We start from the raw sequence: 144,179 nt of genomic DNA on the forward strand, positions 1-144,179 counted from the left end.
TTAGTATTATCAGCTTAAGGTTACTTTGCATCAATTTCAATCTACAAACGACATGACTGGCATATTTGATGTTTTATGTAAGTACCACTAACAGATTTAAATCGCTTCTCTTACTTGACTGTTCTTTAGTGACGAAAGGTTTACGGATTTCCAACTCGAAAACATGACCAGGTGGTTAGGGTGCTCAATTTGTATTCTGAGGTCTACAGGTTCGAATCCCCGTCACACGAAACATGCTCATATATTTGGGCTCGGCATAGCCTTGTGTGTTAAGACATTTGACTAGTAATTCGAGGGTCGCGGGTTCGAATCCCAGTCGCACCAAACGTGCTCGCCATTTCAGCCGTGGGGGCGTTATAATGTTAGGTCATTCCCACTATTCGTTGGTAAAAGAGTAGCCCAAGAGTTGGTGGTGAGTGGTAATGACTAGCTGCCTTTCCTCTTGTCTTACACTGCTAAATTAGGGACGGCTAGCGCAGATAGCCCTCCAGTAGCTTTGCGCGAAATTCTAAACAAACAATCTATTAGCAACTAGAAGTATAACGTAATGTTTGCGACAAAGATTTATACTTACAAAATATTAAACTTGGTTACGCAATGTATTTAGAGTGTGTAACAATTTTTAGTAAGCTAGACCTGTGGTTTATAATAGAGCGATTGAAACAGGAAAAAGGTATCCTGTTAGTTACTCATAAAACACTGCGTTTTGACAAGTCTCGTGTTTGACTACGACAATGCTTTGCTTTATTTAAAAAAATAACAATAGAAACTGAAACGTACCTTTTCACCTAAATTTACATCGGCAATGTGGAATTAAGTATTGTTTGTTTTTTTAATTTCGCGCAAAGCTACACGATGGCTATCTGCGCTAGCCGTCCAAGTTTTAGCAGTGTAAGACTAGAGGGAAGGAAGCTAGTCATCACCACCACTGCCCACTTTTGGGCTTCTCTTTTACCAACGAATAGTGGCATTGACCATCTTTATATAACCCTCACGGCTGAAAGGACGAGCATGTTTGGTGCGACCTGGACTCGAACCCGCGACCCTCAGATTACGAGTCCAACACCTTAACCCACCTGGCCATGCCGGGCCAAGGAATGAAGTAACTTCGAACTGAAAGAACTTTCCGATAGTGCTTGGTTTAAACAGTAGTGTTATAAAAAAGTGAAGGCTTGAGCAGCCCTTTCCATTATTTTGACCCGAATTAAATACCACTTCCAATTGGTATTAGCTCCACGCATTTTCTGTCGAATTACTTGTTCAAACGGTAAAATTATAATGCCCACTAACCTCATATAACTATTATCCGTTGAAACCTGATTTCGTGTGTATGTGTGTGTGTGGAGTGGAGTACCTGAGTTCTTCTGTCAAATATTGTTGGTTTAGCGACTTTTTCATGACAAATTGTTACGTAAAAACCAAAAAAAACGTTGCTTTATAAATATATGAATATTTGTGTATAAATCAGTTTCGTTTTTATTTTTGTTAAATCAATAATTTATAACGTTACGATAAAACTGTCACATAAAAGACTTCTTTCAAAGGAAAACTGCTCTTTCAACTGACTAAACCTTAATATATATATTTTTATAACATATAAATATATGTTAAGTGTAATAATTTATGTGACAATTGTTTCTTCTTCGAGCTGGTGATGTAATTCTTCACCTGAAGATGACCTACGAAGGTCGAAACATTGTTCTCTGCTTATCAATAAAAGTGCTAATTCTCATACCAGCCATTCTGAGGTACATCTTGTGCTGAAACGTCACCTAGTTAATGATACGTTTAGCTAGAACCGAAAAAATCTGCAAAATCTGTACTCAATTAGAAAGGAAGTAGCAACAGAAAATATTAATTCATCAAAATATACAAACTTATAGTTAAAGAAGAGAATATATTTACTTCTACGATGTGTGGAAACTTTGCTTACGTTTCTGTAATATCAGCAAATAATTTACACAAATTAACGACACAGTAAGGAATATGTAAGGCCGCAGAGCATGCGAACTTAAATCAAAGGAGCTCAATCAATGGCGATTTTCAGAAACTCATTAATCAAAGCCAAGAATGTGAGGAAAAGTAGCTCTGTCTAAGACTAATAAATCTGGAACAAGACGATTGATGAGATCTCAAGATTTTAAGAACTACGTTTCAGTAGACTGCAGGAGTTAAATATGTGTAATTAAATGGCAGAATAGAAATCGAAACGTCGTCCACTCCTTCATTGTAAGTATGAAATCACCCAACTCATTGCAGCGTATTAATCTTTAAATTTTCCTAAAAGAACACTAATGAATTATTTAGCAATAATTAGGAGAAAAATACACTCTGTTTAGGATTATTTCTTTTCCTCTGTTTGCTATTGCTTCAAATATAGACATGAAACTGGAAATTCAAAATATTTTACGATATATTTGTTAGCATTGAAGTCAATACAACAATTCTCGTTTTAGACTCTGATTTTTGACAAGACCACTAACTGAGTTGAAATTGTTTTTATAGTTCAAGTTCAATAGTTGGGTATATGTTAAGTGTAATAATTTATGCAATAATTATTAGAATTGGTGATTTAATTTGGTAATAAAAACAAACGCCAGGAACTACATACTTCAGTAATTACCATGGCTGTCCTTTGATGCAAAGCAAGCTTTCTCCGTAACAACTGTTACCTGTTTAATATGTTACGACCACTAGAGTAGCAGATGGAACAAGTAACCAAGCACTCTCGCTAGCTCGGGATAATCGTCTCTTGTTGAAACTAATTGCAAACAACTGAATTACATTAGTATTAGTAATAGTCAGTAGCACTAGGGTTCACCATAAAAAAAAAACAATAGGCGTAAATGTATTACTTAATAAATTATTAATAACTAGTAGAATAACAGGGTTGCTACAATTCCAAAACATAAATTCTAAAGTGTAAGAGAAATAAAATTACAATATGTTTTGTTCGAACACTCCTCTTGAACAACGTTTCATTAAGCATGTTAGTAAGTATAGCGAAACATAAACAATGCACCAACTACAGATTCAGAGCAACGTTTTACTCTTTCACTTGCCAAGCTGACCTGATAAAAGTTAAATCTTCAGACACCAGATTGGTGGCGAAAGTCTTGCCTGTTGTAAACTCATGCATTAGTTGTTTGTATTAAAACAAACAAACAAACAGTGACACAGCGGAAAGTTTGCGAACTTACGACGTTAGAAACCGGCTTTCAAAACCACTGGTGGGCAAGACACAATCCATTGTGTAGTTGTGTGCTTAATTACAAACAAAAGTTAAAACAATATAAATAATTGTTTTCCAGACTGATGTCATCTAGAAAGAAGAATAATATTACTTGAAAAATAATGTAATTAAAAATGTTATTCCCTCATGTGACACATGGACTAAACATCCATGTCAGAGACCTGAAGATTTTGGCGCAGCCGCTCCTAATTTTGAACAGCTAATCAAAAAAAAAAAGAAAAGAAAGAAAGGACAATCAGTCAGTAGTACATGCTGCTTAAGTAGCTATTCTTGACCGGACAGTAGTATGGATTATTAATTATATAATGCGCCCATAGCTTAAAATATGGAATATGCTGATTTCGCGCATTCAAACTTTGGACCTTCAGATTTGCAACCGGATAAGCTAACAACTATCGTATCTTACTAGTATAATAGTACATTAAATGAACAAGATTTAGTAATAATACGCTTCTGCCTTACACATCACTGAATGTAATTCCTGATGACGAGAAACCCAACTTAAAAATGTAAAAATGTGTTATAAAGACGGCTAGAATGGATATCTTTGTTCTTTACTCTATTTTAATTACAGTTTTAATGCCTATACCAGTCGTCTTTAAAACATATATAAATTACTGGACGATACCAAGTAAACATTAACTTGAAATATTTTGAGAAAATGATAAACTTTTGTTTCACACACACTGATTTTAGATTAAATTTTAAGCATACTATCAGAAAATCTATGCAGAATAAAGTAAATAATGTACTTCAAATGATCCATGGAAAAATAAGTTTGTTAAGTTACATGTGGCATGTGTTAAGACATTTAGTTACATCAGCGAAGTGTAACCATATCATTAACAGACAGCAGCACTATAGTTCAACATTAAAACTAGTTTGTATAAACGGACTAAATATTAAATTACGTTTAACAGTGTTAAAAAGTGCAAAACCAGAGATGTCACTGTTTCAAAACATAAACTGAACGACTTAGAAAATCTTTGAACAACTCTTTGGACATCTTCAGAGTCAAAAAATGTATGTGCTTTTTTTCTCACTGCCCCTGGTTTTTGACCGGGTTCCTGTCTAAAAATCTATTTCGGAGGAATTCACAGAGAAGTAACTATATAGAGAAAACGTGCATATATATTTATTTGAAGCTATAACGGAAACCATGAAGCTCAAAAAACACCCTTCTATTCCGTTTTAATACTGTGTCCTGTAAAATATTGCTTGCTGAAAAATAGGATCGAATCACATCAGTGTATGGCTGCATCTCCCATTAAAAATCACCACCTATAAATTCTTTGTGTTTCATGTTTAGCTTCCAGAATTCTTTCTTTATTTTTTTTGCCTATAAAATCGATGGGTTTCACATTTAGCTCCTGAAGTTCATTTCCTATGTAGTTATTAAAAATAAGAGCTTCTAGTTGCAAGTTAAGAAAAATATATGGCAATATGTCAACCACACTATATCCGCCATATGAAGTGCCGAAGAGATCCTTCTCCAATTACCAAGGCTCTTCATATTGGCTAGGATACAACAAATAGTAGCTGTAGATACGCTCTTTATATATTAACAGTCACTTGACAGAAAATGTTACGGAATGGATTACATTAAGATGAGGAGACGTGATGTTTCATAATTTTTTATTTGTGTCTTAACACTGAACGAGGCTAAGGATGTCTTAACACTAAATAATCTGCCCATTATTGACTCGGCGTAAGTCAAGGCTTATAACGCTAAAATCTGTCTCGAGACTCGTGAGAAGAACAACACAGATAGCCCATCGTGTAGCTTCGTGCTTAACAACAAATAAACTAAATTATTTATTTGTTAGTTTATTATTAATATTTATTTTCTTGTGTTACTCTCAAGCTGTCGAACCAGAAACTAGACTTTTCAAGTCTAGATTTAGGATTTGCTGTATACTATCTGTATGATTGACATATTCTATCTGAATTACACTTTATCAGATACATGAATTAAAAAGTTAGATCAGAAATACCAAGAACCAGACGAGATGTTTCCTAATTCAGAACTTCTTATTAGAAAGAAACTAACTCATAACCAGCTATGTTGTCTAGATTAACAGAATAGTGAGATGGACTGTCACGGTTATTCAGTTTTCACAACTTAAAGTGTGGAGTATCGTCATCAGCATATTGTGGTCTCGAACCATAGACCTTGCTATTCTCAGCCTGACGTTTATCCATCACCTTACGCATGGTCCCACGTGTTAAACGACGACTATTGTGAATTAAGGGAAAGCACACAAGAAGGCAACTTTATAACAGTTGTTATGAGGTAACCATGAGAAGAAAGAGTTATATAGTATAGTAATTCTCATGCTTCACAAAGCATTTGAATACGTATGTATTTCTCGTTGTGACATATAGCTGTGCCATTTTGGAATATCATAAAACACGACATAAAATCATTATTGTGTGTTTCCCAAGTAAACTGAAAGATAAACTTCCTAAGGCAACCTTTGATAAGATTACAAGCTATATACATAGTCTAAAGTCTAACAAATTCAGTTGATATTAGTTATAAACTCCGGAATATTTTTGCTAAAACATTTGATATTAAATTTCTAATCCACGATCATTTTTTGGTATTTGAAACACCGAACATCTGCAGCTACTTAATATGCGTGCTTATAAGTTTCGTGTATGCAAACTGAGTCTTAAAATGCTTAGCTGAACAAGGTGTCATATAATCTGTATTTTTCAAACAGCTCTCTAATATTCGAATAACAAAAACAAAAACTAGAATTCCACTTGTTGTTTGTGTAAGTATACAAGGCTGATAGGTAGCATCTTCCACTTCTGAAAAGTTTTTTTGCATGCACATATATATATATTGGTATATGTGTATATCTGTCAATAGGCCACTTCAGCTTTTCTTTTTGTTGATAGAACTAAACTGCGTAGACTTTATTTTTTGACACTACGATTGTGAACCAAAACTCATAAGTGAATACGAATATTGTTACTTGGGTTTTATTACTCCTAAGCTTGTTTCTATTAACTTTATACCAAATAATTCTGACATAAATTAGTTTCTGTTCGCCACTGTGAAACTTCACATATTTCTTAAACTTATTTGTTTTTACAAAAGACTCTTCAATGTTGGAAAAAAGATAAAAATGAAGCGAGAACGAAGTAGCTTATTTATACTCCCGGGAGGGGGGAGAATGTTCTCCCACAGCAACGGGATTAAATAAATAAAGTGAACTTATTACCTTCGTTCGAAACACTCGATGTTTTTGTAACAAATTGGAATGTAACCGCAGGCGTCTAAAAGCTGGTCTTATTCACTTATTTTGATGATGTCTGGGGATCAGAACACCACATTTAGTAGAAGTTGATGTGTATTTGACATATGCATCTTTACTGTTAAGCCTATTCAAAGCTGTTACGCTGGATAAGATGGTTTTGTTATGACTCTAATTAGATAGTATTTTGATAGCCTCATAAATAATTAATTCAGTCACATATTTTGAAGCTAGTCTGTGATTTTTTTTAAATTTTAATCATCGACTAATTATTTTGATCTTTTAAACGCTGTAGGTTTATACGTTATTTCTAGTTATCACTTGCCCGAGACCTTCGTAAAAAAGTATTTAACCCTCTTCCTCTTTTAGGTTATTTTTCCAAGGTTGATGTTTCACAAAGCTTCTGGACGTTTGATTTGTTTTGAATTTTGTTCAAGTGTGTTTTCTTATAGCAAAGCCACATAAGCTATCTGCTGAGCCCACCGAGGGGAATCGAACCCCTGATTTTAGCGGTGTAAACTCCGGAGCCATACCGCTGTACTAGCGAGGGTCGAATTTTGTTCAAAGGGTCATGAGGATTAACTGCGCTAGTCGTCCCTAATTTACCAGCGTAAGACTAGAGGAAAGGGAGCTAGTCTTCGCCACACACCGCTAACTCTTGGGCTACTCTTTTACCAACGAATAGTGGGATTGAAGGCCACATTATAACGCCCCTATTGTTGAAAGGGCGAGCATGTTTTGGTGTGACGGGGATTCGAACCCGTGACCTTCGGATTACGAGCCGAGCGCTTTATCCACCTGACCATGCTGGGCCATTATTTTAAAAGAGATAGTGTTGGAGGAAGGCAGTTAAGTAACAACACTCACCCAACTTGTGGAATGGTGGAACTGACTGTTACATTATGTCGTTCTCATGGCTGCAAGTCGAGCACCATAACCGTTAGGCTATGTTAGATCATGAATTGGCCCTTTGTTCTGCTCAAACAAGAACTCACCAACAACAGAGAACTGACTTACTACGACCCATTCTTAAGCACAGAATACACGAAGACACGAGTCGTATTAAACTAGAAGATGTTTTAATTCACCAGAGAGAAAAGTCAAAGTCATCGCATGTGCCAGTCAAATACTGACAGAAGTAAAGAAAAGATGCCCATAAAATTCCAAAGAAACCTTCGCCCTAATATGGGCACATGTGAATTTCTACCTCTGCCATATCTATCAGTCTGTTGACAGACCAGAAATCTCTACATGTCTCTCTTAAACAAGGTGGTATCTAGAATGGATTCACAAACGACCTTATTATTTATACAGGGTGTTCGGAAAGTCACTCTGCACTTATTAACACACATGTTTCAATATATAATATAGGATGTAAATATGAATGACAATTATAAACAATGTTGAAAATGACCCCGTTGTTATCAATACAGGCTTGGATTCTTCTTATTTTGTTTCTAAACACAGCTATCAGTTGCTGGCTTGAAATAGACTGAATGGACGTTGTTATCGCTGCTTTCAAAACTGCACAGTGACTTTCCAAACACTCTGTATCTTACAGACTATGAGCTTGTTAACACAAACGACAAAACGTGTGTGTCTTCTGTATTCATAATAATTGGTGAAATATTATTTGATGTTCAGTGTTCAAACATATATATATAGTAGTTGCTGTTGTCTTCCTAACGCAAAACTATACAACGTCCGTCGCCGAGAACGAAACCTCAGATTTCAGTGTTATAACTTTGTAAACCAACTGTTCACCCATTGGGCACACAGCAACTCGTTTGTTAAAGTTTCAGAGTTATAATAAATTAATGTAATATTTATCTGTAGTGTTTCTGACTATAGACTCAACGCGTATGTACCATGCAGTACGAAACTTAAATCTGAATAAACGTATAGAAAGAAATACACCCTGTGTCCAGTAGAGCCTTAGAAAATAAAACATTATAATATATGACTGAAGTAATCATTCCCGAGAGTCCTATCCCAAATAATAGAGTCCAAAATGTTTAACTGTTGTCTTCTAAAACATTTCTAGTCTCCAAACCCAACAACACAGATTTAATACCTTTTTGTCTAGTAATAAGAAATACACAGTTTCTCTTAACACTGGCGTTGATTTTTGAACACGAGGTCAAGAATCTTATTTTTGTTACGCGTGGTTGTTTAATGCGTGATGTAGTTCATCTTTTGTATAACAAATGCATTTTGGTTCACGTTGATGTAAAACTTTAACAACGAATATCCGAGTTAACCCGACAAAGTGCGATGTTCCACATCCGGTATTTCCTTAGCTTTTTTGTAAATTTTGTGAATATGTACTGTTGTATGAGGAATCAACGACGTTCGTCATCAGAATCTAAAGGAAATATTTACTGTTCTGCTGAACTTTGCCTTAGACCATTATGTTGTTGTAATACAATATCCATAAAGATTCTTGCGAAACAAGTAATCACCGGTTTCCCGTCTTCGGATTTACAATGCTCAAATGGAAAGTTCGATTCCCTTCGGTTAACACAATAAATAGCCCAATGTGGCTTTGCTATAAGAAAACACACACACAGTAATCATCAAGACCATACGAACAAACAGGAAGTTTTTGGCAAGATGGTTCATATGTTGGGGGACAAAAACATCAATTTCAAAGCGTATTTGCGGGTGTAAAGTTGTATAATACTCAGCATGCATGATGGTATACTAACTGCACAGAAAGCAGCCCTAAAATAAATAAAACAAGAGATTCTGTAAAGCCGATGAAAATAACAAATAGACAAAGAGAAGCGCGTACGAATACGTATAGTTAGTGTATGTTGGATAACATGGAAGACAATTTGGTTAAATTTGAAGATAAAGAAGACAGACCAATACAACCACTATATTCATAGACAAAGCCAGCGCATGACTCCTCGGTTCGCACCTTATTCTAGCTTTTCCAGGTTGGTGAATCTCGTGTAAAACTTCCTTCGTTACCAAAATCTAAGGAATTTGTTCGGTTGACTCAAATGTTTTTTTTTTGGTAAACTCATCACTCGTTGCGTGTTATTTAGCTTCGTTCGCTATGGTACAGACTGTTAATTCGCTGTGAATAAAGTACTTTAGAAAGCTTAACAGCGATTGGTAGATTTCAATAAATATTCAGGTTGTTTCAGCAGTGATAAATAGCTAGTTAAATCCTCGTCGTGTCTTTACAAGGAACAGATGGCCAATGTTTTCGAACTTCGGTTTTATGTGGCACAAGCAGATGAGCATAATAGAATGTTGACACGTTTCTCCATTGCAGGTTGAGCCCCAGTATCCATCATATAGCTGAATATACTGGAACAAGGGTGATAAAATTTCGCTCAAGAACACATCAACTTGACTCGTAACCATTTGACTAGGAGTTCAAAGCGCGAAATCACTTAGCCACGCTGATCATATCAAAAGTAAGGTCCCCGAAAGTATTCTGTTTCACAGGTTAGTAAAACCAGAATTAAGAGTAACAAATATATTTATTTCGTACCTTTGAAGTTCATGAGTCATGCTATGTTTTAGCCTACAGCATGCATAATTCTTCTCATGATTCAACGCATACACACATTTTACTGACCTCACGATAGTATAAATTGCAACGTTAAGCATTCCTTAAGTGACGTAATTTTTGTGTCTATTGAATACGGCATAATGGTGCGAGAGGTTAAAACAGGTGACCCTTTCATTTGAATTTTATTTTTCTGAAAGAATATATAAAAAAGTAGCCAATCCTGTGTGATATTTACTTTTCTAATTAATATATCTTTAATAAAGCTTAATATCCTAGGAACAAATCAAAGTTCACTTTATAGAAGACAAAAACTTATAAGCCAATGAACACTAATACAAAATATTTCGATTACTCTTGGTAGAAGCCATGACTGATGATATGATTCGTTTAAAAATCCATAAGTTTTGAGCCTAAACATCAGATAAACGCTCAGAACTGGCCTGATTGTTACGAAGCTGAACTGGCAATCTGCGATCGTGGGTTCGAATCCCCTTCGCACTGAACATGCTCATTCTTTCAACCGTGAGTGTGTTATGATGTAACTGTCAATCCCACTTTTGTTGATAAAAGAGTAGCAGAAAAGTTGGCAGTGGGTGGTGATGACTAGCTGCCTTCCCTCTAGTCTTACACTGCTAAATTAGGGACGGCAAGCACAGTTGGTCCTCGTATAGCTTTGAACAAAATTCAAACCAAATCAAACGTCCAGAACAAACGCCATTAGAGGTTAGTCAAAATCGTTCATAATTAGGAAGTATAGAAACAGAGGGAAAGTAGCCAGCAAGCAGTATCTGCCGCCAAAAAGAATACGTTCGTTCGATTAATTGAATCGCATAACAGGATTCAATACAATACGTGTAGCAGATTTAGTGTTATACATTTATTTTAACACCTACGTTTGTTTCAAGTTGATGCATGTGACATATATTGTTGTATGTGTATTGCACAAGTCCCACCTGTTCTCTAAATTTTTAGAAGATTCTCGAGAGCAAGAATCAACAATATGTGTTTTGAGAACACGCTAGCGTATCATTGAAGATTGTTGAAATTTTGTCTTTTAGCGCGTCAATATATAAACAATATTGTTGGTTAACTACAGTCAGCACACTGCTATCTTTGGAAGTTATAACTGTGATTAACGCTTATTAATCGCAAACTAGAGAATTTAACCAGAAACGTTTATAGATTTCAAACATAACAAACCGTTTAACTTTAGTAAATTAACTTCAGTCATTATTATTTCTACGAGGACATTAAATATCTTCGTCGGTAAAAAAGTCAGCTTATAAGTGGCTTCAGGCCAGCCAAACTACCTTGCTTAAGCGAGATGTAACAGTATTAACTTAGAATTAATTTGCTCATCGTGGCCGTGGACCGTCGATGCAATGCTCAATTATAGACCAGATAGAAGATTTAGTATATTTTACAAGCGTGTAAAACTTCTGCATATAAACCAATATTTTTAATTATTTGTAATAACCGTTATTTTAATATATAAACAACAGCCCCAGTTTATTTGCACGTATCATAAATCTCCTAGATATATACATTCAATTAACTTGTAAATTAAAATTAAATTTTTCGACTTCTTGAAATGTTTACACATAATATACGTAACATGATAAATAGGAGACTTCTCCGAGATTAATTATAATATGTAACATAATACATTTGGGGCTCGTGTCCGAGACCTAAACTAAAATTTAAGTTGGTTTGAATTGCGCCTAAAGCTATATGAAGGCTATCTACGCCAGTCTGCCGTAATTTTGCAGTGTAAGACTAGAGGAAAGGCAACTAGTCATCACCACCTACCGCCTACTCTTGGGCTACCCTTTCACCAACGAATAGTGGGATTGACCGTCACATTATAACGCTTTCACGGCTGAAAGGGCAAGCATGTTTGGTACGACGGGGATTCGAACCCACGACCCTCAGATTACGACTGAAGTTCCTTAACCACCTAGCCACGCCGGGCCTAGTAAGTTAGATAGTTAGTGTTAAGAGTTAATTCGGAGTATTAGTGTGTATATTACATAAAAATTTAACCTTATAATAAGAATTAGTCCATACAAAATGTGGTCGAATCTACGAAATGCATTAGAAAGAACGGTATAAAAAGACATAAACCAGGTGATATTTTTTTAAATTATGAGTTAATTACAAAAAAAAGACAATTACAGTAATACTAGAGCAAGGCCTAGCTTCAAGTCGTGCGTAGCATGACCTTAGGGAAATTAACTTCGAACTTTTCTTTATAGCTACTAGTGTAAAATACGTTTCAACGAAAACTAGGCCAAGTTGCGAAACGATGCACGAAGATGATATTCTTGACTCTTATCTGCAGCAATTATTATTATATAACACGCCTACACCGCTCGAAAAATGTATGGGAAGAAAGCTGTTTTATTTGTTTTGCGTCTCGATATTTTCAAGCCACCATGTTAAAAGGAATACAAGATATAAATATGCTAAACATATTCATATCGTGTATTTTTTTTACGTGGAGAAAGACGTTTTTTTCAGGGGAAATTTGCACAAAACTATACAGAATTAATCTGAACTCCATTTATCGTCGGTGCGTTACAAAGGTAACAGTTAAATCCCACTATTTGATCAGACAAAACTAGCTCAAGATTTGATTGTAGGTGCCTTTAAATTTTGCTCGAATGCCCGAGCCCCTCCAGTGGCTTAGCGGTATGTCTGCGGACTTACAACGCTAAAAACCGGGTTTCGATACCCGTTGTGGGCAGAGCACAGGTAGCCCATTGTGCAGCTTTGTGCTTAATTCAAAACAACAACAACGTCGAATGCCCGTAAACAAAATAAAACAAATGAAAACGATTTGACGGCGATGGATTGCAAACTGCGAACTATCAAATCAGTTTTCGACCATGCTAACTGTTAGTTAATATTCTATTGTTTTCGAGGTTGCTGTGGCAAAAACTTCGACCCAAGGCTGCCAATACTGATAGTGTTCAAACTGCAGCATTATTATGATATTATATACAAAACCAAGGGATGATACGATAACTTCTGATGGCGTCAACGTAATGATTATATACGGAATGAGACAATAGCCTTTATTTTTATGACATAATCAATGAAAATGTTAAACGACAAAAGCTTTGATTTAGGCTTAAAGAAAGTTAGATCATTAAGCAAACGTACGAGATTTTAATGTGAAAAATGCATCCCACCTTCACAGAGGAGTGTGACGGTAAACACCCCCATACACAAAGGTTTTAACTTTAATCGGTTTAACAGAGGACTATCGTGGCAGACGAGCTGCCCAAGTATCTACACCAAACCTATTGGCACAGCTTCCTGGATCAACCAACTGCACATCAGAAACGGGGTGTATTGACCTATTTATCTCTGAAATGCAGCTTCATACGTATACACGTATTTAAATGTGTGTGTGCACATATCTTTCAAATCTAAAAACGACTGCTGGAGAGACAATATAATTTATGGGGTCGTGGCGTTACTATGTGGCGAACTACTCTTCAAATGCTTTCGTCCAACTATCTTTATTCATTTTTTTTTTACATTCCTTGGCATTTAGTCATCAGTTATATCAGTTTGGAGGCTTCTTTTTCTCGGGAAGTTAAACATATTTGGACAGAAATCTCTGTTAACAACAGAGTTTCGAGTTCTCTCCAAAGTGAGAATCTTATGAATCAAGAAGTCAGATTTAATAACTGTAGTTGTTACCGTGTGATAACCCGGATGTAGAAACAGGATGAACTACATTAATAGCTGTATTCACGTACATTTTCCAAACTGCAGGTATTGTTTGGTTACTCTCACGTACCACCCCTCCCCTCCCCAAAAAAAAAAAAAAAAAAAAAGAGGGCAACAGAAAAAGATTGGAGTTAAGGTTTCATCGCTTGAGTCACTTCAAGAATAGATCAAGCGATTTTGAATAGAAACTGTTATTGGTAGAATGATTCACTGAAACACTATTTCTGTCGTGACAAAAGACTAAGGCGTGAAAACTTTCTAAAATGTGTTAACCATAAAGATGTGACACACTCTCTCCTTCAGGAAGAAGTAGGGCAGAAAAAGATCGTGACTATACGAGTTTCTGATACATATAACAGTCACTGTTTTCTTCAGAACAATCCTAATTTACAGTAATTTATATTTCTCAACTTCCATCTGTACGATACAACACATTCTATGTTTTAACTTGAACTGGTCATAAGGTTTATTTTGTTTATAACTAAATGAATTGTTCGTCATAAGATTTATTGTGTTTACAACTAAATGAATTGTTCGTCATAAGAGTTATTGTGTTTACAGCTAAATGAATTGTTCGTCATAAGATTTATTGTGTTTACAGCTAAATGAATTGTTCGTCATAAGATTTATTTTGTCTACAACTAAATGAATTGTTTGTCTTAAGATTTATTGTGTTTACAACTAAATGAATTGTTCGTCATAAGATTTATTTTGTCTACAACTAAATGAATTGTTTGTCTTAAGATTTATTGTGTTTACAACTAAATGAATTGTTCGTCATAAGATTTATTGTGTTTACAGCTAAATGAATTGTTCGTCATAAGATTTATTTTGTTTACAACTAAATAAATTGTTCGTCATAAGATTTATTTTGTCTACAACTAAATGAATTGTTTGTCTTAAGATTTATTGTGTTTACAACTAAAATAATTGTTCATCGTTTTCTTCTTATTCTGCATGTTACCATTATCTGGATAACCAATCAGAAACATCTAAGCTAAATTAACCACACGAGCTTCTAGTGGAGTCATTAATGTACCTTGAAATATCCTAAACTTCGTTAGAATGTTAAGACCCAAATGTCTTGGGTCAAGGGCTTCATAAACTTCTGATGCTGGTTAGGTTTATCAGGTCACAAACTACTATTCATTGTGTTTCATAACCACTAAATCTCGTTAAGTTTCAAAATTAGATCATAAATGAATAAGTTGTAAGCCTGGTTAAATTTTAAGACGACAAAATAAGTTTGAAAACTGAATAATCTGGTTAAATTTTAAGCTCACAGTTTTAGATTATGAGTGTGATTAACTTTTAACCTTTAACTGGATTTTAGAGCCTAAACACGCGAGTTTTTAATTTTATAGTTTTTAAACTTTAAGTAGATTTTAACTGTAATAAATAAGATAAGAAAACTTGATAAGACATGAAGCTGTAAGATTTCCGAAATGCAGGATAGCTCATGAAGAAACTCGAGACAAATTTATTTTAACAAATGTAACAATTGAAAAATACTATACGTCACTTGTTTATAAATATAAAATATTCAAATTTATTAAGTTTATTAAAGCTGCCTTGTTTCTCTTTTGCTCAGCGAACATACCATAGTGACCTTTCAATAGAGTGCATGCTCCTTTCTTTGGTCATGCGTTCATGTCATCTGTTTCCTGGGATGTAGGTCATATTCAAGTGGACTTGTGAAATAACTGTTTACAAAGCTGTTATGTGATGGAAGTTACATTTTTCAAGAATATGAAAAGTGGTAATTATCACTAAGGTAAGTAATCTTAGATTGTAAAATCGTGTTTAAGGATTGTGGACTGTCTTAAATACGTAAAGTTTCAACGATCACTAAAGTATCTTTATCTACTGTCCGATAATGTCTAAGGACTTTGAATTGTCTTGAATGTGTTAAAGTAGAAAAAAATCATTAAGCTATTGAAGATTGTGTCTATGGACCTTGAACTGTCTTACGAGTGGGTACAGAGAAAATCTTTTAAGTGTCAGTGATGTGAAAATATCTTATATTTAGTTTCTGCTGCTGTATCTTATGCTAGTCTCTGTTTCTCATCTTATAATTAGTCTCTGTTTCTCATCTTATAATTAGTCTCTGTTTCTCATCTTATAATTAGTCTCTGTTTCTCGTCTTATAATTAGTCTCTGTTTCTCATCTTATAATTAGTCTCTGTTTCTCATCTTATAATTAGTCTCTGTTTCTCATCTTATAATTAGTCTCTGTTTCTCGTCTTTATAATTAGTCTCTGTTTCTCATCTTATAATTAGTCTCTGTTTCTCATCTTATAATTAGTCTCTGTTTCTCATCTTATAATTAGCCTCTGTTTCTCGTCTTATAACCTGTCTCTGCTCCTGCAACCAGACTGTTTTAGAGCTGAGTTTTATAATCTAATCATGTTCCAGTATAAACTATATTCAGACGTATGTTTCCTTCTTCTTTCAAAATTTAATTGTCGATGTATTCTAACTTTATTACTGACAGTGCACATAGTGTAAATACATAACATATGAAAAGGAATGCTGGTACAAAATCCGGTTTCCTATGACACTGAAAGGTGCATTAGATTCAGCTCGTTAAAATTATTCCGGTCTTGCTGTTAACTAAATATAAGCTTCTTTGTATTGTTTAGTGAAACATTTCAATAGATTATTTTTTTCAATTTCTGGCCATGTATGGTCTAGTGGTTAGCGTGATCGCACTATGAAGCTGATGGTCCAGGGTTTACATTTCATAGCTGTACAAACGACTCGTACAATCAACTCTTACTATTATTTCAAACAAGAATTGGCGACGTGTGCCGTAGACTAGCTGCCTTCACTTCAGCCTATCAGTTGAAAATTAGGTTCAGCTAATGCAGATAGCCGCTGATTAGTGTGAAAACAATTAACAAGACCTAAAGGTAATACGTAATAACCACTATTTAATAGCATCAACGGGATTTTGAGGAGGATTGTCACACCATGGATCACAACTACAAATTGAGGGTTAATGGTTGATTAATTTTTTTAAGATTTGCTATTCAAAGCCTAAACTTATTCTTTACCACACCTTTTAACCACGGCAGTTGATTAATTACACTTTGCTGGTGCAAATTGATTTCCACTGTACCGAGCAATTTGATCTTGTTGCGTGTGACTAGTTCCACCCAAATGAAACAGACCTACCCTGTAGAAAACGTTCCAATTTCTCGCGTTCCTTTGTTTTCTTACAGAATGTCAGTCAATGAGAGATGTAATAATGTCGTTTGCGCCTGAGTAAAAGACATTGGAAACGAAGTTGTTTTTTGGATGATGATTACTATTAGCGGGCTCAAATAACAGTTTAAAATTTTAATAGTTTATATCTTCATCTCTTGAACGGTAGTGTTTTCATCACAGATAAAGTTAAAGCTTGTATCGTTCACAAAGTGATAACAGTAACACGAGCGAGTAGTGATCAAGTGGTTAGAGTACCTAAACTTAAATCTGAGGGTCCATGGTTCATATCCTGCTACCGCAAAATCGTGATCTTTAGTCTGATGCTGTGGGTGCGTTATAAGAGTAACAATGGAATCTCAGTATTTGATAAGAGTGGTTTAAGAGCTCACGGTCGGTGCTACTGAGTAGCCATCTTCATTCTAATCTATCATTTCAAACTTAGCAACGACAGCCCTTGTATAGCTTTACTGAAAATTTCGAATATAACAGCAACTCATTGCAACGTAAGCCTGTTGTAGTCATCAACGAATAGGTAACTTTTCAAGAAAAAGACAAAACTTGGTGGAGAAATAATAAACCAAATAGACAATTCCTGTCGACCGTAAAATTGCCGCTGACCCACGTGTTGACGACACACAATACACGTATTTAATTTCACTATACGTAAAGGATAGTTCGTTGACAAATACACATATTTTATATTATTTTTACAATTGCATATTTTGATGTTTAATTTATTTTGAAATATTGTTTTCTTGTTTTTCGAGTTTCGCGCAAAGATACACGAGGGCTATCTGTGCTAGCTGTCCCTAATTTTGGCAGTGTAAGACTAGAGGAAAGGCAACTAGTCATCACCACCCACCGCTAACTCTTGGGCTACTCTTTTACCAACGAATAGTGGGATTGACCAACACATTATAACGCCCTGGCGGTTGAAAAGACGAGCAGGTTTGGTGTGACGGGAATTCGAACCCGCGACCCTCGGATTACGAGTCGAACGCCTTAACTCACTTGGTCATGCCGGGCATTTTGAGAAAAGTCAGAAATTTTATAAATGTCAAAAGAATATTGAGATATTCAACCTGATAAAAGATAGATTTCCAGAGGAATTCAACCTGGGAAGAGAATGGTTCCAAGAGAGATTCAACCCGATAAACAATGGTTTTATGAAAGATGCAAAGCCATTAGAGTTTTGAGGAACTGAATATTCAGAGTTTTGGATGTGCTGTCATAATCTGTTATTATGAGACGCCATAGACAAAATGTTCAGAGAAAAGTTGTAGTGGAACTACTGCGAATGTACTAAACTTGCGAAGAGATTTTGTAATACTGAAATCGAAAATTGTGGAAGTTAGAGTATTTTGAATGACTTACAGGAATATCAAGTTTGTTAGGGTATTGGAATAAATAGAAATTCAAAAGTGTATTGTACAACTATGAGCAAAAAACTAAACCATTAAAAAGCTGTCATACATATTAGAAATTATTTCAAGACGGTCTCAACCGTCAAGTTGTTGTCAAGCTTGAAAGAGAAGGCTTAACACGTACCATAATACAACTCTGATGACGAGCTTTCCTGGGCTTTGTTATGAGTGACATTTAGTCGGCAGCTTAGTTTGGGTGTATACCAAGCTCTAAAACCACTCACTCACAAAGAACCAATTTTCAAAGCAATTAAATGACCACAGCCACTCACCTGTTCGGTTACACCTCTATTATAAGTTCGTTTTCTTAATTAATTGTAAGTTGAACTTTATCTTGGTCCTGCTGACAGCTTTGGTCATGCAAACAGAAACAGACCATTAAGTGTCGGAGATTGCTTTAACCGATAACTGTCAGGAGGCGGGACATTCATCTTTCAATATACATAAACTGATTGGAAAACGCTAGCCAAGTAATTGGTAATTAGCTAGACCAAACCTTACAGGAAGTTAAAAAAGAAACAAAAAAAAACAACTCGCATTATACTGTATATGAATAAAATTTACAGGCCAATGTAATATATTTTGCAGCTGCGGGATGATCACTGTGTTCTTAAATGTAAAACGTTTAAGATAAATTAGAAATGGATCAGTATTCCACACGTGTTTACAACACCGACGTAAATTCCAAGCATGCTGTCTCCTGATATGAGGCGGGAGGTTGTGTCGCACAAAAAGTGTTGGCTAATGGATAAACTAATAAAATCGGTGTTTTGAAAGTAGCTTATCACAAATAGGTTTTTATTGGGATCATATAAAATGGTCTCATGTTCCAAAATGTTGTTTGCATAGCTAGAAGTCACCAGAGAAACGTGTGGAACAGGTTAACTAACTCGTTCGAGTTCGAACATGTTTTTCTGCTGCTTTAGTATGTTACTGCAGCCTTTCCTTCACGTAGACAACGATATCTATATCACATAAACCATAATTTTTAACCAGATTTCACATATCTTTAAAAAGCCCCGAAATTTCATCTGCATAATCAAACTGTCCAGGTTCATAGTAGCAATCAGAACAAAGTATGCATGTTGTTTAGCTGATCCAAAATTTATGACTTTTCTAAATCTGCATAAGAAAAAAAAAGAAGTGAACGGATGACAAATAAAAATACAGATAACAGTTAATAACTTTTATATCTTCAAGCACTTTTAAATACACTTACATATGCATTTTTATTTAACGTTGAGAAGCAGAATCAAGGTCACAGATCCACGAATTTGTCTCAGCGTTTCTTATTAATATCTCTAACCAAACAGCTCGTGATTTTTACCTTCAATGTAATAACACTAGCCTTATTTACTAGACAAACGAGGTCAGGACGAATGTTATTGTCTTTTTCTCAACAAACTGAGCAAAGACGAGTTTTTTCTTTGTGTCAAGTATCAGTTCGTACAATCTTCTTTCTGGTTAATTGTCTATATGATTTACAAAGTGAGCAAACAATGGTAAATAAACCAACTTAAACAAAGTCAAATGAATCTTGCGTTACAATTGGGAAACTTCATTAATTCACACAATATAGTTAACAGGTTTGAGCTTAATGCTGTACAGGTTTGGTTTGTGTGTGTATGCAAGAAACGCAGTCGTACCCAGTAAATGAATAAAACATCAGATACCACGAAAACTGTTGTTTTTTTTTTTTTTTTTTTCTGGGGTACATCTCGCTTATTTCATTTTCCTCGCAAGTATAAAACCCTCATTATATATATACATATAGTTTTCAAACTATCGTTTACATTCATTGTTAACAGGAAGGCCCGGCATAGCCAGGCGGTTAAGGCACTCGACTCTTAATCTGAGGGTTGTGAGTTCGAATCCCTGTCACGCCAAATATGCTCGTCCTTTCAGCTGTGGGGGCGTTTTAAAGTAACGGTAAATCCCACTTTTCGTTTGTAAAAGAGTAGGCCAAAAGTTAGCGGTGGGTGGTGATGACTAGCTGCTTTCCCTCTATCCTTACACTGCTAAGTTAGGGACGGCTAGCGCAGATAACCCTCTTGTAGCTTTTTGCGCTGCGAAATACAAAACAAACCAAAAACCATTGTTAAAGGCAAGTGACTCATCACTATAAAACAATAATAAATTAAATATCACATTTCAGTTATCGGTCAAGTTTGTCAACTTATTGTCATAGCTGATAATGACTATGGTAGTAACACCCAAATGTGTTAGGATAACCCATCTACCAGACAAAATTCTAGCACTGGTGTTAAACTAGTCAGCCGTGAGGGAAAATCAAAAGGTGCACGATTTTTTGCTTTTCGAATTTCGAGCAAAGCTACACGAGGGCTCTGCGCTAGCCGTCCTTAGTTTAGCAGTGTAAGACTAGAGGGAAAGCAGCTAGTCACCACCACCCACCGCCAACTTTTGGGCTACTCTATTACCAACGAATAGTGGGATTGACCATCACATTATAACGCCATCAGGGCTGAAAGGGCCAGCGTGTTTGGTGTGACGGGGATTCGAACCCGCGACCCTCATATTACGATTCGAGAGCGTTAACCACCTGGCCATGCTGAGTTCCTACACCTACAACGACCCTGCTTCCAGTGCGTTACATCGTTTCTTGCCACTCGTGGGAAGGCAATTACCATTAACTTTCTTGAAGTAGAAATGAAACCACTCTAATATTTCTACTAATTAACTCTCAACATCCACCTTTACTTTATAAAAACAGATATTAAATATAACTATAAACCCTAACTTAAAAGTTTTTATCTAAAAACGTTATATGTGACATTTCATTAATAACTTTATTTACCTTTGTAAAAAATATGAAATACATCAAGGTGTAAAGAGAAAACATAAGGTTCAGCTGGATATAATGTGAGGTCACATGTACATTTAAAGAGATTTATTACATAAATTGAATAATCATGAATCCAAATGTAAAAGAGTAATTAATATGGGACGAAATGAAAAAAATAAAATAAAACAAAAAATGTAGGAGTATCAGTTTGACCCTGTAACCTTTTATCATGACCCTTCTCTACTCCTACATGTATACAGATGCTTGTGTTACCTTTTTTGGATATTTTTTTGCTTTTTAAATAAGATCTATATTCTTTACATATTTATTTTAAGAAAGTACCCGATTAACTTATTGACCTAGGAACTTTCAACTATGTTACATCACTGAAAACTGATTACAGGTTTCAAAGAACTGGTGAAGACGTAATAACATGCTCGCTAGTTAAGGATAACGGACTGGATCTGCTTCAAAGGTATAAAGATCCGTTCGAAGGCCGACTTTCATTCGGTCTTCTTTACGAAACAAACCGGCTTGATACCATGTCTCACTCCTTAAGTCAGTTTGTTTATTGTTAAACAGAACTCTATACAATTGATTAGTTGTGCCGTACGTACCACGGGTATCAAAACTCAATTTTTAGTCTCAAGTAGAGTGTCATAAGCATAGAAACTCGTCAAGAAATCACTTCATCAAACTAAACTGTTTTCACAACCGATGTATGTAGCATAGAATTATAACTTTTGTACAGAAAAAACACAAGTTCACAAATTTATCATTGACAAAGGGGAGTCAATGAAATAACCTTGAAATACTATCAGTGAACTGACTGATTATTAGTTTAGGTGTAAGCAAATAGAGATAAAATATCTAGAGACTTAAGAGGCTTGTACATAAGAACGTTAACTGATTTGATAGATTTAATTTAAACATGTTCAGTAACAGCTTTCATTCACCCATATTTGTTTGTATTCGTGGCTAAGCTGCTTGATCTATCCACCCCTGTCCTTAGCTTTGAAATACTGATCAGAGAAAGACGACCATTAACTGTAAAGGTTTCATTCTCACTTAGCAATACGCCCACATCTTAAGGTGGTATTGCAAGGATTCGAACCTGGCCCATCAGCTTAAAAAATCCAGAACTTTACCACGGAACCAACCCCCGCCACAGTTACGCGTAAAAATAAATAAATGTGTGCGTTTTCAATCAACGTCTGAGCGGAAGGCATTATCGAATACTAATGAGTTAAAACATTAATTTTGTTTCATATTCAAATAGAGGTCTATGGATTAACTAATCGATAAGTGAAAATATAAAATATCAGACGGAAAATTCACCACTTTCGTGATTCACGAGTGACTTATGTTGCATCAGTTCATAAGTTAATATAAAAATATACATTTATGCTACATGAAAAAAAAACGAAAACTGTGTCCATAAGGCCAATGACTGAAAAGTTTGATAAGTGTGAACCAATGAAACCGCATTATTTTCATAAAGCAAATTTGTTTTAACTCTGCAATTTATACTACAATTCAGAATTCTCAAACTCTATTTGTCAATTCGTTCAAGTAGGAATTGATTTGTTTGTATTTCTACGCTTCCAATAGAGCACTGAAGGAAGCAAATTATTTCCATGTTTCCATGATGTGAAAGAGCTGACTCAATATGACACACTGGATAAAAAATATAATGTATAAAACTGAAATATATATTATCCGTATCAGTTAAATGATGTGTGGGGGTGTATATACACTGCTAGCCAAAATCTTCAGGCCAATGAACATAAAGAAAAAAATATGTATTTTGCGTTGTTAGACTCAACCACTTACTTGAGTAGAGCTTCGAAAGATTAAAATAAGAAAAGGGGGAAAAAAACTTTTTTAGCATTTAATAGGAAAAATGTGAACACTATGAAATTAGCCTAAATACTAGCTGGTCAAACGTTTAAGACCATACCAAAAAGAAGTCCTAAACAGGGTAGGAAATGCCCAATAAGAGGTCTCAGTAGTAAATTGCACAGCTGTCATTGCGACTAATTTCAAATATTCGTTATGGCATGGTCGATATAAGCGTTTGCAGAAGGCTGGCTGTAATGTTTTTCCAAATGGTGAAGATGGTTTTACGAAGATCATGCACTGTTTGGAATTGACATCCATTTCTATAGACTTCCCTTGCCATCCATCCCCAAACATTTTCAATGGGGTTCAGTTCGGGCGAACACGCTGGATGGTCTAAACGAATCACGTTATTTGCCATGAAAAAAGTCTTTTGTCCTGCAGGCATTGTGGATTGCAGCGTTGTCCTGTTGAAATATCAAGTCATTTCCACACAATCGAGGGCCTTCAGTCAATAAGGATGCTCTCTCCAACATGTTATTGTAGCCATCTGCTGTTTGACACCTCTGTATAACCTGAAGCTCCATTGTTCCATGGAAGGAGAAAGCACCCCACATCATGATGGAACCTCCTCCACTGTGTCGTGTAGAAAATGTCTCCGGTGGGACATCCTTATCGTGCCAGTAATGTTGGAAGCCATCTGGACCATCCAGGTTAATTTTTTTCTCATCAGAGAACAAAACCTTCGTCAACTTTACTACGTCTCAAGTTTGGTGCTTCTCAGCAAAGTTTAACAGAGCTATTTCGTGGTGTGGAAGGAGGCGTGGCCTTTGAAGACGTTTAGGGTTTTTTAAAGCCTTTCTCTCGTAGAAGCCGTCTTATTGTTCTTGAGCTGCATTCTGCGTTCGTAAGGGCCTTAATATGGTTTGACGATCGGCTAGTGTCTTGCCGGACAACCCATTAAATCCTCCTGCTCAACGCCGACGAAATTTTTTTGAGCTGACCACTTGAAATTCTCGTTCCGTATCCCTCAGGGTCTTTTAAGAAATTTGCAACAGCAGTTTTACTACGCCCAATGTTACCAGCGATGGCACGTTGAGAAAGATCTTGTTTTCGCAGCTCGACAATTCTGCCACGTTCAAACTCTGTCAGTTTTTTAGCCTTTGCCATGTTTTTACCCAGTGTAACACAGGAGATGTCAGTGGGAGATGTTGACAATGCTAATGTTTCAACACAAATGACTAAATTTCATTACGTGTTTACTGATTAATGCTTTGTTTCTTAGTGTTCACATTTTAACTATTAAATGCTAAAAAAGTTTTTTATTTTTATTTTTCCTTTTCTTATTTTTATCTTTCGAAGCTCTACTCAAATAAGTGGTTGAGTCTAACAACGCAAAATGCATATTTTTTTCTTTATGCTCATTGGTCTTAAGATTTTGGCCAGCAGTGTATATATATATGTACATAGCCAGAAGATGCCAGAGTTGGCAGATGTTGTCAGGTATATAGGAAGACTAACAGCTAAAAAATGTAAAAATATGGCTATAAGACCCAAAACCTCATAGATGTTGGCAAATAGTCAGAAGGTTCAAGAGTTGACAGATATTTCAAGGTATATAGAAGGACTAACAGCTGAAAAGTAGGCATGGCCAGGTGGATAAGGCATTCGACTCGTAATCTGAGGGTCGCGGGTTCGAATCCCCGTTACACCAAACATGTCGTCCTTTCAGTCATGGGGGCATTATAATGTGTCGATCATTCCCAATGTTCGTTGGTAAAAGAGTATTGGCGGTGGGTGGTGATGACTAGCTGCCTTCTCTCTAGTCTTACACTGCAAAATTAGGAACGCCAAGCGCAGATAGCCCTCGTGTAGCTTTGAGCAAAATTAAAAACAGACAAACCAAACCAAGCTAAAAGGTATGGAGATATAATCCTACAATTCTAACCTAACCTAGGAATATACAACATAGTTAAGGTGTTCTATAAATACAATCATGCCACTACAAAATTTGTCACATAAATATATAAAAAAGGTTGTACTGTTGCATAAATGTAACCATACAACTATGGACTTCTACACCTGTATGTACGTTTCATCATTTCCACACTTAGGTGTTTCATTAGTTCCACATCTAATTGTTTAATCACTTCTATAACTGGATACTTAATTATTTATCTATCTAAATATTTCATCAGTTATATACCTAGACCCCTCCTCAGCTTACGTAGATCTGAAGCATAATAATTTGCAACTCAAGAAACCATTTGGTCTGTATGAAGCTGGTTGAGACAAGATTAATGCGTGTTACAAATGAAACGAAAACCAAAAGCTTTGCAAAGGCTGAAAATATACCCATCCTTACCTGACTTGCCACGACAGCTTACATAATATTTTAAACTGATGACAGTACAGATAGTGTATTCATAATAAAACAAAGATGAATATCTGCGCCAATTGACTTACGTTACACATATACTTATCATTCATTTTCACCTCTGTTTTAGTTCACGTAATATTCCACCCAATGACAAGATCAATCAGCTAAATGTGCTAGGTAGGTTGACACCCCTACCTTTATTACGTTTTGATATTTCTGTTTTAGATGAGGTTAGGACAGCTTGATCTTTTCTATTTTCTTAGCCAGATCCCATAAATACTTTCATTCTATTGTTACTCTACGTAGGAAAACTGGAGTTCAACCAACAGCCTGACACACTCTTTATTCTAGTCACATTAAAGGAGTTGTTTTAAATCGCAGGCCACAGACTGTCTAATCTCCGACCACTATTATTCTGACTACGTTCATTCTACTAATAACGAACACAAATACAATGTGGCTAAATAATTCACGGCAACAGTACTTACAATGTCTGTACCGAACCTCAGAAGAATCAAGCGTTGGAATCTTTAAAATACAAAACAAATTAAATTAATCCTACATAACATTTAATTACAACAAACCTATTAATAGACTGGTTCGTAATTTCATGTAATAACTTTGATTATGTTGTTTCTTTCTCTTTGTTCAGCGATAAACGTAATTAAAGTGGATAATGTGGGATCACACCAGCTATTTAATTGCATTTAAAAAAATAAAATAAAATATTTGAGAGCCGAATTGTTTGCGAGTTCCAAAATTTTGTTGGTTACGGGTTTCTAACATAAAAAGTACCGTCAATATTACGGCTACTTTCACAAATTATTACAGGAGTTATTATGTATTTTACATTGATGTTTATTTGTTTGTTTGTTTCTTTTTAAATTTCGCGCAAAACTTCACGAGAGCTATTTGCGCTAGCCATTCCTAATTTACCAACTCTTGGGCTACTCTTTTACCAAAGAATAGTGGAATTAACCGTCCGTCACTTTATAACGCCCCCACGGCTGAAAGGGCGAGCATGTTTGGTGCGACGGGTCTCGAACCCGTGACCCTCAGATTACGAGTCGAACGCCTTAACCCACCTGACCATGCCGGGCCATTTTACATAGAATATGCGTAATTTCATTCAGTACATTTGTACAGTTTTTCCCACTGAATGCTGTAACACGTAGACTTCACCGATGCAAAACAAATCTGTAATTTAAGAATTGAGAAATGTTTTGATATATCCGAGTTATAGAAGGTTTAGTGGCTTCTGTAAGATTTTAGGACTATTTGATAGGTTTAAATATCAACATTATATGGATATTTGTCTCTTATTTAGTCTTCACAATGTGCTTCTGGTTCTCTATTTCAATACATTCACTGTTTTCTCAACCATGACACATTCACTGTATCCTCGTCGTTAGCTAATTCACTACATTCTTAACCCTAACATATTCACTGTCTCATCGACCTCAACATATTTACTCTATCATCAATCTCAAAATATTTATTATTAACCTTATCGATCTCAACACATTCAATGCATCCTCGACCTCAAACTGTTCATTGTATTCTCAGTCTCAACACATTCTTTGTATTCTAGATTCCAACCTACTTTCGATATTCTCGACATTAACTCATTAGTTGAATCCTAAATTTCAACTTACTGTATCTTCGTTGAATCCTAGATTTCAACATATTCACTATATTGTTAGCCTTTATGTGTTTACCGTATCCTAGAACTTAATAAACTCACTGTATCCATGATCCAAACATATTTACTATGTTCCCAACCTTAACACATTAATTGTATCCTACATCTCAATAGATCCACTGAGTTCTTGACCTTAACACGTTCATTTTATTCTCAACCTTAACACATTCACTGTACATTTAATCTCAACAGATCCACTGTGTACTTGACCTTAACACATTCACTACATCCTCAACACAATCAATGTATTTTCAATCTTATTTTTAACACGTTCACTGTGTCCTAGGCATTAACATATTCGCTGTATGCTCGACCTCAGCGTAATCTCTACCGCCGCTAGCTCTGAATTTGTTTAAACTGTTTCTTCTACAAAACAAATAATTTTATGTTATAATTTATAGACATTCCTACCTGGCTAACGGTTTCCAGTTTTATAGTAAATTGTAGTTCAGTCATACATGAACATAAACACATACACACAAAACTGCAGGAGGTTTCATACATATAAATAAAATGGTAGTATTTTTTTTCTAGTATGTAATATCGACATCAAACATTAAACAGACTCTAATAATAGTGCACAAAGTCGTGCAAATAAATTCCCGAAAAGTGTTGTTTATGTTAGTGGATTAATTTGTTCCAATCTTAAAGTTTCCATTGAATCCTGCTCAAGGTTATTTTGGAGCAATATCTGGTTACTTCAAGATTATTCATATGAGGAAGAGTTTTAGTCCGAAATTTTCTGAGGCTCGACTCGTATCCGTGGTTCAAAGCCCCGACCAAACATGCTCGCCCTTTCAGCCGTGGGGGTGTTACAACGAGGTGGTTAATTCCACTATTCGTTGATAAAAGAGTAGCCTAAGAGTTGGCGGTGGGTAGTGATAACTAGGTGCCTTCTCTCTAGTATTACACTACTAAATTAGGGACGGCTAGCGCAGATAGACCTCGTGTAGCTTTTCGCAAAATTCAAAATCAAACAAACAAACAAATTTACTGAAGTGAGGTGGATTGTGACGTCGCACATGCGAAGAAGTGATGCTACGTTTGTTTCACTGCAGTTTTGACTCACAGCTGATAAGAACGCCACCGTTTTGGACGATGTGGTGATACGTATGATTGTTATATAAAGAAATAAGAATGACAATTTTCTAATCATATGAATTCAATATTTAACAACACTGTCAAGCTTTAAAGTTTCATTTGTAAAAAAATCCAGAATAGTGTTAATCGTGCATTGCTATACGTTAACACACCAACTTGTTCATGTTGTTTTTTTTTCCCCACAGAAAAAGTATGTCATGAACTGGTCAATAAATGCATCTGTACTTTACGCTTAAAAGACTACTGTGGCTCCACTTATCGATGTCAGTCAAAGAATTAATTCATACACTGTAAAAGAGTTCATTCATTAAAACCATGTAAAAAACATAGGAAGATTCAGTTGTTTAATGTAAAACAGAAAGCTTCGCAATAACGTTATAAGCCTTTAAATTCATCACTGAGCCATTAGTTTTACTTTAGGCATAGATTACAAATGGGTCAATCCTTGTAATTCTGAATATGCTAGAGTTGCACATATTAAGATATTAAGTTTAACAATAAAATTTTAAATATGATATTTCAATTTCAATCACCGAATGGCGCTGCGAGTCGAAAAAGCTCAAATTTTTATTCGTGTGAAGAACGTTCGGATTAGTAACAGAAAGAAAAAAAATTAAAACTACCCATTTTAGATAGTTTTATTATGTGTAAGCGCTAGGCTACACAAAGCGAAGTATCCAAAGCAGGTATGGAACTTTAATTTTTAGAGATATAATCCCCGAAGCTATGCTTGCCTCTGAGCCGTTCAGTTTGTTCTTCAGACGCAAACGCTGGGATATTTTCTGCGTCCAACGCAAGGACCTGAACTCCTGATTTCAGCGTTGTAACTCTGTAAACTAATCGCCGCCTAACCGGGAGCGGGCCTGGCATGACCAGGTGGTTAAGGCATTCGACTCGTAATCTGATGAGGATCGCGGGTTCGAATCCCCGTCACACCAAATATGCTCGTACTTTCAGCCATGATTGTGTTATAATGTAACGGTCAATCCCACTATTCAGCGGTGGATGGTGATGACTAATTGTCTTCCGTCTACTCTTTCACCGCTAAATTAGGGACGGTTAGAGCAAATAAACCTCGTATAACTTTGCGCTAAATTCAGAACAGGGACCGGCATGGCCAGGTGGGTTAGGTGCTCGAATTGTAATTTGAGGTTTGCGGGTTCGAATCCCGTCTTACCAAACATGCTCGCCCTTTCAGCTGTGGGAGCGTTATAATGTTATGGTCAATCCCACTATTCATTGGTAAAAGAGTAGCCCAAGAGTTGGCGGTGGGTGGTAATGTGCAGCTGCTTTTTCTCGAGTCTTACACTGCTAAATTAGGGACGGCTAGCACAGATAGCCCTCGTGTAGCTTTGCGCGAAATTCAAAGTAAACAATCAATTAAACAAACCGAGAGATGAAATGTTTATATCCTTCTAATATTGTTTTATTGGCATATTCAAAGACTTCAATTACTGTCCTTCCTTGCAGGCTGTTACTCTAGCTAAACAGTGTTTGATTACGTGTACTATAATATTTGTGAAGCCGCGCATACACAGCACAAATTGGATTTGGTGACGTGAAGGTTTTAGTTACACTATGGCTTGTTATGTCAAAGGACTGGACTAGTTTTAAATACAAACTTAAACACAGATTCTTAGAAATGATGATAAATATATTTACATTCTACAAAAAAATATTTTGAAAAATTTGCAGTTATTTTGTTTGTTTGTTTTTTACGTTTATCGTAAAGCTACACGAGAGGCTTCTGCACAAGCCATCCTTAATTTAGCTGTGTAAGACTAGAGGGCAGGCAGCTAGTCATCACCACCCACCGCCAACTCTTGGGCTACTTTATTACCATCGAATAGTGGGATTGACCGTAACATTATAACATTCACACAGCTGAAAGAACGAGCATGTATGGTGTGACGGGGATTCGAACCCGCGACCGTTGGATTACGAATCAAGCGCCTTAACCACCTGGCCATGCCGGGCCCAGTTACTTTGTACTTCTGTTAGTATGATATTTGAAATTGGTTTTATCGTAAGCAAATGTTCAAAGATGTATTACAAGTGTACTGCGAAAATTTAATTTTCAAATTGTAGGGAGCTGAGTGTATTGTTTTTATATTTAGAAAATGCGCGATACTGTTGAACTAAATTATTTTTGCTCTTTGTATTTATAAACAACATAAAAATATACACAAAAGTATATTTTTATTCTCGTTGCACAACCTCCACCCCTCATACACACAAGCACCCTTTAAAAAATGTATTATTTCCGAAAGGGAGGGCGTTAACACTTTTACGTATATAACCTTTCAGATCTCGGTCAAAAATGACTGACATACACGAAAATTAATATCATTATAGCAATATTTTAAAATAGATAAACAATATATCATTACAGAGGTGCAGAAGTGAATTTCTTCTATAAACAAACTTTTATATTTATATAAAAACTGTGAACGTTATGAAGTGTTGAAGCTAATCTACACATATTAAAATCGTGGAATGTCACTCTAGGTAGACGTAGGATATGGCAGTACGGTGAATCTACTCAGGAAACAAAACAGTGTAGTCACAGCTGGTGTAATTACGTCATCACACATGTCGCCGTAACAGGTAGACGCAGCTTTGTAATCATCGCGAATATTGCTCTTTTCGCGCAACTTTTACGGACGTCATTTGGTTGAAACACCTGAAATGCGCTACTTTTCCAACTGGCACAAGCTATTTATTTCGATATATGTAGGTGTGTTCTTTATAACATTAGCTTTACTATAATGTACACTGAACGTCTCTACTCTATAGAACACCTGAAGTTAGTCTTAAAGTTAGATCGGAATAACCAAAGTTAGAATATACGTTTTTGTTTGTTTTTAACGTCATTTTGATTTATTTGTAAGGCTTGCGTTTTTAAACATGAAATCTCAACTTCTATCCCTAAATGTTCAACATTCGTCGGAAAGTTTGAAATGTGCCGGATCATGGATTTGTTCGCATCTCTTTATCACAAAAATTAAAAATAACAAATAATAGAGCTCCGCAATTTTTGGTCGAGGGTGCGTTACAGGAGTGACGATCAATCCCAGTATTCGGTTAAACAGGACTGACACAATAGATGACGGTGTTTGCTGTTGACTAAATGATTTCACTCTAGTTCCAGTCTGTTCTTCGGTGTGACGGCGGTAAATTTACGGACTTAGAACTAAAATTACGAGTCGAACGCCTTAACCCACCTGGCCATGCCGGGCCTATATTATATAAAAGGACAGTGTCATCCATTTTATTAGTTATGATACGCTTACGTTATTATATATATATAAAAGGGCAGTGTCGTCCATTTTATTAGTTATGATACGCTTACGTTATTATATATATATAAAAGGGCAGTGTCGTCCATTTTATTAGCTATAATACACCTACATTATTATATATATAAAAGGGCAGTGTCGTCCATTTTACTAGTTATGATACGCTTACGTTATTATATATATATAAAAGGGCAGTGTCATCCATTTTATTAGTTATGATACGCTTACGTTATTATATATATATAAAAGGGCAGTGTCGTCCATTTTATTAGCTATAATACACCTACATTATTATATATATAAAAGGGCAGTGTCGCCCATTTTAATAGCTATAATACACTTACTTTATTATATATATATATCAAAGGACAGTGTCATTCATTTTATTAGCTATAATACACTTACGTTATTATATATATATAAAAAGGCAGTGTCATCCATTTTATTAGCTATAATACACTTACTTTATTATGTATAAAAGGGCAGTGTCATCCATTTTATTAGCTATAATACAGCTACAGTATTATATATATGTATAATATGTACGCTCTTCAAATGCAAAAACTAAATAACAATGAATTCAAATAAACTACGAAATAGTCAGGGCATCACAATAAAAATTACATAATAGTCAGTGCACTACTACAAAACCACGTAATGGTCAGTTCACTGCTACATAATCACGTAATTGTCAGTGCATCACTAACTACAAAACAGTCAACACTACACTAAACATCACGTAATAATTAATGCGCCGTTAAAAATAAACATAATAGTCAAAGCATTACTAAACAAACAGCCTAATAGTCAATACTCCACTAATTAACAGTCAGAGCATTACTAAGAAAACACCTAACAGTCAATACACCATCCATCTAACAGTCAGTGCATTACTAAAAGCTAACTAAAATCAATACATCACTGAGTAACCATATAACAGTTAGGGTATTACTAAGGAAATACCTAATAGTCAATGTACCACTACAAAATAAAGAGAAAAGTTGTGGTAAGCGTACCAGTATGAAACCATGCAATGGTCAGTGCACAACTCAACTAACTAAAGAATTACCACAGAAAACACAATAACAGGAGCTAATGGATTTGATTACTGAGTTTCAAAGACGTCTTGGTGATAAGCATAATCTGTAGTGAAAAAAGTATGGATCCGAGAAACGATTTCCTCACCAGATCGTTCATCTTCTGTTACAGGTAGTCACGTAAGTAGGTCAGCTCAGTGTAAGATAACAAGGCTCTTGACAAGTTACACTCTATTCTTAGAGATCGACATTAGCACTAGAGGTAATGATAACCCTAATTTCGAAATGTTATTTACGTTTTCTGAGTTAATTCTACTTGGATACAAGTTCAGTGAGTTTCCAAGGGCAGAACCTATACAAATACTTGATTTTCTGCTTGAATTATGTTTGAAAATTTTGAAATGTTTGTTCTCAGATTGAAATACTCAGATTTGATTCTTGGTTGCACTATCAGTCTATTCAGCTTGGTAATTGGTGATAACAGTACTGGTTTAGCAATTTCCACACACACAAACAGCAATTAAAGAAAAGACATATGAAGCTACGCATACGCTTATATCGTATAAATAAATAGATACACTGTCCTAATATCTTACGTCACAAAAAAAAATATTTAAAAGTAGGAAAGAATGTTTTTTTTAACGTCAAAACTGGTTTGGCATTAAGTCTATATCATAAAACACTAAAAACAGGCGCTAACTTTACAGCGTAAGCCTAGTTTTGGTACAAAACATACTGTACAATTGTGAAACTATATCAACATCATATGAAAATATTAAGAACTGGCACTACAACTTATATTGTAGATTTAGTTATGATACTAGCTATATCATGTATAAATATTATGACCTGGCATTGTAGTTTACAGTAAGTCTTGTTTGGGCACCTGCTATCCATACGATATACCTCTTGTATTCTGTACCTTCGAAGACTTTCACCCAATAATAGAATTAATCACGCCAACTGGGTTACAACAGACAGGGGATTGGGCAAGAAATTGTATTACCAACCGCTTGATCGACAAACGTTTCGATGTGAACGAGATTAAGTAGGTAATTATTATTTTTATCATTTTTAATTAACTCATTATACATTAAAATTAGGTTTGGATTTTTTACAAACACCATATTATTTATTTACTTTAAACAAACATTTACATTAACTTAAGTGAAAAGTAAATGATGTTAATCAGAGATGGAGAACAAGTAAACTGTATCTTAAAGATCTTACATTCACCAGAACATCAGCAGGAAAACACACATTGATTTGTTTGTTTGTGGGATTTCGCTCAAAGTTACTCGATGGTTATCTGCTCTAGCTCTCCCTAATTTAGCTGTGATAGACCAGAGGGAATGTTAGTCAACTAATACCACTCACTGTCAGTTTCTAGGCTACTCTTTTGTTAGCGATTAGTAAGAATGACCTTCACATTATAAGGCCCCAACAGCTGCAACCCAAACCAATACGTTATAAATGATAAGAACTTATTAGTGAAAGTAAAGACGATTAACACGTTCACCAAACTATATCTGGTATATTCAGTACCGACGAGGCCTTTCGCACACTACCACAGTTCATCTTCTCGGCTGAAATACGACATACGTAACAATGATATGAAAACAACCGTTTCCGTATGAACTAAATTAAGTTGTTGAATCGTAATCTTTATCCATACTTCGATTTCTCACGATTTTTCACAGAGTATCATGATAGTGTGAGACTTTAAAAATCAAGTCATAAACTATTTATTTTTATGGAAGACATTTCCCACAGTTAGATAATATCACACAACATTAACAAATAAGACGAAGTCTACTTTCCTTACGTTTACGACGCTTCCACAAATGTTAATAATCACGCTTTCATTCATTTTCTTTATGTTCACAACATTTTCTCACAGTTTTTTAATATTACAGAATACTAACCAGCAAATGAGGGTCAATTTTTTTTTTCACGTTTGCGATATATTTCTGCTATAAGAGTGCAAAACATTAAAATCTACCTTTAACATAAAACCTGATGCTAATCACAGCTGTAACACAGTAGGAACAATAAACCAAACCACTCTTAACTTACGTTCACGACATTTTCACACATACTAAATAAGCCTTTATCTATGACCGTCTAGAACACAGCTCTTTCACACAATCTTAGGTGACGGATGAATCAACAAAGACATGATCACTTTCTATATATATTTTCACACGGTGTAGCAGGAGTGAAAACGAATCATGTAAAGCTTCGATTAACACCGTACGTTCTTCACTAGAAGAGAACCTATCAGACCAGAGTTCTCGTACTTGCTTAGCTGATACAAATTACGTACATACAGTGCATTTATATGAAATTCCTGGCGATGTAATTGTTCATTTTAGACATATTTTATGCTCATGCACATGAATGACATAATGGGTTACCGAATCATAAGTATTTAGTTCGTTATATACAGAAGGTTATTGTAACCTAATTGCTTTATTATCTGCTACTAGGCTGTGAAATAGTAAACTGTGACTTAAACTAACTTTCCCCATTTAAGGAAAGTTTTATATCTGTAAGCCTGATTGAATCTCTGCGCACATTCGAGACACATTCGACTGTGCACCTAGAGCACAGCCTAAGTGGTTGGCAGACTGTTCTGATGGCGTCTGAGCACGCTATTGGCTGCACGTAGTTCTTGTAACCTTCTGCAACTTGCTAGGCGCCAGGCGTGGCTGGTCGATGAAGCATAGTACGCTCTGCGAAGTCAGTGCAACAAGCAGTCATTAGGCAGTAAAGCTACCTGTTGAATGAGTGGTGCCTAGCAGTCTGCGTGTAGAGCTGTTGCACAGAGTGTACAGGCATTGATACCAGCTCATAGTTGTGTATCTGGTAGTGACTTGTTTTATTGATATATTACAGAGAAGATAGACGACACGATTTCTGTGTTTCTTTGCTTGAATGCACCAGTGTCGGTTATGTCTGAATTCAGTAGCTTGTAAAGGCTGTTATTCAGTATAATTTGTGTTTAAATTAACGCTTGTCCCACTATGGCCAGCTACGAGACAGTGCTCGATCCAAATCTTAGTGACTACGTTGTGGAGGAAACATTAATAGAAGGCCATTCGCCGGCGATGAACGGTCCCCCAACGTGCATAGGTCCGTTCACATACACCTCCCCCGGCTCATCGTCTGGTGAATCTCGACTTACGAACAGATGCTATTCTAGTCCTCTCTGGGCTCCTACGTATGGATCGACGCCTCCGGTTTCGTTCTGCGGAATGAAGGAGGAAGACCTCGGACTAGCGCAGGAAGTTCCGTGTAGCATCCCGTCCACAGAACACTGTTTGAGGATTGAGTCTTGCACGCCAAAAGCAATTGGTAGACAAGACAGTGGAGGGAGTTTAGAGGTAGACCCCCTGAAAACTTCCCAGACCAGCAGTACAATAAATGTTGGAACCATACTGCCTTCCTCAAAACAATCGCAACAAGTCAAGTCTGGAAGAAGTCAGGAACAACGGATTCGCCGGCCAATGAATGCCTTTATGGTGTGGGCCAAATCCGAACGAAAACGCTTAGCTGATGAAAATCCCGACTTGCATAATGCAGACTTGAGTAAAATGCTAGGTGAGTGTTGTTGTTTTTTGCCATATTTTAAACAAAATCAGCGTTTCTCATTGATTTAAAATATTTCATATTTCATGAAAACAAAAACTGCTTCTCGCTTTAATTACAGAACTTTTAATGAAATACTTGCACTGACGATATAAACGTATTTAGAAATAAAAATTATATATTTATTTCTAAATTTAATATTGGGATAAATTACGAATATCAGATACATAAGTTTCTAATGAAAGTTGATTTCACTCCCAGTTATCACAGGACAACATAAGGAATGTGTTGGATCACCCCTCAACACACACACAACCCAACTTTCACTCCGTACTGTAATGTCGCTTTATTAATGCTGATGGTAACAGACTCAAAGTGACTTGCGTTTCAAATACTACACGAGGTTACGCGATCAACAGGACTTAATTTGTCCCTTGTCACATTTGCATAATATTACAATTGACTGGAACAATTGACCAGTTTGGTTTGACTACTAACACTACGTTCAATGTGTGTAGCGTATTTATTACAATGCATAAAGCGTGCTGTTTGTCTAACATTTAGTCAAGTACGACCAGCGTATTCATTATGATGTTGAAAGCTTGTTTTCTTTCTAACGTTAAGTCTTGTATGAAGTGTATTTATTACATTTCTGAAAGCATGTTGTCTACCTATCATTACGTTCAATATGACCAGCATATTATTACAGTGCCGAAAGCGCATCGTCTGTATAATATTACATTCGATGTGACAAGCGTACTTATTACAATGCTGAAAGTGTGCTGTCTGTTTAACATTACGTCTAGTATGACCGGTGTATTTACTACAATTTTGAAAGTATGTTGTCTACCTAACATAACATCTGGTATGTCCACCATATTTATTACAATGCCGAAAACATATTGGCTGTTCACCATTATGCTCAATGTGACCAGCATATTTACTACAATGCCGAAAGCGTACTGTCTGTATAAAACTACGATCAATGTTGAAAGCATGTTGTCTACCTAACACTACGTCTAATGTGACAAGTTGGTTCATTTGTCCGGCTCTGGAAATATCTTCCATATTATTATAAAAATGGAAGTTTCTGAACAATAAAGCACAATAAAAGACCAGTGACTTTTTTACGTGTTTTAACATATCTTGTCCTAAAATACATTATGGAGCACATATGGTTGTTTAAAGCACAACGAAGCAGGTATATAGTGTATATAGAGATGTATTAGTGTATTATGTACGTATTGTGTTGACAACTTTAACAAAAATCTGATTTTATTTTAAACTTGTTCATGGATATGATTTTGTTTTAGTATGAGCGTTTTTGGTTATTTATTCTGTGTAAATATATGCGATGAACAATTTACGTACAACATAAATACTATTATGGAAACATGAATAATTTTGCTCCTCTAGAGATGGTTTTAATATAAATAAAATAACCAGTGAATTTATATGCTTGGATAGTTAGAAGCTATAAAGACTTGTACGGTGTTTGTTCCAATTTCTTATTAAGTTATTAACTGCCTCACTTTGCTTCGCAATTACAGGAGGTGACGTTTGTACCGTGAAAAGTGCCCAAAAATCTGTTTAGAAAAACAAACTTTTTTTCCCTTGAAAGTAAATTCAAGTTCATCTTTTGTACTCTACCTAAAAATGGTCTAATTACCGTTCTTACACTTTTGAAGCAATCAAAGTTGATAAAACCAGCAACTACCTGGTCTGGATTAATATTTGAAAACAAATTCGTAAATCACTTGTCTATAACTGACTTTATTTGCTCGTCATATTAACTAAGCAAAAACCATTTATAAAATAACAACTAGAGATAGTTTGTTTTTGCTATGAAACATCACAACAGGGTGTTATCTGTAATAATTTGCTATTGTTTTTTTTATTATAATTACTTTTGATTTCTAGGTATGTATGATAAAATAACTTTTTATACCATCGCTTCTGGGGGGAGAAACAACAAAATTATTAATTTACGTGACAATTTCTTTAGTATATCAAATTTCTAGAATCACGATGATTGGGCTATGTAGACTGCTCCCTCAGAGAAATTGTGGGCTATGTGGGTTATACCATTCATGAAATACTGGGTTTTGTAGACAGTGTACTTTGTCAAACATTGTGCTATGTAAAACGTTGGGCTGTATAGGCTGGAATGATTCATGGTCGGAAATTAACCGGTAATGTTAATATTTTCAAATAGCAATAAACATAACAATATAGGTGGCGTCTGAAGTCACCTTGAGCTTAGCAACTAAAGCTAGAAAAATACGTATACATGGCTCCTTATAGTACCGACTAAAGTTCACTCGTATTAACTAACTATTGTACTTTTTCAGCACAACGTCCGTACTATATCACCAACATGAAACAGGGTATTTTTAGAGTGGAAGAAAATGCGTTAATTGGTAGTGTGGTAGTAGGATGGAACGGGCAGAATTCGTAGACTAGCATGTCATCTAAGGCTTAACGACAGTAATTTACGTTATTTAAATAAAGTTAAGGCACTAAGTTATCAGGGTATTTGATGTGTGCTCCTTCATTTTATGTAGATTCAACATATGATGCAACATTAGTAAAAACAAATAAATAATCCTAATGGATTTTTGAATAAAATATTGACCCCTGGTGAACTAGAATTGTTTTTTGTGCAAAGCTACACGGTAGCTACCTGCGCTAGCCGTCCCTAATTTAGCAGTGTAAGAGTAGAGGGAAGGGATCTAGTCATTACCTTTTGTTGAATTTTCTTTTACTCACGAATAGTGGGATTGACCGTCACATAATAACACCTACACGCCTGAAAGGGGAACATGTTTGGTATGACGGGGATTCGAACCCGCGACCTTTGGATTACGAGTCAATTGTCTTAACCACCTAGCCATGATAATCATGGGGTCCACTGTGCTGCTTTACGCTTGAGAACGAACAGTGAGAGACAAATTATTTAACTGTTGAATATGTGTATAATAATTTAAACCAAACCAATATTCTAAAAAGTGTAATATTTTAATACTATATGTGAAGCTGTATCAAGAATTCTTACAGCTCTGAACACAGAATGTGTTCCCTTCATTTTATATGTATATATTCATACTTACAACTATTATATTAAATATCCACACATTTAAGACGTTATAGCGCCACCTGTTGTTGAAATTTCTCAAAGAAAATGTTGGTTACATTGAGTAAACTTCTTATAGAAAAGACATGTAAACTGTTAAAAATTATACCTTTATTGTATATTTTATTATTTTTTATTCTTTTATCCTTATTCTAATAGAATTTTGTTGACCTGGCTAGCCCGTGCTTCGTTCAATCTATTGATAGGTGAAGGATAAAGCAGCGGAAAAAGATATTTATACATAATTCAATAGATAAATAGTTTCTTAGGATTATCTAATAATACATGATGCGATTACATAATTTTCATACTGGTTCTATTAAACTACAGGTTAAAATCCTCACTTTGTTGGTAATAATTTGTTTGAAATAATTATTTTGCTCATTTTACCGGACATTTATAAACAACATATTTAAGGTAACTAAAAAAGACCGAAATGTCACTATTCTTCTACCTGCATGTTTGATGAATCTCAAGATCTTATTTCAAATTTAGAAACAGTATAATAGATATTAGGATTAACGTCTCAACGAAATTCAGAGTTTCAATCAAATCCTATGTCGTTGACTTTAAGCGTTGATGAGTCGGTGAAAAATTATGCATCTTGTTATTTTAAACTATTGATTTATGAGAACGCGTTGAAGTCGTAAACTTAATACGGCGTTTGTTAACTAGAAGCTCTTAAAAAGAATGTAAATCGGATCATTCTAAGTAGATAGTATATGGTTATCCTGCCGTGACAATGTCGCACAAGATTATCCTAGGACAAACGTTTTTTGTTCAGTCCTGCATTTAAGGTTTGGTTTTAAATCTTCCTCGTTTAGCATGCCATTCGTGTTTGGTTATATGACATAAATTTCCTTTACCCTGATACTCGTGTTTGGCTCTACCACATAAGTTTTCGACACGTAATATCGCACCTGTCTTTGGCTTTATTGTTGGAATTTTCTCCAGTTAACTTCCCTCTTGTTTTTTGTTTTATCACCGGTTAAATTCCCTCCTGTCTTTTATTTTATCATCAGTTAAATTCCATCCTGTCTTTTATTTTATCACCAGTTAACTTCCCTCCTGTCTTTTGTTTTATCACCAGTTAACTTTCATCCTGTTTTTTTTTTTTATCACCAGTTAACTTCCCTCCTGTCTTTTGTTTTATCACCAGTTAACTTCCATCTTGTTTTTTTTGTTTTATCATTAAAATATTATTTAACCCTGAATTCGTGTTTGGCTACATGAAAGAACCCTTCCCGCAAAATTTTCACTCTTTGTGTATCTTGCGAAATCAACCTTTTCTCGAAGTGAATTTCTTTTGATCTGAATCTGGTGAAATTAATAGCCCATATTTAACGTACACTATTCTCATTTCTTCATGCATGTTAAAGATAAACCTGAAAATGCTGTGTATCGTTACTTGATATATACATTTTCGCGTTGATATGAATTCACAAATAATTAGTCACTGAACATAATATTAACTTTGTAGTGTACACTTGTGAAATTTGTAGTTTAACCCGTGTTGTTTCTAAAAATTCGAAATTTCCCTTGTATTGTAAAACATAAAACTCCACGTGGTTTGGATTTGGTGTTCGAGTTGATCTGCAACGGAAATTGACCATTTGAAAGTATCTACATTGTTTCCATTAAGGTATGCAGTTAGAGATAAAGAAATAAGAAAGTAATTGGTAGATTGTTTTATTATGTTTGATTTAGCACAAAACTTTTGAGGAATATCTGTACTATCCATTCAGAATTTGAAGTGATAGACTAGAAGGAACCACCTAGTGTACAAAACCTAATGTAAACTCTTGAACTACACCTTTACAAACGAATAGTAGGATTGACTGTCACTTTAACAGTTCGAAAGTGCGAACAACTAAAATGATGCGATTCGAGTCTGAGACCCGCAGATTCTGAGTCAAGTGCCCTAACCACTAAGCAAAACCAGGCGGATACTTGAAGAAAAAAAACAAACAGTTATCCAATTACAAAATATAAAGAGAAAAGGGTAAAAGTATTAATGAGCAATCAGACTGATGTATGAACAAAAGAGTATTTGTCCTTTCTACACTTTGAAACGCATAGGCCTGAAATTATGTAAAACGTATGTTTCAACAAAAAATGAATGACGAAAAATTAAAAGCAATGCAACAATGGTCATCATAACCTTCTTAAGCACAAAATAAAGAAAATTGTAAGTTTCAGAAATTACACAACAATTGAAAATGTGAGCTTAAAACTGCACTATTATTAAAAGCGTAAATTTCAAAACTCCGCAATGATGGAAAACGTAAACTTTAAAAAGAGTCGAAGAACACGCAACAGCTGAAAAAACAACAACACAATCAAACAAAAACTCAAGCTTCTGAGTCGCAGGTGAAAAATTATTGTATTGCAAACTCGGTAGCTGAACGGAACCAAACGGTCAACTTTCTTGAGCCCTAGGATGCTAATTACCAACAAGTCGTGACTTCCACAAGGTGGGGCAACCGTGCGGTTAACCTGGAATAACGTCTCCGACGAGAGGTAAATGTGTCACGGTCTTCGTCCTAGCACTTATTAAAACTGGACAGGATAATTGTTATTCTGGAATTTCGGTCATTTATATTAACCTGGCACATGCGCTGGTTAATAACAATGTCGTCCAAGTGCGAACCCAGCATGATCGTGTATCAATACTTACAATCAACGCAGGAATTCTCGCTCTATTGTTTGCACGTGATCCTGTAACTGAACCCTAATCTAGTGGAGTTAGCGAAGGGGTTTGTTTGTTTGTTTTTGAATTTTACAAAAAGCTACAGGATGGCTATCTACGCTAGCCATCTCAAATTTAGCAGTGTAAAACTAGATGGAAAGCAGCTAATCATCAACACCCACCGCCACATCTTGGGCCATTTTTTTACCAACGAATAGTAAGATTCACCATAACATTATAACGCCCCCACGGCTGAAAGGACGAACATGTTTGGTGTGACTACGAGTCACGCGCCATGACCGCCTGGCCATATCGGGCCAGCAAAGAGGTATTAACCGTCTGTGAATTTTGACTGGAAATGTTTTTATATTTTTGAAGCAAAACAAATAAATAAATAGCTTTCCTCACTCGGTATTTTCCTTTACGCCTGTTTTTCGTCTTCTTGAAACGGTAACGGAATCTGTGTTTTTATGTAAAGATTCTATGCTTGGAGACCTTACATCGGTTGCATACCAAATTATCTGCCCAAAGAAAACATTTACAAAATTAGGAGACTGAATACAAGTGTTATGATTGGATTTGGAAACCTCAGAGGCGACTGTAAGCTAAGAATATTTATTGGTTCTTGAAGACCGGTCGTAGAGTATTTCATGGCGTGAGCTGCTTTGGTGGTCCTTTTTTCTAATTCTTCTCTAGTGTCGAATGGAAGGCTTCTGGTGCAGTATCTATCACATGTTGACATAGTATGCAAGGTTTTATTCTTTGGACTTGATGTTTATGTGTTTGTGCTCGTAATCAAACTTAAAAACTATCTGCGTTGATTTCTTGATATGAGGGTCGATGGTAATTGCACTTTCTGATTCTGTTTGGCTAAGCTGTTCCTTAAAGGAACTTGTGGTGATGACGGCCTGACATCCGCGTTGTGGTTACTGAGTCAATGACTTGTTGTGGTATAGAGAAAGATGTTGAGTTAAAGAGGGTATTTTTTTGTTGTGAGGATGTTTGGCTTCGAAATATATATACAAGAAACAACGGTTATTGAAAATGAATTTGGTCGTTTTGGGAGATGTTATCATGGGTCTCATTAACTCAGTCATTTTCATTTGTTTTTCTAAATCTGATACTGTGGGAAGTATAGAATATATCATTGATACTAGTTTTCAGGGGCTGCTTTATTTCCTGAGTAGCGATAAACAAGTCTACGTACCTTAGAAAGACAGAGAAATAGCACAGATAGCCCTCGTGTAGTTTTGCGGGAAATTCAAAACAAACCAAACTGGGAAGACAATAAAGAGGTTGGTTCTGCTCCATGGAAGTTGATATTTCACAAGCAGATGATAATTCAACGGTGAACATAAATATTCTATTAGAGCTTGGTTTTCTTGACGTTGACAAGGGCTTTGGGTTTACATTTTGTGATAATGTCGTACGTTTGATGCTAGATATCCTAAATGTGATAATAGCTGGTTGATGTTTATTTGACGAAGATAAACCTGAATGATTACAGGTTGATCTTTTTTTAATAATTGAAAGATGGAGAAGAGATGATTTTTTATTTAAAAATGCTTATTATTTTACTCAGAATAACTACAGAGGGAGTACAATAATTAATACGTCCTTCTTTTAAATTTGTTGTTTGCTGTAACGTCTTAGCAAGTCTGTGTAAAAACTGGAATGTATAACATGTAGCAACATTTTACTTTTTCTTGTTCCTGAGCAGAAAGTGTTATTTCCCAATTGCTTATGCCTAAAGTAAATGGAAAAAACCTGTTTTTCTCTTCAAACTTTGCTTTTGTGACCTGGATAATGAAATTGCCAAATTTACCCAGTTTTCAGAACATTGTAGATGGATTTAGAGGGGAAAAGAAAGCCATAACGTTCGCTATTCCAAGAGTTTGGCGCGAACCCACTGACCACTCAAGCAATTGCTACTTCTGCATGGTGGACAGTTCCAAACGTTGGGCTAGCAAGAATGCATCTACTATCATATATCCGGACCTTTCATCATCTATCGCCTCATTGGCACACTGCCCTGAGCTCCCTGTACCAACTCCGCTAGAGACAAAGCAGCCATTCTCAGAAGAGAGCACCAAATCAGAAGAAGAGGTAGACGTTGAAGATCCATATTACCATTTCAGAGGTGCAGCTGGTGAGAGAGACCCACACTACCCAAACAAAAGAGACCTCAATGACTTGATCAGAGATCTTGGTCTAACAAAGTCGAATGTCGAGCTTTAGACATCTCGGCTTAAGAAGTGGGATTTGTTAGATGGAAGTGTTGATACTTCCATAAGTCGCAAGTCAGAGGAAGAGTCACCGACATTTTTCAAACTTCTTTACTCGTCAAGATGGGCTCTGCCTCTGTCACAATGATTACGGTCTGTGCGGGGCAATTGGAATTGCCTGTAACCCAAACTAGTGGTGCCTCTTCATTGATAGCTCATCCAGAAGCTTTAAAGCTGTGCTGCTCCATAACGGGAATAAGTATCCGTCTCTTCCCCTGGAACACAAAATTCCCGACGAGGTTCAGTAGGAAGGAAAAAAAGCTTGGAGCAGCTTTGTCGCAGTGATTTGGGGCTTCTTGGGCAATTACAAGGCCGAATTTTATGTGGAACTGGTTGAGGCTCTGGTGAAGAACTACAGCAAAATGGACTGCAGGATGTCCCTGAAAATCCATGTCCTTGACGCTCATCTTGATCAATTCAAGAAGAACATGGGTATATACTCAGAAGAGCAAGGGGAGCGCTTCCACCAAGATATAGTGGATTTTAAACGCCGTTATTAAGGAGCGTATAACAAAAACATGATGGGAGACTATATTTAGATGCAGATACGTAAAAGTGATTTACATTACAGTCGCAAATCTCAAAAAACTACTCACTTCTAAACATTTTTGTTCATTTTTGTATAACTTTAGTATAAAAACATGTAAAGTCTTGATTCATATGCTGTTTTATTCAGACTTTATGTGAATGAAAATGTTCAAATTTGCCCGTTTTTGCAAATAAAATAGGTTAATTACTAAATTACATTATCCAGGTCACAAAAGCAAAGTTTGAATGGAATAATGGCCATTTTCTGTACTTTTACAACATCAGAAATTAAGAAACAACACATACTATCCAGGAACAAAATATGTGTTACACAGTGTATATTAAAACTTGCCACACGAGCTAGCACAGTATCGTTTGGTACTGAGACTAGGATGGTCAACAGTGGATGTCATTCCGAAAACCAATGATTTAGGGTTTTTCAGTATATCTCGAGAAGTAAAGCTCGACAGAACTTTTAACAGGAAAACAAAACTAAATACAAAGAAAATATGACATGATGAAATCTATATGGTTTATACTATGGTAGCAAAATGGGAATTTTACCATCCTTCTAATATTTACTCTTCAGTGCAGAAATGACACTTTTTTTATTTGAAAATTGGTAGCGAAATCATCTTGTAATGCACCGTGTGTCCGCTTCAGCCTCAATACTTCATCTTTGGGATTTACTGTGCGCTATTAGTTTCACAAAATATAGAATTTAGTGATTTCTTAAATATGATTTCATCCACATTTTAGAAACTAACGATATTATTCTGCCAATTTTTATTATGTTTCGCTGTCAATGATGAATGTAATCTACTGATGAAAATCCGATTCAGCTGATATGTCAAATCGATTGGAATGTTTTCAATTAAGTTCTTCCATTGTCCAAACTGGACCCACATTTTATCTTAAACTATACGTAAACCATCACATTCACAACAACATCTAGAACATTTCAAACATGTTTCTTTGCTACATTATTTTTCATTTACAAGTTAACTTCTCCATATTGGCTCTCATGGTCAGCGGTCTGGTCCAGCGACTTAGACCTCGAAAATAGTGCCAAACATTTTCTTTTTATATGATAAAAACAACTCAAACATTTCCGGAATGACTCATGTTTTGAGGGACGCATGTCATTATTTGTGGCTGACTCGAGTGGCAGGTTTTAATATTCAAAAACTGGCACAAAATCCTTGTTAACGTATTTGTATTTAGTGTGTACCGATACGTACCGTCTAAAATCACCTCTATGTTCAGACACAAGCTGTTTGTTTCTTCCTAATTTTGAGCTTATTAGTAAGAGAGAAGGCAGCTGCTTAAAGACACTCATGGTGACGGCTTTTTTTGTCTGACTTTCCCGTCACTGTTCTAAAATGAAATGTGTCTTTCTGAGTGAACCATTAATCATCAGATTCATTAACCAATATGCTACGCTCATCCCTGGTTCTCAGTAGTTTATCTTTTACCAACTTATTCCTTCATTGCCCTAGTGCAGAGAAGTTTTTTCTAGACGTTTTAACTGTAGAATTGCGATTTGGTTCTGAATAACGTTTATCTGAACTATTTATGCACCATATTTTGTGCAGATTTGTGACTTTGTTAGTAACAAATTCTTGGTAATCACGCACACAAAAATACCAATATATTATAATTACTCCAACTAATTAGTGCTCATGTACTAACACAGGTGTTTGGTCATTTCTGCAAAGTAAGTGTTGAAATAGACAAAACCATGAAAGTTCTTAATAATCAATATGTGGGCCCTAGCTGTAGTGAATGGTATAAAAACGAGAACATAATTTTTAGGGCTACCTAACTCGATAGTCAATTTCTAAAGTGGCCCAGCACGGCCAGGTGCGTTGAGGCGTTTGACTCGTAATCTGAGGGTCACGGGTTCGAATCCTGGTCGCACCAAACACGCTCGCCCTTTCAGCAGTGGAGGCGTTATAATGTTACGGTCAATCCCACAATTCGTTGGTAAAAGAGTAGCCTAAAAGTTGTCAGTGGGTGGTGATGACCAGCTGCCTTTCCTCTACTCTTACACTGCTAAATTAGGGAACGGCTAGCGCAGATAGCCCTTGAGTAGCTTTGCGCGAAATTCAGAATAATATCTTAAAAGATTCTAAATATGGTGTCTGAAGACTGAACCCGCTGTATTTTTTTAGCAAGACGTATCATTCTTAGATTTAACTCTAAAAATACTTCTTACTAGTAAGTTACTGTGTGCTAATTCAACGCCCTTTATTTGGTTGCTACGTAAACCCTGTCACTAAGATAAGAAGATAAATACTCTAATACAATAGTATTATAGAATTTTTACATATCAAATTATTCCTTGTGAGAGCTGAGCATGCCCCAGTAGATGGCGTAACAGATTGTGGAGTTGAGGTTTCTTGATTTACTGCACAAAACCTCGAGATATAACATAAAGCATATCCAGGTAGTCAGGGCGATCGACTTACTATCTACGGATAGCGTGCTTGTCCTTTCAGCTGTGGGGACATTATAAGTTACAGTCAATCCCACTGTTTATTATTAAAAAAGTAACCCAAGAGCTGGTGATGAGTGGTGATGACTGGCTTCCATCTCTCTTGCCTCTCAGTACTATTTACAGACGGCTAACGCAGATAACCATCGTTTAGCTTTGTATGAAATTCATAACTAACAAACGATATTAAGGCATAGGTGTGTTTTAAGAGTGGAGAGTGACGTAAAATCCACTATTTGGCCTGATAAGAGTAGCCTACGAGTTTGCGGTGGATGGTATTGACTAGTTTCCATCCTTTAAGCCTATAAGCTCAAACTTACAATTCAAATCAAGTATTATACTTAACAGTTTTTCAGCAACGCACGTTTCATATATTATGTTTCTATAAATCTTTTTTTCCTCATGGTTAGGAGCCTGGCATGGCCAGGTGGTTAAAGCACTCGACTCGTAATTCGAGGGTCGCGGGTTTAAATCCCTGTCACACCAAACATGCTTGCCCTTTCAGCTATGGGGGCGTTGTAAAGTTACGATCAATCTTACTATTCGTTGGTAAAAGAGTAGCTCATGTGTCGGCGGTTGGTGGTGATGACTAATTGCCTTCCCTCTAGTTTTATATTACTAAATTAGGGACGACTATCGCAGATAGTTCTCGTGTAGCTTTGCGCGAAATTAAACAAACAAGAAAAGCCAATGCGCAACCTTTGCTAACGGTCACAGTCATGATGAACGAGAGGTTTACGCCTATATAAAAAAAGTACAACGCATTTAATGGTGAGCATATAAGACGGAAGAATAGAGTGGCTAGTGTTTTTCAAATAACATCCCTCCTCTTTTATTCGAAGTTGTTTTAAAATAACAAACAGAAACAGTCGTTTTAGTACGGTGTAACGACTTCTTACAAATGAAACGACTTCACATTGCAGGAAAACTTGCACTAAACAAATGCTAGACATAACCGAGATTCTGTTTTGGGATGGCCAAAGAAAACACATCACATAAACTGTCGGAATGGCGTAAGAGATTTATGGTGTATGCGTGAGATGACATGTCGATTTAATGTTAAGTCTGTGCGCAAAAGCAATCACATAGATAGCTACTCAAGACCCACAGAAGAATAGAGTATTTTTAAACAAAGATTCCAAAGGACTTTGTTTTCAGAAATAACTCTCTGTGCAGAGGATTTGAAGAAACGTATTCACTTTCACAGCGGTATAGACAAGCATGGTCTGAGATTATGAATCAAAGGGTTTATGGTTTGAATTCCCTTGATTTTTAAGTTTGATGATCAAGTCTCAATATTTGGTGAGACAAAAATGGTCCACGAAATGACAATGGGTGCTATTAATTAGATGCTTTCCCTCGTGAACTTAGTTTAAAATCTGGTTCGACCATACATTGATAGCTCTTGTGTCGGTTTTCGTGAACATTCCAAACACAAGCTATTCACAACAGTAGATTGATTATGTATAGTTCTAAAGCGATTATGTAAAACAGTTGCTTCTCACCTAGCGGAAGAAAAACGTACTAAAAAGTATAGTGAATAATTCTCCTCGTTTTACTTGTTTGTTTTTGAATTTTGCGCAAAGCTACTTGAGAGCTATTTGCACTAACCGTCCCTAATTTAGCAGTGTAAGACTAAAAAGAAGGCAGCTAGTCATTACCACCCACCGCCAACTATTGGGCTACCCTTTTACCAACGAATAGTGGGATTGACCGGAACATTATAACGCCACCACGGCTTGGAGGGTGAGCATGTTTGGTGCGACTGGGATTCGAACCCGCGAACTTCGGATTACGAGTCGAACGCCTTAACACGCTTGGCCATGCCGGGCCCCCCGTGTTTTACGATGAAAGACATGGTTACGGAAATAGCTTCAGGATTGATACTTAAGTGATAATAACTTTAAGAGATAGTTTTCAGATCTTTACAGAGAAAGATAAAAAAAAATCGCATGAATCTTTGATCTAAATTCAAAGTAATATTGAATGTTTGTTCAAATATTGTATTTCGTTTTTTTTTTACATAATAATAAAATTACTTAGCAAATTATGATTTAAGTTAACAGATTTAAGTTAACCTGGCGTGGCCAGGTGGGTTAAGGCGTTCGACTCGTAATCTGAGGGTCGTGGATTCGAATTCCCGTCACACCAGACATGCTCGCCCCTTCACCCGTGAGGGCTTTATAATGTGAAGGTCAATCCCACTATTCGTTGGTAAAAGAGTAGCCCAAGAGTTGGTAGTGGATGGTGATGACTAGCTGCCTTCCCTCTAGCCTTACACTACTATATTAGGGACGGCTAGCGCAAATAGCCCCCGAGTAGTTTTGCGCGATATTCAAAACGAACAATACTTAATTTCTGAAAAAGGTCACCTGGCAAATTGAGAATCAAATTAGAAAATAGTCTGGCATGTTTTAAAATGTCTAATATATATTTAGCATTAGCTTTTCACCGCAACTTCCTTTTTGTGAATAAAAATCCTCTGTAAAACTCAGTTAGAACTTGAAGATTAGAGACTAAAATTTCCTATATAACTAGTTCTTTGTGAAAGTCTAAAAGAACATTCTGTATAGGTAATAAACGAGCTTCAAATCAAAGTCTTTATAAATTTAGAAACATATTAAGATTATCAAAAGCGGTTTTTTATCATAAGTTTTATTCATGCAAAGAGACAGGGTTAATGATTAGAGAAGTGTTTCTCAAATAATGGGTCGTCAGAATGTGTGAAAGGGTTGAGATGGGACTTTTCAATGTAGTCTATAGTTTATTTATTTAATAATTCATATCTTTGTACACTAAATTTACATACTATTAATGTTTGCAAAATGATTCTAAACCAACAAAAATTGAGAACAAATAGATTATAGGTTTTGTCGATAATCGTGCTTCAGAGAAAAAAACAAAATAAAAAAAAAATTATAATTTATGACAAAGCTCCTGAGATAGGGCTACTTGCCGCCATCTCTACCTTCCATATTGAGGGAGTGCCTGTCATTCTTTAAACGAACATACAGATTAAAATGCAGTAAATCATTTGTGATATCACACAGAATCAGACTTCTTTGTCTGCTCCTAAATCCAGAGCTCAAACATAAGACCAGCCCGCGCTCGTTGTTTTTAAAGACAAAATTCTGGAGTGGGAAGATATGAGACCTGTGAGTGACCGTAAGGAAGTTGATTTTTGTGAAAATAAGATATGCATCTTATAATGTAAAAATGTTAAGAAAAGGCCATTAACACTCTTATAGCAGTCTTTACTTTTCACTATTGCATTTCCGTAGGAATCTTGTTTAATATATTTTTTGTGTGCAGAGATTTTGATGCACGTGTTCTGCAGACTGAAATAAATTAGACTAGGAGTAAAAAAGTCATATACCATAGAATAAAAAATAGTTATCATTATATTGTTTTGAATTTGGCCCAAAGCTACACGAGGGCTATCATCGCTAACCGTCCCTAATTTAGTAGTGTAAGGCTAGAGGTAAGGCAGCTAGTCATCACCACCCACTGCCAACTCTTGGGCTACTCTTTTACAAATGAATAGTTGGGATTGACCGTCACATTGTAACGACCCCACGGCTGAAAGGGCGAGCATGTTTGGTGTAACGGGGATTTGAACTCGTCCTTCTCAGATTACGACTCGAGTGCTTTACCATCTGACCATGCCGGACCGTTTTTATTAGGAACTTTAAGCACTAATACATTGGTCAGAATTTGCAGCAAACTTTTTCGAAACCTAGTTAGTGTATGAGACTCAATATATAATCGTAAAAACGATATAATTTATATATTTGAAATCGTTTCTTAATACTGCACATTTTTGTGTTGAAGTAATGACAAACTCATCGTATATTTTCTATGTTCTTAATAAAATGTTGTGTTCTACCTTTAAAACCTTTACTTACGTAAAAGTTTCTTTGTTTGTTGTAACTCAAATAGCCACACAATGAGTTACCTGTGTACCAAAAACCGATTTCTAGCGTTACAAAGCCTCAGATTTATGTAATACAATATTAGTTGAAAAAGAAATAATGTATTATTATTTTTATTGCATAACAGATGGCGCTGTGCCTAGCAAAGTTGTATTGCAGTCTACATTCTATTTATGCGGATAATCGAACCCCGTATTTTAGCGTTATAAGTCCAATAACTTATCGTCGTCTCACAAGAGGACTTTTAAATTCTAAAAAAATCACTTGCTGATTTCATAGAAAAATTAAAGAAGTAACAACATTTGAAAATTCTGAATATTAATGTATTTCCTGTGATTTCGTGGCCTTGATAATAGTTAAAAACTGCTTATGGATTATTTGTAAATTAATTTGATTCGTTTTATGCAATTATGAGAACCTATGAGGGAAACAATAACATTTGAACCACACTAAATCCACCACACCCACAACCTCTTTCGTTAATATCAGGATACGACAGAAATAGTAGTGCTCGGCGCTATTTATATCGTCAGATTAAAGTAGGGGTTTCAAAAAAGAAAAAATTTTATATTAAGACAGATTTCGCTTTTAGAGACCAAAATGATTTTAAAAAATATTTTCAGTAAGTAAGTATCATTTTAATAGTTAAAACTTAATAAACAAAATATTTGATGTTTTATTTAAATTAAAGCGATCATATTTCGAAATAATTATGCGCCAGACTTAATATGAAGTTATTACGTACGTTAAAAGGTTTTTCTTATCGGTACAAAAAAACTGCTAGTTCGCTTAAGTGAGAAATTTTTAATTTAAAACAAAGACTGATGAAGAAAAACACATTACAAGAAGAAGCATTAACATCCTCTGTGGACTTTTTTGTTTGTTTGTTTTGTAATTTCGCGAAAAGCTATACGAGGGCTATCTGCGCTAGCCGTTCCTGATTTAGGAGTGTAAGACTAGAGGGAAGGCACCAAGTCATTACCACTTATCGCTAACTCGTGGGCTAATCTTTAACTAACGAATAGTGGGATTGACTGTCACATTATAACTTCCCACGACTGAAAAGGCAAGCATGTTTGGTGTGACGGGAATTCGAACCCGCGACTCTCAGATTACGAGTCGAGCGCCTTAACCATCTGGCCATAGCTAGAAATAGGGTTCGATACCCGAAGTGCGCCCTTTTTATAGCTTTGTGATTAATTACAAACAAACTTAAACATTCATAATTTCAAAGATTTAACGTATTTCCGGGATATTTCCATCAACTAAAGTTTTTAAAGGGATGGAAAGTGTAATATTTAGAATAAACGAACTAAAACAATAGATACTGAGAAAACAATATAGAAGTAATTGTTAAAATTATGGATTTTAGTTTTTTTTTAAACTAACGAATGGAACAATGAACAACAGTTTGTTATTTCTCGTCATACACAGATTTCTGTTAAAGACTAGTTTGTGTGAAAGTTCCAACAAGAAAATAGTTGTCAGGACATATTTTTAGCACGCATCATGCAGCATTATTTTAAAACTAACGCAATTGTTTTCAGTGAAAACTGCTAACCCTTAAATTAGTAAGTTTTTGTTACACTGTTAGAGCCAATATATCACATCACATTTTGTTACTTTTGTAACACGGAAATAGCTGACGAAAACCAATAAATAAAATCATTTATTTTTTATGTAATCAGAGGGATTATGAACAATACTGAAGATGTTTTTATTCGCATTTCATTGTATAATTCATACGCTATGAGAAACCATTTAACAAAAACAGTTAGGTGCGTCAATAACTAAAAAAGAACGTGTTTAAAAATTTGATGGTATTAAACAATAATTCTAGGGTTAGGTATTCAATAACGCATTAAAGTGCTGAACGATCGGTATATTTTAGTTTGTTTGCTTTTGTGCATAAGGAATGCCGATAATCAAACGATAATTGAGCGAAATTGCAAATTGTTTGTTTTTGAATTTCGTGCAAAGCTACACAGGGCTATCTGCGCTAGCCGTTCCAAATTTAGCAGGGTAAAACTATAGGGAAAGTAGCTAGTCATCACCACCCACCGCCAACTCTTGGGCTACTCTTTTACAAACGAATAGTGGGATTGACCGTCACATTATGACGCCCCCACGGCTGAAAGGGCGAGCATATTTGATGCGACCGGGATTCGAACCTGCGACCCTCGAATTACGAGTCGAACGCCGTAACCCACCTTGCCATGCCGGGCTGCTCAGAAAAGGCTCTTGAAAACTACATTCATATGTAAATAGCACAAGAAGGCAGGAGAAAATTAAATATGTAAGTAACCTTGGTTATGCCAAAGGACACCAGTTGTGTGTCTATATATATGTGTGTGTGAATGTGAACACAAGGTTTTATATCTCGAAAAGAATGAAATATTGGTGATATGTAACTGATCTTATTAGTTAAAGCGAAGTACAATGTATTACAAAATGTCAACCCTGCTACATCTGCTAATTCAATGCTTACGAAGCCTTTCTTTCAGTACTAGTGTTTATTAGATCGACTAAGATACGAAAGACAGAGCAGTCTAGACTCCGTTCATCAGTTTTGTAGACAACAACTTTTGTAGTATGAATTATATTAAGTCAGTGAATTGTAATATTTAATTAATTTTATGTATCTCATTTTTATATCATACTTTTAGGGTAATAATTAATTATACGATGTAACTTTTTAATACTGACTGTTATTTTTTCAAATAATTTTATTGTTATTTAGAAGAATTCACTAACCAGCGTGCTTGTCTTCTTGTTCTCGGAGTGAGTCAATTAACCACAAAAAACAACATTATAAACGGTAAAACTTTATGAGTATCTGTTTCTTTAAGTTAGAAAAATGTTACCCAAATGGTCTATCTGTGCTCTGCCCACCAGGGGTATAGAAACACCGTTTTTAGCATTGCAAGTCTGAAGACATTCTGCTGTGTTAGTGAGGGTCACTTGTGAGTGACATGTTGAGTAGGGTTCCGTGTTATACATAGTGTAATATTGTATCATTGAATTTGTGTTAAACGTCATATTTTCTGAAACTAATAAAAATCTAACCCAAATACACAACGTTAATCTCGTTGTTGTCAAAATGTATCCTTGTTTATCTTTATAATTCAGTGTGTTTCTTTATCAAGAGTTATTCCTGTTTTTCTTTCTTTACTTTTTAACTCAGATTGCTTCTTTATCAAGAAATATTCCTGTTTTTTTTTTTTTACTCTCTAACTCAGTCCGCTTCCTTATCGAGGGTCATTCCCATTTTCATTATAATTCAGATTGTTTCCTTATCAAGAGTTATCTCTGTTTCTTTTCTATACCTCAATCTGGTTCTCGCTAAGAGTTATCTTTGTTTTTCTCCATAACTTCAACTACTTTTTTTTTAACCAAGAGTTATCTTTGTTTCTCATTATAACCTCGACTGTTTCTTTATCAAAAGTATTCCTGTTTTTGTCACAACTCAGACTGTTTCTTTGTCAAGCAGTAACTTCTCCTTTTGGAATAACTTTGCACTTTTTTATTATAACAAATAGGCACATTAAAATATACATTTTAAAAACCAACAGTGGCAGAGAGTATTACTTTAAAAGATAATTAACACTCACTTTCATTTGTTTTTATGGCCAGGTGGGTTAAGGCGTGCGACTCGTAATCTGAGGGGCGCGGATTCGCAACCCCGTCGCGCCAAACGTGCTCGCCCTTTCAGCCGTGGGGGCGTTATAATATGACGGTCAATTCCACTATGCGTTGGTAAAATAATAGCTCAAGAGTTGGCGGTGGGTGGTGCCTTCTCTCTAGTCTTACACTGCTAAATTATGGACGGCTAGCGCAGATAGCCCTGGAGTAGCTTTGCGCGAAATTCAAAAATCAATCATTTGTTTTTCTACCCAACAAACGCCCAAAGAAAGCAAGAAACTGTCACGAAGTTACCACACTGTTCATCTTTCTTCTTCTTGTTTCAGCAGAGATAACTTTACAACTACTTTAACACTAACGTCAGGTTAAACCTAAATCCACTCTATGTGTTTTTAGGCGGTGTACGATGTCATCGATTAGTAATTACAATTAATCCTAATAACTAGTAGTAATTCTTAAAAGATCACAATTAGTAAACTATGTTATCAATACCCCTTGAAGCAGCTTTTCTTACATAAACATGTTGTTTCTTTAAAAAGCTTAAATCCAAGATGAAACAGCAATTACCAGTCAATAACAGATGAACATTAGACAACTGTAACATGAAGGATACTAAGATATTTGTACATTATGCAATTGGTTTCTTTATGAAGCTGACCATTATATTATGTATGAAATGAAGGAGTAAAGAAAATCATTACCTACATACATTAATTAATTAAACTGACTTTAAGTCAAGGGAAAAAAAACGTCATAAAACAAATAAAAAACACACTTTGTAAATTTAAAATGATCTAGGGATGGTAGTACAAAAGAAATGTAAACAAGAAGGAATATAAAAATAATAAAAATGTACGCATTCTTGATGACGAGAAACCCACTTTGTCAACCCAAAGATCACCTAGGAAGGTTGAAACGTTGTTCTCTACTTATCACTAAAAGTGTTAATATCCATGCCAGTCGTTCTGAGATACAAAACTATACACAGTTCATCCTTACAAGACTTTTAATACTGAAATTTAATGTTACATTATAAAGTTACATTTATATTGTAAACTATAAGTTGTCGACAGTATTTACCCTAATATTCTGTTATTCGACTGCTGACACTACCTTATTTGGTCTCTAAATCGACTATTTGTAGCATCGTATTTATCTAAGTATTCTACTCATTGACCACTGAAACCACTGTGTATACTCCATAATCTTTGCTAACAATTACTAATACCATATTTGAGTTTTCAGCCACACCCATCATATATATGAGTAAACAGTACGCTAATTAATCATTTGCACTAGGGTGAACAATTCCTTAAGTGGTCGCTTGCACTCCCACACTTGGGTAAACTATCCCTTAATTGATCACTTGCACTGCCACACTTGGGTAAACGATCCCTTAATTGGTCACTTGCACTGCCACACTTGGGTAAACGATCCCTTAAATGATTACTTGCACTGCCACACTTGGGTAAATGATCCCTTAATTGGTAGTTTGCACTACCACACTTGGGTAAGCGATCCCTTAATTGGTAGTTTGCACTACCACACTTGGGTAAACGATCCCTCAGTTGATCGCTTGCACTGCCACATTTGGGTAAATAATCCCTTAATTGGCAGCTTGCGCTACCACACTTGGGTAAACGATCCCTAAATTTGTCGCTTGCACTGCCACACTCGGGTAAAGAACTCCTTAACTGGTAAACTTAGGTAAACAATCTTTTAATTGGTCACTTGCACTGCCTCACTTGGGTAAACGATCCCTTAAGTGGTTATTGTGTGACAACTGGTTATAGCTTCTGTATTTGGGTAAACACTGTTTCTACAGTGAATAAAAGTACTTGCTTAATCCTTTCGGCAAACATTTTTACCTTCCGGCTATCACATTCTACTAAAAGTAATAGCTCCAAATTTTGGACATAGAGGGCGCTGAGGAGAAACGTACTTTTTATATACCGGTACTGTCCTTATCGTCAGATTTTGACCTTATGTAAAAGTCTTAAACTTTAACCCGTTAAAGCGAAAACTTTACTTCATTTTATTTACTTTATTTTAATTAAATACTCATAACCTGCTTTTGAGGTTGAACTAGGCGTGACCTAGGAGTGACCGCACCAAGGTTTGAACGAGGGTATGAAGTTTGAGCCTGCATTACACTTCGCACTTTCAGCTGAAGACATGTTCCAAAAGTGAGCTGTTAACTGATGGTCATAACTGCTGACCAGGAGGATGAAAACACCAGAGTTGTAACTATTAGCTCTTCTTTAAAATTATTCCACCGTGTAGAACATGAATTAAGCTCATTTTATACAAAATAAACTCTACTTTCTTCTTGAGGCTATACAGATACTTACTGAATTTATGAGAAGCAAACTTCTTGTATGTAGTGTAGAGTTTCTAAAATAATGTTCAGCCGTTTATAGTGTTTTACTTTACCGTACATATTACTGTGTACAGTTTCTAAAATGCTATTCAACCATTTAGGAAGTTTATGAGAATCGAGCTTTGCAGTAGAAATAGCTATATACGTTTCATGATAATTTTCAATAAAGACAACTTCACCCAGTGGTCTCGATAGCCTTAGCAGTTAGCCAGCCCGATGTGGCTTTGCGCGAAATTCAAAAAAACCAAACAAGACAACATGTAACAGAATGGTGCATCGAAGCATGTTTAAAGTATTGCTGAACGGGTTAGAGTCAGTGATTTTAAAAATAAATGTTAAAAATAAATAAATAATAATCTTACATAAAATAGCTCCCAGTGGAACAATGGTACATCTGGGGACTTACAACGCTAAAAAACTGGTTTTGATGCCTGTAGTGAGCAGAACACAGATAGTCAATTGCGTAGCTTTGGGGCCTGGCATGGCCAAGCGCGTAAGGCGTGCTACTCGTAATCCGAGGGTCGCGGGTTCGCGCCCGCGTCGCGCCAAACATGCTCGCCCTCCCAGCCGTGGGGGCGTTATAATGTGACGGTCAATCCCACTATTCTTTGGTAAAAGAGTAGCCCAAGAGTTGGCGGTGGGTGGTGATGACTAACTGCCTTCCCTCTAGTCTTACACTGCTAAATTAGGGACGGCTAGCACAGATAGTCCTCGAGTAGCTTTGTGCGAAATTACAAAAAACAAACAAACAAACAAGCGTAGCTTTGTTCTAACTTCAAACTAACGTACATTACGTTTGCTGTGAAGAAAGTTGTTTAGTTTGCACCTTATAGTGTACATCCTTCAATACTGTCTCCCGTAATTAAAATGTATTTGTCTGATGTGATCCTCCATTCACAATTCTTCTGGCGGAAATCCGATTTTTTTATCATCAGAATTTTAAAATCTTATATCTGTATATATCCAGTGAGAAATTCGGCGAGATAAATTGATTCCATATTTGGTAGATTTGTCTTGGCAGTGTTAATAAACTAATGAATAAATTACAGTTGATTTTTAGGTGAAAATTTCAAGTTCAGAATATTTGTCGAGTTGTAGCATTGACCATTGGACACAATGACAAATACCAGTTGTTCTTTGTTGAGGAAGATACGCCTATTACGACATAATGTAAGAAAGAGCGCCTTGAGATTTATTTTGTATGCTTGGTAAACGCATACCACACCTAAAGAAGCTATTTTCGTAAACTTTACTTTAACCAATATAGTGCAAATATATATATATGTTTTCGTTAAATTAATCATGCCATTTTAATTGGGTTTCCAGTGGTTCCATATTACAAGAGACGTCCCATATTTAAACAAAAAAATTCTGTACCGTATTGAATCAGCTTGGGACACTTTTTATCCCGTATTTCAACATATTAAAAACATCGTAATACAAAGCCAGTTGTTAGACAATGCGTTAATACAGAATCGTTCCCATAACTTACGGGCCAGTGCACGTAGCGGAATTTGCGGAACTAATATTTGAGAATCATGTTATTAACAGCTAGTATTGCCTGCAGCACACTTTTATATTCAATTAGGAGTAAAACAGTGGGAACACTAAACAGAAAAACAAAATACATTGTAAATATAGAAGTCATTAAGAAGAGAAAATCTGGGTTTAAACGTGAAAGTTGCGATTTTGGTAATTCCTTTCGTGCGTTGTGCCCGCGTAAATTCAATATCAGACATGAAGGCGAAATTGACCTGAAGTACCAATGCAGCAACTGATGAACATAAAAAAATCCTAAAACTGGTCATGCTGTTTATCTATTCATGTACAGAAAAATAGCAAAATTGTAGCTTGCAACACTGCTATTTATTAATACAGAGATAAACGCACTATAACTTAAGTTACAAAAGCACAGAATGTGGTGGCAAGTTCACCAATTTACAACGGCATGGAATCTGGTAACAAACTTACCATGTGTAAGAGAATGGAGCGCTAACTTACCAATGACAATTTTCATGATTCAAAAATTGTAAACACACTTTATTATGATGAACCTGAGTCATTAGTTCACAGGGATGAAGAGTTGTTCCATGGATTTATCATCATATATGTCAGAACGACGCGTGTTTCTCTGTAACGACTAATGTCACAAATAAAAGGAAGAAAAAGATGAGGCGAATTATTTGGACTTACTAAGGCTATTGGGATAGACCAAACGTAATAATGGTCTAGGGATTATTTACACCATTAGTTTTCGAGAACAGTAACTGTTATGGTGTGAATTATATTAAGTTAGTGAAACGTGATTGCTATCAATTTTATTTGTGTCATTTACAAATATGATCTTTAGGGTAAGGATTAGAAACACCAGATTATCTATTTTATTTTTATACTTTTCTATTTATTCTATCTATTTATTTATTTTTTATTAACTTATTTGAATTTACTATCATTCACAACAATTGGTGAACTAGCAAGATAGTGTTCGAGACATTAACCAATATGCAAAAGGTATACATTGTGTTATAAAATAAACTCCAAATAAAGGCTTGATTAACGTTACTTGTATTTACTGCATACTCTGCTGATAAGGCAAATGTTAACTATGACAAACACTTTTCGGTTCATCAGCTGTTATGTGCTGAAAATAACCGTATTTTGGAGGCGAATTGCTCTGCACACATTAGCTTATAAAGACAGCGCTGACGACCTTATGTTAGGAAGTGCCATTTTCAATTCAAACATTGTTATCTGAACTGGGAACTATTTTTATTGTCGAAGCATTTATGGGGGGTAAGGTAATACGTGTTAGTTGTGTGCAATATTATATTTTTTGTATTTCTATTTTTACACCATTAGTGTTCACCGCTGCCACCGATAATTCTCGTGTTTCTTTAAATTCTTGTTTATTTAGAGTTAGGCCCCCTAATGGCACAGCGGCATGTCTGCGGACTCACACCGCTAAAAACAAGGTTTCGATACCTTGATGAACATAAACAGGTTCATTGTTTGGGCAGAGCAGAAACAATCCATTGCGTAGCTTTGTGCCTAATTACAAACAACAACTTTTGAGCCAATAAATAAAAAAAAAATAAGTTTTAAAACCTGCTTTTACACCATTATACTCAACTTAAATTTATACAGTGTGGCAACAGTGCAACAAACTACTCATTTGTCTTACTCGTTGGATCAAGTCCACGTGCTCCACGTGGGTGAGATGAGGACGGCTCGAAGCACTTCACAACAATGGTTAAAATATTCCTCGTAATTTTGCTTCACGCGCTATTGTGTGGAAAACTACCGTGCCAAGCAATCATTTGAAGATTTCTTTGTGTTATATTAGGAATTACTTACAAAAATTAAGCTTTGACGGGATTTACATATCTATCAAGCAGGCCTAGGAGAAGTTACCAAACTATCGAATGTAGTAATATATTATCTACTAAATGACCTCTTGCGTTTAGCTATTAAATTTAACATAATTTATGTGTGTGTGTGTATATATAACTTTTGTTTTTGTACGACTTTCTCTGGCTTCTTTTCAAGTTTTAGCTGACACCACAGGGTGGCCCTAAGTTCCTACCCATACGTATATCTTATGTATCCAGTGTATCTGTGTGTTTCCCTCATTCTCGCTGCATAATATTATGCGACGTCATGTTCTGTGAGACATTTTCCTCAACATAGCGGGGATTATTGTACCAAATGCCGTGGTAACAGCTGCCTTCAACTCACCATTAGTATTACTGAATATAACATAATAACATATGGATGGATAGGGACTTACGGGCCACCCTGTAGAATTAGTGAACTTTAATTTTATTATCATGTTCAGTTTAAATACTGGATTTGTTTTATTTTTAGATAGCAAAGCACGTTCGCATTCATTACGTTATTGTGTGAGATGGAGAATGTACAGATCATGATCAGATTACACATTATTTTTTTATAAACGCAATTGATTGGTTGTCACTTACGTTTTATGCAAGACTAACAAACTTGAACTGCTGATTGGCTTACACTCGCTCATTATTATACCAAACTGACAATCATGTCAAACGTATTTCGTATTTTTGTTTTGGTGTAAGATTAGTAGAGGTACAAATCGGACTGACTGAGTCTCAGCAGTATTACAGAGCAGATATGCTGACTTAACAATGGTACCGATGACTTAGTGAGTCATTCTTATACTACATATATTGATAGTTAATATATTGTTATATGGCAAAGTTTAGTTGTATTGTTGTATTTTAGGGGATTTCAATTTGTGGATAATAGTTGTAGCGTTGTGTCTGAAAATAATCATTGTCTACAGACGAAAGTCTGCTGTGGTTGTAATGTTGAAAGCATCTGCAGAATTTGTGACTATTTGGCACGATGCCAGTAATAACAAGTTGATATCCAAGTTCATGATTAGAAGCCGTACATTAAACCATTCGTGTTAAAATCTCTCATCCAGGTCTCTACTCGAGGTTTCCAAGATTTCAACCTTTTAACGTCATTTTTCTTTCTTTCTGTGTGCACAAGGATCCCACAAGGATCGATCCCCGAACTTTAATGTTATAAGCCCCTAAGCTTTCGGCTGAGCTATGCGACTAATGTAAACCCCAACTGTAAAAAAAAAATTGTTCGTTTTTCTGCTTATGAGAAATGAAGCCAAACATTACAAAATAGCTTGTTTTAATATTTATTTTTGTTTGAAGTTCAGCCCATAGCTACACATTGAACTATCTGCACACCACGGGTATCTTTAATATTTGTGTTGAGTATGTCTTTTCTGTTTATATTTGCTTGTTTGTTTTCATTTTTCTATTTCAAACAAACTATTTATTGATTGGCCGTGGCTTAAATTTCATACAAACTAATACTTACTTTGGAATGGATAAATGTTAGACATTAAATCTAATTATTTTTGTGTTATTAAACACGTAACTACATAATGAGCTATCTGTGTTCTACCAACCGTGGTTATCGACATCCGAATTTTAACATTGTAAGCTGCAACACTTACGGCTGAGCCACCAGGGAGCGTCATAATGATTTAATAGGCTTATTTAAGTGTTTAATTAAAAAAAAAATTCGGAGAGAAAAATTAATTTTAATGAACTGTTATTTCATTGGAATCATATGAACAGTAGTGACTGTCAAACTGAACCTAACCCGCATAAAAGCAATTTTTGAAAATAGGAGGAGTCATGAAACCTCGAAATGCAGATAGAACACTTATATTACTCTCTGTCCATTACGATATTAGTGAACACTTATATTACTCTCTGTCCATTTCGAGTTTAGTGACAGGGATGAAAGTGGACTATGAAAACCTGTGAGTGCAATAAGTGCTGATATAATAAGACTAAAGTACAGACGTAAAATATCGATTCCATTTTAAATTGCAATCATTTCTGAATCGAGGTGTTTTCTGTTACATCATCAATGTTTTCAATAAGAAACAATGTTCTTTAATGAACGAAGGCTATAAATTAAGAAGTCAACAAATATTTTATCAGTTTTACCGTCCATACATTTTATTTTATAGTTTCAGTACCTTGCCTAAAAACAATATTAGACTATACATTTGTTGGTAAGCAACATGACATAAAAGCCATTGTTGAAATAATGTAACCAAAATGTACTGACTTTTATATACATAAAGAGTTGTAAATCTAAATGATTTTTACCAGTATTTCTATACATGCACCACGAATTCATTTAATGAATTATTTTAATTTTGATGGGCTCACCGATGTTTGACTGCTCTTATTGGACTTTTCTTTCTCTTAGTTGGTCAAACTTGATTTCACAAAATTTATTTATTTAAGTTAGCCATAAAACGTGAGGTTAGGGTATACTAATAGGGTTAGGGTGGTATTAGTTGTCCCGTAATTTTGATGGGGTGTATTTTAGTTAGTTTAAAAATAAAAGTGGCTATTCAATCAAAACATATGATTTTTTTTTTAACTGTCACATCTAAAAGTATTATAAACTCAAAAAAAAGATGAAGAAATCTGATTATTATAAGCATGTTGGACCTTCCTTCTAGGCCCGGCATGGCCAAGCGTGTTAAGGCGTTCGACTCTTAATCCGAGGGTCGCAGGTTCGAATCCCTGTCGCACCAAACATGCTCGCTCTTTCAGCCGTGGGGGCGTTATAATGTGACGGTCAATCGTTGGTAAAAGAGTAGCCCAAGAGTTGGCGGTGGATGGTGATGACTAGCTGCCTTCCCTCTAGTCTTACACTGCTAAATTATAGACGGCTAGCCCAGATAGCCCTCGAGTAGCTTTGCGCGAAATTCAACACAATCAAACAAACAAACCTTCCTTCTAAAATTCGACAGCTAATGATTAATAGAGCAAATTTACACATTGCCTGAAACAACATTTCTTTATGTGCTTATAGTTATGGGTTTAAGAAATAAACATTTTTCTAACCACCTCAGCAGCGTTTCAAACGGCAGGTTTCTTATGTAGCAGTTCTGCTTCATCCGTTAAGAGGCGAGAGCAAGTCATTTATAGGAAGAAAAGCTAACGAACTGAGTGAGGTCGATCCCAGTTTTTGTGTGTTCGTGTAAGTAAGTGTTTATTAACGATAGTAAGTACCGACTGCAGTACGTTACTTACACTTACATTTTAAGTGTTACATCCCTCCAATTTTTAAGTACATTTTACCCTCTCAGCAGTCTTCCATGTTGAGGAAAATTAGTCATCAAGAAATATCATTCAATTCAAGTTTAACACCATAAGATATACACTATGAATAGATATTCTGCAACGATCACAGCAATAGGTAGTCCTTGTTGTTGTTTATTTGAACACTGGAGTGGCGTCACTGGTATTTTATGTAGAAAATCGTGTAAAAAAATGTGTTATCCCAAGCCACTCCCTACATGAAGCTCAGGTTTTGCAGTAATTCTTGATGACGAGAAACTCACTTGAAATAAAAATATATCTCAGAACGGTTGGTATTGGTGTTAACACTTTTATCGATAGGCAGAGAACAACGTTTCGACCTTTCTAGGCCGTCATCTTGAGGTTAACCTTAAAAGTGTTAATACCTATACCAGCAGTTCTGAAAGACAGGTTTTGCAGTAGTCTTTCTTCTCGTTGTCTGCTCAAACAGTGGTCTACCATCACCAATGTTTTACGCAGAAACACGTGTATAACATTTGTTATTTCTGGGCAAGTTCAACATGAATACCAGGTTTTACATTATTCCTTCTTCTTGTTGCCACCTCAGACAGTAGATTAACACCACTGGTGATTCGTGCAGAAAAAAATTGTATAACATATATTATCGTAGCCACTCTCTTCATGAAGACTGGGGTTTACTTCACTTAAGATTATCCAATTTTTCTAATTCTGAGAGTTTTTTTTACAAGAACAACATCAATAACATTTTAATTTCAATAAAGTATGCTATACTCAGTAGTTATCAGCACTGTATCGTATTAAATGCCTTATTGTGTAGTTACTGCTATGTAATTTCTCATAAAATCACATACAAATAAAATCACGACTATATCACACAGGTGATTCCATCCCTTGACACAGTATCATATCAAAAAAGAAAAAGAAAAACATACCTAGCTGTAAACCATAAACTAGAAGACATGCCAGAAAATGTGTGGTTATATAAATAACATAATCAATTCTATCAAAAGAGCCGCCAGATGGCACAGTGCAGATTTTATTATTCTTTCACAAACAGGGAGTGGCCTGTTTTAGTGATATAGCATTTTTCAGGTGGCTTCACATTTTAATTTTAACAGATCAGCCTAGGTGGCCTACGTATCAGTTCAGGAAAGAAATTAATCTTAAAATTACCCGTAGGATTCATGGGCCTCAATCGGCTTTTTAAACACGTTTATCTAAATTATTTATGCATCAAACAACTTGTGTGGGTCCTTGAGTTTGTTACAAGGCCCTTTATAACATAAGAAGCATATAAAAAACTTAAACATGAATATCACTAATATCACAGTAAATCCCATTATTATCTACTAAGGTCATCTATGGAAATTACATAGAAAGTGAACTATTTGATCAAATTGATTTTGTCATTTCCTTACATCTAGTGCTGTAACAGGTAGAAACATCAAATCGTTAATTATGATGCAATATGTAGATCCTACCGGAACTTTGTGTTTTAAAATTAAGTTGGTAATTTGAAGATTACAGGATTTTTGTTCTTGCTCAGAAAAAAAGTGTAACAACCCTTGCTTTTAAATCAATATGACCAAGATAATATCTATTAAATCTAAGCAATAAAGCAGTTTTTTTTTCAAATAACTACTTCAGTATCTCATTTGATTTTGTGACGTTATTTGCTTGTTTGTTTGTTTTCGAATTTCGCGCAAAGCTATACGAGGGCTACCTGCGCTATCCATTTCTAATGTAGCAGTGTAAGACTAGAGGGACGGCAGCTAGTTAATCACCACCCACCACCAACTCTTGGGCTACTCTTTTACCAACTAATAGTGGGATTGATCGTAACATTATAACACCCCCACGACTAAAAGGGCGAGCATGTTTCGTGTGACGGAGATTCAAACATATGACCCACAGATTGCGAATCAAGCGCCTTAACCACCTGGCCATGCCGGACCGCTCGTTACTTTCATTTTGCTGTGTAATAATTTGCTAAATATTTTTAAGCATTTAAAAACTTTGTTTCTCTGAGGAAAGTTACTTTTGGTAAGTTAAAATGTGGCCCGACGTGGCCAGGTGGTTAAGACACACGACTCGTAAACCGAGGGTTGCGGATTCGAATCCCCGTCACACCAAACATGCTCGCCTTTTCAGCCGTGGAGGTGTTATACTATAAAGGTCAATCCCACTATTGGTTGATAAAAGAGTAGCCCAAGAGCTGGCTGTGGGTGCCGATGACTAGCTGCCTTACCTCTAGTCTTACACTACTAAATTAAGGACGGCTAGTGCAGATAGCCCTCGTGTAGCTTTACGCGAAATTCGAAAACAAACAATTATATATTGGTTTACCTATGTGTTACGTCAGAATGTTTGGGTTCACTGATGTGTTCTTCATGAATGCACGTGTAGGTTGGTTTAACTGTCACTCTTATACATCATACACGACCTCAAAGTACGATGAGCATTTTTGTTTAACAGGTAATCATAGAATCTCATTTATTCACAGTCCTGCACATTCATCATTAGGCCACACCTGATATTATTGTTTTGAATGAATAATATTATTAAATCTCTCAATCCGATCCCAGTTAATAAACATGACGGATACCACGTTAATTGAAATTTGTGTACAACGAAGGTATCCAAGTTAATTTAAATTTGTGTACTATGAAGATACCCAAGTTAACTGAAATTTGTATACTACGAAGGTACCCAAGTTAACTGAAATTTGTGTACAACGAAGGTATCCAAGTTAATTGAAATTTGTGTACTACGAAGATACCCAAGTTAACTGAAATTTGTGTACTACGAAGGTACCCAAGTTAACTGAAATTTGTGTACAACGAAGGTATCCAAGTTAATTGAAATTTGTGTACTACGAAGATACCCAAGTTAACTGAAATTTGTGTACAACGAAGGTATCCAAGTTAATTGAAATTTGTGTACTACGAAGATACCCAAGTTAACTGAAATTTGTGTACTACGAAGGTACCCAAGTTAACTGAAATTTGTGTACAACGAAGGTATCCAAGTTAATTGAAATTTGTGTACTACGAAGATACCCAAGTTAACTGAAATTTGTGTTCTACGAAGGTACCCAAGTCAATTAAAATTTGTGTAATAGGAAGGTACTCAAATTTATTGAAATTTGTGTACTAAAAAGGTACCCAAGCTATTTGTCCTGATACGTATTACAACTTTCTTTTTTCGAATACACGTTTATGAAGGAAAGGAAAGATTTTTTTGATTAATTATTTGCAAGATGAAATTTATATGCAAAATATATCTTGGTTATAATTTATTTTAATTCCTTCTTTTATCCTTCTCCAACTTTGTTTTCAACAAAAACTGCTGTTAGTCTCTATTTGTTAGTAGTCTATAATTTCTTATTTGTTGTTCCTTGCATTATTAATATAACTTACAACTCAAGAAACGTCAGTGAAATGAACTGATTGATCAACGAAAGTAATTATCCGCTTGTTATGTTTCTAAAGATTTTTATTAGCATAGTTATTAAGAATTGATGTCCACTTTTAGGCTTTTAATTAATGTTTTTGATGATTAAAATCCTGTCACACGAGTGATAAAGCAATACTGCAGAGGGCGTGCTGAGCGTTTTGTACGTGGTTAATGACTTCTGATAGCACACTTAAATCAGACGGACAAGCAATAAATCAGCAAGTTGACGACTCCTTGATAATTGTTAGTGCTCATCTATCATAAGAGCGCACGTGACCGGAAAGTAGAACTTTCTTGGTAGTAACATCTTCAAAATGCTACTACATAGATAGAACGATAATACTGAAAAAGCCCCATTATTTACAAAAGGTGTTCTATTTTTTTCCAGTATTTTCTCTATGGTTAATTTAGTGCAGCATTTACTCAAGTTATGTATCGTAACATCAACAGAATATAACGTGTTTGATTGTTTTAGCACAGAGTTACACAATGGACTATTAATGCTTTGTCTGCCGCAAAGATCGAACTCTGCATTTTAGTGTTCTAAGGAATCAAAGGATATTTTGGAAATAAATATAAATATATAGGTAGCATTTCTATTTGTGTCGAAACAGAAGTCCTTGGAAAGACGGCTCAAGCTTCAAATACTTTTAACAAACAAGTCGTTATCATTAATTCAGAGGAAATAGGACAAATTTAAGCAACGAACAGAAATGATTGAAAACGTGATACAACAACAACAACAAAAAGAAATTTTGTTATATGTATTTTTGGGAATATTATATTGGATTGGCCAATTTAAATTTCATCATTTTAAAGCCAATAAATGTTTCAAAAGTGTTTTCACGAGTATTCTTAGGCGGGGCAGAAGTCAATTTAAGGATTTACAATCCTAAAATTCAGGGTTCGATTTCCTGCGGTAAAAGAGAGTGGATATAACATTGCGTAACTTTGTATTAAACAATATCTTTCAAGAGCAGAACTGAAAAGTAAACGAAAGAGTGTCTGCGTTATTTTGTTGCAAACATATTTTCCTCAGAAACCACAAACGACTCACAAAGTACGGCTTTCATAATTAGTGGCTTTGTCATAATAGTGAGGTAGTTGGTACAAACAGATTGAATCAAGTCGATGCAATAACATCTACTGCACCTGCCAAGGCAGGTGGGTTCCACCACCTGTTGGCAAAACAAAAAAATAACGATTTTAGTAGAGGATTCTTAAACACAAAGATAGAGATAAAAAAAAAACATGAAAAACTTGAGCTCTTCAGGGTTAACAAAAAAGCAATCAGTACAGGTATATAAACGTGCACGTGACAATGCTTTCACGCATATGATATAAATTCTATAATAATTCTCATTGTCTTTATGCGAAACCGTTTAGTGAAATTGATGATTCGTGTCATTCAGTTTCTGAACTCGTCTGTCTGTCTATAGTCTCTTTCCTACTCAGAATTAACCAACAAGATTATCGCTGAATTAGGTATATATATATATAAAAGGTTTCTGTCTTCTAAGAGTAAATTGCGAACTCCAAACCATGTTGTTAATAAAAGGAAAACAATACAGGATTTTGATCGCTGAAGCAAAACGAAAACGATAAACTTGTAACTCATGTTTAAGGTTTAACATCACATGTTCTACTTTCACGTGATAACAGTGTCTTTTATATCTCTGCCTTTTTTCTTTATATATATTATTCGCTTTAAAACATGAAATTTCGAAACATCCAGAAGCAATTGTAACTCACGAAGTCGCTCTTGTGGCGCCTTTTAGCGAAGAAAACACACACGCAAAGTCGTTCGGGTCTCTGTTTAGCCTAGCTAACGGCTTTGAAATACCTGTCTTGCAACTATCGCCCGCGTAAAGATGGTTCATCAAAAGATACGAATTGTTCAATGGGTGGTCTTTAGCCTCCGAACAGCGCGAGGTCTTGGGCTGCTCTCGATGATGGAAAAAAGAAATTGTTGTTCTAAAAACGTCTGTGGAACTACAGCAGGAATACATAATTATGTACAGATTTGTACTTTTTAATGTGCATTTCACACAAGGTAATTAAACTTACTTATTCTTTTATGGTTCACTCTCGGTAGGGTCCACACATTGCGTCATATTAAGTAATTTTATGTTTTTATCTGTTTCAACCGTCAGCTACATAAATGATTACAGTATTAATCGTTTCCCATAACCACTTCTACTCTATGTATAGTACATGTGGTACTTCAGTATCAGTTCGTTATATAAACTGAAATTAAGAGAATTTTTGTTTACATTTTCACGTGTGACACCAATCAAAGACAGTGAGACTAACTTCAACGTTTCTATTTTTTTTTTTTGTAATTCATGTGCTATTAAAGACCCATTAACCAGCAAACTTTACCCAATTTAGTACATAAAAGTAATTTAGAAAAGAGTATTTAAAAATCCTACAGGATCAATGTTAAAACGCAGAAAGTCGTTTTTCAGTATAACCATAGTAAGATCATCTCTCAGTTTTTCTTAGCACTGAAATCATCCAGTGAGTAAATAAGTTAATGCAAACCAAGCAAAACTAATTTTTATCACCATGGAAGATAAAATCTACAAACAAGCGTTATACATTATAGGTCAAGTTAAGGCATTTGACTCGTAATTCGAAGGTCGCGGGTTCGAATCACCGTTATACCAAACATGCTCGCCCTTTTAGCCGTGGAGGCATTATAATGTGACGTTCAATCCCATTATTTGTTGGTAAAAGAGTAGCCCAAAAGGTAGCGGTGGGTGGTGATGACTAGCTGCCTTCCCTCTAGTCTTACACTGCACAATTAGGGAGGGCTAACGCATATAGCCCTCATGTAGCTTTGCGCGAAATTCAAAAACAAACAAACAATTTTCGTTATGGTCCTGCAACGCTACAGTAATTAGTTCCTGATTTTAATAGCCTTCTTAAGCTAATGAGTTGTTGGTTGTGCTGTATGACCCATGTTACAGCTACCACATGTTTGGAGGAAAAGCCAACTTTAGAAAATAAACTTTCCTCCTACCATGGTCTGCTTATTAGAAATATGTTTTGTTTTATGCATAGCAGCGTTTTGTGTGATACATTGTTGACTTTAATGTTTGCTGTTTATTTTACAGTTTACAATCTAACATAAATTTTTTTATTAATTTTGAGATATACAAATGGAGATTTAATTCCGTAGTCGTTAAACTTTCATAGCTGTCTAGGTCGTAATTTTACACGAGTTTCCTATTGGAATACATTCTATACATTTCCCACGTAGTTGATAGTACTCTAGTAATTTGCTTTACTCATGTATGTTTTTGCACTATCTGTTCCAAGTAACAAACACATAACACACACACACAGATATATATGTATATAAGATTATCATAAGATCAGTTGTCCCACTCTACCGTCCATATTTTAAATATTATTACCAGGAAAGTATGACATTTGGTAGTTGAGGTAATAAGGTGATAGGAAAGGCGACTCTGGTGGCAAAGACAAGTGTCACCAGAGGGTGCATTACGAAATTCGCCTTGTCGGTTTAAGAGCAATGTTCAAAGTAGCCATTATTCATGTCCGTTTTGTTCTGAATCGTAAGGCAACGTTCTGCATAACTCAGTAACGCTGTTTGATTTCTAGTGGTTGATGTCATATGCCCATGTAGCGTAGTCGTCACAATAAATCATAGATCCAGTAGCTATAAAACCAACAAGGGTAAGATCTACAGACTGTGCTGTACAGGTCAGGTGTTTAGAAGCTCAGCAATATACTGACAACCATACAGTATGGTGTTAACTTCCCAACTTGCTTGAAGACTAAAACTCTTCTCCTGTAAAGTGTAGGGATTATATATAACAAGTTCCAAGTTACATCAACAACCAATGTCCTTGTTTATAAACCTCCATAAGGCTCAGTGTCATTTGGTTTTCCACGTTCACTGCTTTCACGTCGTTGTTACATCGATGTTGCACTAGTTTTATTTATCATGGTTTAAATAATAATTGTAACAACTCTTTTGTTTAAAACAAACCTCTAGGAGCCACTTCTAATGTTTGATGTTATTTTCTATAGTTACAAGTATGTAACTTGTACTGCAGTGAAAATTTACCAAACTGTACAATAGGCCAGCTGACCTTAGAATAGAAAACATCTACAGTGAAATCTGGGAATCCAAGTAGAGAACTCTAGACAAAGTCCACAATACGGCATTTATTATGTATATTTGATTTCACAATATATAAAAATCGTTCAAGTAATAACAGAACTATCACTGATATAAATCAATATATATATGTGTAAAAACGTCTCGTTTGGGTTGAGAAAAAAATTTACGTAGAGGAGCGAACAACGTTTCGACCTTCTTCGGTCATCGTCAGGTTCATAAAGAAAGGAAGAGGTAACTGACCGGAAGCTGACCAAATGTTTGAAAGGGGTTGTGTAACTGAGTGTCGGAATGTAGAGGGCGTGCTTTGATTAAATAGATAATTATTGAAATAGAGAGAAATATTGAACATTAAAACAGTTTTTTTGGGACTGCTCTTTTCTATTGTATGAAAATGAACTGAACCAGAGTACAATCACGTGTTGGTAGCTTGCACTGCTATTGATTGTCATTCAACCAATCAGACAGTAACATGCCAGCATAATACATACAAAAGTATAGACACTCATACCATTCTCAGCTGTAGTGTGGTGACGCACTTTTACCTTCTAAGACAGAAATGCCACATGACAAATGTGTAAAAATTAGAGTATCAATTGGCGAAGCTCATTCCTTCTAAGAAGGCCCAGTTGGCTCAGCTTATCACACAAAAAATTGGGTTTAGATATTCACTTTGGACCCAGTACAGTTAGCTCATTGTGTACCTTTGTTCTTAATATAAAACAAACTTCATGAGAAAAATTGGAACGAAATTTTATGTTTAGTAGGAGCTGTATGGAAACTTTGGGGAGGGTACATGTAATTAATACTTTGGACAGAAGAAGTCGAATTACAAAACCCACACTCTTCAAAAGCGGCTTCAAATTATTCAAGGTATGATATTTACAAGATAAACGACAATTATATAGAATTCTTGTCAATAACTCAGCTATGAGTACAATTGTGAAAGATAGCTTCAGAGTATCACGATACACATTAGAACACAGACGCCTGAGTGAATGGATATCTTTTTCCACACTACTACTAATATGAGCATCATAATCCAAAAATATGATAAAAGCTGGAGAAAGTTCACTTTATAGGTAAATTCAAATTCAAGTTGTTTTTATAACTGGCAAAAAGGTAGAACGGCATCATGGTAGATATATAAAACCTAGAACGAAGTATTCTGGATACTATTAGAAGTGTGGGCTGCATATCAGGCAACGGTGTTTGTAATTTTGCACTTAGCTACACTAGAGCTATCTGCGTTAGCCGTATCTAATTTACAATGTAAGACTAGAGGAAAGACAGTTGGTGATCACCATCCACCACCAACTCTTTGGCTACTCTTTTAGCAACGAATAATGGAATTGATCTTCACATTATAACTTATAACATTATAAGTTTGTGTGAACATCGAACACCATTGTCTGGGCCCGGCAGAGCCAGATGGTTAGGGTGCTCGATGTTCACACAAACTTTATGACACACTGACAACACAGTTAAGTCTTTTTATATAATTTCATATAGTTGTTGTTTGTTGTCTGCTATTAAGTACATTATCTATAATCTACCCGCCACGGATACAGAAACCCGATTTCTAGCACTATGAGTCCGCCGATATACGGTTGTGCCATTGAGTGCATTTCGTCTAGAGAAAAGACCTGTTAGACAAGGATTCATTCATCTTCCAATAAGACAGTGATCCTGATGACATGTAGCAAGGTGGTGAAACGATTCCCTGATACACTCATTCATGACTTGGCTTGCACATAGTCCTGAAATGAATATTATCAAGGCTGTATGTGTATATTTGGAAAGAGGTAAAACAACAATCAAACAACATGGCTGTGTTGTGGAGAGTTGTACATTTTGAGCAACACTTCATAATCATTTGTTAATAAACTGTTTGGGAGCACACAAACACTGGTACATAATGAAACCTTCTTGGATATCTTTTGTATTTTCTTGCGACTACTCAATACTTGCAACTTCTTTAAATATATTGTTTGTGCTTTTGTGTATTTATTTTATATACATATATCAGAGTATAGTGGTAAGCCTTTCAATGTTTGTAATTATGGTAATCCTAAATTGTCATAATAACACTGATTTATCTTTCTTTCTGTACTTAAGTATACATAGTTACGCACCAATGCACGATATTTGTATTGTTTTTTTATATTATATTAAAGTAAACTTTTATTATTTATGTCTAAACCGACTGATGACGTTGATTGCAAGATGGTCCAAAGTTTCTACAGTTACCTTGTGTGTGTTGTGACATCCATTATGCCTGAAGAAAGTGGAAAGGTTTCCATAGTTAAGTTGTGAGCATTGTGATATCCATTTTGAAATTTGTTACATAATCCCTCTGAAATGGTACAACAATATTACACGTGTAAAAGAGACTGGATAGTTTCAGAATTAGACAACATGTAAAGATCTGTTATGCGTGATTGGTTTTAAAAAAAGATAATTTTAAAACAGTCGGGTCTTAGAGATCTGTTCTCCGTGCCCCCCATTGGCACATCTTTATATTTGCGACCTCACTCCGCAAGAAACTGGGTTTCGATATCCGTTGTGGGCAGAGCATAGATAGCCCATTGTGTAACTTCGTGCTTAAATCAAAACAAACAAACTTACAGAACTGATACTCTTCGACTGGTCTTATTAATAGCAGTTAACAATCTAGTAACTCTGAAGCTCTTTCAAGTGGAACATGGATTGGGTTAAGGTAAACATTTTAATAACTGTTATCTATTTTAATGTGATGTTTCTTTACATTTGATTCATCGTAAGATTCGAGTCATTCACCATCCTTCTGCATTGTTTGTTACTTTTGAACTGATTAACAACCTGAAATTAATCAAAGTGCATAACACGATTTTCCATTCTGCTGCATTTCTTGTTATAGTTGATTTGATTAACAGTGTGACATTAGTCAAAATGTCATACTTCATTCAACACCTTGCTATGTTGTTTGTTGTAGTTGATCTGATTAATAGTGTGACATTAGTCCAAATGTCATACATCATTCACCCTCCTGCTGTGTTATTTATTATAGCTGATCTCATTAACAGTATGGCATTGGTCAGTGTCATACATCATTCACCCTCCTGCTGTGTTATTTATTATAGCTGATCTCATTAACAGTATGGCATTGGTCAGTGTCATACATCATTCACCCTCCTGCTGTGTTATTTATTATAGCTGATCTCATTAACAGTATGGCATTGGTCAGTGTTATATATCATTCAACATTTTGCTATGTTTTGTTATAGTTGATGTGATTAATATTGTGACATCAGTTAAAGGGCCATACATCATTGAACATCTTGTTCTGTTGTTTGTTATAGTTGATTTGATTAACATTATGACATCAGTCAGAGTGTTATACATCATTCACCATCTTGCTGTGTTGTTTGTTATAGTTTATCTGATTAACAGTGTGACATTGGTCAAAGTGTAAAACAACATTCACCCTCCTGCTGTGTTGTTTATTATAGTTGATCTCATTAAGAGTATGACATTGGTCAGTGTCATATATCATTCACCATCCTGCTGTTTTGTTTACTATAGTTGATTTGATTAACAGTGTGACATCAGTTAAAGTGTCATATTTCACTCACCATTCTGCTGTGTTGTTTGTAACAGTTGATCTGTTAACACTGTGACATTACTCAAAGTTTCATACATCATTGAACATCTTACTCTGTTGTTTGTTATAGCTGATCTGATTAACATTATGACATTAACTATTATAAACAAGACAGCAGGATGACGAAAGATGTATGACACTTTAACTGATGTCACACTGTTAACAGATCAACTATAAGAAACAACACAACAAAATATTGAATGATATATGACACTTTGACTGATGTCACAGTGTTAACAGATCAACTATTACAAAGAACACAGCAGGATAGTGAGTGATATATGACATTTAATTGACGTCACACTGTTGATGAAATCAACTGTAATAAACAATGCAGTAGGTTAGTGAATAATGTATGACACTTTTACTAATGTCACACTGTTAATCAGATCAATTATAAGAAACAACACAACAAAATATTGAATGATATATGACACTTTGAATAATGTCACCGTGTTAACAAATCAACTATAACAAACAACACAGCAGGATGGTGAATGATGTATGACACTCTAACTGATATTGCAATTTTAATCAAATCAACTACAACAAGCAACACAGCAGGATGGTGAATGATGTATGACACTCTAACTGATGTGATAATGTTAATCAGATCAACTATAACAAAGAACACAGCAAGTTCTTCGTATGATTAACATTGTGACATGAGACATATATTATTGCCTCTCGAAACACTACAGTTGCGTGATCTCCAAAGTTAACTTCAGCGTGGCATGAAAGGTCTTCCCAGCCCCCAAAATAACCTATTTGTTTCTGTACTGTTCACTATTGATGGGCTCCACTTATTGCATCATACTGATTATTGTTTTGTATTTGTATAACACTCAGTGGACAAACTGCCAAAAAATTGTAAAACTATTAATTTTCTCTGTAAAATACATATAATACCCTTAAGCAGTTTCGGGGGTTATTAGTATTCTGAAATTAATATAGCGCAATGTATCTCTTAGGAATATTCCTGTAATGGGTTGAAACCTTGTTTATTATCTTAAGCTAGAAGGAATTGATGTATATCCACAGATCTGTAGCTGTTATCAGATGATATTTGATATACATAAATATAAAGTAGTACAATATTATTCGCACTAAATGTGTAAAAGTAGCTACACAAGGGTCATCTGCATATAGTTACATAAAAGTTATCTGCACATTGTTACACAAGAACTATCTGCACATGGCCACACAAAGGGTACCTGCACATCCTCACTGTGATAAAGTTTGTTGTTATGTTATATTAAATGGTTAAAAGAATCAAGCTCTGTTTTTGTTGCTTCCTGCAAGAATATTAGTTACCTTTCCAGTTCTGAACAAATCATAATTAAAGGAATCATAAATAATGTAATTTTTCTAAGATTTTGCTCAACGTTCAATACACATAATCTTCAACATTTACTTTCATACAAATACTTTTCATTTTAGTAACCATAATGTGGCATGAACTGATTAATTCATGACGTTGTATAGCTAGCGTTTTATTTCCAAATTGCTTTCAAATTCAGGTAGGAATATTATTTGTTATAAACAAGGCCTATTGTTTAACGTGCTAAGCAACAGATCGAAAGTAATTTTCCAAGATTCGTGACTCCATTCCAGTGAAATTATCTACGTTTTCTGTTATTGGTGCGTTGTGATAGTGATGGCCAATCCCGTTATCTATTTCGAAGTCGGGTGAAACTCTTTCTATATGTTTTTTTTCTGTTCTGTTTCATTCGACTTCTAGTTATTAGTTATTGTAATAAGTGCATACTTAGTGTCAGTTATCGCAATAAGTATTTACTTAATGACTGTCTTGAAGATAATAAAAAATTGTTTTCAGACTTTAGTGTAAAACAAAGTTTACTGGCCTGCGATAACATGTTATTGTTTTTCATTGTATCTTGACATTGTTTCTGAGTAAAAGTAGGGATATAATTGGATTTTGTTTCAATACGAAACGATTTAAATTATTACTATAATATTTTATTTATTCAAACAAATAAGTCTGAGGATTTACAACACTAAAATCAGGAATTCGATTCCCCTCGATGGACACAGCAGATAGCCCACCGTAGCTTTGCTAGAAGAAAAAAAAACACACAGTCCTACATTTAACGTTATAGATCGCTTGTCTTTACTGCAGAAATGGCTATCGTCAACTTTCCTTATATTTGACATTCGGTTATCTTTACTTTCAGTTTGATAGGTCTTCTTGTGTATACTATATAAAATCTATTTGCAATTTAAGTAAGAAAGCGAGCAAGGCCTGACATTTCTCTTCGAGCAGGTTTAAGTTTCAAAAAAATGAAAATGTTTAGGCATTATAATCACTTCAAACCATAAGACATTCCATCTATCTATTTATTTAAATATCCCTTTTGCATCTTGAAATAAATCGATTATTCCTTCTATTTAAGAAGGGCCTGGCATGACCAGGTGGTTAGGACACTCGACTTTTAATCTGAGGTTCGCTAGTTTTAATCCCCGTAGTACCAAACATGCTTGCCCTTTCAGCCGTGGGGACGTTATAACGCGCGACCAATCCCACTTTTGGTTGGCGGTGGGTGGTGATGACTAGCTACCTAACCTCTAGTCTTATACTGCTAAATTAGAGACGGTTAGCGCAGATAGTCCTCGTGTAGCTTTGCGCGAAATTTAAAAGAAACCAAACCTATTTAAGATTTTTCTGCATACGCACGTGCATGTCGTGTGTGAATATGTGTGCTCGAGAGTCTACATATATTTATTACTAATTTATTCACTTGGCATGCTTTAATTATTACGTTTTTTTTCTCCTAAGATCCGGGTGTTCAACGCCGGTTTAATAATATTAGCTGGGTGGTCCTTAAGTATGATTAGTTTCGCTTGTGATGAAAATGCCTTTTTTAAAATTCTAATACACGCTTAGTCTGAGTAGGGCGACAAAAAACAGACGGTAATGAACAACAAAATAGCATAAACCAACATAACTAGATGCGTCAGACAAATAAGGGTCAATTAATAAATCATAGAAATAACGTTTTCGTGCATGAAGCCATGCGTGTGTTATAAGGGTGATGGTCAAATCCCACACTTCCGTCAATAACAATGGCACTTGGAATTCTTTTAGGTAGGATCAGAGTAGATTAATTTATGAGATTTTGGGCGTGGTCATATATATCAATCGAAAGGGTTTGACCTCCGGAGTCCAAACACGCAATTAGAACCGAAATCTATTAAGAGATGACAGAGCTACAAGCTAAACGCTTGCATTTGAAGAACACAAGCAAAAACTCAGAGCCGTTCTATAAGCTGCTATGCCGCAACTAAAAATTAGAAATGGCTGGTGCTCATACGTATTGAATAGCTTTGCACGAATTTCTAATGCGTACAAAGTTTTAAAAAGCACACAAAGTCACTTAATTTGATCTTGATAGACAAATAACAGTCTTGTTTAATTTACTTTTGTTTTTCACTGTTTAACTTCGTGTTTCCTTATTCTTTAATTCATGATCGGATATATGTGTATGTATATTATGATTTACATACTAATATGATAATAAACAAAATCGTGGTTTATGAACTTTACAACTGAAGTTTACCAAAAAGATTAATTAATGTATTTGGGTTTAGCTTATTTTGAATTTCACATAAAATTACACGAGGACTATCTGAGCTAGCCGTTCCTAAATTTGTAGCGTAAGACTAGAGTGAAGGCAACTAGTCATCACCATCCAACTCTTGGGCTACTCGTTTACCAACGAATAGTGGGATTGACCGTCATATTATAACGCCACCATGGCTGAAAGGGCAAGCACGTTTGGTGTGACGGGAATTCGAACCCGCGATCCTTGGATTACGAATCGAGTGACTTAACCACATGGCCATGCCGGGCTCACGTATTTATGAGTTTCGAATTAGATCTCTGTCTATGTATAAAGAACAGCTTTTGAAAGATACCTTACTTCATCTATTTACGCACTTGCGTAAGAAACCTTATTTTGCATATGAAAGGACTTTACTGTCGACAGAAACTTCACTTTATCTGTTTAAGGATTTGCGAAGGAGACCTTAGTTTACGTATTAATGCTGCTTTCTGTTTTTAGTTTGAAGTTGAATTTTCGCTGACTTTAATATTGATGGCACATTTCCTTTTACTGTTAGCGATGTTCTTGTCTGTATTTTATTGGTCTTTGATTAATGGCTCAATACGTATGGTAGATGGCTTGTCATGTAGTAGATGGTTTGTCATGTAGTAGATGGCTTGTCACGTAATAGATGGCTTGTCATGTAATAGATGGCTTGTCACGTAGTAGATGGTTTGTCATGAGGTAGATGGCTTGTCATGTAGTAGATGGCTTGTCATGTAATAGATGGCTTGTCACGTAGTAGATGGTTTGTCATGTGGTAGATGGCTTGTCATGTAGTAGATGGCTTGTCATGTAATAGATGGCTTGTCACGTAGTAGATGGTTTGTCATGTGGTAGATGGCTTGTCATGTAGTAGATTTGTGCGACAAATATCCTGTTACATGTGGTAGACAGCTTGGTTCATGTGGTAAACGACTTAGTACACTTGATGGGTGGTTTGATACATGTGGTAGATGGCTTGGTTCTTGTGTAGACAGCTTGATAAATAAAGTCGACGGCTTTATGCATGTGATAAACGGCATTGTACGTGTGGTAGCTGTTAGTTACACGTGGTAGGCAGCTAGGTTCATGTGGTAGTTGGCTTGGTACATGTAATGTGGGTCTGATACGAAGTGTGGAAAATGCTGCACAGTTGGAAACAAGAAATTGAATCTAAACCAATTAAACGACATATTGCACGTGCAGAAACTCTTGGATGCACATCAATAAGCTTCAGAGCTTAAAAATAAGGGTTCGATAGATGTGGCGAACGTTTATTTGTGCTTTAACAAAAACAAACAAATCAATTTAAACAAGCCGGAAATATTAGTTAGCCTGGGTTAATTATAGTTTAACTAAAGATATAGCGTTATTTACTAAATTAATAATTATTATTGACGATACCTTCAATTGCTTTATTTTTACCCGTAAACGTCTCTTAGGGCGAAATTATATTGAGATATGAGGGAAAAAATAGCCAGTACGGATTTTGCTTTGGTAATTTGTTACCGTAAGATAAGTAACATTTATTCTTACAAAATTAATATTTCAGAAACTGGGACTTTGGGTATAATATTTCCTGTAAAATCTCACCGTCCGATTAGTCAAACGCGTCAAAACCGAGAGTGTTGTAGCTTTTGCATATTTGACATGTATAGCAACTAAAATTATATTATTTTCTTAATTTTGTTGGAGGTATGATCCCAGACTTCCCTTAGAATGAGTTGCTCTTTAGCAGCTCCTTGTAGTTTCATTATCTCCTTGTAAAATCTACATGTCTAGCTAAGCACACCCCCACCTTGCAACCCATTCCTTCACCACCGGTAGAGTAGCTAAAACTTGTTCAGAAATCTCATTTCTAGTTGTATTCGTTATTATATTTTACTTCTAGTTAGAACAGTAACATTCTTCTCCTTTACTAATTCATTCATAAGAAGTTAGGCCTAATATTCGTGTCAAGATCACGTTAAGCTGAATATGTTTCTTTTTCTGCGCATGTTTTTTGATATGATCGTTAATTTACTGTTCGTAACAAACCGTTGTGTGGGATGTGTTTACTTCAACTCGGCGGGACAGACGGTGAGGTGAAACTTTAATTCAACAAGAACTTCAAAAGTTGGTGAAACAGTCGGAACTTTTGGATTTCATATTCGTGACAAACTTTGCGTCAGACTGCAGATGTTTTTGTCACGCTTCTCACAATTTGCCACATACAGCTTTCGTCGTTCAAACCGCAATTTTAATGCAACATATAGTTTGACTCACGTATTTCATGATACACAAATTTCATAATTTCATCTGCACCGTACGTTTCAGATGTTAGATTATTAATCTAGAAATTTTATTTTGAAACAACATGGTTTATGATATTGAACAACAGAACCATGGCAGCAATTGTAAACATCTCTAATGAACATATTCATCTTCTGCAAATTTATGAAAATAACAAACTGCACAATATTTAGTCTAATTATAATATAAACAGCACAGTGAATAGTGTTAGGAATTTATAAAACTTTCAAATTAAAAGGCAAAGAGAGATACATCTGAAGAAACAATGGGCAGCGAGTTTACGAATTTTTACTGAGGTGTGAATTTTCGTTCATAATATGCAGAGTTTCTTTTATTAACAGTTCATGATAATTTTCGTTGTGAGAACATATAGAAGAGTTTGTTATATGTTGTTTTTTTTATGAATTTCACGCAAATATTCACGAGAACTAACTGGTACTAGTCCCTAACTTAGCAGTGAGAGACTACAGGGAAAGCTGGTACTCAACACCACCCATCACCAACTCTTAAGTTCTCTTTGTTACCAACGAATTGTGGCATTGAGTGTAATTATAATGCCTACTCGGCTGAAGGAGAGACCATGTTTGGTGGGATGGAGATTCAAACCCTTGACTTACAAACTGTGAGTCGAGCGTGCTAAGCAGCTGGTCATGTCCGGATGCTTTCAGTGTAAACGAATTTATGAAACAATAGAAGTACCGATATCAAAATATGTTTCCATATTTATACACGGACTTTACGTTAAAGAAATATTTGCGGCCTTTCGTCCATGCTGGGCCTGGTAGGAGAGTTAAGGGAAACTGAAGTTTGAATTCTTTTAAGCTGCATATGTGAGAGTTGTCTCTGGCTGAGGTGCTGTGAGGAATTTTAGTTGCTTTAAGAATAGACTGTTTCTGTTGAGTAGTTCTAGGTTCTAGCTGTGATGCCACTGAGCACGTTCCATACATTTAGTTGTTTTGGCGCCAGTCACTTTATTGCTTAAAACGACTAGACAAAGCCCTTAAATAGCGGATAATACTTGCTGGGTATTTTCCCTCTCGTCAAATATGTTAAATATTAGGGGTGGATTTACCTGAACTCTGGGAGTTTGTGACTAGGCATTTATAAATTAAAAAAAATATATAGATTCGAAAGTCCCACATCACTATTAACTAAAATAATAAAAACTACTCAGCATTATTGAACATGAAGGAACATATCAAATGACTAACAATTATTTAGTTTCATTACAGCTATTTGATCGTTCTTAGATATTTACAAATGCCATTTTTATGTTCTGTTAATAAATCATTAATTTTCTAAGTTCTTAACTTAATTTATTTTTGTTATCATTTTTATTATTATGCTCTAAAGTTCAGTTGTGTTTGGCTAACTCAATAATTATCGATTGGGTTCATTATTTTCATGGACTTTCAATGCAAGTATTTATGTAACAAACTTTTTGTGCTCCATGAGTGCGTTAGGTAATAATCCCTAAGAACATTTGAGTCATATAACATTGTACACATAAATACCATGGGTATTGTATTTACTCTCAGGTCGCCCGGAATGGCCAGGTGGTTAAGGCGCTCGACCTGTAACGTGAGGGACGAGGGTTAGAATTCACGTCACGCCAAACATGCTCGCCCTTTCAGCCATGGGGGCGTTATGATGTTACAGTCAATCTCACTATTCGTTGATAAAAGAGTAGCCCAAGATTTTGCGGTGGGTGGTGATGATTAGCTGCCTTCCATCTAGTCTTACACTGCTAAATTAGAGACGGCTAGTGCAGATAGCCATTCTGTAGCTTTTCGAGAAATTCAAAAACAAACAAAACAAACGTATTGCGGCACTGGAAAGTTGTAGAAACGGCATTTGGCTGTTATAAATCATGTTTCCCCTTGATTCATAAGCAAGTGGTTATATAATAACACAGGACTACAAATGACCACGTTGCAAGTTTACATGCTACGGGAAGTTAAACAGTGAATGAAATACGTTTTGACACGATGATTAAGGTTGGCAGGAAAGTGATTATTGTTATCAAAAGGATAATTTATCCTCCTTTATTACGAGAAACGACTAGTGTTCCACTTTAAGTCTACTTTCACCAACTGGAAGTTGTGCAGGAGTCTGTGAAGAGGAGCATTAGCTTGCTTTTAATATTACCTATCACTCGATGAAAATATTCGTGGGACAAAATAATATATATCAGGAACTTAAGAGTTTTTAATCAGTCGTCACGACACATCTCTTTTCTGACCTTGAATGGTACCAGCTGTCAGCACTGGTTACGTCAAGTGGGCAATAATCAACCACATCACAAGCTTATTTTATACTTGTGTTATAGTCCAGCAAAACCACGGGTAACACCTGAAAATTTCAAGTAGCCAAAGAAATAAAATGTCTAGTTTATTATGGTAATTAAAACTGACTCTCACTCTGACTTCATTTACATTTGAAGAGATGTTGCAACACACCTTTTGTATGAGTTATTGAAACATGGTGCTTTGCGTATCTTTTCCCGTATATGTTAAAAACGCATATTTTCTCAGAAATAGTGCTTTATTAATTCCTACTTTCAGACTGTTCCATTCTAACAATTTATTGCTTGGGCCCGCCATAGCCACGTGGTTAGGGGGCTCGACTCGCACTCAGAGGGTCGCGGATTCGAATCCCCGTTGTACAAAATATGTTCGCTTTTTCAGCCGTGGGGGCGTTATAATGTACGACCAATCCCACTATTCATTGATAAAAGAGTAGCCCAAGACTTGGCGGTGGGTGGTGATAACTAGCTGCCTTCAGTCTTCTCTTACACTGGTAAATTAGGGACGGCTAGTGCAGATAGCCCTCGTGTAGCTTTGCGCGAAATTCAAAACAAACAAACGTATTGCTTGTTTTTAATCAGCTGTGGTTTTAAAGTAGGAGTGTAAACTAAACCTTAAGACCAATAAAGGGTAACTTTATGAAACGTGATGGGAAAGACCCATAATTAGGTTCTTAACATAATCCGTAATACCACCTGAGTCATTCACATACACAAATAAACGGATATATTATCAGTATTGGAATTTACCAGTCTTATTATTGCATGGGCTTCCTGTATAATTTACATTGAAAGTATATTAGTTTGTTCTTAAGCGCTACACAATGGGCATGTGTAGTGTGCTTTTCGTGAGTATCAGAACCACTAAAGAACCAAGTGAGAAGAGCATAAGAAATGAGTTATTTTAGAAAGTTCGTTAATTCTGTTATTTACTTTGAGAATAACATAACATTATTCATTGTGAGGCAATATATGTATTTACTTTGAGAATAACATAACATTATTCATTGTGAGGCAATATGTGTATTTACTTTGAGAATAACATAACATTATTCATTGTGAGGCAATATGTGTACTCTTCTGCTAGTGTACAGTATGTAAACAAGTCGTTAATTCGAGGGTTAAGTATTACCATTTTATTTATTTAACTACATGATGGGTTTTTATTTTTGTAGGGAAGAAATGGCGCAGTCTAACACCCCAGGACAGACGACCTTATGTTGAAGAATCTGAGCGACTACGGGTTCAGCACATGCATGATTTTCCACACTACAAGTACAGACCACGTCGGCGGAAACAGCATTCCAAACGAGGATCTCGAAAAGGAACAAATTCGAGCTCTCCAACTCAGAATCTATCCATAACAGGATTGCCAAACTATAAAAATGGTTATCCTTTTTACTACCCTGTTACCACTGGTGTTTCTTCCTTTTCTACAGGACCACGAACTTTAGGAACAAGTGAACCAGGTGGAGTTCAAACTCCCGATTCCTCTCCTCATGGGAGTCCATGTTCTGAGGTTCCAGCACGAAGGATAGAACGATATCGGTTCCATGAATACTCTGAATTGACCAATATTGGCCTCGATTCCATCCAGTCTCTTCCCACTCCTGAAATGTCTCCAGTTGAAACAGAACTTGACAGTTTCGTTCATCGAAATGCGTTGAAAGAAAAACATAAGATAAAGAACCCAGTAGGTCAGTTGGTGGCCAAATTTAGTGATTCTTCTAATTTTTTTCAGGATATAAAACCTCCATTTCGAAAACAAATCCATCATGGAAATGGCCATGGTTTAGGTGGTTCCACCCCTAATCTGCGGGATTTAATATTGGAAAACTCAAACTTCTCTAACGAAACCACTCAAACACGTTTTTATTCGTCATACCCACGAATTCCCTCTTCGCAAGTGATTAAATCATGTCAGGAAACACGTCGTCCGTCGTGTGCGCTGGAGAATCAAAGCAGCTTTTTGTCCATCTACACCCAAGAAGCTCGTTCTTCATTTCAGAACGTTTCAACCCAACAAGGTCAAGCATGCAGCCCCATGCCATTGACACCACAATCACGTTATGTTCGTTATCAAGTTTCCAACAGTAACTACTCTCCTCGACAAGAATATTCAGACTCAAGTATGATGGATCATGTACTGAAAGACAGCATAACTAATTCTTACCCAGAAATCTGCTCTTCAGAGCCATCGTCATTTTCTTCCCAGTTCTCCACAGCCTACGTATGTAATCCTAACTTCAACTTTCAGAAAGTCTATGAGAATCAGTCATCTCCTGTCTTTACTGGTCAAGATTCTCAGCTAGACTCTTTCGAAGATAGTTATGGTCAGCTTTCATCAAACAGAACTCCTTGCTCCCTGTACTCGAGACAAGACGTTAGCACCCCTCAACAAGACACGACAGATGACACTTGTGGGGTCATAGCTGCTTTGAAGGAAACCCGACGAATATTCTCCTAAATCTACATAACCAGACTGCACCAAAAGGGAGACATGTTAGCTTATTATTCTCTAACATTGTTCGTCTGTAACTTTCAAAGTAACGCCTATTAATTTGAGAAGAAATAACAATCTAAACCATGAGTGCTGATATAATGTTTTGTGCCTTACACTCTTATTCTTAGAGGGCTAGCTATCAACGTGATCTAAAGATACTTGAAGCTGGTATTTGTCTTCCAAAGAATTTGTGATGAAGAGACTAAATATGGTGACATTGTAAATCAGAAAGACTACTTCAGCCTTACATACAACGACCGACTCCAAGTACTTGAACATTTAAAATGTTCGATGTTGATATTCTAAGTGATCTTTGCTCAATGAGCTAAATCATGAATGTATCAAAATGGCGTCAGAGTCGCTATTTATTAGCTATTTACTGATAATTTGCCTTCAAATTGAACAACGAAAGTGACTTATTCTCATAAATTGGCTGTTAACGTGCTTACCTAGTCAGCGTCCTGAGTAATAGCACGTTTTACTTACTTATAAAACGTATTCGTTCGCCAACTTAAATACCGAAAATAGCTAATTCTTATCTCTTCCAAGTTTGACTTGAATTACAAGTAATTTGTTTTTGTCTTCAACCAAAATTGATTTTATTTGCTTTAATTCTCCGTGTATGTTTCAAGTTGAAAGTTATGTTCCACTCAGAAATATGCTTTTTGGTGGTTGTTATGTCTCCTTATTGTTACTGTTTACATCTTTCGCTGAAAGGAAGGTTGAGAATGATGTTGAAAGTATTATTGTTGTAATGTGAAAACACGTTCATTCTTTCTAAAGCAGTATACAGTCTACCGTCTTTTCAAAATACGCATTTCAGAATATTTTGTATCTATTCAAAAGCACGGAAGAGTTTTTTTTTGCTGTTTTTGCATTCTGTCGACCTAAATATATGAATATAACATTGTTTTAGGATGAGTTAAAAGTTGATAAGGTTATATATATATAAGAGATAACATAAGTGTTCTAGGATTAAAATGACATTTTTCGTACTGTACATCTGACTCTGCCACCTGGTAGCTCAGCAACAAGTCTGAGGGCTTATAATGCTAAAAACGTGGGTTTCACACTCACGATGGGCATACCACAGGTAGCCTGTTATATAGCTTCGAATTTAAAAACAAAGAAAGAAAACAGTTGATCCATTTCAGTTTACTTTTCAGAATTCCTAACGCTTGCGATATGTATTATAAATAAGGAGGGGGTCAATGGATCCGTTTATTTTTGTTTGATTGTTTGTAAAATTCCATACAGGATATTAAAGTGTCACTACTTGTTCTGTAAGTATTTAAACGTTAAGAAATGTGTTGTCTTTAGTTTTTTTTAGTAATTATGAGGAATTACAATGCAAATAAAAGGAAATTTGCGTTAACATATGATATAAATTGCCAGTGAAATAAGGTATGTTAATTATAAACTTAGTGCTCAGAACCACTTTAAATCAGATAATATGTTTTAAAAGATATAGAATTTATATATAGGGTGTTTTGTCACTTAAGAAATAAAAATTATGTTTCTTTAAAAGTTATTCACACCAATTTGTACATCATTTCTAGACCTCAAACGCATTAGAAATTCAAAGACGTCACACAATATTTTATTGAATATCTGGTATTTCAAACCTGAAGTGAAACGTAAGAAAATCCTGGTGAGGTTACTAAACACTGTTCTTCATGTATAGAACTCCTGGTGAGGCTAGCAGGCAGTATCCTTCACATGTAGAAGTCCTGATGAGACACTCAGACACGATTCTCCACGTGTAAAAGTTCTTATTAAACTGTTCTTCTTCGTTTGTAGAGGTCCTGATGAGATTTACATTATCTTCATGTCTAAAGATCCTGATGAGAGAGACAATATCCTTCACATGTAGAGGTCCTGATGAGATTTACATTATCTTCATGTCTAAAGATCCTGATGAGAGAGACACTATCCTTCACATGTAGAGGTCCTGATGAGATAGACACTATCCTTCACATGTAGAGGTCCTGATGAGATAGACACTATCCTTCACATGTAGAGGTCCTGATGAGATAGACACTATCCTTCACATGTAGAGGTCCTGATGAGATAGACACTATCCTTCACATGTAGAGGTCCTGATGAGATAGACACTATCCTTCACATGTAGAGGTCCTGATGAGATAGACACTATCCTTCACATGTAGAGGTCCTGATGAGATAGACACTATCCTTCACATGTAGAGGTCCTGATGAGATAGACACTATCCTTCACATGTAGAGGTCCTGATGAGATAGACACTATCCTTCACATGTAGAGGTCCTGATGAGATAGACACTATCCTTCACATGTAGAGGTCCTGATGAGATAGACACTATCCTTCACATGTAGAGGTCCTGATGAGATAGACACTATCCTTCACATGTAGAGGTCCTGATGAGATAGACACTATCCTTTACGTGAGTAGATCATGATGAAATTCCCAGACACTATCCTTCACGTATAGAGGTCCTAATGAGACTGCTAGACAATATGCGATACGTTTGGAAGTCTCTTGTAGTATGGCGATTAGAATACTTCTAAACTTCCTTTCCTAAAACATACTCGTACAAACAACAACAAAAACACACATATGGGGTGACACTTTTGTTGCAGCCTGATTGTAAAGGAAACTTTTCTGTAAAAGCGGACTTACAGATCCATCAAATAAAGGACTGAGGTTTTGTAAGTGATACTACTTTGTTACTGGACTCATTATTTATAATGGTTACGTTTTCATTCATGGAAAGAATTTACAGGCTTTTATGGCGTTTATAAAATAACATAATCACATTCTAATTAACTGATTAATCACTTAAGTTGGTGTCTTGCGTGAAGTGCACTACTTTATAAAAAGTGTCGTTTCTCATATTCCTTGAAACATAAAATATAAATTTTCCACCACTAATCAGCTATTATATTGAATATTACATTAAAACATAACGGCATTGATTCTTTGTTATACCTAGTTACTTAAAATGAAATAATGGCTTGAAAATATTAGCTCCATTAGTGGCTCATTGATATGTTTAAAGGCTTATTACGCTGACAACGGGTTTCGATACCCGTGTTAGGAATAGAACGCCCATTGTGTAGCTTTACGCTCAACAGCAAATCATAAACATTACTTCTTTTCTCGATATTTTTTTAAGTCTAATGAAAATACAGCAATGTACGCATTTAACAGGTGGATCGAAATAACTCGTCGAATCAGTTAATAACTTAGTCATTAGTTATAAAAAACAGTGACTAAAATTTCAATTATGAAGAATGAACGGCATCTTAATTTTTAATTACACAAAAGAAACGTTTACAATATTTTTGAAATATTTTTGCTAAGACGACACCGACTTTTAATAGAAACAAACAAAAAAAACGTAAAATTTGTCCCCAAAAGTTAAAAGTATACATTATTTTTACACGTAAAATGGACTGTAACACCAGGAACGTTTAAAAAATATTTAAAATTATTGATTAAAGATGTCATCTTTACTTCTTCATAAATGAGAAAAACTCTCTGAAAAATGGATAATTCCGAAACGGGAGAAATAAGAAGAGTTCCACATCCCTGTAAGAATAATCCACGTTGAAAGAGTTTATTGTTTCACAGACCATCGTTATTGTTGCAGTTTATTGTTTCACAGACCATCGTTATTGTTGTAGTTTATTGTTTCACAAACAATCGTTATTGTTGTAGTTTATTGTTCACAGACAATCGTTATTGTTTCACAGACCATCGTTATTGTTGTAGTTTATTGTTCACAGACAATCGTTATTGTTTCACAGACCATCGTTATTGTTGTTATTTTTTTCACTATCGCGAGGAATAACCAAAGTGTAAATGTTCTCAATTCTCCACTGTCTCGAATGTCAACTGAAATTGAAAGAGCTGATATGTATTCTAAGTTATCTTAGTTGAACGAATGCTAGTATTCCTTGCACGCGTGACTGAGCAGCTGTTTAAGAGCAGGTGTCTATAAGCTCAGTTATTTTTCCAGTTATCAGTACCAACTCTTTGAGTTGTTTATAATATACCTTTAGCAGTTCGTCTGTGTACTGTAAAAAAAATGTCTGATGATCTCTGAGAATTTCTAATGTAAAATTAATTGATGTTTACGTTTGGTAAGGAAACATGAATCTGTCTGTCCATTAGGGTTACCAAAACATACATAGAAAATGAAAAAATTGTTGATAATTTATAAAATATCTTAAAACTTTTGCATGTTTTTAATACCACGGTGTTTAGTACAACGCTTTTTAAAAGACCACTGATCTAAAACTAAAGTTAATCATTTGTGACAAATCTTTATTCCAAAGGAATAGATTAATCTAAGGCTTCATTTGATAATTTGTTACAAATTCTCATTCCGAAAGAGTAGAATAATCTATGACTATAGCTAAATCTTTTTGACAAATCTCATTACCGAGGAATAGGATTAATCTGAGATTTTAACCTTTCTTTATTGTCAGTTTCTTATTCCATGGTTTTATATTTATTCCAAAACTTTAGCTAATTACTGCTTGAAAAGTCTTACTCTCGAAATTTAGGTTAATATAAACTAAAGTTAATAACTGGTGACAAATTAAATCCTTATTCGGGAAGTGTATAGTTATCTAAGACTAATTACTAGTGGTAAATTGTTATCTCGTGGAATAAATTAAACCAAAAGGCTCAGCTAAATCTTTAATAGAAATTAAGTATGTTTGTAAACAGAATTGTCGATGCTCCCGCTTTGTTTAACGCATTATAATTTAGTCTGGATAAGTGTTTCAATATATATTTCTGTGATACTTTTGGGTGCTACGAATGATCGTAATTCACACAAGTCCATAATAAGCATTTCTTGTTTTATACTCTTCAGATAATAGAAAGAAATTTATTTGAATTTTTATAAATATAGGCATGCAAATACAAAATTAAAGTTTGATTTATATTTTGAATATAAAAAGTTAGATAAGAACTTAAAGCAGACAGAAAAGTCAACTTGTCAAAGTCGCTAGTTAACCATATATGCTCCATTAAATATGTTTGTTTTGGAAAGTAACATAAATTTCAAACTCGACAAAATATCAATTCTCTGTTATTCTTGTAGGGAAAAAAAAGGGAATCCTCAATAGCTGTGGTGCTTGAAATTCTTTAAGGTGAAATTAGAGCAAATTGATCTACGAAATTTTTTTCTTTTTATTTGCCATATATTTGTGCTCGAGCAATACCATTCGTGGAGTGCGCGTATAACTGATTGGAACTTATTACTGATCAAGATCTCTACTACTTTACTTTCAAACTGAAATTACTGCAGGCATGATTGGAGTAAATTAATCTGTGAGACCTTGGGCGTGATCAAATACATAAATTGATAGGGTCTGAACTTCTGTGTCCAAAACTGCAATTAAATCTCAAATCAGTCAAGAGATGACGAAGTTATTAGGTGAAAGCTTTTACTTAAAAACAAACAAAAAATAACAACTCTGAATCATTTTATGAGCCGAATTGCAGCAGCTATAAAAGAATGAATGTGTATAGTCGTGGAACTTCCTGATACTTCGAAAGAAGGGAAATTGTCTCTCAATAGAATCTTCTGTTAAATCGGAGGAAGGAGAAATGTTTTGTAAAACTTATACCAAAATCAAGCGAAAGGTTTAGTTGTGAAGCCTTTTGTGTTATATGCTTGATATTGCAATATTCTAGTAGATGTATTATTTATTTTTATTTCCTTATTATTGTTGTATAGGTTTACTTATATTTATAAAACCAAGTGCTGTTTCTTTAATCATATAAGTTCCTTAGTAAAAAATCAATAAATGTTAAAACAACGGCTTATTTAATAATCTATAATCCAGTTGAAATTTTTAGAATATTTTAGGACAAATGGTTTTAAATTTAAAATTAAAGTTAATGTTAAAAGAGCTTCATAAAGTTTATGATATAGCAACATCATGTTGGATTGCGTATCGGATGGTCCAAGTTTTGAGTCAACATGTTGCTTCACACACTCTGTACTTTCAACTGTGAGGCGTTATAAAAGTAACAGTTAATTTCGTTATTCGGTTGAAAGTAGCCGCATAATAAGCTGTAAGTGATACTGACTGTTTTCCCTTTTTCCAGATAGAATTTTTAAACTAGGGATGAATATTTCCCAGTCCAAGAATCCCTGACTCCACCGTTTAGTCCAAGTATCGCATAAGGCCGTGTTATGGTTGAGAATGACAATATGATTTTTCAAAATATCTTCTATGGCATGGAATGCCCATTCTATTATTCGTTGAGTAAATCACCAGGTATACAGTTATAATTAACATATGTCGCTGTTTCTCTTGACACGGAAATTTATGTTTGGAATTGAACTTTAATTTGATTACGTTTTGTTTTCGTCTCTGTATTGGTTCTCACACTTTATATAGGAGCATATACTTTAATGAGAAACTAAGCCTTCTTTCGAGGGAAAAACCTTGTTTAATTACACGAGGGTAGAGCTAAGTCTGCTTTCATGGGAAAAACCTTGTTTAATTACACGAGGGTAGAGCTAAGTCTGCTTTCATGAGAAGAGCTAAGCTCTGTGGGTCGAGAAATCAGTGATTAAAGACACCCAACTGCCGAAGTGATGCGATTAGCAGGTGGCACAAATAATTATTCTGAGATTGTAATGAAAATTTATAATTTTTTGTTCGTTAACTAATATATTATGGATTTCCAAGTATCGATGGGAGAAGCTCATAAACATCATTCTACAACCAGTAAAATAGGGCTAAACTGTAGAGTTAAATAGAGTTCACTATGCTTTACGAATGTAGCAAGTTGTAACTGTTCTTTTTAGATATTTGAATAGTTGTTTACAAACAAAGCAGGTAAAAATTACATGAACAAATATTCATATTCTAAAAACTGTTTTTAGAGCTCTTTAACTCCGTGAAATTGTCGTTTTTTTCATCTGACAGTTTAATCCAACTTCCTTTTAATTTTTTACATGTACCTGTATATTTCATTGAAAAATAAACTTTAGAAGCAGTTCCTTAATAGAAACAGGAATTTGAAAATGTAAATTATAGAAGTAACATGCAAGGGTATCCCAAAAGTTGGTGGGGGATGTGGTTAACTAGATGGTTTCGTCTATCGTTTCAAAATTAGAAAAGGCTGTTCATTGATAACATTGTGTGTAGCTTTGTTAGAAAATTTCATTTTGTTCCTGATATGCACGCAAAGCTACACAATGGTCACATACACTTATCATCCCTAATTTTAAGCTGATAAACTACAGAGAATGGAAATATTCAATGAGTCCTACTACAACTTTTGGGCTCTTGTAATCAAATAGTGGTATTTTAATGGTATTAATATAACACATCTACAGCCTAGTAGCGGTAGATCTACAGATTTACAACGGTAAAATCAAGGTTTTGATTTTCCTTGGTGTACACACATAGATGTTCTGATGTGGGCTGCTATAGGAAAAATATCACACACACACTTTGCTTTTTGGAAAATAATGTGTGTGTGTTTTTCTTATAGCAAAGCCACATTGGGCTATCTGCTGAGTCCACCGATGGGAATCGAACCCCTGAGAAAAATAATAAAAAATCTGGACATTCAGATTCGTAGTCTGGAACGCTGATCACTATCAACTTAGACAAACAAAACCTAAACAAAAATAATAATATCGGAACAGACTTGGTCCCTTTAAACGAATTGAAGAATAGATTTGGTTTAGTTATTAAATGTCGCGCAAAGCTACACGAAAGCTATATTCGCTAGCCGTCCCTAATTTAGCAGTGTAAGACTAGAGGAAAGCAACTAGCCATCTCCACCCATCGCTAACTCTTGGACTACTCTTTTACTAACGAATAGTGGGATTGACCGTCACAATATAACAACCCCAAGGCAGAAAGGGCGAGCATGTTTTGTGCGACCGAGATTCAAACCCGCGACCCTCAGATTACGAGTCAAACGCCTTAACCCACCTGGCGTTGTGCATGGAGGTAGAAAGACTAAACGAACATTTGAAAGTTGAACTTTTGGGTGATAAGTTGAATTATCTAGGAAAAGTGGAATTTTCCTATTCTCTTGTTCCATTCTTTTGTTTAATTTGTTCAAAACTTTCTCGAATATAGCACTTGTCATCCAAGCTATATTATTCGCTTTCAATTCCACAGAAAGTTGATTCTTTCTTAAGTTTTTGAAACAGAGGGGATTTTCGCTTTTACCTATTACCCATGGTAAATTATCCCTAAGTTTTAAAATTAGGGAAGATGGGAATTTATTTTTTCATGAGAAATATTTAAAGAGTAGAATTTTGCACTTAAAAGACAAATAAATTTTAAAAATCATTAATCTAATTTAACTGCAAAAATAATGACAGCAGAAAAGAAGAACTGAATATATTTAACCAATACTTATTGTAACAAAATGTCCGAGAATTTATTTATACTGAAGAAAATTAATATTCAATCAAAACCATTTTATCCACCTTGCTCAGGTTCTAATTATCTATTAATTATCTATCAACAAGTATCTAGATAGATAGATCTATCTGGTGAAAGATTTTCGTCCACGTTACGCAGGTTCGCCACATAGAGGGCGTTTCATAAGAGAATTTTAAGATAATGCTTGACCTGGCATGGCCAGGCGGGTTAAGGCGTTCGACTCGTAGTTTGAGGGTCGCGAGATCGAATCCCAGTTGTACCAAACATGCTCGCCCTTTCAGTTGTGGGGGCGTTAGAAAGTTATGGACAATCACACTATTCGTTGGTAAAAGAATAGCCCAAGAGTTAGCGGTTGGTGATGATGACTAGCTGTCTTCCCTCTAGTCTTACACTCCTTAATTAGGGAGGCTAGCGCAGATAGCCCTCGTGTAGCTTAGCGCGAAATTCAGAACAAACAAACAAGACAATGCTCCAAAATTTTGATATTTCCGGCTTGTGCAGGTTTCCGCCTTATGCAGTTCCGGTTTAGACAGGTTGTACTGTAAAAACAAGTCGCACACGCTGCTTCCATGTTTTATTTAATGTTAAAAAACAACCTACATATGGTGCTTTTCGGTGTTATCTGATGTTAAAAATAGTTTAGTTAATTTGTTTCTAATTTTGTTCTGATGTTAAATAACAACCAACACAAATAGCTCGTGATTCTTATTTGTTGTTAAAAAAACACACAAGTTGCTTATATCTGTTATTTGTTGTTTAAAATTAATTTACACGTGTTGCTCGTAACTCTCTTATGTTGTCAAAAAGCAAGCTGTGCAAGTTGTTTGTACCCTTGCTTATTGTTTTAAAAACAACCTACTCGGCCAGTTATGAATTATCAATTGTTGTTGAAAAACATACCTAAAGGTTATTTGTAATTCTCATGTGTTGTCAGAAAACTATTTACAAAATTTCGTTGTGAATTTCGTTTGTTCTTAAAAACAATTTGTACAAGTTTCCTGCAATTGTGAAAAAAAAAACATCTAAATAATTTACTTCTAATTCTCATTTCGTATTAAAAAAACAACCTAATCAATTTGTTTGTAACTCATCTATTGTTAAAATAAAACATAAACAAGTTTATTGTGTACTGTCATTTGATCATAAAAATAATCTACACAAGTTGCTTGCAACTGTTTTTGGTTAAAATAATATCCTACACGTGTTGTTTGTAACCATAATTTGTTGTTAAAATACAACCTGTATAAGTTGTTGCTGATGTTAAAAATGAAAAGACAAACAAGTTACTTCTAACTTTTATTTTTGTGAGAACTATTCGAAACTAAGCAGAACTTCAACATCGAGTCGAACCAAATCCATTCCAACATGCAGAAAAGTTGTAACTTTTTATGAGCTAATACAAAAAAAAAACTTTAAATTATTTTCGCCTCTACTGTTCCTAAAATGATACAATTTAGATGGATATTGAGGAAGCTTATCCAAAACACTAAGACCTGGGAAAGAAACAGTTTAGATATGCGTTCGAGCGATGGCCAGTGACTCAGCGAGCTTTGACGATATCCAACCCAACTATGTCTGTTTTTGTCAAAAAAAAAAAAGTCACTGGCCTTCTAGTAACGCGTTACTCTCGAAGTTTTGTCTTCGACGTTGCTGGCCCGGCATGGACAGGTGGGTTAAGACGTTCCACTCGTAATTTGAAGGTCGCGAGTTAGAATCACGGTCGCACCAAATTTGCTGGCCCTTTCAGCCGTGAGGGCGTTATAATGTGACTTTCAATCCTACTATTCGTTGGTAAAAGAGTAGCCCAAGAGTTGGCGGTGGGTGGTGATGACTAGCTGCCTTCCTTCTAGTCTTGCACTGCTAAATTAGGGACGACTAGCGCAGATAGCCCTCGTGTAGCTCTGCGCAAAGTTTAAAAAACAAAACAAACAATTGATGTCGCTATCAATAAGACATTTTAACGAAACTTGTGATCTCGAAGAACATTTAAATAGAAGGAACTTCAGAGAAGTGAAATATCCAAAAGAACAAATAAAAACCGATGACGTGTGATGAAAAATTAAGCTTTATATATAACCGTTTTATAGAATATCTAGATTCTTATTCCAATTTGTATAGTAGTGAATACGTAACTACAATTATAAACGATACGAAATAATGAGCAGTGATGTTTAACGGTGTGATTTTAATAATGACCTTAAAACAAAACACTGTTTATTAAGGAGTTGTTAGAACAAACACTGTTTAGTAAGGAGTTGTTAGAACAAACACTGTTTAGTAAGGAGTTGTTAGAACAAACACTGTTTAGTAAGGAGTTGTTAGAACAAACACTGTTTAGTAAGGAGTTGTTAGAACAAATACTGTTTAGTAAGGAGTTGTTAGAACAAATACTGTTTAGTAAGGAGTTGTTAGAACAAATACTGTTTAGTAAGGAGTTGTTAGACCAAATACTGTTTAGTAAGGAGTTGTTAGAACAAATACTGTTTAGTAAGGAGTTGTTAGACCAAATACTGTTTATTAAGTTGTTAGACCAAATACTGTTTAGTAAGTTGTTAGACCAAATACTGTTTAGTAAGTTGTTAGACCAAATACTGTTTAGTAAGTTGTTAGACCAAATACTGTTTAGTAAGGAGTTGTTAGACCAAATACTATTTTGTTGAAACCAGTTGTAAAATTTAAAATAATTTCTCTTCTTTATTTTCAATTTCAGAACAGTGAAAGTGATACAAGGATTTTTAAAAATATTTTATGTTACTTTGTTTGTTTTTACAGCTCTCTTTATGGCTTATAACTCTAAACATTAGGTTTCGATATCCGATGTTGGCAGAAAAATAATAGCCCAGCGTACTGCTTTGAAATAAAGAAACAAACAATTGATATTGGTATTAAAATATCAGGTAAAAAAATCAGTGCTTTGACCTTTGACTTGATTATTGGCGACCATTGCAAATGTATCACCTTACTTCACTAAAAGTTTTTAATAGCATACTCGTAAAATGCTTTGACCCTGGTGACCCAGCATTAATACTGAGTTGTTATAACGTTAAAAACATTTACTCTATAAAATGGATTCATTTGTCTTAAATATTTCTTGTTAAAGAAAAACAATATATAAACGCATCAAATGCTAAAATACCCACACTTTGTCAACAAAGTTAGAAAAAAATTGACCTTTACTCTCCAGATAATAAATAAAACATTTATAGCCAACACTTCATTAATGCAGTTTTATCAAGGTTAGTAGTACAATAATTATTATATTTGCTGTAAAGGAAATATTTTTTTTCTACCTATATTGCCAAGATGTCTAAGTAAATCCTTTCGGTATTGAAGAAATATTCTAAAAAAACACACTAAAAGTTTAATTCTAAACTAATAAATAATATTTCATTTTTTTTCGATCTACCATAGATGAGTAAGTATAGAAAGTCGACTATCTTGGTTAATTGCATGTTACGATTATCAACGTCATTCAATTTCAAATTGGTGTAATTTCCTTGTTGAATTATGGGTTGGGAGCTTGAAACGTGGGTCAAACTCTTATAAATTGGTGTTAATGATTTAGTATTTTAAACCAGGTTCAAATAGTAATTACTTAAATGCTCCAATTCTTTTAATATCATTACATTCCCCAGTAAAAAAGCCTTGTTTGAGACTTTTCATCTGATACTGACTACTTCTTTCGAATTGGGAGGTTTTTAGAAAAGTTGCCTAGATATACAACGTTTAATTAAGGATTATAAATGTGATTGAAAAGTAAAGAAAATTATAGCTTTATGACGTGGTGATTCATGATGTCGTAAATGTTTCAGTCATGGATACGTAGTCTGTGTATCACTTCATCAGGTAAGCTAGTATCTGGAGTCAATAACTAACTATAGAAGGTAAGAGAAGAACCTCAATTTCAAAACTACAAGTTGTTTTTTAGATTCTAATCTCGTGCAAAATTTCAGTAATGTAACTGTAAGTCCTAAAAAAAACGAACAAAAATTTATCTGATCGAACCGAATTAGAATGGGCCCGGCGTGGCCAAGTGTGTTGAGGAGTTCGACTCGTAATCCGAGGGTCGTGGATTCGAATCCCGATCGTACCAAACATGCTCGCCCTTTCATCCGTGGGGGTGTTATAATGTGACGGTCAGTCTCACTATTTGTTGGTAAAAGAGTAGCCCAAGAGTTAGCGGTGGGTGGTGATGACTAGCTTCCTTCCCTCTAGTCTTACACTGCTAAATTAGGGACGGCTAGCGCAGATAGCCCTCGAGTACGAAATAGCCCTTTGAATAGCCCTAGCGCAGATAGCCCTTTGAACGAAATGAAAAAAACACACACACGAATTAGAATATCTAATATAATAAAATATTCAAAATATCTACGTAAACACAGGAAGAGCTATTTGATCGTTTCATCTCAATTAAAAACAAATTGATGCGCGATTTTTATTCATTTTACACAGACACTAAGAAATGCTTACATTCAATTTTTTCGAATAAATTTTGAAAAAAAACGAAACTTTAGGGAGTTACATGGAAGATGAACACTACTCAGAGCTAATTAATTTAAAGTTACAGTATATGGATTTGTAAAAACCAGCTTCTTTGTTCTTCCACTGTTATGTTTACAGCTAAACACCTGTCTCAGTGCTACGTTTATGATTGAGTTCACAATAAAAAGAAAAGAGACCCATATTTCACATTTCATTAATATTTTGAAACCTGAGCCAGTGAAACTTGGAAATAGTAATTGAAAATAATTCTATTTCCTCGTTTTGGTGCAAAGTTCCAAAACCCAGAGTTGGTTAATATCATAACCAAACTTTGAGTTATATATTGTGACTCATACACGTGCTCATGGGGAGTGTTCTGAAGAGGAACATGTTTTAGAGGGAGATACGTGGCAAGTTGATAAATATGAATAAAATTAATACGTTTATTTGAAATATTACGTTTCTATAGTGGGATATTTATCTAATTAGTACATTACTACAAAAGTGTTATTTATCTAATTAGTGCATTACTACAAAAGTGTTATTTATCTAATTAGTGCGTCACTAAAGTGGTTTTATTTATCTAGTTAGTACATTACTACAAAAGTGTTATTTATCTAATTAGTGCATTACTAAAGTGGTTTTATTTATCTAGTTAGTACATTACTGCAATAGTGTTATTTATCTAGTTAGTGCATTACTACAAAAGTGTTATTTATCTAATTAGTGCATTACTAAAGTGGTTTTATTTATCTAGTTAGTACATTACTACAAAAGTGTTATTTATCTAATTAGTGCATTACTAAAGTGGTTTTATTTATCTAGTTAGTACATTACTACAATAGTGTTATTTATCTAATTAGTGCATTACTAAAGTGGTTTTATTTATCTAGTTAGTACATTACTACAAAAGTGTTATTTATCTAATTAGTGCATTACTACAAAAGTGTTATTTATCTAGTTAGTACATTACTACAAAAGTGTTATTTATCTAATTAGTGCATTACTAAAGTGGTTTTATTTATCTAGTTAGTACATTACTACAAAAGTGTTATTTATCTAATTAGTACATTACTACAAAAGTGTTATTTATCTAATTAGTGCATTACTAAAGTGGTTTTATTTATCTAGTTAGTACATTACTACAAAAGTGTTATTTATCTAATTAGTGCATTACTACAAAAGTGTTATTTATCTAGTTAGTACATTACTACAAAAGTGTTATTTATCTAATTAGTGCATTACTAAAGTGGTTTTATTTATCTAGTTAGTACATTACTACAAAAGTGTTATTTATCTAATTAGTGCATTACTAAAGTGGTTTTATTTATCTAGTTAGTACATTACTACAAAAGTGTTATTTATCTAATTAGTGCATTACTAAAGTGGTTTTATTTATCTAGTTAGTACATTACTACAATAGTGTTATTTATCTAATTAGTGCATTACTAAAGTGGTTTTATTTATCTAGTTAGTACATTACTACAAAAGTGTTATTTATCTAGTTAGTACATTACTACAAAAGTGTTATTTATCTAATTAGTGCATTACTACAAAAGTGTTATTTATCTAGTTAGTACATTTACTAATTACATTACTAAAGTGTTATTTATCTAATTAAGTGCATTACTAAAGTGGTTTTATTTATCTAGTTAGTACATTACTACAAAAGTGTTATTTATCTAATTAGTGCATTACTAAAGTGGTTTTATTTATCTAGTTAGTACATTACTACAATAGTGTTATTTATCTAATTAGTGCATTACTAAAGTGGTTTTATTTATCTAGTTAGTACATTACTACAAAAGTGTTATTTATCTAATTAGTGCATTACTAAAGTGGTTTTATTTATCTAGTTAGTACATTACTACAATAGTGTTATTTATCTAATTAGTGCATTACTAAAGTGGTTTTATTTATCTAGTTAGTACATTACTACAAAAGTGTTATTTATCTAATTAGTGCTCACTAAAGTGGTTTTATTTATCTAGTTAGTACATTACATCAATAGTGTTATTTACCTAATTACTACAGTGGTGTTCTTTAACTGTATAATACAGTTTCTTCTTTATGTTTTTTTCATACATTACTACAGTTGTGTTAGTTGCCAAGTTAGCAATAATGTAGTTGTGGATGTACAGTAACCAAATTTTCACTGTCTGTTTTTTTTTATTATTTTCAACTTCGTAATTTTTACTTAATCCGCCAAACGTTTACATAAGGATCGGTAAATATTTCTGTTATAGATGTACTAGTTGATTACAAACTAAAACTCAGGTATGGTTAGTTACCGTGTCACGTATAGTTGGTTACTGTGTAACGTATAATTAGTTACTGTGTCACTGAGATTTGGCCTGGCATGACCTAACGCGTAAGGCGTGCGACTCGTAATCTGAGGGTCGCGGGTTCGCGCCCGCGTCGCGCCAGACATGCTCCCCTTCCAGCCGTGGGGGCGTTATAATGTGACGGTCAATACCACTATTCGTTGGTAAAAGAGTAGCCCAAGAGTTGGAGGTGCTAGCTGCCTTCCTTCTTGTCTTACACTGCAAAATCAGGGACGGCTAGCACAGATAACCCTCGAGTAACTTTGTGCGAAATTCCAACACAAACACTGAGATTTTAAACATTAATTCATCAGTAAACATTCATCTTAATCCCAATAAAACCAAGAATTATTTATTTTTCAAACTTATTTCAATAGTAACAGCTGTAGTTTATAGAAAGATGTTGGTTACACTCCACATGATTATATCGGTTTATTTTCAACATAAAACTAAAATTTATTTCGATTTCTTACGGTTTCGGTTACAAAACAAACTGTCAGATGTCTATGGTAGTTTTTACGACTCAAGGCGTTTGTTAAGTGAGGGTATACAGGGTTATTCAAAGAATGAATACAATATTCCAAATGAGGCCTAACTAGTGACATTTGCAATGAAATGATAATGTCTTTAAACCAGTATTCAATACTTCTATAGATAGAACATAAAATCCTTTTTGTTATACCATTAGCAAAACACACTGTTTGGATGATTGATCGACTGTTAAACCAATATCCCTTACATTCGTGACACTATTAAGGTTAATAACATCTAAATTATATTTATAATTTAAATATTGGTAACCCGCATGGAATATCTTGCACTTATTATAATTAAAACTCATTTGCCGTTTATTTGCCCAATTAAATGATCTAAATCCTTTTGTAAATCAACAGTATCCTTTGCGCAAGTAGCAACACCCAAGATCATAATATAAGATGCAAATTTAAATAATTGTCTATTTATTGATTATTTCTTCATCTATATCATTGATATACATAAAAAGAAACAAAGGTCAAAAGCTTGAGTTCTGAAGTACCCCACTTATGACACTAATTCAGTTTGATTAAATTCCGTTTATATCAACGTTTTGCTTTTTTACATATAGCCACTCTTTTACCCATTTAGCAAACTTTTCCCACACACCTATAGAGATAGCTTCAACATAGCCAGGTGGTTAAGGCACTCCACTCGTGTCCATGGGTCACGGGTAGGTAAAATTCATAAGAGAATTTCAAGATAATGCTGGATCCGGCATGGCCAGGCGGGTTAAGGCGTTCGACTCGTAATTTGAGGGTCGCGAGTTCGAATTCCAGTCGCACCAAACATGCTCGCCCTTGGTAAAAAAGTAGCCTAAGAGTTGGCGGTTGGTGATGATGCCTAGCTGTTTTCCCTCTAGTCTTACACTGATAAATTAAGGACGGCTAGCGTAGATAGCCCTCGTGTAACTTTGCTCGAAATTCAAAAACAAACAATATTTTATCGATGGTCTAGATTCATAACGAGCAAATTAATTCTGAGTTGACATTTTACACCTCGCTTAAGCTAGCTAGCTGTCTTTTCTTGGCTGGCCTCGCACTGCTTTCAAGCTGACTCGAGTAGCTTTGCGCGAAATTCAAACCAAACCTATAGAGGTAATTGTTTCAAAAGTCTTGAATGTGGCACCTTGTTAAATGCTTTCTGAAAACCTGTATATATATAATATACACATTTACCCTCATTTACAACTCTATAAACCGTTTCTTGACACTCGTAGTGGGCAGAGCATATGAAGGCCTTAATGAAGCTTTGTGATGAATTGTAAACGAAATATTTTGTTTCATAACTATTTAGGTGACACATTTTTAAATAATATACACGTTTTAATGAAAAAAAAAATAAACAGGCCTGCCATCTGCTCAACAATATTGTTACTAATTTTAACAACTTTACAGGATGTCGAATAGAAAATATATTAACAGCTTCAATACTTCGTAAGATGTTTCGTTTTCTTGTTCAGATTAACCTATTGAATGAACTGTTATCATTAGTATATGTTTTACCTTTTCCATTTTGCCATCTTCACACAATGATCAATATTTTTTTACCATTTAAAGTGATTATTTATCTACACTGCTGGCTAAAATCTTAAGGCCAATGAACATAAAGAAAAAATGCATTTTGCGATGTTAGACTTAACCATTTATTTTAGTAGAGCTTCGAAAGATAAAAATAAGAAAAGAGAAAATAAAAATAAAAAAAACTTTTTTAACATTTAATAGGGAAAATGTGGAATTAGCCTAAATACTAGCTGATCAAAAGTTTAAAATCATACTGAAACGAAGCGTTAATAGGTAAACACGTAACGAAATTTAGTCATTTGTGTTCAAGCATTAGCGTTGTCAACATCTCCCACTGACATCTCCTGTGTTACATTGGATAGAAACATGGCAAAGGCTAAAAAGTTGACAGAGTTTAAACGTGGCAGAATTGTTGTGCTGTAAAAGCAAGGTCTCTCTCAACGGGCCATCGCTGGTGAGATTTGGCGCAGTAAAACTACTGTAACAGATTTCTTAAAAGACCATGACGGATACGGAATGAGAATTTCAAGTGGTCGGCCCAAGAAAATTTCGCCGGCGTTGAACAGGAGGATTCGACGGGTTGTCCAGCAAGACACCAGCCGATCGTCGAACCAGATTAAGGACCTAACGGACATAGAATCCAGCTCAAGAACAATAAGACGGCATCTAAAGAGAAAGGCTTTAAACACCGTAAACGTCTTCAAAGGCCACGCTTCCTTCCACACCACGAAACAGTTCGATTAAACTTTACTGAGAAGCACCAAACATGGGACGTAGAAAAGTTTTGTTCTTTGATGAAAAAAATTTAACCTGAATAGTTTAGACGGCTTCCAACGTTACTGGCACGATAAGGATATCCCACCGGAGACATTTTCTACACGACACAGTGGAGGAGGTTCCATCATGATGTAGGGTGCTTTCTCCTTCCATGGAACAATGGAGCTTCAGGTTATACAGAGGCGTCAAACAGCAGCTGGCTACAATGATATGTTGGAGAGAGCATCCTTATTGACTGAAGGTCCTCGCTTGTGTGAAAATGACTGGATCTTTCAGCAGGACAACGCTGCAATCCACAATGCACGTAAAACAAAGGACATTTTCATGTCGAATAACGTGATTTTTTCGGATCATCCAGAGTGTTCGCCCGAACTGAACCCAATTAAAATGTTTGGGGATGGATGGCAAGGGGAGTCTATAGAAATGGACGTCAATTTTAAACAGTGCATTATCTTCGTGAAGCCATCTTCACCATTTGGAATAACGTTCCAGCCAGCCTTCTGCAAACGTTTATATCGACCATGCCAAAGCGAATGTTTGCAGTTATTCGCAATGATGGCCGTGCAACTCAATACTGAGATCTCTTGTTGGGTATTTTCTACCCTGTTTAGGACTCCTCTTTGGTATGATCTTAAACTTCTCACCAGCTAGTATTTAGGCTAATTTCATAGTTTTCACATTTTTCTTATTAAATACTAATTTTTTTTTTATTTTCTCTTTTCTTATTTTCGTCTTTCGAAGTTCTACTCAAATAAGTGGCTGAGTCTAACAACGCAAAAATGCATATTTTTTCTTTCTGTTCATTGGCCTTAAGATTTTGGCCAGCAGTGTAGATAAATAATCACTTTAAATGGCTTTTGTTTTGCGTGTCATTAGAATGTTTAGATATTTAAGAATACTGATACAACATGAGTTATCGCTGTGGCAGTATTTCAGTTTTGGATAATGATTCGATCCTGTATATCACAGTAGAGCCATTTTTTTCTGTCTTGCCTCATTTATGGCCACTGATGACTCAGTGATAAGGTTTTGGGCTTATTGGATTTCGATACCCTTGATAGGCAGAGCACAGAAAGTCTCTTTCGTAGTTTTGTGCTTTGCATCAAACATACAAATAAAACCAATTTTATGATCAGATTCTTGTTACTGGACATGGCTTTATGGTTAGCGTGCCGGGCTGCAAATCTGACAGTCGAAAGTGTGAACACGCGATATGCCGCAGAACATGCTACATTTTAAAAGTAAAAGTCAGTCTCTCAATTTGGTTTGTAGATGGCAAGTTCTGCTGACTGAATGCTTCCTTCTGGTTAGTGTTTCAAAGTTACACGCAATTAGGCCTAAACCTTGGGGCTCGCATCCTGGCTAAGCAAATTATGAGGCGCATTAGGTTCCATTTAGAATAAAAATATGAATTAATAATCAAGTTACATCATATTTCTAATTCGGATAGCTGCATTTCTGTAATATCATACCGCACGTCCAAAATATATAACTAAAAGAAGATTAGTATTCAATAGGTAATATAAAAATGTTAAATGTAAATGTTTCTTAAGACATTACACCCCTCCTACTGGATAATCTAACGTTCTTAAGTTTCATTCAACCTTTATTCTGCAAATAATGTGCTTTGAGTTCAAAGAAAACATCTAATGATTTCCATTCTTGTTTTAGGAACATATTTTCGCCTGACATTAGTCATGATAACCCCTTACTAAAGATTTAGTTGTTGAAAACAGTTCCCTGATCAAAATTCTTTTTCCTTTTTTCATCGTTCGTCATGGCCAGGTGATTAAGGCGCTCGACTCTTAATGTGAGGGTTTCGGGTTCGGATCCCCGTCACATCAAAGATGTTCGCCCTTTCGTTGGTAAAAGAGTAGCCAAAGAGTTGGTGGTGGGTGGTGATGACTAGCTGCCTTCCTTCTGGTCTCACACTGCTAAATTAGGGACGGGTAGCGCAGATAGCCCTTGTGCACCTTTCCTCGAAATTCAAAAGACAAACAAACAGGTCTTTGTTCACAGAAATAAAATAACGTCAAACATGAAGTTATTTGTGCAGCTTTTATTGTGACCATGAACTTTCTACAAGTGATTTAAGGAATGCCAACAAATAATAAGTAACTTTTTGTTTGCTGAGGAATGTTATATCTCAGATTAAACTCCACGTGAATCATCCTGGCTAAAAAACGTAATATTAGAAAAGAATTCTCAACTTATTACTCTCTAAAAGCAAACAAACTTGGATGTATTATAATTATTTATTTCTCATAAATGTTTGAAAATTACAGGGCTTTATTCAGGAGAAACCTTTTTATTTTAGCTTTAAATGCTGAGATGATAACTCTAGTGGTGATGGAAATATTGAACTTACGCATTTAAAATTAAAATACAGGTTTATTACGAAACAAAGAAAAATAAGTCATAGACTTCGGTAAAAATACAAGCTTAATTTTTTCAAACAAAATATACACTGGAACATTATGGATCAGCGAGTGTTTACTGTTTAATGTAATCCCACATTTGTTTGGAAATCTAACGGCTGCATTCGTACACATATACGTCGATGTGAATAATTTGTTGCACACCTGAATTAATGTACGTGTTTCGGTTTTGAATGCTGTGACATTCATTTTGTTGAACAAGACGTGTGTTCAGTTCGCATTCCTACTTGTCGTCTTATGCCACTCATATCCTGTCACGACAATGGTATTTCTCAGAAATAATTAAATATAAAGGTCAGCAATGGTATAATAGTGAAGGTCAGCTCAGTCTATCAGTTAAAAAGTCATGTTTTGTAGAAGTGTCTCATGTATACCCTAGAATACAATGGTTTTAAAAGTGTTTTAGTCTTTTGTTAGTCTTAAGTGCTTCTTTAATAATTAAATAATAAATGGGTTAATGATTAATTAAAGTTATAAGAACATTAATGGCTGCTAAAGTATCGACTGTTTTAATTTCAGGTTATAGTGTTGGACCCAAGATAAAGGCAATAAAAATGTTAGACTTACAGTTTTCTTAGACAGGAAAAAATTAAGGTTTTTGAATAACAAATTTAATATAAAGAAAAATAAAAGTTACATTGTTTACTCAGTTCTTTACAGTAAAGTTAAAATTGAAATGTGTGGGTTACTTTTTATGCAAAGCAGCGCATGCTTTTTCAGTAAAGCTACATGTATTTAAGGCTTCGATTTAACACGAGAACCGCCAAGGTAGTCAATTTATAAGTACATTTTGTTTGCCTGGTGGTTCTAGTGGAAACCATTTAAAACTTCAATATTTTTCGCGACCGTGAAATAAAGATTTACCAGTTCCGTTAACAAACACTATTATTGAAGAACATTGATAATTATAGCTTTGGCTGAATGCACGGAGCTGTTATTCAACTAATACTAGTTTTTTTATTTGAACAGTAAAAATCCTTTCTTAAGCATAGTTGTTTCTCTAGACTACTTTATGGTTTTAAATTCATTTATACGTACAGACTGGTATCTCCTCTCTATACACGTCTAACGACATGTTATGATAATTTTATATAGGCTAACTCAATATAACTCAATATAAATATTTAGGCACTCTGTTTTGTAAAAGACTGCATAGAATACTGAAGAAGTTGTTGTTATATAAACAAGCAACATATATATATATATATATATATCGATTAATCTGTTATATAACTTGTCTTATTTAGCAATTTAGCTAAAATAACAAGTGCTACCATCTATCGCGTGTGAAAGAAACTACAACTCTTTGAAATAACACTGCACAACAAAGTTGTTGCTTCTTGAACACTGTTGGGTGTTCCTTATAGATTTTTGGCTGCTGATCACAAAAATCACATGCAAATTTGCCCATCACGTACAGTTTCATCGAAATCTCAGTGTTGTCATATTTTTTCTTATATTTGTGTCCAAACATTTTCGTTTCTGTAAGAGACCAAGGAACAATGTTTTGTGCACTGTGGGCATGTCCAGGCATGAAATCAGACCAGGTTGGAAGCTGTTCTGTGGAAGTATGCATGCAGCCCAGGCATGCCTGGGCAGAACGGACACTGTCTCAGCAGACGATAAAGGTGGCTTGCATACACAGATGCTGCTCATTGGATTAATATAGACCTTATAGTGTTACGGCCTGGCGTGGCCAAGCGCGTAAGGCGTGCGACTCGTAATCCGAGGGTCGCGAGTTTGCGCCCGCGTCGCGCCAAACATGCTCGCCCTCCCAGCCGTGGGGACGTTATAATGTGGCTATCAATCACACTATTCGTTGGTAAAAGAGTAGCCCAAGAGTTGGCGGTTGGATGGTGATGACTATCTGCCTTCCCTCTGGTTTTACATTGCTAAATTAGGGACGGATCGGTGCAGTGGGCTAACAACCTACTCACTTAAATACTTGTTGAAGAATCCGCAAGCGATTGCGGCCCTATGTTCCTAGATGGAATCTAATGGTGATAACTAACTTATAGTGTTACGTATTGTTTCAGAATATAGCATTGTGTCAGTAGCACTGTAACAAGTAAGTTAGATGTTTTACAGGACGATTGGTGTCGGTCAATATGTCTTGTCAATGTCGTAACAGCCGCGATACATGCTGCTATATTTGTGGCGTGTATACGTTTGTTCATCAAAGACGTTCAATGACTGCTCTTGTGAAGAAATCATATCATCTGTACTTCAGCTGTAAAATTGGTGATCAATACCAGGAATGGGTGCTTCACATTTGTTGTGCGACATGTGCTGTCTGTCTGAGAACTTGGCTCAGAGGCACTCGAAAGACGATGCTATTTGCTGTCCCGATGATATGGCGAGAACAGAAAGACCATGTGACGGACTGTTCCTTCTGTTTGATTAATGTGTCTGGTTTCTCTGCCAAAAACAAGAAGTCAATTGAATACCCTTATCTGCCTTCAGCAATGAGACCCGTGCCACATGATGACAGTCTTCCAATTCCGAAACCAACAGAGGAATGGACCTTAGACGAACCAGATGAAGAAACTGCAATGCTGAAAACTGGCAGTGACATTGATCCGGATTTTGAACCTTGCTCCTCAGGCGATCCACATTTCATAACACAGTCAGAATTAAACGATTTGGCCAGAGATTTGGGTCTGTCAAAAGCAAAAGCCGAATTGCTGGGTTCGAGACTGCAGGAATGGTGTTTGCTGTCACCAGGTGCGAAAGTTTCTGTTTTTCGAAGCCGCCAAGACGATATAACCAAATTCTTTGCACAAGTTGACAGTCTCTGTTTCTGTGTTGACATTGAAGGATTGTTCTCTGCTTAAGGGTTGTAACCATGACCCGCAAGAGTGGCATCTCTTTAATGATTCATCAATGTTAAGCCTCAAAGCTGTTCTGTTACACAATGACAAAGTTCACCCTTCAATACCTGTTGGCTATGCATCACACATGAAAGAAACCTACGAGAACATGGAAATGTTGATGAAGCACATCCAGTACAGCAAGTACAACTGGAATATCTGTGGAGATCTGAAAGTCGTTGCTCTGTTACTGGGACTGCTGCTCGGCTATACAAAGTACTGTTTAATCTGTGAATGAATGTGGTCATGTTTCATCTGTGACAGTCTTGCCAAAGAGTCACATTATTCTAAACAGAACTGGCCACTCCGTAAAAAGTTAGTTCCAGGACAGAAAATTGTGGCGCATGAACCGCTTATTGACCCGGCAAAATTTTTTGCCTCCTCTTCACATAAAATTGGGATTTATGAAGAATTTCGTGAAAGCAATGAACAAAGTATTAGAAACATAAACGCAATTAAATATGTTATTGCCGGTAAACAGTTAACTGTCTATTTCTCAGAGTTCGTACGTGATGAAGCAAAACCAAAACTATATTTGTGCATACCCACCAGGTACCTGTCACAATCAGCAAAAACTTTTCAGGAAGAAAAAGTTTTCAAAACATTGTTGTGCAGTGATATTATAAATGTGTTTTGTTATATTAAAACCACATTAAGATATTCTCTGTGTTTATCAAAGGGAATCAAATCCTTACTTGTAGCAAAAATTTAGTGCTGTCCTATCGGGGGAACAAATAAATGTAATATTATCCTGTAGGTCAGCGGTAGCTTTAAGGACTTACAACACTGAAATTCGTGTTTCAATTACCTCGAGGGTGTGGGTTTTGCACCAAAACATACAAAGTAAAATATAATAGTATAATCTATTTCTCTACCTGAGCTTAAACAGAAAGTTTTTTGAATTTCATGTGTATATTAAAATTTTTCTCTTTGCACGAAGTTAGGGAAAGAAATGAGAAAAGTTTGATTCCAAACTAAAATCAAACAACAAGAACAACAAAATACCACAACATTGTTTCTATGAGATACTTAAAAATAAAATATTCAAAACGTGTAGGAAAATCTTAGTATTTGACTTCAAGAGCAGAAATTAACTGGTTAATTTGGGGTTAAGACTAAGATTTTTTTTTGCTCTTGCTATTATAAAAAGCGCTTGTCTATATTGAACTTTCTTCATGTTCACTACATCAATAATTTTTGTGAAACGTCTGCAAAATTTGTGGAGCAGCAATTATTATTTTAAATAAGATAAAGTATTTTGTCCAAATTCATAAAAACTATAGTGATACATGAACATAATAATGCATAATATCAAAGAAATAACAAAACTTAAAAATCACCACTAATTTCGGCAAGTCAAGTATCTCATTTTCTCGAATCATTACGTCTCACGACAGAACTTTATCTATTTTCTTTTTGTTTCTATAAAAAAAATAGGTAGTGGTAGTGTGTTCATCTTCTGGTTAAGACTGTTTTTCTTAACTTAATGTCAAGGGATTTCAGTATTCTAACATTTCCTAGGAATGGAGAATGATGTAAAGAGAAAACAAACTGGAGGTAGAATTCTGTGTCTTAGAGCAAAGCCACATTAGAATATCTGCTGTATTCACTGTGAGGAACTGAGTCCCGGATTTTGGTGCTGAAATTCCAAAAACGTACCGAGAGACATGAAGGTAAATACAATACGTATAGATATCTTTGACCATATTACCTCATAAATTGATTCGCTAACCTGTCCAAAAGTTCAACGTTCACTACGTAATTCGGAAGAAAAAAAAGTACTTTCAAACAGCGTTGAATTCAACGTAATTCTTCAGAGGAGGAAAAGAAGGAAATCAAATTATTAAAAACTGCTTATTTTCGACACTAATTTGACATGAGAACAGTTTTCTTCGCTCTTTGAAAATGGCAACTTGGTTTGTTGAAACATACGCCATTTTAAGTTTTAAAAATTCTTTCGTGCTTTTTGAATTAAAATTATATATCTTTTTTTTTTTTTAATAATGATTCGATGCATTGACATTCTTTGCTTATGATTTAGATGCCAGACCTATTAGGATTTCCGAACACTTTGTTCCAGGTACTAAATTATTCTACTTGTTTCTGAAGTGGTTACTAGTATTTCACTTGCATTATTTAAATGTTCAGAACATTTGTTTTATGAATTTGAATACGATTGTTACTAAGCTATTTACTGCCTAAAAATTTTTTTGTGTGTGGTATATATATATATATATATATGTATTAACCAAGATGAATTACGTTCTTTGTCCTGTTACATCATCAATTTTCACGTGTAAATGTTAAACGATTTCGATATTTCGTAAAGAAAATATGGATCTCTTGTTCAATACCTTCTGAAGGGGCACATACACGTAAAATAACTTTTACACAAGTGAATTGCTTGTGTCTCTCATGGATAACCAGCAGAATGTATGGAAGTTTCCAAAATTTGTTAAAAAAAATTTTAATTTTCAGTTGTCAAGATGCGTTCCACACAGCTGTGTTTTTACATTCATCCATCTTCATTACACGCTATTACTATATAGTAATGTAAAAATCTATTTAGAAATTTGCTTCAATGAAATGTAAAAAAACAAGAGAAATTCTTAACTCTTTAACAACATGTTAATGAATAGTCGAAGGGCGGGAATTTTGTTTTGTTCTAAAAAAATCAAACAAACAAAAAGGCATAACGAGCGACAGCCATTGCAGGGATCAAATCCCGAATTTTAACTTTATGAGATCTTTACATCTACTAAGTTATTAGTGGCACGAAATATCGAGAGCATTTGTATTAAAATACTTAAAGGGTGAAAACAGACCATTATTGGCTCCTTATTTTTATAATGATAAGTTTTTGTTTGTTTTCAATTTCACGCAAAGCTACATGAGGGTTATCTGCGCTAGCCTTCCCTAATTTAACAGTGTAAGACTAGAGGGAAATCAGTCATCATTACCTACCGCCAACTCTTGGGCTACTCTTTTTCTAACGAATAGTGAGATTGACCCACACGTTATAATGCCCCCACGGCTGGGAGGGCGAGCATGTTTGGTGCGATCGGGATTCGAACCCGCAACCCTCGGATTACGAGTCGAACGCCTCACCGCCATACCGGGCCATAATGATAAGAAGGTGTAATTTTTTTCTGCATTTGATTGGCAAAAGTTATGGATATGGGAAGACCAATTACTCATGTAAATGACAAGAGGGAATATTATTTACAAAAACTGCATAAGTAACGTAATCAATAACAACTCGATCATTTAAAATTTTAAGGCACTCGACCCCTAATCTGAGGGTCGCGGGTTTGCATCCACGCCGCACCAACATGCTCGCCTTTTCGGCTGTGGGGGCGTTATAATGTGACGGTCAATCCCACTATTCGTTGGTAAAAGAGTAGCCCAAAAGTGGCGGTGGATGGTGGTGCCTAGCTGCCTTCTCTCTAGTCTTACACTGCTAAATTAGGGATGTCTAGCGCAGATAGTTCTCCTTTAGCTTTGCGTGAAATTGAACAACAAACAAACCATCTAGAATTACAAAATTTCAAGTTGTTTAAACTTTCATTTTTAGACAGTTTCAATAATAATGAGTGAACACGCAATTAAAAAATCACCTTGGAGCACTTACATTTCATTTACTTCGTAATAGACAAATATATATCAAAATATATAAAGATCAATATATTTTTAGTGTTATAAAATTTACTATTATTTTCATTTCACTCGACTTGTTTCTATCGTTATCTTTGCTGCGATAAAAGTAAACAATGTGGACTTGAAATGGACTTTATTGTCAGTAAATACACACATATATATATATATGTTTATATCGCGGGTTAGACTGTTCTTCGCCAAGGTTGAACTGGAATTCCAATTTTATTCATTACGAAGAAATGTTTCTTTTTTTAACCTACGTGTTTTCCTGGTATCCTGAATATATTTCAGGTGTTGGTAGGTGTGCTTCTCTTGCGTTGTTCTCAATTTGAAACACCAACCTGCGCTATCTACCCGTGCATTGTTTCTAAGCTTATTCATCATATGTAAACGTGTTGGACCAAAGATAGTTTTAGTTTCAAAATATATGCCATAATTGCGAAATTTCCTTCAACTAGGTGTTATTTTTCGTGCTCGTAATGACGAGAATGTTCGATTTCATTTGGACATTTGTGCTTGGATAGCAGTTCTATGAAAAAGGCGAAAACAAAACAAAACGCGAAATTGTATATTTGTATAGAATAAAACTGTTCAAATGATTATATGGCGTTAAGTTACTGAAAACTCTTGTTTAAGCAGCTCTAAGTTTTATAAAACTATCAGTTAGTTGCGTTAAAAGAGTCTCCCAGTGGCTCAACGGTATATCTGGGAACTTACAACGCTAAAAACCGGGTTTCGATACCCGTGGTGGGCAGAGCACAGATAGCCCATTGTGTAGCTTTGTGCTTAATTCAAAACAACAACAAAACAACAGCTTTAAAAAACAAACCTGTTTTTCTTGTTGGACATGAGGTAGTAGTTTCGGATTGCGGTTCGAAAGGTCTAGAGTTCTAGATATAATAACATTACTCATGTTGAGCACTTTCAACTTTGGACACGTTACAATAGAAACAATTAGTTTCGTTATTTGGTTCAAACTAGCCGGACAAAACCTTATTGATAAAGGGTGAGTGCTGTTTGTTGCATGCCTTCCTTTGATTAGTAGCTTTCTCTATGAGTCAGCAGTAAGTGTGAAGGTTTATAACCTTAAAAATCGGGTTTAGATTCTCTATTGTGGCTTAATGACAAAACAGTTTGGTCAGTAATACAGAACTAGGGACAGTTATATTTATAATTTAGCGGGTCATTGAGTTGGCTGCTCAGCCTATGTATTTACAAGGTGTCATTGACGTTGTAAATTCTGACTCATATTTTTTAAACAAAGGCTAATAATTGTATGATGTTTTATAGAGCCGAATCACATCTGTATCTTCCGAGAAACTGTAATGTTGGATGTGCAATACGCCAAATAAACTAAGGTTTAGAACTATGAAAGTCTCATTTTTGGTGACCTTTACAGATCTCTGAGCCTGGTATCGCCAGGTGGTTAAGGCACTCGACCCGTAGTCTGAGAGTCACTGGTTTTAATCTCCGTCACATGCAAACATGCTTACCCTTTCAGCCGTGGGGGCATTATAATGTAACGGTCAATCTCCCTATTCGTTTGTAAAAGAGTATCCCAATAGCTGACGATGGGTGGTGATGACAAGTTCCATTCCCTCTGGTCTTACACTGCTAAATTGGAACCGCTAGCGCAGATAGCCCTAGTATAGCTTTGCGCGAAATTCAAAACAAAGAAACAAACAACACAGATCTCTAGAGCACGTAGATGGCGCTTTATGAGTAACGTCGCACTCTGTTTATCTTTATTTTTATTGATTATAATGCCTAAGATTAATTTGAATATCTTTAATGTTATTTTGCATTCTTAATTTAGTATTTGGACTTATAATTAACTCGTATCTGCTAAGCTGGACGAATCTCGTAAAATATTATTAAGTTTATGGCAGAAAATTCTGATCATTGCAAGTTCAGTTTTCTGACAAACTGATTGATTACAGTGTGCGTTCTAGTAGGTGTGTTTGATTAGTTTCATTCGTTTATACTTGTAATCAATATACTCGACTTAATTTTCATTGAAAGTTCTTATTAATTTATATTTGTTTTTCTTTTACTATTTTTCTTTCATTACTTATATCTATCTTTCTCTATCTGTCACATTTCTCTTTCTTTCAATCAACAAATATTTCTTTGTTGGTTTTTCTCCATTTATCACAGTGTGTCTTTTTCTATTCAGAATCGACGATAGCTCAACTGGCGCCCTAAGGCAGAAATTACGGATGACTTCTTCAGCATTTCTGCTACTGAGAAATTGGCGCCTTAGGACTATGTGGCCCGTTAATATTTTATAATTTCTGCAGTAGCTTACAGCTGTCTTAGTTCTCAAGACATTCGCCGCTTTTCCATCACCTACTTGAACAAAAATTAAAACTCCACAATGTTTGGTCTTTCCTCATCTTAATAACTCGTATGTCTGGAGAAATGAATGTAAACACGTGAGTTTCTTGTTTCATTCAGATATTCGCTTAGAGTTGTGCTAAAGCTATCTACATATAGCCATCCACAATTTTGAACTGATGAACAAAGATGAAGGCAGCTATTTTACAGCATCCACCGCCAAACCTTTAAATACTCTTCTAGCACTAGGAACATGTATCTGTGCTTCTAACGTAAGTAACGTGTGTTTGTGTTTTTAACGTTTGTGACGTGAATCTGTATTCTTGTAAAAGAGATGCTAGCAGAATAAAAAGTAGCAAATCGATTTGTTTTCTCGCGATTTTATTTCAAAACGAAAAATAATTTTTAAAAGTTTTGATTAGTTGTATAAAAGATATCGATACAAAAGGAATTGAGTATATCACAAATGGAAACTATATATTTGTTTTGTATGAGAGTGTAAGTAGAGACACTTGACTACAACAACACGTGAGCACTTTGTGAGCACTTTGTTTCAGACTTGGTGCTGCCTTAGGACTACTTCCTCGTCGTCAATCGAACGTAATCTTGTGACAACAACTACGCACTATTACCCACCACCACAGTTTCCACTTTAAAAAAGACACTTTAACATTATGACAAACGCCTTATATTTTCTCCAATGCACATGGAAATAGTTTTGATTACCACGCTAAAACTGAAGATTGGTGTGATTACATTTTATTCAGCCATATTCCTCACGACAAAAAGACGGCTGATTTCGACGCATGCCTGGAATCACGGTTTGGGTGTTTTCGTCAATTTCAGATTCTTGTTTATTATGTCGTTAACAGGAGATAAACCCAGATTCGGTGACTTTGGAGGTCCTGCATTTATTTTTTGTACCTGCCATATTGAATTTAGAAATAAGCCTGTTGCACGGATTTTCATAAAATGTAGTTGTTTTTTTTTTCATAAGAGCTTAAATAACATAGAAGATTCTATTTTTTCTCTGAACTGTTTACTATTGATATTTAAATAATTTCCAGTGAATAAAACGTAAACTTCTATTTCGGAATACCTTTGAAATGCGTGTGTAAAATAACACAGTTATGTTCACTGTAAAAGATATTTGACAACAGTATTTCTAAAAAATGCTGTTTAAATGTGTATTTTGACTTTGTCATCAACAGAAAAACATGTCAAATCACCATCCAATGTTTTATAATTATCAATTCAAACCCATTTTCCAAGATTGAGTAGGCTTTTAAAAACTGTGCTCTAATAAAATATAATTATAGAAAAACTAAAAAGTTATCGACTGTTCTTTTTCCAAAAAGGCTTTGACTTATTCCTCTAGTCACTAATCAAACCAGAGCAGTGTTGCACTGTCGAATGACTTGAAATACACAATGTGTTCATACACAAAGTGTGGTCATACCCTCTGCATTACTGCCGCTGTGTATTGTAATAATACACATGATTTTTTTATCGCTTATAAGTATTCTCATTTTAAAACCCTGTTGCGAAATAGAAAACATTTTTTCTCTTTTATGTTTTCTAGTACATCACTTTGTTTACTTCTTGTTTTAAAAAGCTCATACCTTCGACTGATTCTCTGATGTTTCAGTTTTGCATCTTTATCAAGAAACTAAGTCGGAAAAGTTCCTTACTGACTGTTTATTTATTCTGTATCTTCTTGATTTTATCCGCTCAGAACTCAATGGTAAGCTTTAGGGTTCATGACGTTAAAATAGCGGTTTACTTCCAAATGTGGAAACAGTTTACTATGTAGCTTTACACTAGTACTCTACTTCATAAGAATGTTTCTTTTCTGACTAGTGTAACTTTAATAATGTGAAAGAAATAAAAGACACTAAACTGTCCAATCATATTAGAAGTCGGTCTGAATATTGTCAGTTTTTGTTTTGTTTTTAAAATAAGAGACGAAAAAATAATTTTCAGTCTTCTTGTAATGGAATATCACATAAACTACTTCTTCTTGTAATGGAATATCACATAAACTACTTCTTCTTGTAATGGAATATCACATAAACTACTTCTTCTTGTAATGGAATATCACATAAACCTCTTCTTCTTGTAATGGAATATCACATAAACTACTTCTTCTTGTAATGGAATATCACATAAACCACTTCTTCTTGTAATGGAATATCACATAAACTACTTCTTCTTATAATGGAATATCACATAAACTACTTCTTCTTGTAATGGAATATCACATAAACTACTTCTTCTTGTAATGGAATATCACATAAACTTCTTCTTCTTGTAATGGAATATCACATAAAATACTTCTTCTTGTAATGGAATATCACATAAACTACTTCTTCTTGTAATGGAATATCACATAAACTACTTCTTCTTGTAATGGAATATCACATAAACTACTTCTTCTTGTAATGGAATATCACATAAACTACTTCTTCTTGTAATGGAATATCACATAAACTACTCCTTCTTGTAATGGAATATCACATAAACTACTGGTCTATACATCATATTTCTCTGGACTAGGGCTTATACACCATGAAAAAAACTGTTTAGTGTTCTATTAGTATTTATATAATGCCTTATGCAAGACACTGCTTGGACTAGAATTCCTGTTTTTGGATCTTAATCCCAATCCAAATACTGATCTTTGACAAATATTACTGAACGACAGTTTATTCAGATAAGGATCTAAATAGCGACAGTTTGTACACAAAAGAATCTAAATATGCCAGATAAGAGACTATGTCTTTGGTTTAAACATGCTCGTCTCTACTTCTGACGTGCACGATAGATGATGATATCAAATCGGCAGCACTCACCCGTTGAAGCGGCTACTCTCAACAGAATGGTTCCTATCCCAAGAGGCGCAGTGATATGTCTGAAGACTTATATTGCTAAAAACCTGGTTTTGATAGCTGTGGTGGGCAAAACATAAATAACTCTTTGGGGAGCTTTGTGCTTAATAACAAGCAACAACGACAACAACTTAACATAACGCAAAACTGACTATCACTCTTATAACACACGCACAGTTGGATGAATGAAGCTCGTTTTGTAATACCATGTCTCCCTGGTCTTCAGTCCAAAGCTCTAATCATTAAGTCGCGCTCAGACGTGTATTTAGGAATACATATTTGCCAAACCTCTTATGAAAGCTATGTGACGGTAAATAAATTATTCTGTTGTAGATAAATTGCTAATGATTTCCTATATTTTGAGCGTTTTCTGAAATGAGGCAGTTTGTAACTACTTTGTGAGCGATTTTTTTCTACTTTTTATACGTACATATTTTTAGTGATACGCAAGGTTTTTGTTAGAAAATAATCAGATGTTAGGGGTAGAAACTTTTTCTACTTCTAATTATAAGCTTCAGCTGGCAATCACTGTCGTTTTTAAACATGATGAAGTTCATTTGGGGAAATATTTATTTTATGTTTTACAAAGTGTCTATAGATGGCAGCAGCATCTACACATCACTGGTGTTTATCAAAGAAACGCAAAATATATCTTTCAACTAATTAAATGAATGTTACAGAAAATACTTAAAATCAACAAAAGAAATGCCTGAGGTACACCTTGATTCAATTAAAGAAAACATTAGAAAGATTTTTCGGTTCAGCATTGAAATATACCAAATAGGTCTTGAAGTAAACCAAATAAACGTACTTGGTGGGTCTTGAAGGGAACCAAACAAATGTACCAGATATATCTTGAAGTGAGCCAAAGAAATGTACCTGGTGGGTCTTGAAGGGAGCCAAACAAATGTACCAGGTATATCTTGAAGTGAGCCAAAGAAATGTACCTGGTGGGTCTTGAAGGGAACCAAACAAATGTACCAGGTATATCTTGAAGTGAGCCAAAGAAATGCACCTGGTGGGTTTTGAAGTGAAGCAAATAAATGTGCCAGGTATACCTTGAAGTGAATAAAAAAAATGTGTCTGATGTATATTGAAAAAACGTGTTAGACATATCTTTAAGTGAACCAAACAAATGTGTCTGATAAGTCTCATGCAAAAAAAACCCAACAAAAAACAAAAACGTTATTGAAGGTTTTCTTGTCAGCCAAATAAATGTTCCAGATCTGGTGTTATCCTTTATGAATTAATTTGCGCACTGTCGAATTGCCTCCACAAAAATGAACTTTCCCTGATGTGAAATGCTACATTTAATGGAATTAATAAGAGATATACAAGAGTTTGGTGCAAATAAGAAACAATTTCGTTTAATTTCGAAATAATAAACACCATTCAACACAACTTATTTCGTTAATTTAACTTAACTTAAAAAAGTTGACCAGAAATATAAAATGTATTAAGAAGGTAGAAATATGAAAATAAGATTAATGGAAATTTAAATGGAATTGAACAGATAAAAACTAAAAATCCAGTAAGGCGTTTCAACTTAATAAAACGTGACTAGTCTGTTTGTTTTTGAATTTCGCACAAAGTTACTTGAAGGCTATGTGTGCTAGCCGTTCCTAATTTAGCAGTGTAAGACTAGAGGGAAGGCAGCTAGTTATCACCACCCACCGCCAACTCTTGGGCTACTCTTTTACCAACGAATAGTGGGATGGATCCTTAACATTATAACGCCCCCACGGCTGAAAGGGTGACTATGTTTGGTCGCGACGTGGATGCGAACCCGCCACCCTCAGATTACGAGTCGCACGCCTCAACACGCTTGCCCATGCCGGGCCTCATGACTTGTCACAGCACAAAGAAACAAAACAAGAAAGAAGTCGCCTTTAGGTTGAGTTCTGTTGTTAAGATTAACTACGCATCTGTCTAGCTGGCTGAACTGTATATCAGCATTCCTACTCCCTACATAACAGTCAAGTCTGGTAGTAACCACACAAGGGCAAGTGTGAGCCAACAGAAGCCTATTAACCTGAAAGAAGAATAAAATATCCATGAGCGACACCTTTAATAAAGCCGGACATTTGGATTATGTTTGAATTATAAATAACAAGCTTCCTGTTTCCAATATAAAGTGCATTGTTTTGTATCTTAATTACAGGAAGACATGGTACAAACATACCACAGGATTTGTTTTCATGTCGGGCAAAAGAATATTCTAAATTTTTAATGTTGGTTTCATGTCGGCTAAAGGAACACTCCAAATTTTTCATATATATTTGTATTTCAATGTCAACCAGAGATCTTAGAAAATTAAGACACAAAAAAGTATCTTATTGACATATGACATTTAAAACCCACTCACGAATTTTCAGTCGTTTTTACATCTTTCAGTCAAATAGGGGTCAACAGTCACCACAAATTCCAATAAAACAAAATAATTCAATACTATTTGGTTTTGAATTTCGCACAAAGCTACTCGAGGGCTATCTGTGCTAGCCGTCCCTAATTTAGAAGTGTAAGACTAGAGGGAAGGCTATTAGTCATCACCACCCACCGCCAACTCTTGGGCTACTATTTTACCAACGATTGACCGTAACATTATAACACCCCCACGGCTGGGAGGGCGAGCATGTTTGGCGCGACAGGGATGTGAACCCGCGACCCTCAGATTACGAGTCGCACGCCTTAACACGCTTGGCCATGCCAGGCCGTCTAAGTCAATCCTAATCTAACGACTTCTAAACATGCTTTTTACGATAGTAAGTGAAAATTCTTTGGAATTACAATGTTAAGTTCAAGTCCCTTATGTAGAGAGTAGTTCGTTGCTAGTTATTAGTTGTTATTCGTTTTTTTTCCTTCAGTTTACTGTACTAGTAACATCAAAGTGAGATATTCTATCAATACATTTTCTCTATATTATATTCCTCTTTAGTTATTTTTATCACGCTCTTCCATGATGCAACTATATTTGTGCTTCTGGTAAAGTTGTTGAGATGGATGCACGTGTTCTTGACCGTTCGTATTTAATATTACATTTGTCACATGGTACAGTAGCCAATAACACTGCATCGCTGAGTTTAGGGCAAAAAATATAAGAGTATACATATAGCTGGAGAAAAACTTTCTGTTGCACGAACTTCTATTAACGGAGATAGAACACCAGGCGCATTAGAAACAGCATTTTTTGTACATGAAGAGTGTTTCTCTAACTATCTAGTGGAATCCATACAGTGGTATATTTACCACCGTAAGTTTACGTGATAATTTTGTTTTCTTCTAAACTTTATTTGTTTGGTTAATACCATCGACATGGTTAAATTTTAACATACAAAAAAAATCGAGAACTCAAGATTGATTCTATCACTTTATCTCTTTTATTTGTATGCCAGCTGTCAGTCGATACAGCGATGAATAGAGCATATTTTAATATATTTACCAAAGATTCGTAGGTTGTGATCTGCGAAGAGAAATTTGCTTGTCTTATTTTTTAATCACAACCTATACACACACACACACAAACATACAGTATGATATTTTTGGAAAAAAATTTGGTAAACACCTTCAAATTATAACAATTTAGAATGTTTTATAAACCAACTTAGCATTCATAAAAAGCTGAATTTGCATATTGGATTTACCAATCAATAATTGTGTTACGTTGAACATAATTTCTAATGGCGGTCTAATGATGAAATACATTTTTCTCATTTCAAACTGGGCAATTAAATAAAAATAAAGCGCTACACCAACTAAAACTTGAACAAACTGCGGAAAACGTAAGTCTTTGCACTAATTGTACGTGTATTAAAAATATGCTTACAGCGATCCACAAAACATTTAATTGAATTTCATTATTTTCAAGCACGGCATTTAAGATGCTTTTTTTTTGCAGGCATTATATGGTCTATTAAACAAAACATTATATGGTCAAATAAACAAACTTAAGTAGATGTCCTTTTATTTAACAAAATTACACGTGAAGTTAACAATAAAGTAAAGTAATGGTATCTATTTAAGTATACAAAGTATGAAATGACTCATCATCTGAGAGTCACGGGTTCGAATCCCCGTCACCCCAAACATGCTCGTCCTTTCAGCCGTGGGGACGTTACAGTGTGACGATCAATCCCATTATTCGTTGGTAAAAGAGTAGCCCAGGAGTTGACGGTGGTTGATGATGACTAATTGTATACCCTCTTGTCTTACACTGCAGATAGCCCTCGTGTAGCTTTGTGCGAAATTCGAAAACCAAAATACAAGAAGACCACCACAGAAAGTTACCACCACTACCACCATTTATCTACCATATCTACAATATTTTAAGGTCCATTGTGTTAAAAAACAAACAGCGACCTACCAAAGAGAATCTCAAAAACTTCATTTATGAAATTTTGTGTTCCTACAACGATACATACATTAGAGAAACAGGAAGAAAACTCACAACAAGAATAAAAGAACATAAAGATAGGACAAGACTCACGAAAACACAAAATTCAGCCATTGCAGAGCATCCCACGTCAACTGGACACAGAATAAACTAGGATAAAAATGAAATAATCGACAAAGACAAATTCTGGAATACAAGAAAAATCAAAGAATCATTTTATATTAACAGTATTAAAACTGCACTAAACAGAGATTCGGGATTAGAGGTGAGTAACATTGGTTGAATCTGCAGAATATTTCTCTTCCAATCAGAAATAGCGATCATCCAACCAATCATAACACGTTCTCTAAATCAACCAGGACACTATAAAAGACCGACAACACCTTACAGACATACTGGCCTGAAGACAAAAGGCAGAAGACTTTCGAAACGTCGTTTTCTACACTTGTGTCTCCACAACAGGTAGTTGCCGTCTGTCCAAAGTTTCATTATGAATACTCTGTCTGAACAATCTATCAAAGAAGTTTACTCTGAACTGAAAATTAAATATGCAATCCGCACTCCTCGGACGAGTACCTTTCTAACGAACTCAGTTTTGAAGCGTTTGATCCACCCAGACAAATGCAAATGTATTATTTATATATATTCCACAGGGAAACTCAAGTCAAACTGCTGCTTTAGAACTGCTAGTTATTGATTGGATTAATCACGCTCAGGACCACCTTTATGGGATATCACAGTTTTTAATGTATGAATCCAAATAATCTAGAATACAGAAAGCATTATTATGTACAGGTAAAGAAACTCTTCTAAAGAATGAGGTGGAAATAGGGTTAAAAATAGCTATTTCTCCAGATAAATAACATTAAAACCTTTTAAAAGAGAAGTGTGAAGCGAAAGTACAAGTACAAAATTACAGTAAATAAAATACATTTCCATTGAAATATGTTTTTTTTTTCGCACCAACACAACTAGCTGAAGCGTGACTTTTGAAAACTAACATGATTTATTGACCACTACTCTTTCATCAAAGTCAGCCCTCAGTTTTTTTTTTCTTTTAGGATTGAAAGCTATTGTCATAAGAGTTTATTCAGAAATCGTGATAAAATATGTTTGAACCTTCTATTGGAATTCCATTTTTCAATTACGGATACGACTTGTGTTCTTCAGTGATACTGCATGATCTATGGATTCTGTTTCCCAACGTATGAGGGCGCTTATATCGGTTCCAGGATAAGGAAACTAAAGGAACGAATAAAAACACGCAGTTATCTGAAGTCTGAAGACAGTTCACGCATTGTTCAACGTGAGCTGATTCAAGATGGTTGCAAAAGTAGAGAATGAAATATTGCTTGTAATATGGGTGACTTTTCTGATTTGGCAGAATAATATGGCTTTAAATAACAATCAGAACACTATCAAATCATAACAAAAGCTGTGAAATATAATGTTACATTTTGAATGAAATCAGAGGCCAAACGTGATTAATGATTCAATGTTCCAAGAATATGTCAGACAGAGAAAGAAGTAGTGCACAAGGACGTTTTGTGGTGTACTCGATGACAAGACCTTTAGGACCAGTGAGACACATAAATGACCAATTAAATTTTGTTCACATCATAAAACATTTAGCAGCAAAAACGTACTGAGCATGTGGTTTCAATACAGCTCGTAGCTGTTAGCTGTCAGAGAAACCTTTCAAATAGCTATGAATAAATGTTGTGTTGGATATTTTGCAAGTAAAAATGAAAGGTTTAAAAACAAGAAGGAATATGAATACTCTGTTCTTATTGTTTTGGAAAAAAAAATGTTTTGGCTGCTCTAACTTGGGGCATATTACAAGAAAAACAATATACATGTCTTCACGTGCTGCTGAATGTTACCTTTAGCTGGAATTACAATTTTCAACCTGAACAGCACGTAATACCCACATGGGTTAAACAGCCCTTTCAGATACGCTCTATAAAGATCAGTTATAACCGACCCTAATTTTGAACTATTAATAAGAGGGAAGTAAACCAGACATCAGCACTTGCCGCTGTAAAGGCCTTGTAAAGTATTTTAGCCGAATACTGTTAATTTTATAACGGGTTCACAGTTACAAGTACAGACATAATATTCAGTGACAACACCTGTCGAACCTCAAACCCTTCAATTTTCAAACCCTTGGCACAGTTTATCAGTTAACAATTAAAACGCATTATGAGTATCTAGTTTTGTATTTCAGTTAGTAGTGATTTAACAAACATTATCAATATGGTAATTCTTGCTTTTTTACACGGTTTTCACGCAAAGTTACACAAGGGATAACTGTATCGGAAGTCTTTAATTTTGAACTGACAGACGAAAGAAAAAACAATCAGTGAAGAACACCCATTGCCAATTCTCAATGTACTCTCATCGAAAGCTGATATTTGGATGTCAAGCTACCAAAGAGAGGAATGCGCGTTTGTGACAACATGGCAATATTACGAAGGCCGTGTCTTTCAGATTAGCAGCCTTGGTACACTAACAGATAGATCACGCCTCACCTATTACACTAATAATTGCAATAAGCTATCATAAGCTTATATAGTGCCTAGGTTTCGGACTATTCACCTATCTCAAGGGTACAAATGTATTCGTAACGCATAATATCGTATGGCTTGAGAAAATTCGAGTTTGACCAGTTGACAACAAACTGAGATCCAGCTACAATATTTGAACTCTTTAATTACCAGTAGACTTTAATTAATTAACCCCCACTGATAATAATGGGGCATTTTGTGCTGGTATGCGTAGTGGTTGAAAGCAAATAAAGCCCTGGCATGATGATTAGGGCGCTCGAGTCGTCCTACCCCGTTCTACTATATATGTTTGCCCTTTCCGCCGTGAGTGCGTTGTAACCCAACGGTCAACCCCACTATTTGTTGGTAAAAATAGTAGCTCAGTAGTCTTACACTATTAAATTAGGGACGACTAGCCCATACAATCGTTATGTAGCTTCAAGTAAAATTCAAAATAAGTCAAAAACAAATATTATGATAAACTGCACCTAATGCAGAAATGTTTACTCACACATCTTGTATTTACAGTAAGCAAAGCCTACAAAGATATCGTGGATATAAAATGGTATTGTGTCTCTACATGTTCAACCAAGGAGAAATACGACAACTAACACGACCCTCCCATTGAACCTCAACTACCCACATATAATGGTTCTTCATTGCGTAAGTGCATGATTTCATTACATTAAAACGGCCCAGGATGGCCAGGTGGTTAAGGCACTCGACTACTAATCTGAAGGTCGCGAGTTCAAATCCCCGATTGCGCCAAATATTCTTCCTTTTTCAGCCGTGAGAGCGTTATAATGTGATTGTTAATCCCACTATGCGTTGGTAAAAGAGTAGCATAAGAGTTGGCGGTGGGTGGTGATGACTAGATGATAACCCTTCAGTTTCGACGAATAGCGCAGGTAGCCCTCGTATACTTTTGCGCGAAATAAAAACAAGCAATTACTTAAGAAATGCAGCTTGTTATAGGATTTATAATGCACTCACATCTATTAAAATTACCTGACTAATATTATAAAAGTTGAAAATAGCTGGTTTACCTACCGTTTCGATAATGAATATTAAGTTGGAATAATCGCGTAATTCGACGGTTGCCGAATTTCACATGATAATCCCCTTGTAGTCCTTGGATTTGTGTGACATAGTGCATTATATTTAAATTTAGATGACAGTACTGTAGTCTAAATTATTTAAATTATTGCTCAAGTTGACATATTCAAAATATCAATAGTGTTTGAATAATTTATCTTTTACTGAATATTGATAACGAACGACATTCTTCACTTGGCCTTGCATGGCCAAGTATGTTAAGGAGTACGACTCGTAATCCGAGGGTCGCGGGTTCGAATCCCAGTCGCACCAAACATACTCGCCCTTTCAACCATAGGAGCGTTATAACGTGACGGTCAATCCCACTATTCGTTAGTAAAAGTGTAGCCCAAGAGTTGGCGGTGGGTGATTATGACTAGCTGCCTTCCCTCTGGTCTTACACTACTAAATTAGGAACGGCTAGCACAGATAGCCCTGGAGTAACTTTGCGCGAAATTGAAGAAAAACAACAAACATTTTTTACTACAAACACCCCTTGGTTTTATAAATAGAGCCGACCAACCTTGGTAAATATTATTTTTTTCTTTATATTAATTTGATGCTTCTGGAGCTCAAAATGTTGAACATGTAATTTCAGCTTTTGTCACACTTGCGGAATGTTAGATGAATAATTTGATTCTATAGAATATTTCCACTTTTATTATGTGCTTTTACTATAGGAGATGCTGCGGAATGTCATGCGCAGTTGAAGTAATTAATACCATTCGAAGCTATGTCAGTTTTCTTGCATAAAACATCACTGGATTTAAAGAAACCTCGACAATGTTTCACATGTTGTTGTTTTCTTTCAAAATCTTTACTGGCACACACCTACTGAAGAATAAACATAATAATTCAAATTTGGGCTAACGACCTTTTTTTTGACCGCATATCTGTCACATTATGTGTAGAATCATTTTCATTTATATTTTATATAACCATAAAAACAGAGCTTCATGAATCCTACACTGAAAAATCCACTTTGACTCAATAAATTTGAGATTTCTGTTACGATCTGTGAAAAAAAAAATCATTTATATATATATAAATAACAAATCAATCAATTAATTTTAAGGATGAAAATACAATTTATTTTTACGTACTTTATATAGTACCTGGACAAATAAGCATAACTCGCAGTATAAAACGAATTTGTCCTTCTGTCTGAGTTCTTGGTGTCGCAGGTTGTGAGAAATTGGCTCAACCAATTTCGATTAACGTTGGGTAGAAATAGGCCTATTGAACATTCAAAAGTCGAGTTTAATTAAATGAATCAGCAGTCATTTCCAGTTTTACTGTGTGAAACCAATAAAAGCCGAAATTAACGTTTAATGCCACGTGTAGCAGGAAAACCTTTGCTTATCACCTGTTTTCAGAACATCTGTATGATGAATGAACGATATAAATGCTGTACGAGGCACAAGTGCATATGTTATCAAGTGTATGTACGTATGTATCTTATGGCCTGATTATTCGTTCCGGACAATGTTTACAAGTCACGACGAAAATGAAAAAAACTTTACATCAATTAACTGCAATTTAAAGAGTAAGTCCTAACTAAAAGTTAAATTATATACGACGAGTATTAGATCTCTTTTTTTTTTTTCTCTTAGTTGTCACAGATGCAATTTTGTAAGAATAAGCTGTTTTTCATGACACGTGTTCCTTCCCAAAACGCACGCTTTTGGTGACAAAGTGAGTGTACAATCTTGCAAAACGTATGACCATGAAATAATACAATTAAATGGTAGTAATGATATACTATAGTAGAAATAATACACTTAAATGGTAGTATTAATACCAACACTTTTTAAACATTTAATGGTAGTATTAATACCAACACTTTTTGAACAATTAATGGTAGTATTAATACCAACATTTTTTAAGCAATTAAATGGTAGTATTAATATAAACACTTTTTAAACAATTAATGGTAGTATTAATACCAACACTTTTTAAACAATTAAATGGTGGTATTATTACCAACACTTTTTAAACAATTAATAATAGTATTAATACCAACACTTTTTAAACAATTAAATGGTGGTATTATTACCAACACTTTTTAAACAATTAATGGTAGTATTAATACCAACACTTTTATAAACATGACAGTTTATAAAATTACGTAGTGAACAAAGGGCATTCAAACACCACAAACGTTACCTGTGTTCCTACGCTTTGTAAGACTATTTTTAATAATCTGGTTACTTTATATTTACTTCCTTCTTACATAATGCATTTTTCTTAAGTAAGAGTTTTACTGCAAGTAAAGAATTAGCTGAGACTGCAGCCTTTGTGTGTAACTCAAACAATGAGGAAATCGATAGTCAGTTTATGGACAGTCCAGAAGGATTATAACTTATTTAGAAGATGCCTTTATTTCTAGGTAAGTCAAGCGTACAAACCTAAGATAGAACAAGTGAAACGTTATAACTAATGCAACTGTTTTATTTTTTATAGAGAGAAGTAGAGAAACTAGCAATGCTTTAGAAGACAAACTTAATTAACCACAGAAAAGATTTGTGAGGATAAACAAATGATGTACCTCTTTGACCGTAATCCATATACATTAGGATAATGCTGCAAAGAAAGGTTTTTCAGTTAAATTAATTTTGAAATGTAAAGAATAGGTGTCAGCTCCAATGAAAAAATATATGAGAACGTAGTTGAAAGGTAAATCTGAAGGTTTATAACGGTGACGTACTGAACTTGAATATTTGCAGTGAGCACATCACAGAGAGTCCATTGTCTTGTGAAAATAGTAGTCCCAAAACTGTTCAATGATTTCATATTCTCAAAAAGTATTTTCTTCTTGTGACCCCAGAAAAGTAAACAGATATCTTTTCTTTGAAAAAAATGACGGTCCAAGCTAATACTATTCGTCAGGTTTGGTATCAGAAGGTCCATACTCGTAAATAATCATCATAGAAAACCTGAGAGGTTAAATACTCACACTGACATCTATCATCTGTAGAAGTGCATTCGCTTCATTTTTTCCAACAGAACTATCTCTTTATTCTTTCTAAAAGCTCTCTCTTTTCACCATTTATAACACTACAGTCTCTTCATCTAATTTAACAGGTTTGTCCTTAAATCATTTCTAATAGTTTTTTTCTCTTCATGATTTCTAATAGTTTGGTCTCTCCATGATTTCTAACAGTTTTGTCTCTCTATGATTTATAACAGTTGTGTCTCTCCATGATTTATAAGTTTTGTCTCTCTATGACTTATAACAGTTTTGTACTGACTTACAGTTCTATCTCTTTACGCTTTATAACAGCACTGTCTCTTCACTTTTTTTCAATAGTTCTGTTCTTAAATCTTTCCACAGTTTTATCTCTTAACTCTTTGTAACAGCAGTGTCAATTTAGTTTTTTAATAGTTCTGTTCTTCAATCATTCTACAGTTCAATCTCTTTACACTTTGTAAAACCAGTGTCTCTTCAGTTTTTTAATAGTTCTGTTATTCAATTTTTGTACAGTTTTGTCGCATTACACTTTGTAACAGCATGAATCTTCAGTTTTTTTCTTAGTTCTGTTCTTCAATCTTACTGCAGTTCTATCTCTTTACACTTTGTAAAAGCAGTGTCTACAGTTTTATTAATAGTTCACTTCTTCAATGTTTCGGCAGTACTATCTCTTTACACTTTGTAAAAGCAGTGTCTACAGTTTTATTAATAGTTCACTTCTTCAATGTTTCGGCAGTACTATCTCTTTACACTTTATAACAGCAGTGTATCTTCAGTTTCTTCTTAGTTCAGTTCCTCAATCTTTCTACAGTTCTATCTCTTTAACCTTTGTGAAATCAGTATCTCTAAAAGTTTTAATAGTTCTGTTATTCAGTCTTTTTTACAGTTCTGTCTCCTTACAATTTGTAACAGCAGTGTATTTTTAGTTTTTTCTTACTTCTGTTCTTCAATCTTCCTTCACTTCTATCGCTTTACACTTTGTAACAGCAGTGTCTCTTCTGTTTTTTAATAGTTCTGTTCTTCAATCTTTTTTTAGTTCTATCTCTTAATTCTTCTTAGTGTTTCTCATTTCTATCATCTTTGTCTCCTCGTCGTTTCTTATGGTTCTATTTAATCATTCTTTTTCTCTTCTGTTTTGTCTCTTCAAAATTTGTAAAATGTTTTGTCGTTTCATTCTTACAGTTTTATTTCTTCCTTCTTTCTAAGATATGTATCCCATCATTCTCTGTAAGATCTTCCTATTTTCACTCCCTCTAACAACTGAATCTCTTCATTTTTTTACAGTTATCTCTGTTGATATTGTACAGCAGTTTTGTCACTTAGTTCTTTGTTATAGTTATCTCTTCATAATTGGTAACAACTCCGCCTCTTGATCTTTTATAACAGCCTTATCTCTTCTTTTATAGTAGTTTCGTCCCTTTACCCTTTTTAACAACACCCAACTTTTCTTTTTATAGTTGTACCGTGATTTCTGAAGAAATTTAATGTTTTCTTTTACATATTTGAATTTTTTTCATATTTTGAACTACATGAAATGTATATATCGTATTAAATACGCAGATCTCATAATACAGTTTATAATTTGATGAAATTAATCTTCATATAATGGAAAACTTGTAGGTAAATTCTTCGGTTTACAAATCTTATAAGTTATATTTAATTTGTTTTAAATTATGCCAACTGCATCTAAATTATTTGATATGCAAACTAAATGATGCTTGAAAAGCAAGCTGCGGGTCACGGGATGGAAACCTGTCACTGAATATTCCTGCCATTTTAGTCGTAGGGGCGTTATAATACGATGACCTTTGTTGGTAAAGCGTAGTGTAAGTATTGGATTATGTCCTGCTGACTAGATGCCTTACTTTTAGTGTGTCATTTCAGAATTCCACCGCTACTACAGAGCCTAGCATGGCCAGGTGATTAAAGCACTTGACTCCTAATCTGATGGTCGCGGATTCGAATCCCCTTCACACCAAACATGCTCGCCCTTTCAGCCGTGTAAGCGTTATAATGTAGCTTTGAGCGAAATTCAAAACAAGCATTGTTCCTCTATCTTAATCAACTTTCTTCCTTAACTCTTCACTTTTAAAATAGCTGCACAGTCAATACAGAACTCTTGCTGACGACAAGAACATCTTCCTTCTTTATTATTTTAATTACTCAATTAATCCTCAACTAGTAGTGACTTCATCAGCTCAGTGTCCAGTGATGGCCTTTATATGGAAAGAATAAGCGGCTGGAACTGATGACTCTTGACTTTGTAAAAATGTTCATGAATAGGAGGTTATTGTATTTCATTTTGGTTAAAGTGTGTACTTCGAAACCGAGATGGCGAATCTCGTGGTCAGATGGCAGATAAAAGACTGTTGTTTACTGACATTGACATGAAATAATTAAACATTATGTGAGATACTTAACTAAAACTATTAGTTTCTGAATAATTATAAATCAATCGAGTGAAGAAAAAATAACTCTCTATATTCTTGATTTTCAAATTCTTAAAATTTGTTAAAATAAGTTATTAAAATAATGACACAAGCTAATAACAACAATAATATACTTCAACGTTCACGGCAGAAGAATTGTGTTTGTTTGTTTTTGAATTTCGCGCAAAGCTACACGAGTGCTATCTGCGCTAGCCGTCCCTAATTTAACAGTGTAAGACCAGAAGGAAGGCAGCTAGTCATCACCACCCACCGCCAACTCTTGAGCTACTCTTTTACAAGAGAATAGTGGGATTGATCATCACTTTATAACGTTCCCACGGCTGAAAGAGCGAGCATGTTTGGTGTGACGCGCATTGGAACTCGCGACCCTCGGATTACGAGTTAAGCGCCCTAACCATCTAGCCATTCTGGGCGTGCAGTTCGGGGTGTGTAGTTGGGTATTGATGTTAAATATCCACGAGGGTCAGGTGCATTAGACCTCTTCCTCCAAAAGTGTGTTTTCTTCTAGAAAATTCACTTCGGGCTAGCTGCGGAGCCCCCGAGTGGAATCGAACCCTCGCTTTGAGTGTTGTAAACCCGAAGACATAACACTGTACTACCGGATGACTGGGCATGCAGCAGATGAATTTGGTTTTGAATTTTGCGCAAAACCACTAGAGGGCCATCTGCGCTAGCCGTCCCTAATTTAGCAGTGTAAGACTAGAGGGAAGGTGGCTAATCGTCACCACCCACCGTCAACTCTTGGTCTACCCTTTTACAAACGAATAGTGGGATTAACCATCACTTTATAAAATACCCATGGCTGAAATGGCGAGCATGTCTGATGTGACGGGGGTTCGAGCCCGCGACCATCAGATTACGAGTTGAGCGCCCTAACCACCTGGCCATGCCAGACCCGCAGCAGAAGAAACTAAGAAGTTTATATACACATAATTGTGTAACGTCTTGAGCAGCTAAATATATTTATTAAATTTTAACATTTGATATGAGGTCCGATACAACATTTTAAGAGTAAACCAACTGAATTAGTAGGATATATCTGATTGATCAGTTAAAGTAACTGATTATTTTTCTCACTTAAAAATTTAGTCATTCGACTCAAGAATCATTATTATGTACAGTAAAAACAACTTTAATCTGCAGTTAACTTTTACGTACAGAAAGTAGGTAAACGTGGTATTTAAGATACATTAAGTAGAGCCATAGACCAGGAGAATACACACATTACTGCTGAATTACAAGACTATACACCATCGCTATCGTGAAATACTTAACCATGTTAACGTTGTATAAGGTTGCTTACGAAGCAAATTATTGTTTAGTTTTTTATCTCAATGAAATTGGTAAATTGTTACAATCTCTATAAAGTTTATATTTTGAGCTCAAATGTTGTTTTCTGTAAGCATTTGTGCTTTGAGCACGATGAGGGATTCGAAGCCCAGTTTTTAGCGTTATAAGCCCCTAGACTTTTCGTCGAGTACCAGAGTGGCTACTACGCACTCGTAATTTCAGAAATTGTTAATATTTTGTAATATAAACTGTTTGCTTTATTTAATTTAGTCAAGTATTTCATCCTAGAGTGAGATCAGAAGTTTTTCTCTTTTTGTTCATACGTTTTTTGTTGGGTTTTTTTTTCTACGAACATGATTCAATCAGAATCTCTTTGTTTGGATGGAAGTAGAATAGATGAGAGGCGTATTTCTTTACGTTCCTTTCGGGATACAACTGTGACAGTGTGATCCAGATTGAAGGTAGTTTACTACCTTTGTGCTACTTTTACTATAGAATTATAACATGTACGTCACGAGATCATAACCAGTATATAAGAAAAGAAAGAGGCAATAATTGTGACCACATGACTTTAACTAATCTCAGTATTCAACTGCTGAACAGTAAAAGTACCCGCGGCATTTATATTTTTACGTATATGTCATTCTCCGACGCTAAGGAAGTAAGTAACAAGGGCAATATATTCACTTGGTATTCTCGTAAGCAACGAGAAGTTAACGTTTTTATTATTCCTCTTTCTTAGTCATACTTAAAATTTACTGAAAGTTTTATTATAATGATCAGATATTGGTAAATTTTTGTCACGGACAGACGAACTGATACAAACTCCTTTATAAGTATAGATAAAGATATAAAAATGTGAAAAGACGGTGTGTTTGTATTTTTCTTATAACAAAACCACATCTGGCTATCTGCTGTCTCCACCGAGGGGAATCGAACCCCTGATTTTAGTGTTGTAAATCTGTAGATTTAACGTTGTCCAAAAGGGTACCCAGCATGGCCAGGTTCTTAAGGCGTTTGACTCGTAATCTGAGGGTCGTGGGTTCGAATTCTCGTCGCACCAAACATGCTTGACCTTTCAACCGTGGGGCGTTATAATATGTCGATCAATCCTAGTATTTGTTGGTAAATGAGTAGCCCAAGCGTTGGCGATGGGTGGTGATGGCTAGCTACCTTCCTTCTAGTCTTACACTGCTAAATTAGGGACGGTTAGTGCACATAGCCCTCGTGTAGCTTTGCGCAAAATTTCAAACAACAAACTAAAACCCAGCGGAGGACGAAAATACAGAGTACAAATAAACAGGTGTGAATAACTAAAAGAGAAAGTCTGTGTTAACTAGTTATGAATGAACATTGGGTTTGGTTTTGAACATTTAATGATTATTTACCCTTTCCATTATATGAAAAATCAGGCGTTAGAGTAACATCGGAAAATAATGATATAAACAAATTATTAAATATGTAATTAGGCCAGTTGACTTCAAACATAACCTTGTTTGTTCAAGAGAACGGAACAACTTAATCCTAAAATATTGTGTGGTTGTTCAAAAGTGATCCCACCTTAACATTTATAGGTTCACTAAAGATACGCTACTAATAGTAAGTTTTGTCGATGAAATTCTGAACATGACGCAGAATTACTAGTTTTTGAATATCGCGCAAAGCTACATGAGGGACATTTACCCTAACTATTCCAAATTTAGCAGTGTGAGACTAGCGGGAAGGCAGCTAGTCTTCACCACCCACCACCAACTCTTGAGCTACTCTTTTACCAACGAAGACTGGGATTGACCGCCACATTATAACGCCCCCACTGTTTAAAGGGAAAAGGCGAGCATATTGGGTGCGATGGGGATTTGAACCCGCGAATCTTAGGTTAAGAGTCGAGCACCCTAACCTCCTTGGCATGCCCATCATAACGCAAGATGTTTGAGAAGGTTGCCGCAGAAGGTGCTTGATATGCTTTACATCATTCCCAATCATTGTTTCGTTTGTTTTACAGCAAAACTACACAGGGCCATTCTGCTGTGTCCACAGTGCAGACATTACTCTAATTTTGTAAGTCTGTAGACTTATCGCTGTCCCATCGAGAGACATCAACGTTGTGAACCCATCACTATAATACGACTGTTACAAATATCACTTGTTCTGGACTGTGATAATTGGTCCTCGTAACAATAATGATTGTTTATTCATATTATAAATATCGTATTATTGAAAGAGAGATGAAAGAAACAACTCTAGTGGTTGAGCTGCACAAATACAGCATCATTTTCATACATCCTCTACCATGCCCAAACTTTCTTCAATAAAATTTGATTATTCATACGTATCTGATAAACTTTCAAATAAAATTATTTCAACTATTATGGGAGGGTTCTTTAATTTCCTGTTAATATATAATATTATTTATTTGCTAATTTAGGCTTACAGGATTCGAGCAGATTCAATTAAAGTAACCGAAATATAAATAACTGTTCTTAATCTGTTGAACGTCTTCCAGTGTTCTGTTGCACGATTACTGAAAGAAAGCGCCTATAGCTGCAATCGTCTTTAACCTTGACAAAATAAAAATCAGAAAGTCCGTGAACAAATTGTTTAAGAACCAATGGTTTAGAGCGAATCCTTCTTTAAGGAAACCGCAATTTACTTAAGATACTTTTAAAATGGCGAACAATGATATAAGTATCTTACATCTTGTATGCAAAAGTGGATAAAATAAGTTATATAGTACTGCAACTTACTCAGCTGTATAATTACCATTGGCAAATTCCTGTAGTGTATAATTTGATTTAGATTAAACTACCCTTACATCCTCTAAGTTAAATAAGGACTTGTTTCTCACTGCCAGCCCCTAGTGGCACAGGATTATGTCTACGGACTCACACTGATGGAAACCAGGTTTCGACATCCGTGGTTTGCAGAGCACGGATAGCCCATTGTGCAGTTTGGTGCGTAATTTCAAATAATGAATCAATCCTGACTGCCTAAACTTCATAACACGCAAGTTCGTTGAAGTTCACAGATCGCATACGAGTTGTAATTAATGCCGTGAAGCTGTTACAAGTACTTGGAATATTATGAAACACGAAGTTCTGAGCTTGAATTTACCTACGATAGAGATTGAACGTTTCTGTCAATAAAGTTTGGGTTCTTTAAGTTGGAAGAGGTTTCTCCAATTTGAAGTAATCATGTCTATTATACTAATACTAGTTAAAATCTACAACCTAATAGTAGGTAAATGGATAATATCATGTAAGGTAATATGAAACAACACTTAACTCACAACAACGCCAACGATCCAAATTTACTGGATCTTAGTTTAGAAACTTTACATGCCTTTGTCAGTCAAGATATGTTTAAAACAGAGCAAACTAAACAACACTGTGTTTGTTATACCAAAGCCACATCGAACTGTGTTATGTGTCCACTGACTGGAATCGAACCCCTTATTTTAGTATTATAAATCTGAGAAGTCACCGTTGTTCCACCGGAGACAAAAAAAAAACAACAGGTGTTGGGCTGAAGAGAATCTGAGAACTATCAAACCACATACATTCGAATCTTTCCGTTTATGTGATAAACTTTATCTGCAATCTTCTTACTTGAAGAAGGCGAGTGTAACCTAAAGTTCTCAGTCTATTCTCTTACTAGAAACAAGCGAATGTATTACATTAATCTTAGTGAAAGTTCGCAACCAAAAGCTTTCAAAATAAGGTTCGCGGGAAAAACCCATCATTAGAAAACAAGAATTCGTAGAATAATTGTTAGAGGGATCGTGATATTATGCAATATTCTGCCACAGTATCGTATGGTTTCTCTCGGGTATAAATTTTTCGTTACAAATACGCAGTCAATGGCATAAAACGTTCATAATTTCACTTCTCCAGTTTCTTTACCTTTGTTATTTCTTTATTTCACCGGTAATTCGAATTATGTTTAATGTGTACAAGATTTTAGAGAGAAGAAACAATAAATGAAGATTGTGTAACATTTGGAGTTGAAATCTGTAAATATATACTCTTGGACCATTACTGAAAGAATCTACTGACTTAATTGATCAGTATTGGATCTAAAATATAACAAGTATGAACTATTTGAAAATATTCACCTAGTCAATAAATAGATAAAAAGATAAAAGCGTTTGATTCCCTGTTCTAAGCCTTTATAATTCTTTCGATATTTAAATTTAGAATCATACAGTATTAACTGTATTTATTTTGTTGAAAAACCTCCACGAAGATTGAAAACTAGCCTGTAATAAACGAATTTCTTAAAAATTGAATCAGTTAAGTAGTAATAGTAATAAACTATTGATGAAAAAATATTACAGATTGAAAAGCTAAAATGTTGTTACACATACGTTAAATCACAATAAATAGGATATACTAACAAAGAAAGCAGTGATTTATACATAGATCAGAGAGTGTCCACTAAGTTCAGAAAATACCTTTTTCTCAATCTTTCTAATGTTTTACTGTGGTACACATAGAAAAACATAGATAAATTGATATGAAAATAATGGCTATTTACCAAAATAACATGTTGCGTTTGACAGCGAATAGAAATCACAACTAGGGTGTAGAAAAACAAAGACAAATAAATGATCCTTCCAATTAATATCTTAATTAATATATATCTTGATATCTATTTTTATCCAACTTTCGGGAATTTCTTTTTCATTTGTCTGGTAAATGGAGTATTTAATAATGCAAGTTCTAGTCTGCGAAGCCTTTAATACATTGTTCACGTCCCTTTTTTACACAAAATTACGATTCTCGCTTTGAAGCCGTTTTTGCTTTACAAGAGTGACAGTCAAATTCTCCTATTCGATTATTGTATCCAAAGTTACAATAAATTAAATAGTTGCTTTCCCTATAGTATATTAGTTATAGTTAGGGATGGCTAACTCAGTGTGTCATTATTGAAGAAATATCTGAAACAAACAATCTACAAGGCTTAGCATGGCCAGAATGTTAGGATGCTCGACTCGCAATTTCACTTTCGCGGTTTCGAACCCATCCCACCAAACATGCTCATCCTTTCAACGGTGAGGACGCTATAATGTGACGCTCAATCCCACTATTCGTTGGTAAAAGAGTAGCCCCAACGTTGACGATGTGTGGTAGCGACTAGCTACCTTCCCTTTATTCTTTCACTGCTAAATTAGGAACCGTTAGCGAAGATAGTCCTTGTGAAACTTTGCGCAAAATCCAAAACAAACAAACAACCCACTGAAAGTAGATTCCCACTGGAATTTTTATTTTCTGTTAATGAAAGAAGAAACAAGTTTAACATTCATTTGTTCTGTCCAACCTCGCTACTCAATTCTTATAATGTTTATGAAGCTGTTGATCGAACACAATTTTTGTTCTTGTTGCTGGTTCAAACATAGAAATCACGACTCAGTTTAAATCTATTACCAGGTTACAAAATACATCTAATTTAATATAGTGCTGTCTTATGTATCTTTGTGTTTTTCTTATAGCAAAGCCACATCGAGCTATCCGCTGTGTCTACTGAGGAGAATCGAACTCTTGATTTCAGCGAAATAAATCCGTAAACTTACCGCTGTACTAGCGGAGGACATATGTTGTCCTTTCTAAAGTGAAACCACAATTACTGGTTTCTATAGATATTGTGTTATTCTTCTTTTGAGACTTAACAGCAAAAGACACCGATTTAGAAAACGCGTTTCAAGATAAACTTATAACTACTTCTGAAGACAAAGAGGTTCGGTAGTTTCATGAAAAGGAATGTTGGTATAGAACATCAAAATTGTATAACCATGGTAAAGAAATTCTAAAATTTTGGTTTCGGTCTGATTTCATATTTCTCAATTTAATGTATTCTCTTTCGAAAAAGTAAAGTCAGAATAAGTAACACTTCATCGTAATTCTATTGATAAAATCAGTATTTGGCATATTAGAAGATGAAATTAGTAAACAAATCATAACTTGAAAAATGCGAGTTTATCAAAAATAAATTATACGAACGTAATATCACAAATAACTAGGATCCCATCAACCATAATCTACAAAAACGAGAGTTTTGCTTGTTTGTTTTTTGAATTTCGTGCAAAGCTACACGAAGACTATCGGCTCTAGCCGTCCCTAATTTAGCAGTGTAAGACTAAAAGGAATGTAGCTAATCATCACCATCCACCGCCAACTCTTGGGCTATTCTTTTATCAACGAATAGTGGGATTGACAGTACCATTATAACGTCCTCACAGTTGAAAGGGCGAGCATGTTTGATGTGACGGGGATTCGAACCCGCAATCCTCAGATTATGAGTCGAACGCTTTAATCACCTGGCCATTACAAGCCGGAAAAGAAAGTGATTAGATGACATGGATACGGACCTAAATACAAATATAAATTTAAAAGAAATTAAGTTAGAACAGTTTAAATCGTATGGAGATTGTACGACATTGAAGGAAGGACTGAACTGTTTAATTAGCAAGATTTGTTTTATCAGAATTTCAGTTTCAGTGGAAGAATTCTAAAGTATTATATACTGACCTAATGTTCTGTAAGTTTACTGTCATGTCGTATTACAAGATTAATAGATTTATTAATTTATCTTCTAACTAATGTTTGTCTGAAAACGAGATTCTAATGAAGGATACTTTATAAATCAATAACATTTAATGTTCAATACGACATTAAGCCATTATAACTTAATTTTGATATACTTGTTAAATTTTACTTCTGTATGTCTATTACTGAGTTTACATGTCATGGGTTTTTAAGTCTTTTTTTTTCTGTCACTGAAAAAGTAACCTAAAATGATATAGTTCTTCAAATAATGTTAGAAGCTACATTGCTGACGATTGAGAAGGTCTTAATCCCATATAACCCCATAAATGTTGTATACAGATCACTATTATAAGAGGGCTAACAGTGTTCCTTTTGTTTGCGATGCTTGTGAGCCTTGAATTGGCAAAACTGCAGTTCACAGCAGGGAGTACGGCAAATCAAAGAAAGCATTAGGCCTTTACGTCACAGATTATCTTTACGATTTTACCATTGGTAAGAAGTTAAATAAATCGGCAACGTATATATGACATTGTATTTTATTTTATTTTTTTATTGAGTGCTGATGACGTAATTTTTGTTGTTCAAAAATATGTAATAAATATAAGGTTCCAGAAAAGTCTGGAATTGTAGGTGATTTGCAGCTTTTCTTAATTTCATATACGTGACTCGTTATAGCGCTGTCAAAAGATGAGAAAATCGAATAAATATTGCTGTTAATCCAAGCTTATTTCGAATTACAAGAACAACGTGTGAAATACATTCCATAAAATTCGTTCAAGTGCCTCTGGTTACGGACTCTATGATTTGCATCCTTATACTTGTGTATTGATTTTTTGATGGCGTATATTACAATCTAATACCATTTTTAATATAATATTTTGTTTCGCAGATCAGCGGTTTTAATTCGACTAAAACACACTTCAGACATTATGAGCACAAATTTTGTTACTGGACAGTATGTGTTATTTCTTAATTGCTTATGTTGTAAAAGTACAAAAAATGGCCATTATTCCCTTTAAACTTTGCTTTTGTGACCTGGATAATGAAATTTAGAAATTAACCTATTTTATATGTAAAAATGGCAAATTTGCACATTTTCATTTACGTAAAATCTCTATAAAACAACATATGAATCAAGATTTACATGTATTTATACTAAAGTTATACAAAAATGTTTAGAAGTGAGTAGTGTTTCGAGATTTGTGACTGTAATGTAAATCACTTTTACGTATCAGCCCCGAAATATAATCTACAATCATGTTTTCGTTACACGTTCCTTGGTAGCAGCGTTTAAAGTCCAGTATATCCTGATGGAAGCGTTCGCTTTGCTTCTATGAGTATGCTCCCATGTTTTTTTTCTTGAATTTACCAAGATGAGTGTCAAGGATACAGACTTTCAGGGACATCTTGCAGCCCATTTTGCCGTAGTTCTTCACCAGAGCCTCGACTAGTTCCACGTAACTTTCGGCCTTGTGATTGCTCAAGAAGTCCCAAACCACTGTAACAAAGCTGCCCCAAGCTTTTATTTCCTTCATGCTGAGCCTTTTTGGGGAATTCTGTGCAATCCAGGATCTTCTTTATTTGTGGTCCAACGAAGACACCAGCTTTGACCTTTGCCTCAGATAGCTTAAGGAAGAAGTCTCGAAGGCACTTTAAGGGTGCAGACTCCTTATCAAGAGCTGTGACAAATTGTTTCATAAGACCCAATTTTATGTGCAATGGTGGGAACAGCACCTTCTGGAGGTCCACTAGTGGCTCACACTTGACATTGTGCCTCCCCACAGAGAACTCGGTCCGTTGTGGCCAGTGCTTCCTGTTGTAGTGCGCTGCGGTGTCCCTGTATAGTCCAGTATGGGTGATTTTTCGGTGTATTTCTGTTTTAAATTGTGTATCTTTTCTTGTAATTTTGAGATTAAGAAATTATAAAAATTGTTTGATTTTATTTCGATAACAACGTTTCGAGTAAACCTTTTCCAACCCGGAAACAAGCCTGTCAGTTAAGGACAACTATTGAAACGTTTTGAAACAAAACAAAACATGGTAACAGGAGGTAAACCGATACAGAATCACAAGAATGAAAAAAACTTAGTAAAAATAAAAAAAACTGAAGAACATAGCTGGTAATCTAAAGAAAAGGTGATAAAATTTATTAAAAATATAAGTTTCTTTTTGAATTTTGCTCAAAGCTACACGAGGACTATCTGCGCTAGCCGTTCCTAATTTAACAGTGTAATACTGGATAGAAGGCAGATGTTGGGCTACTCTTTTACCAATGAATAGTGAGATTGACTGTCAAATTATAACGCTCTCATAGCTGAAAGGGCGAGCACGTTTGTTGTGATGCAGATTCGAAACCGCGACCCTCGGATTACGAGTCGAGTGCCTTATCCACCTAAAAATATAAGTACAGTAAATATGAACAAGTTTATAAAACAAAGAAAGAAATATTTCAAATTATTAATTTTTAAGTTTATAAATAAAAGTTATTTTAAAAGTATTGTAAAAATACGAACTGTTTATTAATAGTCAAAGAACGTTTGAAAATTCTTTCTTTGATTGCTGTCGGAGGGGGCATGTAGTAGGGCAAGTATTTTAAAGTTTTCAATAGTAATGAAGTGTCATGTTACAGATTTGCCTTGATCTTTAAAATATGATATTTATATGTTCTCGCCGGCTTTTTCTGTGTAGATTTGGTCACATTGTTACAAATAATACAATAACTTAAACATTTAGATGTACAGTTGAAATAGCCATTCGCAGAACACGCCGATTTAGGATCATTGACTGATGTTTTATGATCATTATAAGGCCAAGTAATGTATTGACACTTCTGGTAATTGCATGCATCAGATGGCAGTTGTATGCTGTTCGGAAGTTGATTATGAACGAGTAAATATTTAATATTAGTGTGTTGCTTATAAGAAATTACACGTTTGTTAGGAAGCGTGTGATGGATGATGTTGTACTGTGGTATTATGCGAAAGATGTCCGACAATATACATATGACTTGTATGTTGAACGGGTTTGTTTGTTTTTGAACTTCGCGCATAGCAACACGAGGGCTATATGCGCTAGCCGTCCCTAATTTAGCAGTGTATGACTAGAGGGAAGGCGGCTAGTCATCACCGCCCGCCAACTCTTGGACTAGTCTTTTACCAATGAATAATGGGATTGACCGTCACATTATAACGCCTCCACTGCTGAAAGGGCGAGCATGCTTGGTGCGACGGGAATTCGAACTTGCGACCCTCATATTACGAATCTAGCGCCTTAACCACCTGACCATGCCGGGCCATATTGAATGGGTGTTAGTGGCAACAGAAGTGTGTTAGTTGAAGCGAAATTTGACGCGTATAGTTGGAAGTTTTTAATTGTAAAATGTTGATGTTATATGGTGTAAGCTAAGCGATTTCTAGAAAGCTAAATTCGGACATTTACTGTAAGTATGTATATTATCTTTAGTGTGATGAAAAGAAAATTAAGGTAGCCACGTTTTCACAAAAAATGGAAAATATGTTGATATTCTTGGTCGATACAGAAGAGCCTCTGTAATCTGACGAATTGAAATTCATAAATGTTCTCAAGGGTGACTGGAGTGAACATGTAAATAGAGGTGTCTGGCGGTGGATTTGTAATGTACAGATGCCGTGAGATTTCCACCATCAGTCACCGAAATATTTATGTCAATAAATAAATGATTTGATGGAAAACAAAAAACGTGTATCAGAGTGATTGATGAAAGGACCTGAAAACAACTGAAGAAAATATTTAAGTTCATAATTCCTGCATGTAGCTATTCCAAAAAACATCATTAATATACTTTTAATATAAAACACTAGTGGTGCCTGTGCATATGCGAAATATGCATCTTTCAGTGTAACCAAATAAAGAGGTTAGCATAGGACGGACCCATTTTAGTTTCCATGGTTACATCCTTCACTTGTTTTATAAAAATAAAAGCAGTTAACGATAAAAGTAGTAATCTAATTTAATCAGCAATATTTTTCTTACGGACCAGCAATATTGGCTTCACTATTCTTAATCTGTCCTAAATCTTCCGTTATTCCATCCAATTTTTGGTCTTCATTTAGTAGATGTTTTAGTTCATTCCGCATTGACGAAATGTTCAAAACGCCTGATGCTGCCATATAGTCGTGTAGTGGGGCAAGCTGTTTAGACTAAGTAATCTACGAAACTCGTTAAATGATATGATATAGCTGGTTCCAATTATTTAAGTTATTAAACTATCCCCAAGGTTTATATATATATATATACATATATTAAACCTCCCCTATTGGATCATCGGTAAATTTACAGACTTGGAAAGTAAACTTTCAAGGTTCATTTCTTCACGGTGAGCAGAGTGCTGAGTGCTCATAGTGTAATTTTGCAGTAATAAAATAAATATTTTGAATAAAAATTTGTCACATTTTTTTCTGAAAACCGTTATAGAAGCAAATATTCCTCTCCCATGTTGATGGAGTATTTCCGTAGTGGTTCAAATACAATTATAACCAGGGTTGTTACACAAAGCAAGTTTTAAATCACATTTATTGTGCACTGCTTCCGGATCATTTAATTAATGGTACAGTAATTAGTTGAGGAACAGTTTAATATGGTTCGACTCCAAGGAAGGTGTAATTACTGTCCAGGCTGCTGCCAGATTATATGATAAGCAGTTCCCAAATGAACTTCAGAACGTTCTAGTGCAACAAAAATTCTACATCAAAAGAGCTAATTGCACGTGATTTAAGTTCCATTTCACTTTATTGCGTCAGAAG

General features: G+C 35.2%; 1 protein-coding gene across 1 annotated transcript; it reads left to right on the forward strand.

Annotated features, from left to right (window-relative positions):
* The first annotated feature begins 35,165 nt into the window (after positions 1 to 35,165).
* LOC143235430 (uncharacterized) lies at positions 35,166 to 87,396 on the forward strand. Its single transcript, XM_076473586.1, has 2 exons — positions 35,166 to 36,187; positions 84,538 to 87,396. The coding sequence occupies exons 1-2, from the start codon at positions 35,611 to 35,613 to the stop codon at positions 85,827 to 85,829; spliced, it is 1,869 nt and encodes a 622-aa protein (XP_076329701.1). The 5' UTR covers positions 35,166 to 35,610; the 3' UTR covers positions 85,830 to 87,396.
* Positions 87,397 to 144,179: the final 56,783 nt, after the last annotated feature.

Source organism: Tachypleus tridentatus, chromosome 12 (genome assembly GCF_004210375.1).
Source record: "Tachypleus tridentatus isolate NWPU-2018 chromosome 12, ASM421037v1, whole genome shotgun sequence".
Lineage (NCBI taxonomy): Eukaryota > Metazoa > Arthropoda > Merostomata > Xiphosura > Limulidae > Tachypleus > Tachypleus tridentatus.

Excerpts from the sequence above, each read along its gene's own strand:
- LOC143235430 (XM_076473586.1), top strand. The coding sequence starts at position 35,611 with ATGGCCAGCTACGAGACAGTGCTCGATCCAAATCTTAGTGACTACGTT. Across the intron at positions 36,188-84,537 it reads AGACTTGAGTAAAATGCTAG|GGAAGAAATGGCGCAGTCTA; the intron begins GTGAGTGTTGTT and ends TTATTTTTGTAG.